Below are 140521 nucleotides of genomic sequence, written 5' to 3'. Positions count from 1 at the left end.
ACACTCATGAAGTGCGTGCAACCTCATGGAATGGGTACTGTTATCACCCTCATTTTTACATATGAGGAAACTGAGACCCAAAAGAGTTAAGGAACTTGTGTAAGGTCACTCTGAGCTCAAACCAGAAACCAAAAATACTAGTTCCACAATCCGTTTTCTTAGATGACATGCTGTAAGGCCTCTCTATGTTCCTTTCATCCTCAGATGTAACATGAATCATTTGGAAGTAAATGTGGAGCTTGTAACATCCTTTTCTTTGAAATAATATAAAATATACAACTGTGACCTAAGCAAGAAACTGGTGAATGGGGCACTTTTTCTCCTGAAAGAAAATGGTGTACAAACCTGGGAAGTATGCTTCACATATAAGTTGCTGTTTCCAAGCAAATTTTTGTCAATCTGGAATGTTCTAAAATAAGCAGATGCACAGATAAGGTGGGTTGACTTTCCATAGGGTTTTCCCTAGGTTAAAGAAGGCACTTCCACCTTTATTATTTCATACTGATGCTGTCTTTGCTCTACTTTCAGGAGATGCTCCATCAAGAAGGATGCATTCTTTGACAGGGGATGGAAGAGAAAAGACTATTAAAACAGAAATTCTTATTACTCCTGCTACCTCACTCTACAATGTATCTATATGAATATAGATATATTGTATATTTAGTATATGTAACATCTTAATATATACTAAAATTGCCAGTTTGTTATACTCCATTTAGCCCATAAAAGGATTTTATATGAAGCAAGGGGCCCTACTCTGTGTATATGATCCTAAATTAGAAAAAATTTTGAGATATCCCTTTATTTGTGCCCTAGAACTTTCTATACCCCAGAAAAATACACCATAATAATATGGGGGCTAGGAAAAAGAGGTGGTTAGTCTTTAAGGGGGAGTTAGAAAAGTCTAACTAGCCTGATGCTCTGACCACAAAGGTCCTCTCAGACAAATCAATTTAGGCAAAAGATGATATGATAAATGATCCCTGTACAATATCCCATGCCTGCATAATATTCTTTAGAAAGTCTTTATGTACTTCCAGGGGTATAGAAGTACTCCATTTAAAGATCATTGTACTTGAGGCACATGGGTGGCTCAGTTGGTTAACCATCTGACTCTTGATTTTGACTCATGTCATGATCTTAGCGTTCGTAAAATTGAGCCCTGCCTCAGGCTCCATGCTGTCAGTGCAGAGCCTGCTTGGGATTCTCTCTCTCCCTCTTTCTGTGCCCTCCCCACACACACACCACTACTTCAAAATAAATAAATAAACTTTAAAATTTTTAAAAAAATAAAGATCTTTGTGCCAGACCAACAGCACAAAAGCATGAGATCTAGAAGGGGCAGCACTAATTCTGTCCACTTCCTAGACTCTCCTTGGGTCAAACATGCTTGGTGAGCTGTGGCTTTGTCAAGTTAAAACATGTGTAGTCCATGTAAGTGTATTCCATGATGAAAGCTGCATGATGATGCTTCCAAACTCTACATACACACCCTATCCAGTTGCTGAGAGTAGTAAGATATTCACAGCATAACCGTGTGAATTAATCACAAGCTAAATTGCTTACCATGTTTTTTTGCCTTTCCATCTTTCTCCATGTTGAAGTGTCCATCACTGAGTCATTTGTTGTTTATCTTTGGAAATCAAAATTTTTATTTCAACTATATACCTGGTAATATTTTAATAGCTTTATTGAGATAGAACATACATACCATATAGTTCACTTGTTTAAAATAGGTAAGTCAATGATTTTTATTATATTTACAGAGCTGTAATTGGTGAGCCCTTACATCTGCAGATTCAAATCTTTCTTCTCTTTCTTCTCTGTTCATTTCCTTCTCAACCATTTCTTTGTTTCTTTTTCCTTTGTTTTGAACCTTATTACTTGCATGTTAGTCTTCCTAAATCTATTCCCTAAGTGTCTTCTATTGTCTGGATGGTTTTCATTTCTTTATTGTTGTGTATAATTGAGTTATTTTTCCCACTTGTTCTTCCAGGTTACTAATTTTATTCCCAACAGTGGCCAGTCTCTTTCCATTTGTCCATTACAATTTTAAACTTGAAAATCCGTATTTAGAACTTTTAATTATATAAATGGATTCCCTTGCCTGGTCTCATTTCTTTTTTCTTTCTTTCTTTATTTTTCTTTTATTTCTCTCTCTCTCTCTCTCTCTCTCTTTGTTTTTGTTTTTGTTTTTTTTTTTTTTGCTTCAGGAGTAGAATTTAGTGATTCGTCACTTACACATAACACCCAGTGCTCATCCCAACAAGTTCCCTCTTTAATGCCCATCACCCATTTAGCCAATCCCCCACCATTACCTCCCTCCATCAACCCTCACTTTAATCTCTACATCCAAGAGTCTCTTATGGTTTGTCTTCTCTATTTTTATCTTATTTTATTTTTCCTTCCTTTCCCCTATGTTCATCTGGTTTTTTTTAATTCCACACATGAGTGAAATCATATGATATTTGTCTTTCCCTGATTGCCTTATTTCACTTAGTGTTATCATTTATTTTCTATTCACAGTATGCTTTCCACAGTTCACACCAGTGGGAGGCACCTTTTCAGGGTCCTCAACCCTCAACTTCTCCTTCTGGTGCTGGATCCCTTTACATGAGATGATGATGATGATGATGACGATGACAACAACGATGATGATGGGCCTGCATAGGGCTTAGTGTGGCCTCATTGATTAGGATGATCTGGTTTGCTGACACTAAAGAAACCCAGTAAGTATTAGAAGGCAGAGCGGTTTCCATTACTACAAGTTGGGGTGAATCTCCCAACAAACTGCTCATTCTCTCTGAGGGCTCTGTCCCAGGTGGGAGTTCTCTCAATGCCTTGTGGATTTGGAGAAATTCAACCTTCCAAAGTAGCTCCCCTCTGTCCTCCAAGACCTGTAGAAACAGGTAGGCTTCTTCCTTGCACCCATGAAAGAGATATGTGCCGCCCTTCTGGAAGAGGACTCATGAGAATATCAGGCTTTACCCCAGATTACTCTGCCATGAGCCTCTAGAAAGGTTAGACCTTAGCCAGAAAGGATAAATTTAGAAAGTCTTTCACTTTTCTGCTTCTGAAAAGAGCACTGTGAAAGGGAAAAGTGTCAACTCGCACCTTCATTCTGAAAAGTAACCCTGGTCTAGGGCAAATTTAAATGCCGTGGAAACTACGACTTTGAGTGAACATGTCTTGCCCCACAGCACATGTAATTGAATCTCTCCACCTCATCATGCTTTGGGTTCTCTATGTGCTATGACATAATCTCTGTGTACCAGAGACCTAATACAGTGAGTCCTTAGAATCCTGGCACCTGCCCTCCCTTCTCATCTCTCCCAATTCAATTCTTCTGTCAATCTGGGTGAGGCTCAGAAACACAGGGGTCCTGCTTGGGGCAATAAAGATTAGAGAAAGGGGAGAGGTAGGAATGAGGTCTCTGGATCTTGCTGTGGAGATTTTGAATGCCAGGTGGGTTCTGGCATGGGAGCTTTCTCACAGAACTGGGAAATTCAATTCAGCACTGTAGACATCCACTCATGTGCACACAGATTGTCTCTGTCATATATTTTTGATGTGTTTATTTCTTAGCTAAATGACAACAGAATCTCCTCCTTCCACAGCCTGTTAAAATCAAGAGAGAGGGACTGTCTTCCTCAAGGTTGTCAGAGACCCAAACAAAGCTGGGAGGGGACTCCTGGGGACAAATGAAAGGACACTGAAGTCTCTGGTCTCCCAGGTCAACTTTCTCCTTGAAAAAAAGTGGCACTATGGCTTCAGGGGTCACTCAGGGCCCATTGTATCTCCTTCTCATCTCCATGGATATTGAGGATACTGGTCTCCTCCAGAACCAGTTAGGCCTCCAACTAGAGCTGTAGTGGACTCCGTGATACCCTTCAAGGTCCATGCCAAGGTTGGGGCCATGGGGGCGGTAGACAGCTGTGTCAAAGACGTTTCTCAGAGACAGGGAATATCTCTAGAAAAAGAAGGATGAATCATTTCAGAATTGTATCCCCCTGTTCCAAGCTTTAACCATGGACTCCTTCTGTAATCGTCTTCCCCTACGTATCATCTCTCTCACCTAGTATTCCTTCCTCTAGACTTTATTCCTTCTTTCAGCCTTCTTTTTCCACAAGTCAATAGTTTCCCATTGCACTTTGATTGGCTCTTCCAGTTCTAACTTCCTACTTTTTTTTTTAAATTTTTTAAGTGTTTATTTATTTTTTTTAGAAAGAGAAAGAGAGAGACAGAGTGTGAGTGGGGGGCGAGGCAGAGAGAGAGAGAGAGAGAGAGGGAGACACAGGATCTGAAGCAGGCCCTAGGCTCTGAGCTGTCAGCACAGACCCTGATGCAGAGCTCGAACTCAAGAACCATGAGATCATGACCTGAGCTGAGTCAGTTGCTTAACCGACTGAGCCACCCAGGCACCCCTAACTTCCTACTTTTCTTTAGTAACACTCTCCTGATATTTCTTTCCTTCTTACCCACCCCCCAACTTGGTGACCCTACTCTTCATATCCCACTCCCTTATGTTCCTACTACTCCTTCCCCCAGGCACTTTCCTACATATTAGGCACTCACCACACAGAGGAAGAGCCCAGCAAAGAATCCCACAGCCACTACAGCAGAGACCAGAGTAATGAGGAAGATTTCCCATGGTTTCAGAGACCCACTGGGTGTCACTTCATTCACTGGAGTAGTAGCACTCGTGCCATTGGAAGTTGTGTGTGTTCCAGTTGGAGAATGTGTGCCAGAGCTTCCTGTGGTTGCACTGGATACAATGTTGGCAGCTGTGCTGGTCCCACTGGAAGTCACACTAGATCCAGTGTTGGAGGCTACACTGGTCCTGCTGGAGATCTCACCGGATCCAGAGCTGGCAGCTGTGCTTATCCCACTGGAGGTTGTACTGGATCCAGTATTGGCAGGCATGCTGGTGCCACCAGAAGTTGTGCTGGATCCAGTGTTAGAGGCTATATTGGTCCCACCTGAGGCTTCACTGGATCCAGTGTTAACAGGTGTACTACTCCTTCTGGAGGTTGTGCTAGATTCAGTATTGGAGGTTATGCCAGACCCACTGGAAGTCACACTGGGTCTAGTTTGGGAGGTTGTACTATTTCTGCCAGACGTTGTGCTGGATCCAGTGTTGACAGGTATGCTGGTCCCTACAGAGGGTGTGCTAGTTTCGATATTGGAGGTTGTGCTGGAACTACTGTAGGTCACACTGGACTCAGTGTTGGAGGCTGTACTGGTCCCACCAGATGTTGTGATGGATCCAGTGTTGACAGGTGAGCTGGTCCCTCCAGAGGTTGTGCTAGATTCAGTATTGGAGGTTGTGCTGGAACCACTGGAGGTCACACTGGATTCAGTGTTGGAAGCTGTACTGGTCCCATCAGATGTTGTGCTGGATCCAGTATTGACAACTATGCTGGTCCCTCCAGGGGTTGTGCTGGATCTAGTACTGGAGGCTATACTGGTTCCACTAGAAGTCACACTAGATCCAGTGTTGAAGACTATACTGGTCCCACCAGATGTTGTGCTCGATCCAGTATTAGCGACTGTGCTGTTCCCTCCAGAGGTTGTGCTGGATACAGTACTAGAGGCTATACTTGTTCCACTAGAAATCACACTAGATCCAGTGTTGGAGATTGTACTGGTTCCACCAGAGGCTGTGCTGGATTTAGTGCTGGAGATTATACTGGTCCCACCAGAAGTTGTGCCTGTTGTGCTAAACGCACTGGGTGTTACACCTGCTGATAATAATAAATGATGACAAACATATACATTGAGCATAAATACTTTCTGCTCAATGCTTGGTTAAATTCATTACATGGATAATTCTCTTTGATGCTCACTAACAGCCCTATGAACTAGATACTATTGTTATCAACAGCTAAGATGAAGAAATTGAGGCTTAGAAATGTTGACATTTGCTCATGTTTATACAGAGTAGTAGAGCAGGAATTTGTACCCAGGCTATTGGATCTGCACTTTCAGCCACAATGCTAAATTGCCCTCCCCACCCATCCCAACACCAAGATTACATAACCTAGTTTCACTGGCAATAAGCTTATTCCATATGCTGCTATATAAGATCCAATACAGATAAGAAGTATTAGAAAGGAATTGCAAAAACCAGGTGAAACTAGTATATATTAATTCATTTAAAATAGTATTGCTCCTTTCCTAGAAAATATTTTTTAGTGTTATTCAGAAAATATCTACATCAAAATTGTCTGACTAGCTTGTTAATAATAAAGATTCCTAAGCATACCACTCCAGATTAAATGAATCAGCATTTGAGATGGGACCTTTCAATGAGGGGCTGGGTGATTCCATATGCATTAAATTTCCAGGGATTCCTGATCTCTATACCAGAGGCTGGAGAAGAATATGTTATATGTAGTTTAAACATATAAGATCTCCCAGGATTAATGGCTATAATGTATAGCACATCTTTTCAACCTTGGGTAAACAGACTAAGGTTGTGTCTATTTCTTTCCACTCACAACACTGAACGACAAAGATACACAACCTCCTCCAGATAACCAAAACTAATCTGTGACTCATTTACCACTAACTGGAACATGGGTACCTATCACCTCATTCCACACATGTGTATTTTTTCCTAAGGTTTATTTGAACAAACATAGGATTAGACTTTTACGGGGAGAAGCCCTTCCCCCATATCAGCAATATGGTACAAATTGGGGTTAAGATCAGAATCTTGAGTAAAACTTAAAAGAAACTGAGATGACCAAGACTAGGAATGACACAACAGTTAACTCTTCCTGTTCTTAGTATTTAACTCCCCAGCCAACCCACAGATTATTACCATTTTATAAATGCAGAAGTGGAGGCACAGAGAAGTTAAATGACTCACCCAAAGTACACAGGTAACATTGGAGCCATGATCTACACACAGGTAATCTGAGACCAGAGTCTACAGTTTTAATCCCTGGGTTCTAACTGCCTCCTGGGTGATACCTAATTATATTGAAGTGATTGGGGTAAAACAATTGATCCTCATTCTATGGAAGAGAACTAGAGCTAGTGCTAGCAGTGGTCAGCATCTCCCAAAACACCTAAAAGATTCTCAGATCACCCACTTTTAAAAGAAATCACTTACCAGTTTCTAAAAGTAGGAGATGCAATAGTAGCCAACACTTAAGGATAATGTGTCCTTTGTACATCTTGATCTGTCTTGTTGTGGTTGGAAAGTAAGATACCCAAATCCCAGTTGTGGCCAAGATCTAGAAGGCAAAGAACAGGATTCTTGAGAAAGGAGAGTTCAAGGTGAAGAGATAAAAGCTAGAGTTTCCAGAAACTTGGGTCTCCTAAGTACTTGTTCTTTGGAAGAACTTTGAGCCTAGTGGCCAGAAGACTGGATGCTTGGGTTCCTTAAGCTTCTTCCATGCAATGTTCTTGCCTCTTTATTGTGGATGAGTTTCAAGGACCTTTATAGTTTCATATGTGTTGGGGAGGAGTAGGGAAGATGACTTATTCCTATGCCAACTGTGAGAAATTAAACAATACTGAGCCTGGGAAGGAATAGACGAGGGGTCAAGAGGAAGGTGAGAAAGGAGAATGACATGATCACACTAGGCAGGGCACTGGACTGGCTGGGTCATAGCAGGAAGTAGACTAATATAAAGAGATTAAGTTTGTCAGAGTGGAAGGGACCTACCCTCTAAGGCAGAGATGGGTCCAGAAACCTGTTCTACTGCAAGACTTTGTTTCCTGGCCAAGTTCTGTGTGTCTGCTTTGGCAAGGAAATAGCCCTAATGAAGTGAGCTAAGGGGGTGGTACCCCACATTTCTGAATCAAATGGAAATATGAGACTCAAATATGAGACCTAGCAGGAACTAGGTATCTGGGCTTCTGGGTTATAGACAGAAGACAGATGGAGCATTACTGGGTATGCAGTAAGCACTCAACTGTGCACACTGAATGAACAGGGAAAGAGAGATCCAGGGGCTGATGAAGCCATCTTTGGGGTCTCTGGAGCATTAAGGCTGAGGGCATGAGGAGTGTAAAATGTGCAGAACAAGCCCCTCATCAGGCTCATAGCAGGTGAAGGGGTTATACCCCCTTCATTTCCCTTTTTGATCCTCCACCATAGGAGTTCCCCTCTTGTTTGTTTTCAGAGGAATCTGTAGGATTTTCTCTGCCCTGGAATCCTTCAGATGTTCCTTCTCCTTAGCCTAATGAAGTATCTCTCAGTAGGATATAGCACAAACACCAATTAGGAGACTTCAAGTCTGTTGAGGGAGTGAGATATATAGTCCAAATTCCCTAGAAACTTCATGTTGGTCTGAACACAGATGTAACAACAAAGGACACACAGTCCCCTAAATGAATATGACTGAACAGACCCAAATAAGCAGAGAGTTTTGGGGGTTCATGGGAAAGGCATCTTGTGGCCAAGGTGAAGGAGATGGATTGATGGGAGTTTCAGCGCACAGTCTGTGTGACCAAGTCAGCTGTCTTCATTCCCATTTTATTTTATTTTTATTTTTATTTTTAAAAATAAAGAGAATGAGCAGGGGAGGGGCAAATAAAGAGGGAGATGCAGAACCCGAAGCAGGCTTCAGGCTCTGAGCTGTCATCACAGAGTACGTTGTGGGGTTCAAACCCATGAACCATGAGATCATGACCTAAGCCAAATTTGGACGCTTAACTGACTGAGCCACCCAGGCACCCCTCTTCATTCCCATTAATGAGAAACTTTGTGGAAGAAGCAACATCTCAGTTTATTTGTAGGTGAACAAAGATCCCTGACACATAAAACCTGTTTGAAAGAAGCAGGAGGTGGCTGGAGATGTGAAGGAGTGAGTCAAGAGGGGACAAAGTGGGCTGCAAAAGGCTGATGCAGATCAACCTAGCAGCTGGGATGGGCAGTTCCTGAGGCTGAAGTGTGAGGACTTGCTAAATATCAGGGAAGGCTCTAGACCCCCAGCAATCCCATAATCCCATTCTATGGCTGAGAGGCCAATAGCACTCTAAGAATTCCTTTTCTTTCCCCTCTAGACTTATTTGGAGGCAAAGGTCCTGAATTCAAGTCCAGATTCCACACTTTAGACATAATCCTAAAATTTTTTTGCATGCATATTTATCAGAATATATATATAATTAGTGTCTTTAGTCTCTTTCAAAACAATAGAAGAATCTTGGAATTCTATTACCCAGTTCCCAACTCATATCCTAATGTTACCAAGTCTTTTAGTTCTGTCTTAATTTTTAACTTCATCAGAGATTATTGTTGTTTACACACCTCCAGGCAAACATAGTCATACATCTGAAGTAAGCTGAAAGAGAGACTGGAGAATATAGTGACTAGCAGAGTGGGCTTGTGATCAACTGAAACTTGAGAATATTATCATTAAAGATGGAGAATGAATATTAGTGGACAACCATAAAGCCATGACACACATTTAAACCTACCTACTTTATTTTTATTTATTTATTTTATATAGTTTCTGTATTCCTGGAGCTTTCATTCTGTTTTGTTTGTTTGTTTTTTTTTAATATAATTTATTGTCAAATTGGCTTGCATTCAACACCCAGTGCTCATCCCAACAAGTGCCCTCCTCAATGCCCATCACCCACTTTCCCTTCTCCCCACTCCCCCATCAACCCTCAGTTTGTTCTCTGTATTTAAGAGTCTCTTATGGTTTGCCTCTCTCCCTGTTTGTAACTATTTTCTCCCCCTTTCTTCCCCCATGGTCTTCTGTTAAGTTTCTCAAGATCCACATATGAGTGAAAACATATAATATCTGTCTTTCTCTGACTGGCTTATTGTACTTAGCATAATACCCTCCAGTTTCATCCATGTTGCTGCAAATGGCACGATTTCATTCTTTTTCATTGCCAGATAATATTTCATTTATATATAAACCACATCTTCTTTATTCATCCATCAGTTGATGGACATTTAGGCTCTTTCCACAACTTGGCTTTTGTTGAAAGTGCTGCTATAAACATTGGGGTACACGTGCCCCTGTGCATCAGCATTCCTGTACCCCTTGGGTAAATTCCTAGCAGTGCTATTGCTGGGTCATAGGGCAGCTCTATTTTTAATTTTTTGAGGAACTTCCACACCATTTTCCAGAGTGACTGCACCAGTTTGCGTTCCCACCAACAGTGCAAGAGGGTTCCCATTTGTCCACATCCTTGCCAGCATCTATAGTTTCCTGATTTGCTCATTTTAGCCATTCTGACCAGTGTGAATAAACCTACTAGCTTTATATTCTGTATTTATGAATTCTAATACCTTTAGTTTTTGTGGATCTGATCTTGCTGTCTATTTTATGTTTTGCTTCTTGCTGGCTTTCACTGATGGTTTCTGACTGAGATGGTTGTACTTGAGATTTATGACTGAATTTGTTTTTCTTGCAAAGGTATCTGTAGAAGTACTTTGAAGCCTAAGATGAGGGCTTGACCTCCCATAGAGAATTTGCATGTTTTGGCCAAACATATGGATGCATTACCATTTGAGGATTCTCATAAATTAAATTATAGGCTTCAAGTCTTTTGAATAACCCATGATTTGGAACTACAAGCCATGTAAAGTATGTGGTTACAAGTTATTTCTCCAGAGATACTTCCCCCATGCCAAGTTTAGAGATAGGCAATTTTGCTTGCATTCCCGAGAGGAAGAGTGGGTTTATTTTTAGCTTACACTCCCTGAAGGTTGCAGGCTTATGTGAGGGTCTACTGTGAGAGTCCTCACCTGGGCTAGTCAGTCGGACTGAGGCTGTGCTACCAGAAACTTAACTTCACTGGGTTTGGCTAACGTTGGCTTCAGTTCTCCTCTTGCCTTCTTGGGTTCCTACCTTAGCTTACCTACCTAGCATTCCTTACCTAGCATTCCTTACCTAGCATTTCTTACTTTCCCGCCAACTCACTGATTCATTTAAGACGATTTTTAGTCCACCATTTTAAGTTCTTCAAGGTATTTTAAGTCAACACACTTAGTCCATTACAGAAACAGAAATTTAAGTTCTCACTGGATTTTTTTTGAGAAATAAATGATAGTGTATTTAAAGGCACTAGGATGGTGTTTGGCACATAGTAAGCATGAAATTATAAAGGACAGAGGGAAAACAAAAAGGAAAACATAAAAACATATATATGTAGTAGCCAGCGTATTTTAGGATTTTAATTTGTAGCACATCCCAGTGATTTTCTCCTTACTTGTCACATGGCATTTGGAAGAGACAAAGAAGTAGAGAAGAAGAATCTTCCCAAAGATGAAGGAGACCTGGAAAATAATAGGTGGCTCTGAGATGGTTTCCTTTCACCTAGTTTTCATGATGTTGAAGCTACAAACCTAGACAAATATTAACTACACTTATTGTGGTGATCATTTCTCAATGTATACAAATATCGGATCATTATTTTGTACACCTGAAACCACTATCATGTTATATGTCAATTATACCTCAACTAAGAAAGAAAAAGAAAGAGAGAGGGAAGAAAGAAAGAAAGAAAGAGGGAGGGAGGAAAGAAGGAAGGAAGGGAGGGAGGGAGAAAGAAAGAGAGAGAGTTGGGGTGCCTGCGTCCCTCAGTTAAGTGTCTGACTTGATTTCGGCTCAGGTCATGATCTCAAAGTGGATAGATCAAGCCTGGAGTTAGGCTTTGCACTGGGCCTGGAGCCTGCTTAAGAGTCTCTCTCCCTCTCCCTCTCTCTCTACCCCTCTTCTGACTCGCATTCGCTCTCTCTGCCTCTAAAATAAAATTAAAAAGGAAGGAAGGAAGGACATCAGTTCAGTGAAGATCAGGCTGCTAGCAGGCGCTTGCAGAATGCCTCTTGTGCCATGAGGGAGGGGAAAAAAAGGTTAGAGAGGGAGGGAGCCAAAACATAAGAGACTCTTAAAAACCGAGAACAAACTGAAGGTTGATGGGGGGTGGGAGGGAGGGGAGGGTGGGTGACGGGCATTGAGGAAGGCACCTGTTGGGATGAGCACTGGGTGTTATATGGAAAACAATTTGACAATAAATTTCATATTTAAAAAAAAAGAATGCCTCTTGTGTACCTTTCACCAGTCAACTCCATGGTCGGGATTCAACCCTGATATAGAGAGTGACTTCCCACTGCTTTTGGAATCTACCTCTGCAACCAGCCACAAAAACCATTTCCACAGCTGGAGTCAATGACATAAGATCAACTGACATAGTTTTGCCAAGATATCCTCGATATGATCTCATTTTTCAATGAAGGAGAGGTCTCTGGTGTGAAAACCTTGCTTTCAGCATCTAGTATGATAGGTGTTTTTCTTTTTCTTTCTTTTTTTTTTTTTTTTTTGGTGGAAGTCTTAGAAATTAACTCAACAGTAGGTTTTAACCTGTGTTGTTTCTGTCCTCTTAGGCTGCTGGTTTAAGCATACAATGAAAGGACTGCCATTTTCCTCTAAGATATATTGCTATTAGTGTTTTTTAAATTTTTGCTTTTATTACAAAATGATTCAATAGATTTATCTTCCTCCGACTTAGAAAAAACAAAAACAAAAACAAATGAAGAATGCCATGCGATTACAAATCTTCCGGGGAGATTTTTCACCCCTGCCCCTCTACTCAATGTTCAATTTCAAGATAGACATTCTTCTCAGTCCCCAGTGTGCACCATGGGCAAGGTCTTTTATTCTAATTTAACCATATTCTAGGCTTTAACCATTAATATCTCAGCTTTATTTAGGGTCTCCTATTAGACTCCACTCCTTGTTCAGGCCTTGGACTTTGTCTCCTGTACCCTACCTGCTAAGAAGCTGTGAGAAGATAAGTTTATGTTAACCAGATTTGGCAGATGCCCTCAATGCAAAGGCTGGTTCAGAGCTCTCTTTGAGCCTCTGTCAGTCTCTGCTTTCTCTCCATTGTTGATCTAAATACTACCTACTATCTACCTAATTGATACAGCTACAAATATTTTTTTCTATATTAACTGGCAATTTTTGTTGCTTTTGTTAAGAGGAGTGGTTAACATACTTTATTCACTATATTCCCAGAAAAGTGGAAGTTTTCAAAAGATTGTTTTGAGATTACAAATTTCACAATCATATATGATAATGCATTTAAAGTCAGTACAATGCTTAGCACGTAGTAAGCACTCAGTAACAAAGGAGAAAGGGGGAAAGAATGTCCAAACAACAAACAACTGATCTGGCTACCACAAATATTATGAGGTATTTTTTTTATGTTTGTTTTTGAGAGAGCATGAGTGGGGAGGGGCAGAGAGAGAGGTAGGGGAGAAAGAGACTCCCAAGCAGGCTTCATCCTGTCATCATGGTGCCCGAAATGGGACTCAATCCCAGGAACTGTGAGATCATGACCTGAGCTGAAATAGACGCTTTCATTTAGCATAATACCCTCCAGTTCCATCCATGTAGTTATGCTAAGTGAAATTAGTCAGAGAGAGACAAAAATAATATGACTTCACTCATATGAGGACTTTAAGACACAAAACAGATGAACCTAAGGGAAGGGAAACAAAAATATAAAAACAGGGAGGGGGACAAAACAGAAGAGACTCATAAATATGGAGAACAAACTGGAGGGGTTGTGGGAGGGGGGTTGGGTTAAATGGGTAAGGGGTACTAAGGAATCTATTCCTGAAATCATTGTTGCACTATATGCTAATTTGGATGTAAATTTTAAAAAATAAAAAATAAATCCAAAGCTGAAAGCACATAGATTATTATCACTTGCTCATCAGGAAATCAAAGAGAAACTGTTCTGAGATTGTGACCTCCTAAGAGTTTCTGAACTATGGTTAAGCCCAGGGAATATTTTCACTTGAGCTCACATGTAAACTTGAGAAAGCTGCAGGTCTCCTCTAGAATCTTTCTCTATTTTTCTGGATGGCCTGTTGGTTAAGCTCTTTGTGATCTTTTCTCTGGTTCTTTTTCTTGACCTTGATCATGACCATCTCAAAGGCCAATTTCCTGAAGACTTTTTGGAAATACGTCCTGACCCATTTTATCGTCACTGCCTTCTTTTCCATGATTGCCTTTTCTCCCAATATTTTCTTTCCTAGAATATCCTCCATTGTTCAGCCTTTGTCCATACTCCCCTTGTCATCCATGGCTTCCTTGTCTTCCTCCTCTGTGATCCATTTCATGGCTCTTGTTATGGCCTCCTCCATGTCCATGACTTCTGCCGTGATTCATGACATAACCACTGTCATAAGTGTGGCTCAATTCGTGGTCCACATCATGGCCCCCTCCATGTCCAAATCCATGTGCTCCTCCATGAACCAGTTTATTTTCCCAATTATGGAACATCCCAGAGCTCAGTCCTGAGTTCAGGTCTGGACCAAAGCCAATTCTGTAATTATGGAAGTATTAAATGCCTCTTTTTATCAGAGGAAAAGAAAAGTCCTTCTAAAAGAGAAAAAAACATATATTACTAGAGTTCAATCTTTTCCTTTCATATCACTAAACCTTCTTAGATTGTAAAAAATCACAAATTTTAACTTTCTGTTTTCTCTCTTATGCTTTTTTTGTAGGTGTGATATTGCTGGTTCTCTTCTTATTGTTTATTTATTCACTCTTATGAGAAAACAGCCTTCCAATTATTGCACTTACATAGTCTGTATGTAAATGTTATCTTGCTCTGTACTTTGGTAAGGTTATATGCCACTAAATTCTCAAGACAAGGGTAAATCCACATCCTGTACCTAGGCAGTAGAGTCTCCCAGAAATACGGAGTCTTTTGTTGTGCTAATCAACAAAGAAATTTGCATGTCTATGAGGACAGGAAAAGAAGAAAGGAAAGTTCATAAAATAAGGATTAGAATAGTATTTACTTTGGGTTGGGCAGGTACTGGGTTGACTGGCAGGACACACACAGGAAACTATTCAAATGATAGAAATGTTCTATATTTTGAACTTTATAAGGGTGTGTGCACATTTTTAAATTAATCAGATTGTACACTTGAAATGTGTGGACTTCTTGTAAATAATACTTCAGTTTTAAAAAAAGATAAGGGAGGGAGGAGCCAAGATGGCAGAACAGCATGGAAGTTTTTTGTGTGTCTTGCGTCCTTGAAATACAGCCAGAAAACACTAAACCATCCTGCACATCTAGAAAACTGATCTGAGAATTAACACAACAATCTGCACAACCTGAACCACAGAATTCAGCAGGTACAAGGCATGGAGAGATGAACATGGGGAGAGAGATATCACGGAGGGCAGGGAGCCACTTTTGCATGCAGAGAGAGGACGGAGAGGGGGGAGAATATGGGAAAAGCACCCCTCCCCAAAAGCAGCTGGAGAGAAAGTGGAAACAGCCACAAGGAATGAACTGAAAAGGGGGAAAGGAGAAAGGACCAAGAAGAAAGGAGAGGGTTTAAATTCCATTAAGACTATAAAAGGGAGAGTGCAGAGTCTGAAACTCCACAGCTTGATACCTGCTGGTGCTCTGGTGGGAAGGGCAAATCCCCAGGAGCAGAGTGGGGTCCAGGAGGTTCTTTGGCCACACGGGGAGAAGCGGTTCCACTGTTGGAAGGACATTTGGTAGAAGCTGTGAGGCCACCTGGTCCCAGCAGACCCCAGAGAACAACCACATTCGTTGGTGCTGGAACAAGGTCGTTAAGGGTGAAACCTAGTGCCAGATGTGTGTTGTGATTTTCCATAATCCCTTAAATGCTGCTGCTACACTATCTCGCAAACTTTTTCTGGAGCGGGTTGGCACCTGGCTGCAGTCTCTGGACATCGGCAGCAGCACAGTCCTGTGAACATTCCTGGGTGCAGCCAGCACCCAGCCATTGCTCAGGGATACCCTCCACAGAGGGGCAGAATGGCTCAAAGCTGCAGTCCCTCAGAAGTAAGGGGTCAGGAAAAACAGCCACATCTGAGACAAAACTCAGGAGGGAGGTGCTGCCTGGGGCTTCGTCATGGACTGTGTAAAAGCGGGGAGTGGACAGAAGCTGAAGACAAAGGACGGGTGCACAATTGCTGATCAGGGAGAACAGAGTTCCAATACTAGAGACTGAGCAGCTGGGTGACACCATTTTCACCGCTCCTGCACATGCGCATACACACCTACAAGCACCACAACAATCCACCCTAGTAAGCTAAGCAGCACCATCTAGTGAGGAACGGAGCCATTACACTAAGCCCCGCCCAAGTGGGCTAACCTCCCTCTTCAAGAACAGAAGTCTCACCGCCTGCTTAGTTTATGGACTATAAAGCACCTCATAGTTTGAATTCTGGGGGAAAACAAAGCAATTTGTATTTCAGTTGTAAGTCTGTTAGCTGGTCCATCTATTCAATTTTCTTTCATTTTTCTTCTTTTTTCTCTTTTTCATTTATTTTTCTTGAATACAGAAGGAGGAAAAAATTCATTTTTATTAAATGTATTTTTCTGTAATGTTTTTTACTATATTTGTTGCTTTTGTGTAAATTTTTTCAAATACTATTTTACTTCCATCATTTTATTTTAGTCTACTTCAGTGTATTCATTTTTTCAAATTTTCAAATAATTTCCCTCCCCCGCCCCCCTTTTTTCTCTAATCTATCAAGCCCCTTTCACACCCAGACCAAAACACACCTAGGATCTAGCATCATTTATTCAATTTTGTGAGTGTATGTTTGTTTTTAATTTTTTAATTTTAATATTTTTAAATTTTAATATTTTTTTAATTTTAATTTTTTCTACCTCATTAATTCCTTTTCTCCCTTCAAAATGACAAAACGAAGGAATTCACCCCAAAAGAAAGAGCAGGAAGAAACGACAGTGAAGGACATAACCAACACAGATACAAGCAAGATGTCTGAACGAGAATTTAGAATCACGATATTAAGAATACTAGCTGGAGTCGGAAATAGATTAGAATCCCTTTCTGCGGAGATAACAGAAGTAAAAGCTAGTCAGGATGAAATAAAAAATGCTATAACTGAGCTGCAATATCAAATGGAGTCCACAGCGGCAAGGATGGATGAGGCAGAACAGAGAATCAGCAATATACAGGACAAATTTATGGAGAATAATGAAGCAGAAAAAAAGAGGGAGATTAAGGCAAAAGAGCACAATTTAAGAATTAGAGAAATCAGTGACTCATTAAAAAGGAACAACATCAGAATCATAGGTGTCCCAGAAGAGGAAGAGAGAGAAATAGGAGTACAAGGGTTATGTCAGCAAATCATAGCAGAAAACTTTTCTAACCTGGGGAAAAACACAGACATCAAAATACAAGAAGCACAGAGGACTCCCATTAGATTCAACAAAAACCGACCATCAACAAGGCATATCATAGTCAAATTCACAAAATACTCAGACAAGAAGAGAATCATGAAAGCAGCAAGGGGAAAAAAGTCCTTAACGTACAAGGGAAGACAGGTCAGGTTTGCAGCAGACCTATCCACAGAAACTTGGCAGGCCAGAAAGGAGTGGCAGGGTATATTCAATGTGCTGAATCAGAAAAATATGCAGCCAAGAATTCTCTACCCAGACAAGCTGTTATTCAAAATAGAAGGAGAGATAAAAAGTTTCCCAGAAAAACAAAAATTAAAGGATTTTGTGACCACTAATCCAACCCTGCAAGAAATTTTAAGGAGGACTCTCTGAGGGGAGAAAAGATGAATAAATAAATAAATAAATACCCAAAGCAACAAAGATTAGAAAGGACCAGAGAACACCACCAGAAACTCCAACTCTACAAGCAACATAATGGCAATAAATTCATATCTTTCAGTACTCACTCTAAACGTCAATGGACTCAATGCTCCAATCAAAAGACATAGAGTAAAAAACTAGATAAGAAAACAAGATCCATCTATATTCTGTTTACAAGAGACCCACTTTAAACCTAAGGACACCTTCAGATTGAAAGTAAGGGGATGGAGAACCATATGTCATGTTAATGGTCAACAAAAGAAAGCCAGAGTAGCCATACTTATATCAGACAATCTAGACTTTAAAATAAAGACTGTATCAAGAGATGAAGAAGGGCATTATATCATAATTAAGGGGTCTATCCACCAAGAAGACCTAACACTTGTAAATATTTATGTGCCAAATGTGGAGACACCGAAATATATAAATTAATCACAAACATAAAGAAAGCCATTGATAGTGACACTATAATAGTAGGAGACTTCAACACCCCACTCACAGCAATGGAAAGATCATCTAATCAAAAAATCAACAAGGAAACAATGGCATTGAAGGACACACTGGACCAGGTGGACTTAACAGATATGTTCAGAACATTTCATCCTAAAGCAGCAGAATACTCATTCTTCTCCAGTGCACATGGAACGTTCTCCAGAATAGACCACATACTGGGACACAAATAAGCCCTCAGCAAGTACAAAAAAATCAAGATCATACCATGCACATTTTCAAACCACAACGCTATGAAACTTGAAATCAACCACAAGAAAAAATTTGGAAAGGTAACAAATACTTGGAGACTGAAGAACATTCTTTAGCAAAAGAATGAACGGGCTAACCAAGAAGTTAAAGAGAAAATTTAAAAGTTCGTGGAAGCCAATGAAAATGGTAACACCACAGCCCAGAACCTCTGGGATGCAGGAAAGGCGGCCATAAAAGGAAAGTATATAGCAATCCAGGCCTTCCTAAAGAAGGAAGAAAGATATCAGATACACAACCTAACCTTATGCCTTAAGGAGCTGGAAAAAGAACAGCAAAAAAAACCCCAAAACCAGCAGAAGACAGGAAATAATAAAGATTAGGGCAGAAATTAATGCTATCAAAACCAAAAAACCAAAAACCAAAAAACAGTAGAACAGATCAATGAAACCAGAAGCTGGTTATTTGAAATAATTAACAAAATTGATAAACCTCTAGCCAATTTGATCAAAAAGAAAAGGAAGGACCCAAATAAATTAAATCAAGAATGAAAGAGGAGAGATCACAACCAACATTGCAGAAATAAAAACTATAATAAGAGAAGATTATGATCAATTGTATGCCAATAAAATGGGCAATCTGAAAAAGAAATGGACAAATTCCTAGAAACATATACACTACCAAAACTGAAACAGGAAGAAATAGAAAATTTGAAGAGACCCATAACCAGTAAAGAAATCTAATTAGCAATCAAAAATCTCCCAAAAAACAAGAGTCCAGGGCAGATGGCTTTCCTGGGGAATTCTACCAAACATTTAAGGAAGAGTTAACACCTATTCTCTTGAAGCTGTTCCAAAAAATAGAAATGGAAGGAAAACTGGAAACAAACTCTTTTTATGAAGCCAGCATTACCTTGATTCCAAAACCAGAGACCCCACTAAAAAGGAGAACTATAGACCAATTTCCCTGAAAACATGGATACAAAAATCCTCAACAAGATATTAGCCAACCGGATCCAACAATACCTTTAAAAAGTTATTCACCATGACCAAGTGAGATTTAGACCTGGGATGCAGGGCTGGTTTAATATCTGAAAAACAATTAACGTGATTCATTACATCAATAAAAGAAATGACAAGAATCATATGATCCTCTCAATACATGCAGAGAAAGCATTTGACAAAATACAGCATCCTTTCTTGATAAAAACCCTCAAGAAAGTAGGGATAGAAGGAGCATACCTCGAGATCATAAAAGCCATATATGAATGACCCAACGCTAATATCACCCTCAATGGGGAAAAACTGAGAGCTTTCCCCTTAAGGTCAGGAACAAGACAGGGATGTGCACTCTCACCACTGTTATTCAACATGGTATTAAAAGTCTTAGCCTCCGCAATCAGACAACACAAAGAAATAAATGGCATCCAAATCGTCGAGGAAGAAGTCAAACTTTCACTCTTTGCAGATGACGTGATACTCTATATGGAAAACCCAAAAGATTCCACCACAAAACTGCTAGAATTGATTCATGAATTCAGCAAAGTTTCAGGATATAAAATCAATGCACAGAAATCGGTTGCATTCCTATACACCAACATTGACACAACAGAAAGAGAAATCAAGGAATCGATCCCATTTACAGTTACACCACAAACCATAAAATACCTAGGAATAAATCTAACCAAAGAGGTAAAAAAAAAATCTATACACTGAAAACTATAGAAAGCTTATGAAAGAAATTGAAGAAGACACAAAAAAATGGAACAATATTCCATGCACCTGGATAGGAAGAACAAATATTGTTGAAATGTTGATACTACCCAAAGCAATCTACATATTCAATGCAATTCCTATCAAAATAAAACCAGCATTCTTCACAGAGCTAGAACAAATAATCCTAAAATTTGTATGGAACCAGAAAAGACCCCGAATAGCCAAAGCAATCTTGAAAAAGAAAACCAAAGCAGGAGGCATCACAATCCCAGACTTCAAGCTTTACTACAAAGCTGTAATCATCAAGACAGTATGGTATTGGCACAAGAACAGACACTCAGATCAATGGAACAGAATAGAGAACCCAGAAATGGACCCACAAATGTATGGCCAACTAATCTTTGACAAAACAGTGAAGAATATCTAATGGAATAAAGACAGTCTCTTCAGCAAGTGGTGCTGGGAAAACTGGACAGCGACATTCAGAAGAATGAACCTCAACCTCTTTCTTACACCATACAGAAAAATAAATTCAAAATGGATGAAAGACCTAAACATAGACAGGAAGCCATCAAAAACCTCGAAGAGAAAGTAGGCAAAACCTCTTTGACCTCGGCTGCAGCAACTTCTTACTCAACACATCTCCAGAGGCAAGGGAAACAAAAGCAAAAATGAACTACTTGGACCTTATCAAAATAAAAAGCTTCTGTACAGTGAAGGAAACAATCAACAAAACTGAAAGGCAACCGACAGAATGGGAGAAGATATTTGCAAACGGCATATCAGATAAAGGGTTAGTATCCAAAATCTATAAAGAACTTATCAAACTCAACACCCAAAAAACAAATAATTCAGCGAAGAAATGGGCAAAAGACATAAATAGTCACTTCTCCAAAGAAGACATCCACATGGCCAACCGACACATGAAAAAAATGCTCAGCATAACTCGTCACCAGGGAAATACGAATCAAACCCACAATGAGATACCACCTTACACCTGTCAGAATGGCTAACATTAACAACTCAGGCAACAACAGATGTTGGCAAGGATGAGGAGAAAGAGGATCTCTTTTGCATTGCTGATGGGAATGCAAGCTGCTGTAGCCACTCTGGAAAACAGTATGGAGGCTCCTCAAAAAATTAAAAATAGAACCACCCTAAGTAGTGCAATTGCACTACTAGGTAATTACCGAGGGATACAGGTATGCTGTTTCAAAAGGACACATGCACCCCCATGTTTATAGCAGTACTATCAAAAATAGTCAAAGTATGGAAAAAGCCCAAATGTCCATCGATGGATGAATGAATAAAGAAGTCGTGGTATATATATACAATGGAGTATTACTCAGCAATCAAAAAGAATGAAAGCTTGCCATTTGCAGCTACATGAATGGAGCTAGAGGGTATTATGCTAAGCGAAATTAGTCAGAGAAAGATAAATATCATATGATTTCACTCATATGAGGACTTTAAGATACAAAACAGATGAACATAAGGGAAGGGAAGCAAAAATAATATAAAAACAGGGAGGGGGACAAAATATGAGAGTCTTAAATATGGAGAACAAACAGAGGGATACTGGAGGGGTTGTGGGAGCGGGGATGGGCTAAATGGGTAAAGGGCATTGAGGAATCTACTCCTGAAATCATTGTTACACTATATGCTAACTAATTTGGATGTAAATTTTAAAAATAAAATTAAAAAAATAAAAATAATACAATAAAATAACAAAATAAAATAAATTTAAAAAGATAAGGGAAGGCCCATGAAGAGCCAAAAGTTGAAGAACTGGCTTTAAACTGTAGCTAAGAGCATGGGTTCTTCAGTCAAGCCGACTTGGATTGGAGCCTTGCCCTGTGACCTTCAGGAAGTTACCTTAGTCTCTGACTCTAGTGTCCTAGTCTGTGAAATGGAATAATAAGAGTATGTTCCCCCAAAGTGGTTATACAGAGTAAAAGAAGGACACGGCTATTTTGCACTCTCAGCTCTGGACCTTGCACCTAGTAAATAGTTAATAAGGTGCTAGTTATTATTGTTACATCTTTATCTTTTTTTGAGAGAGAGAGAGAGGGAGAGAGAGGAGCTGAGGGGGGGAGAGAGAGAGAGAGAAAGAGAGAGAAGAAGGAGAGAGAATGAATCTTAACCAGGCTCCATGCTGAGTGAGCCTCAATGCGAGGCTCTATTCCATGACCCTAAGATCATGACCTGAGCCAAAATCAAGAGTCAGACACTCAATGATTAAGCCACCCAGGTGCTCCTATTACATCTTTATTTTAAACATTTGAAGAATTGCTCATGGCTGGAAAGTTGTATTTTGTTGTCACCATGGTGAACAATCAAGATTCTGAGGTAAGAAACTCAAGTAAACCGATTGGAAATTATGCCAGCCATTTGTGGCTAGTGTGTAAATTTCTCATTTATTTATGTGGGTCACCCTAGAAATGCTGAAGACTACTTCCAGGAATACATGAAACCAAAAGAGGAAATTATAAATATATTTTTAAAGATAAAACAAGAAAAATACATTAAAATAGAAGATTAAGACCAGGATAGAGAATAGAATGCAGGGATGCAGTCTGCTGCTAGTATGTGGGCATCACACCACAGAGAACTGCAGGGGGCTCTGGGCCTCAAAACATGTCACTTCTCAGAGCATCAGAAGCCTCCCCTACAAGACAGTGGGTGTTTCTGTGGTTTCTGTCCTTGAGAAGGGTATTTCCTTCTTATCTGCCCTTTTAGTATTTAGTGAAGTATTTTGAAATGTCCAGCCTGTTTGAGCTGTGCTAAGAGGTACCTAGAAAAGTGAATTTCCTTTCACTTGGGTAAAATCACAAAAGGAGGGGGAAAGAACACATCTTCACCCCCTCACCTTCAGAAGCAACATCTGCCATGGAAATGAAAAACCTGTTGGGAGTTCAAATGTTCATCACTTTCTAAAGATCCTTTTTCCAATGCTATTGTTTTCAGCAACTTTATAAAATATAAGCTTGCCCTTGTATTCTTGACTGTCTTCCATTCACAGCACATAGACTCATACACTTACCTCTCCCATAGACTCCACTTCACCTTTCTTCTTCCTTTTACTGCTTCTCACTACATCTGTAATTCACATTTTCTGTCTTTCCCTCTCTCGTGGTCTTTATATCATGCTATTTGGGAAAATAAAAAACACACCGAGAAAGTAACAGTCTGTCCTGCCATTCCTCAGGCTGGAATGACAACATGGATAAAGCCAGCTGCAAGGTTCACAGGAAAGAATATTTTCCCCAAAGACACATTGCAGCTGTAAGCCTTCATAACAGCCCCCATCTTTCAGTGACTTACTTTCAGTGATTTTGTCAATGAAAAATTTGGTTCTCTAAACACATAGACTATCACAAATTTCCTGTTTGAAATTATATCAGTAAGAAGCAAATCCTATTCTTGTCTGGAGAATCTAAGTTACTTTAACACAGAGAAATAGTTTCGATTTCCAACCAAGGGGCAGATAAGAGTTTCTGAATACATTTGACCCTTGAACAGCATGGGTTTGAACAGTGCTGGTCCACTTATATGCAGAAAAATATAGTAAAATACTGTAAATCTATTTTCTCATCCTTAGAATTTTCTTAACATTTTCTTTTCTGTAGCTTATTTTATTTTTAGAATACAGTATATAATACATATAACATACAAAATATGTGTTAATTGATTATTTATGTTATGGGTATGACTTCCAGTCAACAGTAGGCTGTTAGTAGTTAAGTTTTGGGGGAGACTAAAGTTATACAGATTATTTACTGTGAGGGGTCAACTATACAGCATTTCCCATCTATTGTAACTTTGTCATCCCCAAGGAAACTGAGTCCAGTTCACAGTCTGAAGCAATTGTTGACCCTGTACTCATCCTGCATAGTTGTGAGCTTAAGAACACTCTGCTTCATTTACCTTTGACCCAAACTCCACACTCACCCAATACTATAATGACTCTTTTCCTTAGTTTGGTACAAAGCTCCTTAGTCTCTCTGGTGTACAGTTTCTCTTATTGCAATGACCTGACAAAGCTGACTTTGTGAGACTACAGGTGTGCTCCTGCTGCTCTTGTGTTGACTGGGCTAAGGTGTATGTGATCTCCACAAACTGCTCTCCTGTTCTGAACATCCTTGCAGTTCTATTCTCATTATCCTATTCCCACTCATGATCCATCATGTAGGTGGTTCCTGCATCTCTACTCACAGTAACTCACCATACAGAAACTCAGTCCCACTAACAGTTCAATAGTCACTATGACTCTAGACAGATAAGGATGATGCCCCAGGGGTGCAAATATCCACTTGTTTACTCTCACTTGTTGGCATTTGACTCTTGGTAACTGTGTTTGTGCCTGTGGTGACTGGGCCTATTTGGGGGGAGGTAATGCTTCTTCCAAGAGTGGAGATTGACTCCTGGGTGAATCTCATCCTGGTGTTCCTGGTACCTGGAACAGAGGTGGTAGATGGTGCTCCAACAGTGGATGTGCCCAGGTCAGAGCATTTGGGGCTCTCTCAGGGACGATATTCCTGGTGGCAGGGGATGTAGAGTCCATTGCAAGGGCCATGGTGACGGGGTGGGGGGGGGGTAGTTGGCCTGATTCCAGAGTCCTGGTGCCTAGGAAACAGGTAATCAAAAGGGAGGCGGGTGTACTTAGAGAAGAAAGGTTGATCTAGCGCACTAATGGGAGTGGTGGTTTGAGAAGAGCTGTTGTGGTGGGAGGAGAGATGTTAGAAAGTGATTCACCTGAGGCCATGGTCCCCAGAGTAGAGGTGAGTGTCTTAGAGAAGAGGACGTAGACTATGTCCACTGGTGATAGTGAAGGCTAAGACTGAGGAAATGTGACTGTGATTGATGTAGGAGAAGATTTATTCAATTTTAGAAGTGATCACCCAAATAGAGAAGGGATAAAAGGGGCAGAGTCTGATATTCTTGTGATGTACTCAACTGGGCATAAGGACATTGCTGGAGGACGGGATGATGGACTCAGATTTACTCAGGGGTGAGACAGTGGCCATGGCTGGGAGCACAGGTTACATAATCTAACACAATCGTGGTGGTCAACAAAGGTGAGGTGAGTATGCTCAGAACTCATGTGGAAGAACCTGACCCACAGGGAGGAGTCTGGCCCTAGGGACAGGAGAGGCTGGCTCAGAATAAGGCTGGGGGAACTAATACATACAGCAGGTGGCATTGGCAGCAAGGGTTGTGCTTAGACTGGAAGTGGTTACAAGAGCAGTGTCAGTCACTGGAATAGCAGTGAGTGGCTCAGAACAAAATGGGTTGAATCACATTCTCCATGAGTGCTGATGGCAAGTGCAGAGGTGATTTTATTCAGAGCAAGTGGAAGAATATGAAAAAAAATCACTTTGGTCTTAAACTTGGAGCAAGGGTTGGAAAACTTCTTCTTGTAAAGTGTCATCAGGTGGCATATGTTTAAGCTATTTGAGTCACAAAGTCTCTCTCACAAGTATGCAAAGTAGCTGGAAAGCAGCTATAGACGTAAAGGAGTACGTGCACCTGTGCTCCAATAATACCTCATTTGAGAAAGCAGGTAACAGGCCAGATTTGGTCCATGAAGTGTAGTTAGCAGCCCCTGGGCCAGCGCTCAATACATTGAAGATGAGGTGGCAATGTCACAGGCGGTGGGTGGGACAGAGCTGATTGGGCTTGGCACAGAAGTGATAGCATCTAACAAATTGAGATGTTTGTCGCAGTTGAGGTGAGTTCCCTCTAGGCAGAAGTGATGGAATATAATTAATGTGTGTGTGTTGGGGTGGGGGGACGGTTATTTGCAAAGAATCTGATTGGGATGGAAATGAGGGACACTGAGCAAAAGAAGGTGAGACCAGAACAGAAATAAGTAAGATTCAAAAAGAGGGAACAGAATTATATCTAAGAGGAGTGGTGGCTTGACTAGAGTCTAGAGCAGAAATGACAGAAACAGGCAAAAAGGTGATGGTTGTCACTGGAGGTAAATGTGTGTGCTTAGAGAAGACATGGTGGTCAGTACCTGATAAAGCTGTGTTGGTGATGGTCTGAGTAGAAAAGTCAGTGACCTTGGTGGGCACCAAGGTGATAGAAGAGACCATGAAAGGTCCAGAGACACTGGTAGAGACTGTGGGGACCTCAGAGGCAGAGGTAAAGGCCAAGGTAGGTGATAAGGCCAAAGTAAAAGGTGTGGTGACCTCTGAGGCTGTGGTATGTCCAAAAGGTGAGGTGGAGGCTTCGGTGTTGCCAGAATCTGTTGAAGAATATATGATGGACCCGGATTCTGAGAAAGAAACTGTGGTGCCCATAGAAGCTGTCATTGAGGGGTGCCTGCGTAGCTCAGTTGGTTAGGTGCAGGCTCTTGATTTCTGCTCAGGTCGTGATCTCAGTTTGTGAGTGTGAGCCCCACATCAGGCTCCATGCTGACAGCACATAGCCTGCTTGGGATTCTCTCCCTCTCTGCCTGTCCCACCCCTACTTAAACACTTTATCTCTCTTTCCTTTTCACTCTCAAAATAAATAAATATATTTTTTTAAAATAAAGGGGTGAGTTAAAGAAAAAAAAAAAAGAAGCTGTAGGTGAGACAGTTAGGGTCTCTCCAGACATTGGAATAGCTGTGGAGGGCACAGATTCTTCTGGTGTCAGAGACTTTAGTGGATACTGTCATTGCCTCAGAGGCCCAAGGTAGACACCACACTGCTGTCAGAGAGATCAGTGGTGGCCTTAGTGGTATCAGCAGTCGTGGTAGATGCCATGGTGGTCTCAGAAGTGGTGGTGGAGGCCATGGTAGTCCCAAAAGCTGTGTTCTTAGAGCCTGTGGTGGGCAGAGATGTAATTGTGGAGGCTGTGGTGGTCTCAGAGACCTTGGTAGAGACTCCAGAGGCCTCAAAGTCTGGGATAGAGGGTATCATTGACACAGATGCTGCAGTGGTGGACCTGAGGGCCTCAGAAGTTATCTGAGAGACTAGGGTAGTTGAAGAACTGATGGTGACTTCAGAGGCTATGCTGAAGGCTGTGGTTGGCACAGACATTGTAGCGGAAGGTGTGATGATCTCAGTAGCTATAGTAGAAGCTATGGTGGTGTCCATGCTTATGGAGATTTCAGAGGCAAAGGAGGAGGCCACTGTGGGCATGGTGATCTCAGAGCCTGTGGTGGACACAGACTCTGCAGTGGTGTTTGAGCTGTGGTGAAATCTATGGTGGCTCTAGGGCCTGTGATGATTTCAGAGGTTGTAGTGAAGACTGTGGTGGGCACAGATGTCGTCATGGAGGGAGCAGTGCTCCCAGAGGCTGTGAAGGACAGAGATGCTGTGGCGTCAGCAGTTATTGGGGTGACTGCAAAAGGCACAGACTTCAAAATTGTCACAAGGGCTTTGGTGGAAACTGTACTGATATCAGAGGCTGTGTTGGCAGGTATTGTAGTCTCAGAGGTGGTGGTAGAGGCCATGATGGTCTCAGAGGCTGTTGTAATCTTTGAGCCTGAGTTGTAGACCATGGTAGGCACAGAGGTTATTATGGAGGACACGGTAGTCTCAGAGGCTGGGGTGCAGGCCATCATTGGCACAGACAGTGTAGTGAAGGACTTCATGGTTTCAGAAACTGTACGGGAGACTGAGGTAGTCTCAGAGCCTGTGGTGGTTTCAGAGGCTGTGGTAGAGGTCATGGTGGATACAGATGCTGTGGTGGAGGGTGTGGTGGCCTCAGAGGCTGTGGTGATGGTTGTGTGGTCTCAGAAGCTGTGGTGGAGACCTCGATGGCCTGAGACGTTGAGTTGCTCTGAGGACCTGTGGGAGGAGCCCATTGTGGACACACACACTGTGGTGTCTCCTGAGGCCGTGGTTGTCTTGGTAGTGTGCCTGGCAGCTGTGATCAAGGGTATGGAGGGCTCAGAGGCTATGGTGGAGCCAGGAGTTGTAGTCCTCCCTAAAATACATTAATTTTTATTCAGGAATAACCCTAATTTTTGCATTTTTTATATTTAATTAAGAGTATTGTGCGAATTTGTCATTCTTGTTTCCTTTAAGTCTGCAGAACTACTGGTATCTAGACTGCAGTTAATCTCCCCCCACCCCCAATGTGGATGCTGTGGGCACGCCTGCTGAGTCACTTGTGCTTCTGTGTTGAATGAATCTTTTGATCAATCACCTCTACACTCTTCTTTCCTCAAGAATTTTGCTAATCAGGGTCCTCAGTCTTTTGGTTTCTGTGGGGTTTTTGTTGCTGTTTGCCTAGGTGAATCTTAAAATCTAACACATGTTAAGGAGGCAACACAAACAGAAACTGCATATCATTTCTCTAACATGAAGGATTGTTGGAGCTCAGATGAAGGAGAAAATGTGTTGTTTGAAAACATAGAGGTCATCTGGACAGATATCCCCAGAAGCATTCCCTCAGCTGGGTGAAAGTAAAAGGGAGGTCACACCAAAACGGTAGGACACTTGAGCTGAGACCCTCACGTGCAAATCCCCCCTTGATTCTTTGGGACCTTCAGCATACTGTCCCTGCCTGAGCAGAGCCACAGATTGTTATGCATGAAATGAAGGCAGTCAGGTTGTAGCTTTTAGATGAGGCCAAAAGCTTCATCACCTCTTAGACAGTGAAGGTCAGAACTGATGTGTTAGGCAGTTTGTATCAGTTCTCTCAGTAAAAAGACACAAGGAAATGGTAGGGGAAAATCCTTGGAATGATTTCTTTCTTTTATTTAGTTACTTTTTAGTGTAAAGTGCTAGACCAAGTAGTAGCAGTGGGAATGGGTTAGAGAAGAATCTGGGAGATTGATCTAAATTTCTCTCTGATAGGTGCTCTCTGTCCCAGTACTTCATTTTCATCATTCAAAATATTCCTCAAGAAACGTCTGTAAAGGGGCGCCTGGGTGGCTCAGTTGTTTGAGCATCCGGCTTCGGCTCAGGTCATGATCTCGCGGTTTGTGAGTTCGAGCCCGCGTCAGGCTCTTTGCTACAGCTCAGAGCCTGGAGCCTGTTTCAGATTCTGTGTCTCCCTCTCTCTCTGCCCCTCCCCCACTTGTGCTCTGTCTCCCTTGTCTCAAATATAAATAAACATCAAAAAAATAAAAAATACAAAGTAATTTCGAAGAAGACCAAAGCAGGAGGCATCACAATCCCAGACTTTAGCCTCTACTACAAAGCTGTCATCATCAAGACAGCATGGTATTGGCACAAAAACAGACACATAGACCAATGGAATAGAATAGAAACCCCAGAACTAGACCCACAAACGTATGGCCAACTCATCTTTGACAAAGCAGAAAAGAACATCCAATGGAAAAAAAGACAATCTCTTTAATAAATGGTGCTGGAAGAACTGGACAGCAACATGCAGAAGGTTGAAACTAGACCACTTTCTCACACCATTCACAAAAATAAACTCAAAATGGATAAAGGACCTGAATGTGAGACAGGAAACCATCAAAACCTTAGAGGAGAAAGCAGGAAAAGACCTCTCTGACCTCAGCCGTAGCAATCTCTTACTCGACACATCCCCAAAGGCAAGGGAATTAAAAGCAAAAGTGAATTACTGGGACCTTATGAAGATAAAAAACTTCTGCACTGCAAAGGAAACAACCAACAAAACTAAAAGGCAACCAACGGAATGGGAAAAGATATTTGCAAATGACATATCGGACAAGGGGCTAGTATCCAAAATCTATAAAGAGCTCACCAAACCCCACACCCGAAAAACAAATAACCCAGTGAAGAAATGGGCAGAAAACATGAATAGACACTTCTCTAAAGAAGACATCCGGATGGCCAACAGGCACATGAAAAGATGTTCAACGTCGCTCCTTATCAGGGAAATACAAATCAAAACCACACTCAGATATCACCTCATGCCAGTCAGAGTGGCCAAAATGAACAAATCAGGAGACTATAGATGCTGGAGAGGATGTGGAGAAACAGGAACCCTCTTGCACTGTTGGTGGGAATGCAAATTGGTGCAGCCGCTCTGGAAAGCAGTGTGGAGGTTCCTCAGAAAATTAAAAATAGACCTACCCTATGACCCAGCAATAGCACTGCTAGGAATTTACCCAAGGGATACAGGAGTGCTGATGCATAAGGGGAACTTGTACCCCAATGTTTATAGCAGCACTCTCAACAATAGCCAAATTATGGAAAGAGCCTAAATGTCCATCAACTGATGAATGGATAAAGAAATTGTGGTTTATATACACAATGGAATACTACGTGGCAATGAGAAAGAATGAAATCTGGCCTTTTGTAGCAACGTGGATGGAACTGGAGAGTGTGATGCTAAGTGAAATAAGCCATACAGAGAAAGACAGATACCATATGGTTTCACTCTTATGTGGATCCTGAGAAACTTAACAGAAACCCATGGGGGAGGGGAAGGAAAAAAAAAAGAGGTTAGAGTGGGAGAGAGCCAAAGCATAAGAGACTGTTAAAAACAGAACAAACTGAGGGTTGATGGGGGGTGGGAGGGAGGGGAGGGTGGGTGATGGGTATTGAGGAGGGCACCTTTTGGGATGAGCACTGGGTGTTGTATGGAAACCAATTTGACAATAAATTTCATATATTAAAAAAAATAAATAAAACTGTAGGTGCAAATACCAAGAGAAAAAGCTAAAAGTTGGAAGTTGCTGCCTCTGAACAGCAGGCATCAGGTGTGAAAAGGAGGGGTGCATCAGAGATGGCTATTTTCTGTAATGAGCCTGTAGGACTACTGGACTTCAAAAACTACATGAATTACTCTGATAAAATCTGCAAAGGAAATATATACACAGTGAGTAGGAGATGAGAAAATGAATATTTTATATTTTTTTATAGGGAAATTTTTTTATAGGGAATTATTTCAAGAAACTTGGCAATGACAGAGGGTAGGGCTGGGAAAGATATGGGCTTATTAAGGATGGATACTGGAAGAACAGAGTTTTCAAAGTGTGGTCCCTAGACCACAGGCTTCAAGGTTGGTTAAGAGCTTGTTAAAATGCAGATCCCAGCCCCTATCCCAGATTTACCGATTCAGGAACCCTAAGGGACAGGGACCAAAACCTGCATTTTAGAAATGATCTCATATATATAGAATGAAATATTATTCAGCCATAAAAAAGAAGGAAATCCTGCCATTTGTGACAACATGGATGGACCTTGAAGACATTATGCTAAGTGAAGTAAATCAAAGACAAATGCTGTATGATCTCATATGTGGAAGCTAAAAAAAAATAAGTTTATGGCTACAGAGAACAGATTGGTGGTCACCAGAGGCAGGGGTTAGGAGTGAGCAAAATGCGTGAAAGGTATCAGAAGGTACAAACTTCCAATTATAAGATAAATAAGTCCTGGGGCGCCTGGGTGGCTCAGCTGGTTGAGTGTCTGACTTCAGCCCAAGTTATGATCTCACGGTTCCTGAGTTCTAGCTCCACATTGGGCTTTGCACTGGCAGTGCAGAGCCTGCTTTTGATTCTCTGTCTCCATCTCTCTCTGCCCCTCGCCCCCCAAAAATAAAGAAATGTTAAAAAAAATTTTTTTAATATAAGTCCTGGGGGTGTAATGTACTGCATGGTGACTATAGTTAACAATACTGTATCACATATTTCAAAGTTGCGAAGAGCATAGATATTAAAAGTTCTCAACACACACGTACACACAAATTGTAACTATATGTGGTGATGGATGTTAACTAGACTTATCGTGGTGATCATGTCACAATATATACAAATATCCAATCATCCTGTTTCACACCTGAAACTAATATAATATTGTATATTAACTATACCTCAATTATAAATAAATGGTTTTTAATAAATAAATAAGTAAACAAGTAGAATCTCTTCCAGATGATTCTTGTGTACACTTTTCTAGAGCTTGTTTGGATGCTGATGGACGGACCCCGGAGAAAGAGAAGTAGACAGTGTGGGAGGGGGAGGAGAAGCCTACTGAGAGGCAGGAAGTGTGGGATGGGAACCAGAACCCAGGTTGGAGAGACAGTCCTCCAATGTAAAGGGGGAGCAGGGAGGAAGAGAATGAATGCCAATGGGGGAAACTATGAAGACCTGATAGTGGGAAGATGAGGTGGTGCCTGCCGGTATTTTTGCATACTTAAAAGAGTTATATTTGTGTGTCATTCCTTGTGTGATATCTGCCTTTCCTGGTGGATTGTGAGATCTTTACCTAAAGGAAGGACCTGTTGCTTGCTTTATTCACTGATGTTATCTTCAGATCTAGCACGGAGGAAATGCTCCAAAAATGTTTGCTGGACGAATACATGAGCCTCATGTTTGATATGACGTGACATCCAAGTGAAGATGTTATGGGAAAAATAAGCCTGGAAGTACAGGACTGGATTTCAGAGCAAAGAGAGGCTAATGATGAGTCTGGAAGTCCTCTGCAGTAATAATGGTTCAAATCAAAGGGGTTCACAGAGAGGCAAGAAGGAGAAAGAGAATAGAATGTGCAAGACAGCAGTCTCCAGGAGACAGTCATTGGGAGGGAGCAGAGGGAGGATGCAAGAAATAAATATCAAAAGAAAAAGAAAAACACCACCCAAAGTCCTTTTGCTAATCCAACCCAGGCCTACTTCTGTCAACTCCACACTTACCCTGCTACTCCCTTTTTAGGCATTCCATCCTACAGTGGAAATGAAGAGTTATCTGGCATTGTTTTTAATACTTAAAAAGAGAAACTTGAAAGTCTGGAGGAGTCTAAGAGAGAAGTCAGGTGAAATGGCTAGAAACATAGGAGTCCAGACTTTACTTCTCCTCTGGCTAATTTCATCCACAGTTCCCACTGCCCTGGGGTTTCTGTGGTCCCTCTGCATGTGTCTCTATCCAGGGAGAGCTGACCAAGGATTCACATTTAGGCAGCATTTCTGGTAGGGATATTTTCATTTCCCTTGGCTTTATTCAGACTTGGAGGCTAACTCTAATAAGGAATTAAGAATGATATAGAGGGGCGCCTGGGTGGCTCAGTCGGTTAGGCGTCCGACTTCAACTCAGGTCATGATCTCGCGGTCCGTGAGTTCGAGCCCCGCATCTGGCTCTGGGCTGTTGGCTCAGAGCCTGGAGCCTGCTTCTGATTCTGTGTCTCCCTCTCTCTCTGCCCCTCCCCCGTTCATGCTCTGTCTCTCTCTGTCTCAAAAATAAATAAACGTTAAAAAAAATTAAAAAAAAAGAATGATATAGAAATTAGGATTTTCATGTTAGATACAAAATATTTATCAAGCAGCTATTACACTCCAGGATTCTAGGGGAAAAATCAAAATAAAGTTGCTATTTGTGTTCCTGCTTATAGCTAAAGGTTGGAGGGAGAGGAGAAAGGTGGATTTGCTGCAAGGTGAAGGTGAGGGCCACAATTGTAGTCAATGGGGGCTAGGGTCAGTAGTGACTTTCACAGAAATAGGAGAAAAGAAGTTTATCATCTTTGCTTCCAGAAAAAGAATGAGAATATGCAAGCAGAGTGCCTCAGACAGAGACCTTTGTCTCCTGACTTTCTGTGGCTTCCATATCCTCTGTGATTGATGGATAATTCATGTACCAGGTCCCAGGATTCCAAAGAGAAGCTGCATTAGGATGCAGGAGGCAGGCGGTAATTTTCCTCTCTTCATCTTGAAATAATCCACATTGGAAGTTGTTATCTAGCATGGTGGGTTCTACAGCAGAAATGGACTACATAGGATGAGTTGATGCCTGGAGTCTCACTAGGACACGAAGTTTCAGGAAGAATTAAAAGCTTGCCAGGGCCAGGGTTGTGGGAGGAGGAAGATCAACTGGGATGAGTTCTGTGGTAGTAGGGAGCCAGGGACTGGAACAGCTGGATTCTTGGATTCTAACACTTGCTCCATAATATGGCCAGCTTACTTTCTTGTCTCACTTGGCCATTGCTATGGGCTTTGTAGTTGCTGCTAAGCAGGGGAAGCCATAACTTTTGGCCCTCCCTCTACAGAGAGGGGTGCTTCTGGCAATTTAGGGGGGTAGGAACAGGGAGAGAGAGAGAACAAGGGGATCAAATGTGTCAGAAGAAAAGGAGACCCACCCTTGGGGCCAGAGATCAGCAAAAACCTGTTTTCTCTGGGGATGTCTCATTTCTGGAGAAGTCTTTGTAGCAGGCAGAAGGGAGAAAAATGAGGGTGACTGGGTCCCAAATCATTCGATATTCTTACTGTGCCAGCATTCACTGTCCAGGAGCAGGTGGACAGAGAGTGCTAGCACAGTCAGCTGTGAGGGGGTCTGGGTGCTGGGAGGGAGGGCAAAGTGCTTCTGCCCTGTGGGGCCAGAAGAACAAAACTCTGGAAGTCCAAGGGGCTGAAAGGGGAACCTGGACTCCAGAAGAAGGAGCTGGACCTTTTCTTGCACAAACCTCAATTATACTTTGTTCCTTAGGTGGTCCCTATAAACATCCCACCCATCTAGATCATGCTGCCAAGTTACAGGGATCCTGGCTCCACTAAGGGACAAAGTAAAGTTGTGTTGGGAGAAAAACTCTGCTCCCAGGAGCTGTGTGGGTTTGAACAAGGTTCTTCTCTGAGCCTCGGTTTTGTCTTCTGTCAAACAAGCCTAGTAAGAAAGAACTCGCAGTTAACAGAAGATTGAAGCACGTGATGTGGTGAAAGAAAGCACAGCGAAAACTTTAGTTTTATTACGGATGGTGCGCAGATGGAAGGAAGCCGAGGCCTGTCAATCTGGCTCTCAGGGCAGGAAGCCAGGGCTAGGAACTGCACCCCAACTCCGAGGGTGGCTGGCGGTGCGGGGCGTGATCCAAGGGCGTGCTCACAGTGGCCAAGTAGAGGGGGCGCCTGGGTGTTGCTGGCCTTGAACCACCAATCCACTCAGTTACCCAGCGAGATCCAGGAGCCTCCAGCCAAGTGGAACCTAGAGCGAAGGAAGGAGGCTGCTCTGGTCCCCTGTCGCTCACCCCCGATCCTGGACCGCCCTGCCCGGGCTCACCCCTCTGCCCTTGCACCTGTTGCCCACTTCAGCCCTAGAGGTCTTGGGCACTGATCTATCCTGGGGATGTGGGGATTGGGCGCGAGTTAAGCTTGTGAGGAGGGAACCATTCCCTCCTTGCCACTCATTATGTAATTTTCTCTAATGAGACCCCAACCCGAGAGCTTGTCAGAGGATTTCCCCCGTAAATTTCCAAGTAAGCATTGTAGCGGGAGAGAGAAATGGGAAGGGAGACAATCAGCAGCTGTGGTGGGGCCCACAGTCCCTGCAGCACTTGTGAGATGGAGAACCTCCTACACACCCCCAAATACACACCCTTTGACCCCAGAGCTCCTTTGGGTCCTTTTGCAGGGAGGCCTCCGTAGGATTCAATGTTTGGGACTCTAGGGGCAAAGGTGCTCTTGCTTGGTTTTGTTTTAGTTTTTAAATTGGGGTCCATGCTGGAGAAGTTCAATGGTTATAGGCTAGGTGTAGGGGGTATCTACTTTCCTCCCAGAAAGAGTGACACTCCTGTCCTGGCAGCTGCCACATGCAGTCACCATCTGCCCGGATGACTACAAGCCTGGTATCCTTTTCTTTTTTTTCCCAGGCACTCCAGCCCTTTCCAGAAACCAGGTGTTCTGAAGAGAGGGCTCTCTCCAGGGACCCAAGTCTGGGGTTCCTGTGGCACCTTTCTGGGATCCAAGCTACAATCCTGCCTTTAGCAGAGTAGAGCTCTGGTGGGAGATTCAGAGAGTTCCTGAGCCTGCAGTGTGCCCTGGCAGATAACTCAGTGGCATGAGTGTCAAGATTAAGACCACTGTCTGTGGTAGACTTCCAGATTCCTGAAAATGGGAATACCAAAAGTAGCAGAGAGGGTTGCTATTTGATTCTCAATGAAGTTAAACTTGGAAGGCCTGTGCCTTTCTGGTCAGGGAAATTGCTGATCCTCCTTTGGTAAGAGTGAGCCAAGGCCATGTGGGTGATGGGCAGTTGGTCTGCTGGGAGTGATGTTTGGGCATGGAATGGCTTTGGAGCAGGGCTAGTATCCTAACATAAATTTGGGATGTAGTAGTTGCCCATAAATATTGGGTTTAATTCATTAGAGTCATGCTTTATTCTGTGTAGTACTGCCTTGTGAGAACTCTTACTGAATTATGTATTTAATTTCCCTATATTTGTGTCTCAGGTGGTAACTATATCTTATATTTCTTTATAATGCTCAACAGATTTTGTAATAGGTACATGGAAATACTGGCTTATTAATGAACACATTTTCTCCTGCTTTTGCACCATGCAAATGGGCCCAGCAGGAACTCAGGCTGGCTCCTATCTAAATCCAGGAGTGACTCATTTTAGGAGCAGTAGAAATTCAGCCTGATTTTCCATGACACTCTAAAGAATTCCTGTTCTCTAGCCACTGCTGCTCAAGGTCATATGTAAGGTCACAGCCAGAGTCAGGAACACTAGTCAAGACTTCTCCCAACTGACAGTTCAATAATTATGGTGTACTTACTTTACAAATATTTTCTACTTTATTATAAAAAGACCAATAGATAGGAAGCTGTCTATTATCTGTTCATTCTTTCCACTATGCCAAATCAGTAATAGGTGAAAGGGCTTTAATAAGTTGGAGAGAAAATCCAGATGATATGCCTATAAGGGGGAATATCAAAATCTGGGGTGAAAGTGTGAGTAGAGAGAGTATGGGGGCAGTGGAGAAGACAAGTGACTCTTCCAGGAAAAAGCCTGGACTGGCTTTTGGTAGAACCGACAGGAAAATAAATAATGAGTGGGGAACACCATCAGGGACAGTCTGGAATGGGGATAAATGGATAAGACTGCAGACCACACAAAAATCCCTCCCTCTGTGCCACCCACGACCCAGAAAGCCAGACCAGCAGGATGTCTACTGTAGACATTTAGAAAAAACTAAAGGATTCAGAAGGAAGAGGGAAGAACCATCTGGATGAGAGACATTTATGATCTTTTCTGGAATTTTCCTTGCTCCTTGGTATAGAGAGGGTGAAGGAAATAAGTTCTCTTTTCTTCTCAGATTCTACTTTTTTCATTTTAAAAAGGAGGTAGGCAAGTGTCCTGGGAAGTCAAAGACGAGCCTGCTTATACACAAAATCTAAGTAATAGTACATGGAAATATTATAGATTGGTCCTGACACCCAGGAACTCTGTCCTCAATCTCCAACTCACAGTCAGATATGGGGCATTGCCTTCTAAGGCCCCCAAACTTCCTTTAGTCATGCTGCTCCTCCCAAGACTCAGTGTCCTATGTCGGTGTCTACCCCATGTGTCCATCAAACATGTTTTCATTCCAAGACCACCATCTTCTGCAGAGAACACTTGCATTATTCATTCTTTCTTCTTTATCTCCCTTCTTGCTTATCCTTCTTGCTTATCACCTCATCCCTTGACCAGTTTCAATAAGAACACAGCTGATGAAGAGTTAATGCTGTTAACTGCCAGTACTCTGCCCTTCCTGGAGTCCAGGAAATAGGAATGGTGAGTCTAATTCCTCATCTTAGGAAGGGCATGGAAGAGCTGGGACCTTTCTGAAGGATCACCGTGGGGAAGGGATCTGGCCCTTGCCAAGAGTCTGCTGCTCCATCAGGTAGACTGGGTAGGAACTAGGGCCCCCATCATCCTCTGGGTCATTGTCCTCTGTGTTCTGGACCAGTGCACGGCGTGTTTTCATCGTACAGGCAATCTGTGATTAGGAGAAAGGAGGAATGAATTTCATCTGCCATGCCACTTGCTTTCCTCAATACCCATAACCCTTCAATTCTATTCTCCCTGATCCTAGCCATTTAGCTTCCTTCTTTCCCAAGATTCCATCCAAACCTTGATCCTTATTCCAGCCCCAGATCCCATGCACTAAGTCCCAGACTTCATCTCCAATTCCCTCCTCTGTCCAATTTTCCCTCTCCTGATATTCCCTGTTCTCATATCCCAGATTCTATCTCCAGCCCCCAGTTTTTCCCTATTCTATTTCCTTTTTTCTCAGCCACAGACTTTTCTTCAATGCCACTGTTCATGCCTCATGCATCTATTGTCCTTCCCCAAAGTTTTCACCACCACTACCCCTTTATTACCAACCTCCCACCATGCCTCTTTTCCTGGGCTAATTACTGCCTCTTGTTCAGATCCATAATCTCTCGTCAACTCCCTGTCTCATGGGTTCACTCCCCTGTAGCATCCCTGCCCCTTACCAAGAAGATAAGGCCAAGGAACACCAGGAAGAGAATCACAGCCACCAGGACCACAATAACTATGGCCCATGCAGGGAATGAATCATTCTCCCTCATTCCTCCAGCACGAAGACCTCCCTGTGAGCCATCTTTGTTCTGATATGGATGGTTTTGGTTGCCTGGGGCTTCTGACATGATGGAACTCAGCTCTATGTGAGATGTGGTGAGTGTAAAAGAACCAATGGGTACCCCATGGGTAACATCAGTTTTATTTGAACCAGGAGAGGTATTAGTGACAGATTTGTCTCCTGTGACATTGAATGGAGGTCTTATAGTCTCTGTGGAAGCTGTGTTTTTTCCTACACTTTCTTTAGGTTTTCTTGGGGGTTTTGTGGTCTCAGTGGCCAATGTGGCCTTTACTCCATGTTTTATAGATTTGGCTTGAGTTCTTGTTGTCTTCTTATTGGCTGGAGTGGCATTTTCTCCATGTTCTTTGGGCCCCTCTGGGGCTCTTGTGGTATTGCTGTTGGCCGAGATGATCTTCTCCCCATGGTCTGTGGGAATTCCTGGGGCTCCTGTGGTCTTCCCATTGACCGTTGTGTTCTTCTCCCCATGGTTCTTGGGCTCTTCTAGGGCTCTAGTGGTCTTTCCCTCATGGTCCTTGGGGACTTCTGGGGCTCTCGTGGTCATCCTATTGGCCAGTGTTGTTTTCTCCCCATTGTCCTTGGGCCCTTCTGGGGCTCTTGTGGTCTCCCTGTTGGTTGGGGTGGTTTTCTCCCCATGGTCTGTAGGAACTTCTGGGGCTCTCGTGGTCATCCCATTGGCCAGTGTAGTCTTCTCCCCATGGTTCCTGGGCCCTTCTGGGGCTCTTGTGGTCTTCCCGTTGGCTGGGGTGGTCTTCTCCCTCTGGTCCTTGGGCCCTTTTAGGGCTCTGGTGGTCTTCTCCCCATGGTCCTTGGGGCCTTCTGGGGCTCTCGTGGTCATCCCATTGACTGTTGTGTTCTTCTCCCCATGGTCCTTGGACCCTTGTAGGGCTCTGTTGGTCTTACCCCCATCATCCTTGGACCCTTCTGGGACTCTTGTGGTCTTACCATTGGCCAGGGTGGTCTTCTCCCTATGGTCGTTGGGCCCCCCTAGGGCTCTAGTGGTCTTCCTGTTGACTGTGGTGGTCTTCTCCCCATGATGCTTGGGAACTTCCAGGGCTCTTGTGGTCTCCCTGTTGGCTGGGGTGGTCTTCCCATGGTCCTTGGGCCCTTCTGGGGCACTCATGGTCTTCCCATTGGCTAGGGTTCTTGTGGTTTTCTTCCCATATTCCTTGGGGCCTTCTGGGGCTCTCGTGATCATACCATTGGCAGATGTAGTCTTTTCCTCATGGTTCTTGGACCTTTCTGGGGCACTTGTGATCTTCCTGACTGTGGTGGTCTTCTCCCTGTGGTCCTTGGGCCCTTCTGGAGTTCTTGTGGTCTTTTCCTCATGTTCCTTGGGCCCTTCTGGGACACTTGTGGTCACCCCATTGGCTGATGTAGTCTTCTCATCATGTCCCTTGGGGTCTTCTGGGGCACTTGTGATCTTCCTGTTGACCGTAGTGGTCTTCTTCTCATGATCCTTAGGCCCTTCCAGGGATCTTGTGATCTCCTTGTTGGCTGGGGTGGTCTTCTCATGGTCCTTGAACCCTGATGGGGTTCTCATGGTCTTCCCATTGGCTGGGGTGGTCTTCTCCCCATAGTCCTTGGGCCCTTCTAGGGTTCTTGTGATCATCCCGTTGGCTGATGTAGTCTTCTCCCCATGACTCTTGGGGCTTTCTGGGGCACTTGTGGTCTTCTCATTGACTGTAGTGGTCTTCTTCTCATGATCCTTAGGCCCTTCCATGGATCTTGTGACCTCCCTGTTGGCTGGGGTGGTCTTCTCATGGTCCTTGGGCCCTGCTGGGGCTCTCATGGTCTTCCCATTGGCTGGGGTGGTCTTCTCCCCATAGTCCTTGGGCCCTTCTAGGGTTCTTGTGATCATCCCATTGGCTGATGTAGTCTTCTCCCCATGACCCTTGAGGCTTTCTGGGGCATTTGTGGTCTTCCCGTTGACTGTAGTGGTCTTCTTCTCATGATCCTTAGGCCCTTCCACGGATCTTGTGACCTCCCTGTTGGCTGGGGTGGTCTTCTCATGGTCCTTGGGCCCTGCTGGGGCTCTCATGGTCTTCCCATTGGTGGGGGTTGTCTTCTCCCCATAGTCCTTGGGTCCTTCTAGGGTTCTTGTGATCATCCCATTGGCTGATGTAGTCTTCTCCCCATGACCCTTGGGGCTTTCTGGGGCACTTGTGGTCTTCTCATTGACTGTAGTGGTCTTCTTCTCATGATCCTTAGGCCCTTCCACGGATCTTGTGACCTCCCTGTTGGCTGGGGTGGTCTTCTCGTGGTCCTTGGGCCCTGCTGGGGCTCTCATGGTCTTCCCATTGGTGGGGGTGGTCTTCTCACTATAGTCAGTGGGCCCTTCTGGGGCTCTTGTGGTCCTCCTGCTGTCCGGAGTGGTGTTCTGTCCATGTTTCTTGGACTTTTGGCGGCTTATTGTGGCTTTCTTATTGGTTGATGTAGTCTCTTCTCCATATTTTGTAGATTCTGTTGGGACTCCCGGAGTCTTTTCATAAGGCAATGTGGCTACTTTTCCATGTTCTAGTGAGTTTTCTAGTGATTTTGTGATATTTATATGAGCTGATATGGTGCTGTGTCTATGTTCTCTAAGTGTTGCTGGTATTTGTGTGGTCTTTTCAATGGCTAATGTGGTCCTGCTTATACGTCCTGTAGTCTTCATCATCGTTGTGCCTGAGGCAACTGTAGTTCTGAGATTAGCAGCTATTGTATGATCTCCAGCTCTTTCTGACCTTCGTGGGGTTCTTGTAACCTCATCTGATGGGGCTGTTGTGCTTTTGCCTGAGGAATACATAGGTATTTTTTTGCTCTCCGAATTTCCTGAGTTGTGGACAGGATTTATGGTCTTCTGTGAAGTAGCGCTTTTACTCTCTGAAGTAATGTTTCTCAAAGATGTTACACTTTTATCTGTTCCTGTAACTGATTTGAACTTAAGGCAAGTTGTTTTGATCTTGGGTGCTGAGGTTGGATATTTTACACCAGACAATCCCTTATGTGTGTTAGTAGAGTCAGCAGGATCAATAGACCGTCCATTCCGAACATTTGGGTCTCTTCCTTGATTGCTCGGGGTTTTTTCAGAAGTAGAGTTTTGGGAATTACCATGATGACTTGTAGAGTTTTGGGAATTACCTATGTGTTTGTAAATCGGCTTGAGATGGTGTGTAGCGTTGCAATTGCGTTTTAGCTTATGGGTTTCTGTAGATTTAGTGAGGTCTAGAGGGCTATGGCTTGACTGAAGAGCAGTATGATCAGGGGGTGCACTATAAACAAAGCCTGAAGTAGGAGAGAACAAATTATCAGATGCTGGGGAATCACCAGTTTTCTGAAGTTCTTGAAATGTGATAGCACCTGTGAAGGAAAAGAGGCAAATAAGAAACTTCCATTATTTTCTTCCTTGTTTCTCTGCCCACCTCTCCCTCTAAGGGTCCCTTTATTACCCTAGATATATCTCCCCAGCCAGTATCCTCAAAATACTATGACTTAAAATCCCCATTCTCTACTCTAGTCTCTGGACCTTTGTTCAGGTTGTGCCTTTAGCAAGAATGCCACTTCACCTCTTCTCCACTTCCACTCCTCAGTTCTGAAATTCAGACCTTTCTGGCCTTATGGCATCTTTCCAGATCCTTCCAAGCATATAAGATCTAGTTTCATCTCAATGCTCAAAAAATTCTTTATTAATACCCTTTCCTGCTACCTTCAACCCAACCTTACAGTTATTTGTGTGCCTATCAACCTCTACTTCCTGCCCTACCTATCAAATCACAAGATTTTGAGATCAGATATTGAGGATATTTTGTTCCACAAATGCTCCTTCAGAGTTTATATACTTATGAAATGGAGTTCCCTTTCCATGACAGGGCTGAGAGGAAAGGGAACAAATATCAGAATCTCCATCTTTCCATAACATTCCAGCTCCATCTCAAATGTAATTGTGTAAGAGACTGAAGTAAGACTTCTGGCAGAACTTGCCATAGGATTAATAAATAGACACAGGTGATGAATGGGAGGAGGATAAAAAGAGGAATGGAAGATGGATAGAGGAAGGATATGGAAGACTTCATTTTGGTGTTAAAGTTTGGTTTGGATGTAGAGAAGTAGATAAGATGACTCAACCCTATGGTCGCCCACTGGACACCCCTCTCTTCACACGCCTAAAGCTATCTGGGATAGATGAAGTTTGCCCGCTTGAAAGAAAAAGATGTCTGCTTGGGGGTCCTGAGATGAGTGAATGAGGCAGCTGAATTGTAGAAGGGACTGACTGTGTTTAAGGACAGGGTGTGAGAGAAAACACCTCTATCAATGAACAGATAAGGGCCTTAATTACGTGGAAAAAAAAACAACCAATGGGGACAGAGGAGATGTCTCTGATACCTAGTCAGGAGATCGCCAAAGAGTGAGGGAGATAGTGTTGTTACGTAACTGAGATTTCCAGTCTGTTAGCTCAAGGTGGCAACCAGAACCTGGACCCATTCCCAATCACAAAGAAACAAAATCCACCCGCCTCCTTGCTGCCAAGAAGAGTAGAGGCCCGGGGAACTCTTTGAAAAAATATGGGTGGGACAAGAAGGGGATGAGGGTCCCAAGTCTCTTATGGGAATCGAGGTTAGGGAAAGAAAGGATGGCTGAATTTTCAGGCCCTCACTTCGCTGTTAGTTCCATTCCTTGGTTCTCTCAGCAGCAATACCAATGATAGCTACTATTCATTGCGCACCTTTTCTGAGCCAAAAGCTCAGGTGGTTGCCTTACAGACATTCTCTTTCTGGATTCTCTTCTAGGGTCACTGATCTCCCAGCTCCCCCAAAAGTAGACACAGATGATGAATGGGAGGAGGATAAGAAGAGGAATGGAAGATGGATAGAGGAAGGAGATGGGAGACTTTCATTTTGGTGTTAAAGTTTGGTCTGGATGCAGAGAAGTAGATGAGATGACTCAACCCTATGGTTCCCCACTGGCCTCTCCTCTTCACACACCTAAAGCTATCTGGATAGATGAAGGTTGCCCTCTTGAAAGAAAAATGTGTCTCTTTAGAAGCGTTACAAGCTATTAACCTCCCTATTTTACAGCCAAAAAACTTGAGTTTCAAGTTTCACCCAAGAGGAATGGTGACTTGCACACAATCCCACAGCAACAGCAATGGCCAACCTTTCTTGCACACTTACTACGAGATAGGCAGGTCTTATGAATGTATTAACTCATTTACTTTTCACAACAGCCCTTTGAAATTAAGAACTATTTGTTATTCTCCCCCTTTTTATAGATGAGGAAACAAGGTTCAGAGAGAATAAGTAATCTCCCCAAGGATACTCTCCAAGTCAAAAGTTGAGCTAGAGTTTGAATACATATTCTGGGTTCCCAGACCCAGGCTCCTACTGGTTAAGACTACACTACACAAACTATAGTTCAGCCCAGCTGTTGGGAAAGGAAGAACACTGGCACTTGTGGAATGCCTAAAGGATGCTGTCTATACATTTGTTTATTTAATCTTCACCACAAACCTGTGAGACAAGCATATGATCTTACTATTTTATAGGTGAGAAAAGGAAGTTCAAAGTGATGAAATAATTGGCAAAGTCAGGCTTCTCACTAAACCCCAGATGCTGTTAAATGTGATAGGGGATGAGTAAATATCCAGAAAGTGAATAAATGAGCAGTAGCAGTAGTATTAGTAGCAGTGCTATTTTGCAGTGCAAATTCCACTGGCTTTAAAGAATCAGAGGACAAGATTAGAGTTCAGGCTCTGTCCCTCACCAGCTTTGCATGCTTGCTTGGGTCACTTAAATATTCAGAATATCCATGTCCTCAACTGTAAATAACAATGATGTCAACTGCACCAGCTTAAGCATAGAAGATTATTTAAAGCATTTGTTGAATCTGAATTATAGTCTTTCAAACAGTCTCATACTTTGCCTTGTTCTCCTGGTAGTAAGGGGAGCCTGAGCCTGTGGCCTTCTACAGCCCCAGGTATCTCTCCTTTCCCATCTGCTTCACATACCTCTGAGGCCTGCCTTGACCACCTCATCCAAAGGGCAGCCCCATATTCCTGGGCCATTTCCCCTGGCTGTGTTTTATCAACATGACACTCATCATTTTCTATTTATAATAAATACTTCCCACAATGGCAGGGATTTTTAATTGTCTCATTCATCACTATGTCTCCAGCTTAGAACAATGTCTGGCCCACAGGAAGCACTTCATACATATTTGTTGAATGGGTGATTAACAATATCTTAAGACTGATGAAAACTCTTCAGAAGCAGTGCCAACAACCTCTCATTATGCACACTAAGTAAAAAAGCATATATAACTGTGACCTCCAAAAGTTGGAAAACCAAAGGGTAATTTCTGCCACATGAAGTAATTGAGCCCTTGAGATGTTAAAAGAAGACCTACAGCCCACCAGTTCTGGGATACTGGTTGTCATTTAACCCCAGGGCCTATATACTCAATAAAGAGATTCAGATAACTAGATCTTAGAATTCCAGATCTACATCACACAATTGTGGAACCATTGGTTATTAAGTCTAGAGTTGAAGCTCAAAGGATTCCTTGGTTCTGAGCTCAGCCATGGAGCAAATCAGTGACTAACTGCATTGCCTACCCCCACCCCCCCGCCCCAAGATGAGATGACCATCTCTTCTCCCCAGTAGCAATTTTAGTTCCCTAGGAAGTTTTTACTGTGAGATATTCATTTTGCCAACTACAATAATGGCCCCAAAATAACTTTTTTGGTCACTGATACATAGGCAGAGAGGAAACTCTGGCTTTAGCACAAGACACTGAAGATGGATGCTCAGCCTGGATTAAAGAATGAAAAAATCCCACATCAAAACTACGTCTAATTCCAAAGGTCTGTTCAACATGTTTCATTCTCACTTATCATGCTAAGTGATTCATGATGCAGGGTCTCCATCAGAGCAGCTTCACCCAGAAGAGTGTATCTGGTGTTTCTTGGTGTCCTGCCCCTAGAAAATGGCTTACTCCATTTGCAATAATATGGGTAAATGCTTTAAATGTCTATAGAACACAAGCTCAGTACATGGCCTAAAACTCAGAGTAAAACAGACTAAAGAGAAATATACTCAAATGGTTGCCTGCGTGGGTAACTGGGGAGTATCATATTTTCTTTTTCTTTCTCATTTTTTTCAGTTTTCCAGTTTCTATAATGAGCATATTTCTGTCAGATAAGTTACATCAAATAACATTTATTAGAGGAAAAACAAGACATCCTTTTTAGACTTGCTCCAAGACCCCATTTGTGCTCCCCTCAGAGATGATTTCATCTACTTTCTGCACCTCTGGGTTGCAGAACAACTGCATGCCACAGACTCTGGGGTTCTAAGACCCAGTTATCTGAATCTGGGTATTGACTAATCCTGTGCATAAATGATGGGGAGGGGTTGGAACTGTGTACTAAAGGTATTCATCCACCTCAGTCATCACTCTTTCCCTCTCTACCTTGGCCTCACTGCCTGCTGGACATAGTCATGTGCCCCATCAGCCCCACATTCCAGTTCCACCCTCACCCCACCCCAACCTTATCCCAGTCTCACACCCTCCCTACCTATCACCCACTTGCTCTTCTCTACAGGATCTGAGTGTCCACTGCCCTGGCCCTCCCCCCAGCCCTCTCCTCCGTTTCACCCAGGCAAACTCTAGCAGCCATCTCCCCAGACAAAACCCACAGAGCCCAGAGTGTCCTATTCTGGAATTCAGATCTCAAGTCTGCCCTGCATCTGCCTGTGCCCTAGAGCAAATCTTCCTCAAAAGTTAATGTGTATGGAGTTGTCTCATGCTTCATTCCCTTCTGCTTTGTACCTACAGATCCTTCTTCCTGGGCAGCAGCACAACAGAAGGTGGCAGAGAGCAGCAGGTGGGATAGCAGCATGACAGGAAGGAGGAGAGAAGAGACCCAGGATTGGGAGGCTGAGGACGGCTCTGGTGCCTCTGTCCGCAGACCGTCAAGATAGGGAGAGAGGTACAAGTCAGAGCACAAACAGAATGCACTGCTGAGGCCTAGCAGAGGCAGCTCGAAGATTCCTCAGCCCCTGCCCCTGCCAGCCACCATCCACTTGTTCCCCTCGCTCCCATCCCCGCTGGCCCCAACATGACCTGAGCTCAAGGAAGGAGAAATTTCCTCCAATATCACCCTCTGTCAAATACTATTAGAAGAAGAAGCTGCTGCCTGCCCTACCCTAAATACTGTCTGCAGCATCCAGATTCACAACTTTCTGGGTCCTGGTTTGCAATCATTAACATCGTTGCCATGGATGACCCTATCCAGCTCATTGCATCTCTCTGAATTTATTTGTGTGTGTCTACCTTGTGAAGACCCTCCTTTGAATCACCCAGGTCCCCTCCAAACTTCTCCTGTGTTTCACCTCTCCACTCCCTGGGGTCAGTCACAGAACTATTTCTTAACTAAGTGAACTAATTTGGTGATTTCACTTTAACTTGTAGGTTCTGTTGTGCTCATTAAACTTTTCCACATACTTTTTCTCACTGAAGCTCTGGAATGTTTCCCAACTGTAGAATGGGGACAAAATCATGCACACCTTATCGAGTTGCTATGAGGATCAAATAGGTAAATGTGAACAAAGTGCCTAGAACAATGCCTAGCACATAGTAAATGCCTGGTAAGCGTCATCTACTGGTATTGGCCAGATGGCATTCTTCTAAGCTTATAAATGTAGGAAAGCCCTGACTAACTAAATGGGCCAGAGTCCAGAATAGAACCAAGATTGGCGTAGAACAGGGCTCTTGGGAGAGAAATGCACCTCGGGCCCATGAGGGCAGCAGGCAATGTGGAATGGCAGAATCCCTGCTTGCCACCCTCTAACTTCATGACTTTGGACAAGTCCCTTCACTTCCTCTGCATCATGCTCTCCTCTCTATAAAGTGCAATATGAACCATCTCAGGGGATTTGAGGAGATGAAATGAGATTAAGTACTGTGAGCACATGTGAGTTCCTTGAACATAACAGATGCTCAGAGAATGTCAGGCCCCACTGCTGTCTACCCAAGACTGCTGGCCTGTACAGTGTCTTTATGTAAACTGGAAACAGCCCCTCTGTGCGTGGGTGCAGCTTTGCAGGCTATGTCTTGAGAAGCAGAGCACAGGCTGGATTTCATCTCCTACCTGCTCCTTAGACAGTAACCTTAAGCAGTGAACACCCTAGGCAACTGTATGCAACAACCCTATACCCACATCCCTTCCCACCACACATTCACCTGCTATTCATTTCTATGATTGGTCATTCAACCCTACAAATGCTAAGAAACAATTCCTCTTTGTCTTCTGTCTCCTTGTGTTATGGTAACCCCTTTGCCTCTGAAGGCATCTTACCTGCCTCCTGAGAAGCTAAAAGGAAGATGAGGCAGCAGTGGAGGCCAAAGGTGGAGCAGATGCAGTGGGCTGGCTGGGCCATGTTGGAGTTGGACAGCTGCTTGGGACCATGGGCTGGGGTCCTCTCAGCTTAAATGGGTCCATGTTTGACGTCATGGGGGCTGGGGCCCCCCAGGTCTCAACCTTAAGCAAATGGAACCGCCCCACCCCACAAGGGTGCCCTGATAACAGGAGACCGCAACTGCTGTGTCACAGAGCCAAGCACTTGGGTGCCTGCTGAATGGGTGGGATCTGGGAAAAGGAACACAGAGTAGGCAGACTCCTGACCCAGGCCCAGCAGAGGGAGAGGGAGCTGGGTGGGGGCAGCCTCCAGGGCTCTGAGGAGATAGGGAGCATATTGCTGGGTTCTAAAAGGACTGGGCTCTGATGGGTGAGGCAGATGGGGGGGTGATTGGGTGCTCAGGTTCTGGGAGGAGATTCACATTCTGGTTCTCCAGCTTCACATTTGCCCTTCCGCTTCTCTCGTGTCAGCCCTGTTTTCCACACCCCTTATTCACACATGGTCACTCTTTTTTGCCATGGGTGGAGTCATCCATGAGTATCAGGTGAAAGAGCAAAGAAGCAGAAAGACCTCACATGGTCCACTACTGCAGAGACAGGTGCTTCCAGATGTCCAGAGATGACACAAGATGTGGATACAGTGGGGACAGTGACAGAGACAAGCTACAAGACTGATACAGAAGCCCAACATCACACACCTCACCAGGGATGCAGATGGGAACGGAGGCTGAGTTCTTTGGTAGAGATGCTTGGTGTACAGGGGCTCTGCCTTCAGACAACCCCTTCCCTCCTCTCCCACATCAGCCCAGCAGCCATCACTTTGCCTCCAAGCCCCTATCATCCCTATATAGAAATGCAGACATCTCACTTCTAGAATCTCCTGGAGTCTTCCTCTTTCCCTCCTCTTGATTCCTTGCCTAGAGCAAGCGTTAGTTCAGAAGACTGTCAAAATTCATTCACTGGACTTCCAAGTGACAGTACCTGGGTCTGGAGTTGTGGGGGACAGACTACTGGGGCCAAGGAGAGAGAAAGTCATGGGTCCAGGTGTCCAAGTCACCACCTCTTTATGGCTCACTTGATTTGTTCACAGTGTGTCTCCTCTCATGGAAAGTAAGCACCCTGCAGGCAAGGTCTTTGTCTTGACCACTGCTGCTTTCCCCGTCACCTGAGATAGTGCCTGGCACACAGTAGACAATCAGTAAGCACTTACTACTCGGCTATATAGAGTGGGTGTCTGGACCATCTGCTGCCTTTCTGGGGAAGTGGAGCAGGCAGAAGGAGTGGAGAGGGTCAAGATCTAAAGGTCAAGAAGCCAGGGGCTCAGGGCAGTGGGGCTCATGGGAGGACCAGAGAGACACTTTGGGAGAACATATGAATTGTTCTCATTACTTGGTGTGACTTGTCCCTAAGCCCTAGGCAGGGCTGGAATGAGTGAGAAGAGAACAGGCCAACTTCTCATTAATGTAATTAATGGGAAATTAATGAGGCTCCATGGAGTCAGGCCAAAGACTGATTACTCAGAACTGGGTGGCCTGCCTCCCTGGCAACGCACCCTGAAAGATGGAGGAACTAAGGAAGCAGCAGGCCTTCCCCTGTAGCTCCATCTGGACCCAGAGTGACTAACAACTCCCTTTTCCATTAGTCCCCAGCCCCACCCTTTCCCCCAGGAACCTAGGCCTCTAGGAGAGTGGTTCTCAACAGAGAGGGACAGTTTTGCTCTCCCAGCAAACATTTGGGAAAGTCTGAAGATATTCTTTTTTGTTTGTTTTTTAATTTTATTTTAGAGAGAGAGAGTGGGAGTAAGTGAGAGGGACAGAGTGAAAGAGAGAGAGAGAGAGAGAGAGAGAGAGAATATCTCAAGAAGGCTCCATGCTAAGCGTGGAGCCTGACATGGGGCTTGATCCCACAACCCTGGGATCATGACCTGAGCCAAAATCAAGAGTCGGACGCTCAGCCAACTGAGCCACCCAGGTGTCCCTAGAGATATTCTTGTCACAACTTGGAGGGGGTGTCACTAGCCTCTAGTGGATAGAGGCCAGAGGTACTATTCAACATAATACATAATGCGCAGGACAGCCCCCAACCCGCAACAAAGAACTCTCCAGCCCAACATGTCAGTGGTGCTGAGATTCACAATCTCTGCTTTAGTTGCATAAATAAACATCCGCCCTTCTCTTTTAGCCACAACTTCCTCCAGAGGACCCATGCATCTGGGTTAGAGAAACTAGGGGGTAAGTAGAGGCTCAGGTTGATCTCTTAGTGTGAGTAGAGGTTGTTGTGTCTGAGTTAGAGGCTGAGGGGTTAGTCACAAAATAATCCTACTAATTTCTAACGTTTGAGCATTTCTATGTACCAAAGAATATGCTAAACACCTTACCTTCTTATAACCTATGAGATTAGCAATGTTAGCTTCATTTTACCGATGAGAATAAACAGTCTCAGATTAGGGAAGTGACTTGCCCAAGGTCACACACCTGGTAAGCAGGAGACCAGACTTGGTCGGTAACTGCATAATGGCAAAGCACATGTGCTTTGACAAATACACAATGACTAGGAGACAAGTGGAGGGGGTGGTGTTTTATTTAGCAAGAATTGTGTCTTTCATCCACTCAGAGTGGTCTAAGGAGGCATCACAGAGCAGGACTCCTCGCCTGTCTCAAAGTGAGAGGACTGGAGGTGTTGGGAGGGCCAGGAGCCAGCCCAAAGGGGCTCCATATGGAAGGAGCTGTGAAGGGAGAGCTTCCCCATCCTGCACATGGGATGTCCAAAGTGTCCCTAGCTAATGAGGCTCTCTAAGGAAGAGGGTGGGAATGGGAAGAAAGGGTGAAGGACAAAGGTTCCAACTGCCCAGACCTAGACTTCATGAAGGCTAGAAGACCCCTGGAGACCAGCTAGCCCTGGTCCTTCCTTCTGCAGATGAGAAAACTGCTTCAGAGAAGTTAGGTCCAAATGGCAGGCTGGTGGCAGGACCCAGACCAGAACCTCAGCCTCCTACTTGGTGACTGATCCCCTTATACTGTTGGTGAAGGAGACCTGGATGGGCTGGTGGCCCCAGGAATCCACCCGCAGGAAATGGTCCCAGCTAACTGAATGGGAAGGTTGAGTCTGAGAATGAGTCTGTTTTGGAGAGGAAGAAGGAAGGTTGAAGGGAGAGGGATACTCTACCATCCCGGCCCCACCCCTTCATTTGACAGGGTAGTGGTTGGTGTCCCTATGGTGGCAGTCATAAGGGGTCACAGAGCCACTACCACACTCCACACTCATCTCCTTCCAGAAGTGGCAGGCCTGAGAGACCATGGAGAGGGTGGATCAACTGAGGGCCCCAGGAATGTGCTTCCCAGCCCTCAGCTCTCCCCATGGGCTGCTCCCTCTCCTTGACAACTCAGGTTCTCAGCATCCCTCTTCAAGTGAAATGATAGTAATGATGAATAAGGGGAATATTGAGCATTAATGCCAAGCAGCTAAGGGCTTTACATGTATAGCTCATTTCATTCTCCAACAGCCTTTTGACCTATCATTCTCATTTTATCCAGCACTCATCTATAAAATGAGGGGTAATAATATTATCTATATCACAGGTACATAGGTATGTATGTACAGCCTCTAGCACATAATAAGTGCTATTTAAGTATTAGTTATTATTAATGAGAAATCTGGACACAGAGAGGTTAAGTAATTTGCACAAGATCACACAGCTATATTGGTGGAGCTAGGATTCAATACCCAGGCTACTGTGACTCCACACAGTCTTCACTGCCTGGATAGAGCTGAATTTAGTGTCTCCCTGAGCTGGTCAGCCTCCAGCACTCCCCATTCTCTCTTTTGGTGGCCCCAACTCCCCATCCCTGCTTGGTCACTGACAGGTACTGACATCCACATCACTGACATCCACATCTTTCCATCTTTCTGAACCTTCCTCCATATCTCCAGCTCTGTTGTCATATATATCTCACTCTGCAATGTCTCTACTATGAGGATGCCCAGGTGGGCCTCTCTCCTTCTGAACCCCAGTCTTTCCCACTGGGAAAGTGGCCTGAGCCTGCTCCCCTGTCTTTCCTCCCTTAATTCCCTGCCTTTAGCTACTGGGGAGTGGGGTTGGTGGGGGAAGCTGCCCATGCCATCCCTGCTGGGAATGGAAGGGAGAGGAGAAGGAAAAAGAGGGAGGAAGGGGAACAGGATCCTTGGAGGGGATGTTTCTTACACCAGAAAGATCAAAGCCATGAGAAAGGAAGTTGAAAACTTTTCAAGGAAGCAATCAGGTAACAGACATCTGGCTACTGGTGTGACCAGAAGCTCAAGGGAGCACTGAAACCCCGTTAAGAACTGGAAACATCGTCAGACATACTCAAAACACAGTTGAAATCAGGCACTAATGAATGCCTGTACTCCCCTCCAGGAGCCAGAGCTGGCTGCAGAAGAGTAAGAGAGAATGGGCCCAACCATCATCTTTACTGGTAAATGGCCCAGTGCAAATAAGAGCACCTTACTGGTCAGGATTCTGGGCTCGGGGCATGTGGTGGCCACTCCAGCCATTATGGGGGTGGAGCCTCCTGAGACAGCCGTGCTAGCTATGTGGAAGGCCAGACCCAATGGGAGCCGTTCCAGGGGCTGTCGTGAGGGAGATCTGAGGCAGATCCTAGAAGGGAAGAGAGAAAAAATGGCCAGAAGAGATCAGAAGTGAGAGCAGAAGCAGAAATTACATTCAGTGTTCCCTCAATCAAAATCCTAGCGACTTATAGGGGCACCTGGGTGGCTCAGTTTGTTCAGCGTCAAAAATCTGCTCAGGTCATGATCTCGTTGTTCCTGAGTTTGAGTCCTGCATTTCGCTCTGTCCTGACAGCTCAGAGCCTAGAGCCTGCTTCAGATTCTGTTTCTCCCTCTCTCTCTCTGCCCTTCCTCTGCTCACGCTCTGTCTCTCTCTCTCTCAAAAATAAACATTGAAAAAAAAATTAAAAAAAAATCCTAGCGAGTTGTTGGTATAAATCGATGAGCTAATTCTATGAAAATGAAGACTGAGAATGGCTGAGAAATCTCAAAACAAAACAAAAGTAGAAGACTTAAACTACCAGATCTTGAAACTTGCTACAAAGCTGAGGTCATTAAGTACTGTGGCACTGACCTAAAAATAGACACAGAAGAACAGAATAGGGGCACCTGGGTGGCTCAGTTAAGTGGAGTTAAGTGTCCAACTCTTGGTTTCAGCTCAGGTCATGATCTCACAGTTTGTGGGTTTGAGCCCCACATCAGGCTCTGCGCTGACAGCAAAGAGCCTTCTTGGGATTCTCTCTCTCTCTCTCTCTCTCTCTCTCTCTCTCTCTCTCTCTCTGCCTCTCCCCCACTCATGTGCACATGTAAACTCCCACACTCTTCCTCTCTCTCAAAAGAAAAAAATAAACTTAAAAAAAAAAAAAGAGGAACAGAATAGAGTCCAGAAATAGACCCACATGTATATGCTCACCGGCCTTTTGATAAAGATACTCACACAACTCAATGGTGGGCAAAGAGGGAAGGTCTTTGAAATAAATGGCTCTGAGGCAACTGGCTATCCATACAGGGAGAAAATGAACCGACCTCTACCTTACTCCATACACAGAAATTAATCGAAGACAAATCATAGGCTTAAATTTCAAAGCCCAAATAAGAAAGCTTCCAGAAGTATGCATAAGAGAATATGTTTATGACTTTAAAGTAGGCAAAAAAAAAAGTCTTAGGTAGGATACAAAAGACACTAACTACAAGAGAAAAAGTTTATGAATTGAAAAGCAGGGGTGGGGTTGGAGGGGGTGCTTTGTATAGCCACCAAGCCCAGGGCACTGCTTCAATGAGATTTTGGGGAACTGTTGACTTACACGTGGCTGAGCATAGGAAGCCCCCACCCAGAGCCACAGGCCAAGCTAAAAAGCCCTCTAGAGATAGATTGAGAAATAGAAATATCACCTAGCAACACCGAGAATGTTACTGTAGTACTCCAAGAAATGGTTGTAGCTGAAATCTGAGAACTACTTGGAAAACTCCCAGAAGGTGAAGAAACTGTTGAGAAACTTGCAAAGAACGTGCAGAGATCGGCAGAGTTCTACCCAGAGACAGTGAGGAGACTGGTAGACATGGTGGGGAGACTGACAGAGATCTTCTCAGAGATGGTAGGGAGATTGGCAGAGATGGTAGGGATACCAGCAGAGACAGTGGGGAGACCAACAGAGAGATATCCTCAGAAATAGGAGACTGGCAGAGACGGTGGGGAGACTGACAGAGGTATCTCCAGAACCTGAGGGACTCTCAGAGGTTGTCAGTATGCCTCCAGATGCTGTTTCCCGATGAGGTCAGCTGTGCTATTGTTGGAAGAAGAAAAATGAAATGATGGGGTTAGAAGAGTTGGCCAACTCCAAAGCCCACCTCTTTACTCCAACAACCCTTTTCAGAGGTTGGTGTTCCTGCAGGCCCAGGAATAGCACCCAGGTGCGTCCATCGTGCCTGATGGTGTGTGCCTTTCCAGATCTATTTCCCCTGCTCTTTAAAGGCTCTGAGGCTTGCATCACCTGAGGTGCTCAGTGAGTTGAGCATCCGACTCTTGATTTTGGCTCAGGTCATGGTTCCAGGATCGTGGGATCCACCTCTCCACTTAAATGTGGAGCCTGCTTCAGATTCTCTCTCTCTCTCTCTCTCTCTCTCTCTCTCTCTCTGTCTCTCTCTCTGTCTCTCTCTCTGTCTCTCTCTCCCACTGTCCCTCTCCCCTCCTCTCAAATTAAAAAATACAATTAAAATTAAAAAAAATAAATAAAGGCTCTGAGGCTGTTATAAGTCTCAGGAGAGCCAGGTATGTTAGTATTTCCACCAACCCAGGATCTCCATCTCCAGGGAGAGGTCACCAAGCTGTCCCCAAGGGATTGACCTCTCCCAACCTGATCCCAGGAAACATCGGGGAGTGGGGGAGAGCGAGTAAGAGGCTGAGGATTCCCCTACCTGGCTCTCAGGCTCTTCCCAGACTTGGGACCAATCTTTCAGGCCCAAGTCCATCTCTAGCTCAGACCTTTCTCAAAGGGAGGAGGCCCAGGTGTCCAATCCCAAGGTCTTCTTCCTCCTAGAAGCACAACCATTGGGGGTGAGGCTAGATACACAGGTCCCTGGGGAAAGAGAATTTGGGAGCTGGATGAAGGTGTAGAATGGCAAGGCCTGGGGCTTGCATCTGACCCTTGGGAGACCTCAGGGCAGGGTAAACACCTGAGCCATCTCTCACCTAGCTGACTGGAGCCCACAAAGTTTTCCATTCTTTTGGCAGAGAAGGGCCAAGGGAGAAAAGGAGCACCAAGGAAGACATGAATCATGTTCAAGAACAGTGCAATGCAGAGGTTCAGAACCTAGCTCTGAAGCCAGACTGTTCTGAATCCACTACTCCCAACCTGTGCAATCTCAAGCAAGTCATGTGACCTAAGTCTTAGTTTCTTCATCCCTAAAATGGGGTGATCTACTACCTACTTCAATGGGTCATTACAAGCATTAAAGGAAATAGTGGTTCTAATGTTCCTAGCATGACTATGTAGGAAGAGTTGGGGCACCAGCTAGGAAAGACATAAGGGTGCCTCTGCTCTCCTCTTAAGAAGACTCAGATGCCCAAAGCATCTCTCTATGCTCCTGCTTTCTACCCTTTCTCATACCTCCTGTGCCTGCTCATCTTTCTTCCACTTATTCTTCCCATTCTTATCTTCCTGCTCTCCCACAGAAGCCTGGGAGCCCTTGGATGTCCAAACCTGAATGTCTTTTGCCTTTGCTTTTGGCTTCTCTCCCTGACTCGGCCCATTGCTCTCACTGCTTCCATCCCTCTGTGCTTGGGCCCACTGGTTTCTAAGGGAGAAGGGAAATAATACATACGAAAGCAAATAGGAAGACAAAGGGCATGTGCTTTTGTGTGTTCCAGGGGGCTTATGTGACTAGTGTGTCAATCTGTTGAGCTTGTCCCTGTGTCTGGGATGGTTTCTAATCTCTCTGCTATTGGCTTGCTGTGTGGCCTTAATGATCATATGCCCTCTCTGGGCGTTGGTCTGCTAATTTGTAATGAAAGGTGGTAAACTAGATGGGCTCCAAACATTCTCTATACATCTGTCCTTGTTTTTGCCTTTTGGAGTGCCTGTGTGTAAGGATGAGTGCATAAGGCAGGGGGTGGGAGAGAATTTGATGAAACTCATGTCTCCACCTGAGTATATAGGATGTTTTAGAACAACTAATACAAAACATTCAAGGATGAAAGTCCCCCCTTTACCCAGATTTCTCACAGAAAGCCAGTGTGCCTGGGGGAGTAGGATACCTGGGTTTGGGAAGAAACTTGGTGTAATCTACCCCTCCCTTTTGGGCCCACATTCCTGAGCCCTTTGGTGGCATGAATGATGGAAATTAATTGCAGTTAATAATTAATCCCTAAAGAACAAGTAGAGGCCCAGGCTTAGGTGGGGCCCAGACACCTGCAGGAGGGACACCTCCTTAACTTCCCTCTCTGTAGAACTGGGCACCATCCCCATCAAAGCCTCCAGACATAGGGAAGGGGTGGGGCACAGGATTGAGGAAAGGGGACCACCTTCTATTTTCCCCAACAGCCCAGTGAATGGCCCTCTTCTGGGTCCTCAAAGCCATACTGGGAGAACTAGAAAATCCAGTTACCCAGCTTCCCTCTCCCATTTCCCCCCCAAACACTTATGCTAAGGATTGAGTGGAGTATAGAAAGGCAGGCCTGGTAAGGAGAAGCCAGCTGAGGCTTCAGACATCTCTTCTGTCCATCAGAGAAGCAAGAAGTGAGGTGGCCACAATGGGGGCCAGGCTGCCCTTCTTCCTCTTCCTGACACTCCTGAGCAGCTCACAGGGAACAGGTGAGGGCTGGAGGGCTTGATGCCTGGGTGCTCATAGCAGGAAGAGGCCAAAGAGGGGAGTAAGAGAGGCATCCAGTCCTGAGCTTCCAGAGGTCTGGGGCTGAACCCCTGCATCGAGTGGGTCCTGAAGGGCATTGTCAGGGAAGAGCAACTTGGGGTGGGGGAGGCAGGGGTGCCCACATCTCTGAAGGAATATAGCCCTAATAATTGGGACACTAAGCTGTATTTTTTGATCCCTAGGGCCAAGAATGATTTTGCAGCTGAAGCTGAAGGACTCCCTTCTAGCAAATTTCTCCTATGATTCCAGCTTCCTGGAATTGCTCGAAAAGGTAGTTCTTTGGGAGGGGAAAGGTGAGGCTGTGTGAACTTTGAGTGTGTTTCTGAGTCAGTGTGGGCCTCTCTGCTGGGGTCTGGCCATCTCCAAGGGGTGAGAGCCATCTTACACCCTTCCCTCTAACCCTTTCTCTTCCCCAGCTCTGCTTCCTCCTCCACCTCCCACCTGGGACCAATGTCACCCTCCATCAAGCAGGATCCCCACACCGTGCCATCTGCAAAGTCTGAGAACAGTCAAAACCTTGTGTCCTCCCTTGGCCCAGGCATTTGACCACCAAGGTACAGGAAAGATGCCCTAAACCCTGCCGAGTGGCAGTAAATATGATGAATTCAATGACTTGCCTTTGTGGGTTTGTGAACAGAGGGCTGGCAGGAAAATGGAATTGGACACCAAACTCTCTGACTCTCCCCCTTATTAAGCAGAGGGGTTCCGGGATGGACACCCTCTCTCTCAACACCAGTGTGAAAGGCCTAGAAAGAATCTGGGAAGTTAACTGTTTGAGGACCCACGCACCACACTTATATATGCATGTGCGTGAACACACACTTCAAGCTGAGATCTTCAGAATACCTAGGAATAAAGGCAAGAAATGTACTGAATTCCTACTTTGTTCCAGACTTGATGCTTTCCCATTTCAATGCTTGCAGTGATCTTGAATGTAGAATAAGTGTCACTGCCCAATTTTACAGATGAACACTGAGGCTTACAGAGGGTAAATCACTCACTTTAGGTCCATTAGCAGTGGACACCAGACAAATGCCTTGACTTAAGCAAGATTTTCATTTCTTCCTTCTTTGCTTGGGAGGCAGCTCCAGCAATAGATGAGAGGTTCCACCTGTGAGAGGATATCCGGCCAGCCAGGTGTGAGTGGTGGGGAGGGTGGGTGCTAGCAGAGCTTGTGCTGGCTGTGAGGACATACAGTTCCACAGGCCCACGCTTGAGTCCTGGGTAAATTTCTTATCTCTCAGAGCCTCCATTTCTTCACCTGCAAAGTGGGAATGATAGTACCTGATGCTTGGACTGTTGTGAGCATTACATGGAGAAGCTACGTAGGGTACATGGGCAGGTAAGTGAGCATGAGTAGTAGGGATTGTTAAAATTCAACCATGGTCCTGACATAGAAGTCCTAGTCCCCTCAAGGGTCCAAGGTCTTCCTTCTGATTTTCTTGAGGCAGGCACTCCTCTGTCTCCTCACCCAAGATGATCTTGACTTCTTACCAGCTTTCTCAAAATGCAATCATGCAGCTCAAACTTGACTATTTGGGGGTATTGATGTGACTGTTTCCTGTTCTCCACAGTCCTCTCCCCTACCTACCAGTATCACCACCATGGGAAATTAGAGGCTGACTTCCTTGGAGGGAGGAGAAGGCAACGGCTCCAAATAGAGCATCCCTGAAGATGAGGGAGGAATTGCAAGTGGGAAATGAAACGAAAAACTTCCAAAACAAAATTCCTCTATTTTCCTTTACAACTATCCTGGGATCAGCAACCTGGAAGAGAGGTAGCTGGGAGCTAAAAAGGGCCCCAGTGTTCCATGACTTGTTCTTTGCCTGCACTAGGTGCAGGTGACACTCATGGGTCAGGTGTGTAGGCCCTACCCAAGTTGGGGAACTGGATGTCTGGATTTCCAAGGAGCAAACAGCTAACTGCCTCTCAACCTGATTCCTACATCTCAGGGCCTGGGATCACCAGGCTGTGATTTCCAGATTCTTTCCTCAAAAAAACTCTCTTCCAAGACTCGACAGAGCAGTACAGGGAAAAGAATGCTTTGGGATTGAACACACCTAATTGCCGTTCTTCTCTTTTTGGGTAATCACATAAATTCTAGCTGAGCACATGGCTCACTTACATTTAGCTTAGCACACAGCTCATCATATTTCCCAGCCTGTCAGCTAGGAATGGCAACAGCTACAAGGAGAAAGGCAGTATACAACTTCCTGATGACATCTCTGAAAGGAGAGGCACTTTTATTTGAGGGAAGAAAACAAAGTCCTTCCAGTAGCCTACAGGTCGTAGACCAGTGCTTTCCAATAAACTTTCCATGATGGAAATGCTTTAGAACGTACACTGACCAATATGGTAGCCACTAGCCACATGTGGCTATCAAACACTTGAAATGTAGCTAGTGTGACTATGGAACGGAATGTTTAGTTGTACTTAATTTTGAATTCGTTAAATGGCAACCATTTTGGACAGCACAGCCCTAGATGATCTGCCTTGAGCTTTCCTGACTCCCTACCCCACAACGGACTTTATCTCCTACTCTTCCCCCCAACACTGGCCTCCTTGCTGCTCTTTGAGCACTCAGGATATGCTCCCATCTTAGTTTTGCTCTGGCTCTTCCCTCTACCTGGAACACTCTTCTCCCAGGCATCCACTTGGATAATTCCTGCACCTCCTACAAGTCCTTGCTTAAATCTCACTTTCATAGTGAGTTCTACCCTGACCCCCTATTTAATACTACAATCTGTCCCTTTCCACATTGCCTTATTCTACCCTTTTTTCCCCATAGTGTTTATGACTCTCAGACATAGTGTATAGTTTACTTTATTTACATGTGTTCTTTTTGACTCTCCTTGCTAGAATTAAAGTAAACAAAGACCTTTGTTTCAGTCATTGATGAATCCAAGGGTCCAGAATAGTTCCCAGCATATAGAAATATTTGAACTGGGGGAAGACAGAAAGGAAGCTGCCCAACCCCTCCTCTCCCTCCTCTCTCTGGGTAGGATGGGGGTGGGGGTAGGGTGGAGCAGATCTTAGACCTAGAGTTGGAAACAGTGTATCAGAATGGCAGGAAATAAGATTAAATGGGGTGTGGGCCTCCTTTATTACAGAACTCTGAACTGCCTCTGCTCAGCAAAAGAAATGCCCACCTTGCCTAACCCACCATTATATTTGATGCTTGGTTAGAGCAGCCAAAATGAACCTGCACCTATGTACTGGGTTGAATCCCAGTTGATACTTTGGACAAGTTACTTTTATTCTCCGAGCACATTTCTTCATTTCCAAAATGGAGCCAACACCCACCTCCTAAGGTTCTCAGGAGGATTAAATGCACCACGGAAGCTACAGACCATGATAGGCCTACCATAAGTAATAGCCTCAGAGCTGCTAGACAGAATATAACTTGGGCATGTAAGAGGCAGGTCCCTGAATTCCACGGAGATGACACAAGGTGTTTAGGGTGGATCAGTGGGTGTCTGCATCTGTGGGGATGTACATCTGTCGGAGGTTGGTCAAGATGTCCCTGGCAGTCTGGTATCAGGTACACAGAACAGGGGCAGCATTCAAGCCCCAGCGTGCCTTGCAGCCCCTCGGGCCCAGAGGAAATACCTGCTCCTCTTAGCACACCCCACCCCAGGATAAAGCCAAGGAGCGGGGTACCTTCCATTTGGTGAGGAGAAATGGCCTGCAGGAGCCAGGACACTGTCAGTAATTCCAAGAAGTAGGTGGAACCCAAGTCACAGTACCCAGGCCTTACCAGGAAGCTCCTCTTTCTTCCAATAAGGCAGACACCGCCAGCATGGACACTCCCACTGCAGCCCAGAGCCCCAGGCTTAGCCCCAGGGTAAGAGGCAGCCCCCCTCTTTTCCTAGACCAAAGCCTCAGGGAACAATTGAAAGGCAAGAAAGTCACCACTAGGAGAAAGAGGAATAAAAAGACCAAGTTTATCTCATTCCTAAACTTCCAGGTAGGACTGCATAAGAGGGAGGCTGGGCAGGAATGTGAGCATCTTGAGGACACCCAGTGACACTGACCAAACCAATCGGTTTCCTTATTTACGAAATATGGGAAGTGAGCCACAAGGTCTCAGAATCTCCATCATGCTTGACAGCTGCTAGATTCTGTCTGTCCTCAAAGGCAGATCAGGAAGAGAAGAAAACCACCATATAGTGAGCTGGAGCTCAGAGCTCTCTGGGGTTAGGACATGGATCCATCAGCTGCCGGAGGTGAGAGGCCGCCTTGTCCAGCTTCGACAATTCCAACTCGAGGGAAGAAAGCTAGCCGAGAAGAGAAGCAGGTGAGGATCCAGATATAAGGCCCATCCCCTCCAGCCCACATTCCCACAGGGAATCAGGCTTCCTCCAGCCTCACCCTCTGCTGCCTTTTAGTCTCCGTCTCCCGCTCTGATGGGGTCCAGGCCATGAGGCCATCAAGCTGCTTTTGCAACTTGTGTCTTCGGGCAGCTAGCAGAGATAGATGGGTCTGGGGGTCCACAAGCCCCTGTGGAAGAACAGAGAAGGCTCAGCCTTCTTTGTACCATCTGCGGCCTGTCCAGTACCTGTCTCCACCCCATTCTCAGGAGCCCTTCTCACTTTTACAGAACCCACCATTTGCCCTCCTCCCAACATCCTTTCAATCCCTCCCTTCCCCCTCCAATCTCCTCTAGGCACCTGCAGCTCCATGTACACCTGAATGGTATCATTGAGTGGAGCCTGGGCCCAGCCAGAGGGAGCCAGTACACCTGGGGGTAAGAAGCCCACAGCCCCACAGTGGCCCAGGGTGCCTAGAGGTTCCAGAAAGGCCTCGAAGAGGCCTTGCTCTTCAGGCTCTGAGCTCTGCAACAGCACTGAGGAGGAAAGGGAAACCGTCAGTGTCAAAGCATGAGATCCTGCTTCCTTTCCCATCCTGCACCTCCTAACTCTGGGCTCTGCCCTCCAGGCTCTCCCCACTCCTCCACCAACCCCTTCTTTCTGCAGGGACTCAGGAGCCCAGGACCCATCTCACCTCGGGGCCGGGCCTTTGTGAGCTGGTACATGGCTCGGAGAGCCCTCAGTGCCTGCACGGCCTCTTGGACCCGGGAGAAGCGCTGTTCCAGCTCAGGCTGGTGCCAGTGTTCCTGGAGACGAAGACCCAGAGCTGATAAGCAGGCCCCTGGGAGACTTGATATCAGCTCTCCTGGCTCTACTCTCCACCTGACCACCCTGATCTGCTAAGGGCAACATACTCTCTCCTCTCCACCACACACAAAATTCACCACCTCAAGGAACAGAACCCAGCAAAACCTGGGGTACCATCTAAGGACGTCTTAGTTGATGTTTGTGTTGATGTCTGTTAATTGTTCTGGTCAAATATACCAAACAACCAAAAGTAAGTTGGAATTTAAACCGTATCATTCAAAACTCACAAAACCAAATAAGCATAAAGAAATTTAAATAATTAAACTTTAAAATTATTTTTTGGGTGAGTCTGTAGTATTTTTCCTTCTGAAATTATTAAAGCTTAAAACTGCAGCAATTTGGGGACCATCTATTAATTCTCATCTAGTTCTCATCACAACCATGCTATTAACTATTACTACCCCTGGTTTAAAGATGGAGAACTGAGGCATGGTCAGTCTAGGGACAAAGTCCTGCTCTTGTCTATGGGGCTAATACTGCCCCCAACACAGACCTGTGAGAACAACCCATCCTCCTAAAGACTCTACACTAAAGTACAAATCACGATTGTTGAGGACCCTACAGCAGCAAACCCTTTGAGAAGACTGCTCCCCAGCCCTTCACCAGTGGTCCCATACCCAGACATCAGGGATGCGTACTCACCAAGCTGCAGGCAGTGGGGTAGGGGGCAACAGAGATGCTAGGGGCAGAGGAGCCTCCAGGCCTGGGGGGCAGCCTCTGCCAGAGCTCTTCAGCCAGGAAGGGCATCAGTGGGGCGAGGAGGCGGAGACCGATGTCAGCACAGGAGAACAGGACCTGAGGGGGGCCTTGGGGACGGGGCGAGTGCAACAGCACCGGCTTCACAGCCTCCTGGGGAGGGAGCCAGAGGGTCAGGGAACAGGCCCAGGCCATTATCTGTGTCCTTTCACTACACACTCACTGCCCTGACAGTGAAGAATGCTGTGGGTGAACATGGGCAGGAGCACAGGGCATCTTGGACCCCGTCGGCTGTCCCAGAACACACTCTGGAGCAACTGAGATGTAGAAATCTAGGGCAGGGATTCTCAGGAGTGTGGGGAGGTATATAAAATTGTCAGTGTGGTTTGCACAGTTTCAGAAGAAAAGCACTGAGTTCTCGGCCTATCAAAAAGAGGCAGAGCCCTTTGCCAGGGAATTGGATCTCAAGGTGAAGAGGAAGCAGGTAACAGGAGTGGAATGCCACGCCATGACCCCAGTCTACTCACCAAGTAGACATCACAGAGGTTATGGAGCCAGAAGTGGTGCAGGGCATGGGTGACAAGTGAGAGCTCTTGGGCAAGGAAGCCTCGCCCACACTCCCGGGCAGTATGGGCAAGACGGCTCAGGATCCACGCATCCATGGGCGATGAAGGGGAAAGCTGCGGGCAGCAAAGGGCTTCAGGATGGGACGACTCAACTCCCCTGTGTCCTTTCGCTCCAAATGCCATCTTCAGCCCCCAAAGACCTGATGATTCTGCCTCCCAAGCCTCTCTCTTACCTCTTCTGCAGGCTGGGGCACAAATTTCTCCCCTAAGGCATTGAGGATAAAGCGCAGGGCATTCCAGATTTTGTTGCAGAAATGCCGGGAACTCAGGACTTCGGAGACAGACAGGTGCAAGTCGCCCCCTAGAGGAATAGGAAGAGGGGGAGTGTACATGTGGGTGGCAGCAGCACAGGGAATCCTTGACCCTGCCCCACCCTCTACAAGGGTGCCTACAGCCCCGACCCCTCCCTTGCCCAGGCTTACCTAAGGCCCCATGGGAGCACAAGGTGAATCTTAGGGCATCTGTCCCACACTCAGGGATCCCATGAGGGAAGTCCTTTCTCTACAACCAGAGGGAGAAGAGGAGTGGCAGATGCCTACGCAGCTGCAGGACCAGAAACCTGGGCTGTAAAGAAAACCAGAGGCCTCGAGCTAGAGGCTGAGATGAAGTGGACGTTGGTGACTCACCTGTGCTGCAGCCGCGATCGCCAGCTCTGTAGAGTCCAAGTTCCCATCCCTCAGCTTTTCCTGCAGCACCTGAGATGGGTAATTCACTGGCCTTGGTCAAAGACCCTGCTGCTACAAGGGCCCCACCCACTCTCCCTCCCAGCCGGGTCCTCTCCACAGGCTCCGTTCTTCTCTCCCACAAACCCATCTCTTGCCAAATTTCATCCTGACCTGCAGCTCCACCCCACTGATGATGTCTCGTGGGTCCAACACATTCCCTAGGGACTTGCTCATTTTCCGGCCCTGCCTGTCCCGAACCATGGAATGAAGAAGCACCTGGGAACATGGAGGGAGTCAGCAGAGGGGCTAGGGGAGCCTTTCCTCGGAAGTGCCCAGGGAATCTCTGGCCTCCATGCAACAGGGGTTAGGGTAGGAAGAGAATCAGGAAAAAGGAATTGGGACCACAGAAAATACTTCATTAGGGACTAGAACAGAGAACAAGATTTAGCGAAGCCTGGGGAGTCCATGAGAGGGGCTCAGCACTGAAGTGCTGTTACCTTGCTGAAGGGGAGCTGCCCTGTGAGCTGGGTCCCCAACATGACCATGCGGCCCACCCAGAAGAACAGAAGGTCACTACCAGTTTCCAAAAGTGACAGGGGGTAGAAACGAGTGAGGTCTGGGGTCTAGGAGGAAAAAGATAAGCAGTGAGAGGCCCAAGCTCTGTTCTTGCAGCTCTCCTTGAGGCTCTCTGGAAGGCCAAGGGTCTACTTCATCATCCCCACCTTTACTCTCCTCCCCTCACCTCGCCTCACCTCTTGGGGCCAGCCCAGGGCAGCAAAGGGGAAAAGAGCTGAAGAGAACCATGTGTCCAGGACATCAGGGTCTGGGAAACAGAACAGGGAATGGGGGACAACTGGAACCTCCAGCCCACAACTGTGTACCTTTCCAGCCCAACCCCACCCACAGAGACCATGGCACTCTGCCCCATTCCCAACTTTCCTAACCCCACCTCCTCCACCTCAGTATCTGCCCCCTCAAAGGCCCAGACGCTCTCCCCTGCCCTCCACAACACAGACACTCACCCCTCTGCAGGGTCAGCTCTGCCGCTGGTCTCCCTGTCAGCTCTGAAGCTATTTTTCTGGCCTCGGCCTCTGTCCTCCCAACCACCCAACAGTCCTCCCTGTCACCCTACAGAAAAAGTAAGGGGTGGGGGAGAACAAGGAAGTTCTGCCAGTGTGAAACATCACCGACTTTCGTGTCCTCCCATGTGGTCTAGGGATGGCCGACCCCCTCCAGCAGTGAGATGAAGAAGTGCCCGCTCAGGCGCTCAGATCCTGCAGTGGGTTACATGACTAAGACCATGAAGCTCTAGAAAGGCAGGGGGTTGGGACAGGTGCTCAAAGTCTCTGATGCTTGCGCTATGGCTATTTCTCTTTCCGCTGTGCCCAGCCCTCCCCGTCCCCTTCCTCCTACCAACCTTCGTTTGCTCTTCTACAACCAGGTAGGCGGGAATCTGATGGCCCCACCACAGCTGCCGGGAGATACACCAGTCTCTGCCAAGAGGACCTCAGTGATTTCTCAGCATAACCAGGGCATCGCCCCACCCCACCTCCATAGAGCCCCTTACCCTTACCCAATGTGGGAAAACCAGTGCTGCCAGTTTTTCTGGTGGAAGGAGGGACTGAGCTCCAGAGCTCCTGACTCCACAGCCTGGAGAAAAAGGCCCTTAGATAGTGCTTCCGTTCCTACACCAGCACCCCTCCTGAGATGAGACAAGTATCCTCTGAGGTGGTGCTATTACTCATAAAAGACCTCCAGAGGCTCCTGAGAAGATTTGGGGTTTGACTGGAATGTGCGCCAGCCCTTTCTGGGCCTCCCCATAGCTCTCCTCTCAAATGCCAGGGCCAGAGGTCTGTGGGGCAGGAGGGCCCCAGCTTCTGTTTTTTCATTCCAATTTTCAGGGAATTCCCATTCCTTCCTTACCCTGCAGACTTACCTGGGCAGCTCGATCCCCCATCTCCCGGCAGCGGACAAACCACTGGCTCTTCAGTAGGTATTCTACCACGTCCCCAGAACGGCTGAGAAAGAGGCAGGGTGAGTCTGCTGCTCCTCAGGCCCTGTGCCTTTCCCCACTGGGACATAGTACCCTACTACATTCCAGACCCTCAGACCTGAGAATACAGCAGCAAATAAAACTGACACAGGGGAGGAGCACCTGGGTGGCTCAGTCAATTGAGCATCTGACTTGGGCTCAGGTCATGATCTCATGGTCAGTGAGTTAGAGCCCCGTGTCAGGCTCTGTGCTAACAGCTCAGAGCCTGTTTCAGATTCTGTGTCTCTCTGTCTCCCCCTGTCCCTCCCCCACTCATTCTCTCTCTCTCTCTCTCTCTCAAAAATAAATAAACATAAAAAAATTTAAAAAAAAAAAAACTGATACAGGGGCACCTGGGTGGCTCAGTCGGTTAAGCATCCAACTTCGGCTCAGGTCATGATATCATCATGTTAAGTTCGAGCCTCACATCAGGCTCTGTGCTGACAGCTTAGAGCCTGGAGCCTGCTTCAGATTCTGTGTCTCCCTCTCTCTCTGCCCCTCCTCACTCACACTTTCTCTCTCTCTCTCTCTCTCTCTCTCTCTCAAAAAAAAATAAATAAACCAAAAACATGTAAAAAAAAAAAAAAAAAACTGACACAGAGCTTCTGTTCCCTTGCAAGCGGAGTCCATCCTATTGCACTATGAGCTTCATCCACTCCCTTCCCAGAAAAGTCCTAAGTAAAAGGGTTAAAATGGGGTTACCTGCAAATAGGAAGCACCATAGGGTGGTTCTGAAGGCCCCGGAACACGCCCCGCTCCCTCAGTGCAGACATAATCTTTTCCCGGGCCACAAATCGATGAAGACCCTGGGGAAAAATGGCAACAGTAAAGGTTAAAGGCCACTAAGTGTGTGTGAGAGGAAGGATTGAGGAAAGTGTGAGAGGGAGGACTGAGGAAAGGCAGAGGGTGCTCCAAAGGATGGGGTAACACTGAGGCCAGTACCACCTGTAGCCAATCCCCACAGAGGGAAGTCATGGTCCCATCCTCTGCAATGACACTCAGAGGGCTCAAGCCATGTCGGGCTCCCAGCTCAGCATCAGCAAGACTATGTGCTGGAGTCACCTTCACCGCCCCTGGGGGTACAGAACCACCATGAACACTGACCCCTGACCTTTTCCAGAGATTTCGTTGTCGCCCACACCCCCATCTCTCTTTTCTCTTCTCTGTCCATGCCTCCTTTTCGTCCCACTCCCCACTGAGACTACCTCAGAAAAGGCTTTCCCTCCCTTCCTTTCTTCCTCTTCCTGATGCTTCCCCACTCCTCCAGAATCCCCAGCCTGCTCTCCCTCCCATGGCCTCCACCCACCTGTGCCCATGTGTGGCTGAACAGCAGAGTCTGTGACGAGGGGGAGAAGCTGCCCAGTCAAGGGGTGACGAAGCTGTCGCCCATGCAGATGCTGAAAGGAAGAGAGCGAGATCAAGGCCAGGCACATGTGTGAGGTGCAAAGGTCTGGGCTGAATGTAAAAAACTCTGGGAATAAGAGGGTGAAAACCAGAAGGTAAAGAGCTAAAGCAGTGGTCACTAAACTTTTTCTCATGGGGCCAGAGTTTATTGTAGGCTTTGCAGGCCACAAGGCAAATTTGGTCTCTGCAATTTACTCTGCTTTGCCAATGCAGCGCAGTTAGGTAATAATACTCAGTTGCAGATAATACATAAAACATGCAAGTGAGGATATACAAAAACAGGCAGTAGGATGGGTTTGGCCCACAGGCAATAATTTGTCAACTGCTAAGCTAGAGACTAAGTAGGACATCAAGAAAAGAAAGGCACAGAGTCAGAGACACTGGAGAGTGGAAACGAGACAAGTCTTAGGAAAAGGAAATCAAAGGAAAGGAGTTAACATCAAACAGGAAGGAAAGAGAAAGCTATGTGTAGGAAAGTCAGCTGGCAGAAAGCACAATGTGTATTACTGTGTATCGGGAGTCATCAGGATGAACAGCCACAGCCACATCTCCAGGCAATGTCTCTGGCCTTGTGGTTCCTACTATGATCTCTGTGTCTGAAGACAAAATTCAAGCACTTAATGCTGGTCATTGCCCTGGCCCCTCACTCCTGTAACTAAAGCTAGGAGAACCAGAAAAGGGAGGGGACAGGAAGCACTCATGATTGAACAGACCACCAGGTTTAACTACAGGAAATTAGGAGCCTGGGGTTTCCATGTAAGCTTATGACCAGAAGCCCAGGAGGATATCTGGTGCTAAGGAATTTCTCCATAACTTGCATGGAACAAACAGGTAGAGCATTAAGAAAAGCAACTAGAATCCTTACTTGGTGCTAGAGAATACTGGGGGTTCTCAGTGCCCTAATCACTCGTTGAGAAACTTCCTCTGTCTATTCCAGCTAATCTTTCTTCTCTTTCTCTGAGAAAGAGAAGGGGTAACAGCCTCCTGTAGAATTAGGTCAAGCTTCCAAAGGGCAGTGCCCATGTGCACTTTTCTTACATGGCCCAGAAGACCCAGAATAAATGCCTACAAGAACACCAACACTACCAAGGTTCCCTATGCACCTCCCACCAGGCCATGTAGGAAACAGGCTGGTGGGCTCCCTCCCACCAACCCCACATGTGCTCAAGAAAGCAGTTATGATAAGCAGACAACCTCTCTGAGGACTACCCTTACCAGGTTCTCCATCCACAGGGAAGGCCACAGAAACAAGGAGGCCAAAAGACACAGGGATGGGGCAGCCAGGCAGACGAAGTTCCGTGCGGCCAGGCAGGGGCCGGCTCTCCACCTGGAAGAGTCACAGCAGCAGGGCTGGAAAGCAGCCTCTCCTCCACTCACCAGCCTGCCCTGCGGCCCAACTAAAGACATTCAGAGGATTCAGGAGCCACCTCCTCCTCCCCTAATTCAGTCATAGTTCAAAAATATTCACCGAGCACTTACACCACACTGGGTATTGTGCTGAACACCCTCCATGAATTCTCATTTAATTCTCACAACACCCCCTTGACACAGGCATTTCCATCATCCCTAGGAGCTCTCACAGACCTGCTTCTCCTCCTCTGCCTCACCTCGATATCCGAGATGGCTGATCTTAAAGCACAGGACCAGTTGACAAGCTGCTGGTTCCGATACAACAACCCTGCCTCATAGAGTCGCACAAAAGCTTCAGTCACGGCCACTGAGGAGCCCTAGGGGATGATCTCAGTGTCCGTATCTAACAGCCCATTCTCAGCCCATCACCCCACTCAGAGACCCAGGCATTCCCACCCTGCTACCCCCAACACACACAACATCCCACCTGCCTGCACATATCTCTAGACACCTCCTCAACACCCACAGGAATCAAGGCATGGAGCACTCACAGCATCCATAGTGAAACACTCTCGGTCCCAGTCCAAGGAGGCCCCCAGAGCTTGGAGCTGCTCACAGATCTCTCCACCTTTCCTGTGCCCAGAGAGATTTTTGTCAGCAAACTTGTCCTGAGCACCAACTATGTACAGGCCCAGTGACACTCCCAGCAATGTATGGCATTGATTTAGTCTCTAGAAGCTAATGGAGACACGCACACAAGCTCAGTATGGGTCTTCTATGGCATTAAAAGAAGTATAAAGTTCCGGGGTGCCTGACTGGCTCAGCTGGTAAAGCATGTGACCCTTGATCTCAAGGTCATGAGTTCAAGACCCATGTTGGGTACAGAATAGGAAGGAAAGAAGGGAGGGAGGGAGGGAAATAAAGTTCTGCAGTAACAGAGGAGGGGGCAGCCAATTTGGGAAAAACCCAAAGAAGCTTTACAGAGAAAATGGTTTGTGATAACAGACACCTATAAGAATGAGGGTAATTTCAAGTAGATGGAAGGTAGGGATAGGTAAGTAAAAGAGACGAGGAAATCTAGGCTAGAAAAAATGGGGTAAGTGCAGAAACAATATACATATATACCCACACACACAAATTCATGCATTTTCAAGTATGTAATACACACACACTCACAACACTTAGAGACCCCACTGAATGCTAAAGGAATCCAGGGCTTCCCTCTCTGAGGGAATTTAGGGCTGGATGCAAAGAGCCCATCAGGTTAGGAAGAGTGACTGAGAAGCAAGGACCCAAACCCTCCATGTGCGGGGAGGTGGGGGGGGCAAACTCCACCCACCGTACTCACTCCTCCTTCCACTTCCACACCTCCCTAAGGAAGTCTTCCCGGCTCAGCTCATGTCTCCTCACTCCTTGCTCCTTCCAAAGTTGCTTCTCCACCACAGCCTACGGTAAGAAAAGGAGGCAAATGAACAGAGAATCAGGTCATTTTAAAAGGAGAACAACTCTCCTTCACCCAAGAAAAGGGAAAAGTGGCAAAATTCATACTTGTGTAGCAATTCCCGCATGATCTGAGCCTGGGACCCACAGCACCTGATCCCCACACATCCGGTGCCTGCAAAACAAATACCCTCACGGGAACCCCCGAGCCTCCATATTTACTCTCACTCCCTGCACACTAGCACACTTCCTCCTTCCCCTCCAAGACCATAAGCAGCCCCATTCCCCTCTCACCAGCGCACCAGGGCATCCTGTATGGCCACTGTCAGTGCATGTCCAATATGTAGGGAGCCAGTGACATTGGGAGGTGGGATACACATGGAAAACGTCTCTCCTGTGGCCTGGGGCAGCTTGGTCTAGAAAACAGAAAAGTCAAAGGGCAAAAGACGACTGGATGTTACCTGGGGGAACAGCACCCTCTGGTGCCTCTGAGGCAGGAAGAACTGCAGGAAAAATAGTCCAGCAAATTACAGGAAAGGGGAAAACCTGCCAAGAAAACGCTTTGGACACCAGGAGCAGAAGACAAGTTCTCTGTTTTATTAAGCAGGTTCTGCAATATGGCTAGCTGTAAGCTCCAGACTAACACTCAGCTGTGCCCAAGTTCAATGGCCATTCTGTGCTGGGGACCATTTAGTACCCCTCTCTTCCAGGTACTAACCTGATATTCTGGTTTGAAGAAGCCCTCTCGCACCCACCAAGAGTACCAGGCAGCCTCAACATATCGAGGGCTGTATGCAGGAGGCAGGACCCGGGAGACATCTGCAGCAGCAGAGGAGAGCTCCACTAACTCCTGAACTTTGTTCCCAGGCTGCATTTCAGCAGACCAAATGGGCAACAAAAATGTGGGAGAAAAGACCTTCAAGTTCCCTAGTTACCTTTCTTTTCACCGCGTTCTGTGGGAATTTCATACACCACCACCTCCTTAGGAGTCCAGGACTTACTGGATTCTGCAGGTGACTGGAGAGAATGACCAAAAGTGGGGATGCAGGGATACAATTTCCAGTATACCCCAGGCATCTGGAATCCAACCAGTCTCTCCTCCAGCCCCCTCCGAAGTTTTCTCAAAAAACCAAGAACAAGCTATCTGACCCCTAACCTTGCTCTTCCGGGCTACCCCAGCCTCCAGCGCCACCTGCTTTTCTCGCTGGCGCTTCTTCTTGGCTTCATGGTTTCTCCGGGAGAGGGAGGATCCATGGGGCTTTGACTGGGTAGAGAGGGGATACGACCTGGGGAAGACCTGTGACGGCCTCAGCCCCCAGAGTGGTGATCGAAAAGAACCCAGAGGCATATGAGGCATCAGGAGCGCTTGGAAAGGGCCAAGATCTGTTCCAGACAGACAGAACACATTAGGAGGATACGTGGGTGGGTGGGCGTGGGGTGTCACACCGTCTTCCTTATTCCCTGCCTTTTACTAGCACTGGCCTGCTTTCTATCTCCTACCCCCCACCCCCCACACGACGCTTCCCCCGTTAGGACTAGAGTGCATGGTGTCGGAGTTTGTTGCCCTCAACCTGTGTATACGCGACGGTGAATAACCGCACGGGGCGGGGAAAGGACTCAAGGATTCTGGGAGATTGTCCACATGAGGGTGCCCGAGAGCCTGCAGAGAGTCTCATCATTGCCATCTCGGCCTGCCCAAACACCGCCCCCACTGCCCCCGGCCCTGCTCTGCCCGGCTTTCCTGCCCGTCGCAGCGCGTGGATCTCTACAGCGCTGAGCCACCCACCCCGACCAAACCGCTCTAGCGCGCGCTCACCCGGCGAGCCGCCGCTATCCCAGGGTGCCCCGCAGCCGCCGCAGCATGGAAGGATGAGGGAAACCAGCGAATCCGACCCCGGAATGCGACCCGCGAGCCGCGCGGTGCAGGGAGGCGGGGCCACGCCCGGCGCATGCGCTGTAGCCTATTCGGGCCCATTCGCTTTCCGGCGGTCAGGTGGGCTGCCAGCGCTGTAAGGTGCAGGTCCTCCGAGGAAAAACGAAAAGCCACGCGGGGAGGCGCCCAGGGGGCACCGTGGCTCACTTCCACAACTTTATTAAACAATAAGAGTCCGGCGTGTAAATAAAAAAACACCTGAGTTCTAAGGCTGCGTCCGCCTCCACGCAGCCGCCCCACCCCGCCCGGGTCTGAGCCCGCACTCTCAGGAGCTGTGCTTCTGCCGCTTCCAGAAGCGCTTGACGTCGCTGTGCCCGGCCGGGGTCACCACCATCAGCCTCTTGGCCGAGTTCTCGAACACCAGAACGCCCAGCTCCCGAGCGTGGGCCAGCAGCAGCTCAAAGTCCACTTGCGACAAGAACTGATTATACAGTACACCTGGAGTCCGCAGGAAAGGGGCGGTGGGAGAAAGAAAAGGCAAGAACTGAGACCCCTGCGTGGCAGCCTCGGGTCATTGGCCTGGGCTTGCCACCCACCACAATCTGAAAACTAATTCTCTATGCTTGTCTGTTTCAGGGCTCATCCTAACACTAGCGTGATCCAGCCATATTCAGTAAGGCAATGTAACACAGTAAAGAAACCCAACTAATGCTCACCAAATCAGAGAAATTAATGTGAATTATCCCTCCCAGTTCCCTCTTCTACTGAATCCAAATTGCACAGATTTGAGACAATTTACTTACTACTACAGGCTCATCCCCAAAATAAAAGTGTTTTGCCAGCTTTTCTCTACCAGCCCATGCAGTAAAACAAAAAAATAAAATGCATGAATAGCTTTTTCAGTTCAGCAAGACTAAATTGTCTTTCCTCTGGCCAATGACCAAGAACCAACCACCAGAAGCCACTCACCCTCAGTGAACCGGAGTCTGTCCCTTTCTAGCTCCCACAGCCGAATCTGGTCCGTGATGGTGGGCGGCAGCACAGGTGTCTGTAGAAGCAAGAAATGGCTATAAGATTCAGGAATACTGCCCCAGGCAACCCCAGCTGTCTACTCCCCGGACTTGGATACCCCTTTCTCTTTTCCATCACTTCATCACCAGGTGCCAGGGGCTGTCAGCCTCCAGCAGCTTGATACCTGTTTGAGCATCACTGGGTGGGCCCTTGTCCTTAGGAAATGGATGATCTAAGAAAACAGACAAGAATGGGATCAGGAGCTCAAGTAAGAGGGCAGGAAAGCTACCTAAGCTGTCATCTGATGTCAGTAAAATATCACCTTACTATTTAAAATTTTTTTTTTAACATTTATTTATTTTTGAGACAGAGAGAGATAGAGCATGAACAGGGGAGGGGCAGAGAGAGAGGGAGACACAGAATCCGAAACAGGCTCCAGGCTCTGAGCTGTCAGCACAGAGCCCGACACGGGGCTCGAGCTCACGGACTGCGAGATCATGACCTGAGCTGAAGTCAGCCGCTTAACCGACTGAGCCACCCAGGCGCCCCACTATTTAAAAATCCATAGCCATGCCTGTCTTTAACCCATCCCTGTTCAGATGTTGTCCCAAGTTGCTGTTCCTATTGGTTATGTCTGCTAAATGTGCTCTAGCACATTTGCCCTTTCCATAGTCTTGTTTTGTTTTTTTCTTTAAAATAGCAGCAACTATTAACTTTTGAGCACTTACTGCATGGCAGGCTCTGAGCTAAATGCTTTACTGCTATTCTCTCATTGAATCCTCCCAAAAACCCCGTGAGGTGAGAACTGTCATTATTTCCATTTTCCAGATGAGGAAACTGAGGCTCAGAGAAGTGAAGCAACCAAGCTCTTTATGCAGATAGGAAGTGGTTAGTAGTGAAGACACAAATCTATACCTCCTCCCCCATGTTTTTGCCCATGGAGGGTCTGCCTTTTCCCACAGTTAAAGCCTTGACTTCTCTTCGTGTGCATGGTCTATACTCAAACACAAAGAACTCACCACCATCTACTGTAACAGAGCCAATGTTAGCCTCTGTAAGATGAGTACCTTGTACCCCATAGCCAAAGTGCAGTCTATCTTCCCACCCCCACCTTCCCCAAGTGGGGGTACCTGCTGGGCTGTGATGCCACTGGCGATGGCCTGCTGCACGCTCTCCCGGGTCACCTGTGCCACGACCATGTTGGGGAAGCGATAAAGCATCTCTGAGAAGAGAGCAATCAGGGCGATCTGCAGCTCCGACTCTGACCCAGGGATAGGAAGAGAAGATAAGGAGACTATCCCCATACCCAGACTCCCTCATTACCTTCAAGTGTGAGGAGGAATGTCAGAGAACTCTAAACTGCCAGGTAAATATAAACGTAAATTGGCACTCTCTCCCCACTCCCATCCCCAACCTGCTGTCCTTGGGGCCCTCTATCTGGCCTCACCTGTGTAAGCATACAGTCGGTAATTAGTTTCCACAACAATGAAGCCTGGCTGATGGGCAGTACCCCCAGCTCCAGAAACACCTGACGAGAGATTAATGGCCAGTCGTGTGGGGTAGTACCGCCGAGATTTCCTCTGGAAAAGACAGAAGGGAAAGGCAGGGGGCCCTCGCTCAGGTGTCACTAACCAACATCTTCCTATCTGAGACAGACCCCTTCCAGGGCACAAAGCCTCAACTCACAACTTGTCTCCTCCAAGGGACCCAAGTATTCAGTCCTGGCAACTACTTCCTGCTACTGTCCCCTGAGACCCACTCTTTTTTTTGTTTGTTTTTTGTTTTGTTGTTGTTTTGGTATAGTTGACATACAATGTAACATTAGTTTCAGGTACATAACATAGTGATTCAACAACTCTACACTTACCCTATACTCACTACAAGTGTAGCTAATACCTGAGACCCCACTCCTTTTTAAAGGCCAAGGCAACATACCATCCTGCCTCTTCCCTAGAAGCCGTGTATCTGGGTGTTCATACCTTCCTCTGGAAAACAAGCCCAAACTCACGCAGATGTTGCAGGAAATTCAACAAAGAATCACTCATACCTTCCACAGAGTAATCCTGGGAAAGAGAGGTGCTCGGTTGGAATCCAAAATACATCCTATTCTCCCCCTCTCAACCCTATACACTCATTCCCTCTTTTCCCATCTGTGCTTTGTTCATTCTTATCTTTCACACTTTTGTCCATAACCTGACTTCCCCTTCTCATCTCTCCACCCATCAGCTTGCCCACACAAGCCCCCAGCTCCATCCCCCTGTTTACCTTGCCCAAAGTAGAGAAGCTGAGCTGGAAGAGGAAGGAGAGAATCTCCACCAGGTCCATGCCCCGACTCTAGGGAGGAATGGACAGAAACAAAGTAGGAGGGATGGAAGGGAGAGAATGAGGGAAGAGAACATCAGGAAATAGTCTGCAGGGGTAGTCTCTTCATGGGTCTTGAGAAGAGCAGAGCATGCCTGGCCTCCTCACCTGGGCTGTCTGCAAATACTGCAACATAAAGTACCAGAGCTGGGCAGGGGTGTCCAGCAACAGGAATTGGAAGCCGGCCGACGTAATGCAGGGTGGCTCTCCAGGTTCAGTGCTAGAGACATAGACAAAGACAAGGGTAGAGGGATGCAGAGAAAAGCCACCATCCCCACTTGTCCTCCCATGTTTTTTCTTGATTTCTCTCTGGCTATTCTCCACTCAGCTCTCCTTTTTCAGTTAACGACCTGTAATCCTAACCCACCCTGGACACTCAGTTTAGCAGGGATCTGATGTACCACTGGTTTCCTTACCTCTTCATGAGCCCAGCCTGGCTAAGAAGCTGAGCCAAGTCCTGGCTGACGGCTGCACTGGGGGAGCCCACCATGAAGTGTAGGACCACCTGAGAAACAGAAGTGAACAGAGAGAACAATGCTCTATGGGCCAGTGGAAGTATGAGCACAAGCCGAGACAGAGTCCCAAGTCCTCACCTCCCATCGCTCCTCGGCGTACTTGTCAAGTGAGGGAACATCCCGGGCGTGCTTGTCTGGACCCAGTTGACTTGTGTCATCAGACCAGGCCTTACCCCTATGCCAGGATGGGCAAAGAGTAAAGAACCCTGCCAGTGTTTCCTGCCTGTTCCCCTGCCCTATTCCCCCCCTCATCTCCATGGGCTATGAGTAGAAGACATTTCTTTCCTATAGCATGCAGCTACATCTAGTCCAACTTATTCCTAAACGAGCTCCCAAAGGTGGAGCCCACTAAGTCCCAGAGAGGGCCCTCAGGGGCACCCCCTCCAGCAGTTTAATTAGCAGTTTAATTACTAGTTCCCCTCTCCTAGCTTAGGAAGATGGAAGTGACATACCCACCCAGAAGGGCAATGCGGAGGTTCTGGCGGAAGATGGGGTTAAGGATGAGGCCCTGGAGACCACCAGGGAGCAGCTGGGTGTGCCAGATACGGAGGCCACTCAGCAGCCCTGTACTTTCCTCTTGAGCTCTGAAACAGAAGCAAAGAGGTGAGGGGGTGTCTAGAGAACAAAAAGAAGGAGGCCCACAAAGGCTCCTATTTCTGCCTTTTCTGAACTGGTAATCCCTTGGAACACTATTTCAGAGTGAAATCAGTGTCTTCTTAAGGCAAATTTCTTACTGCAATACCTACCAGAACCTTGTTGTAGACATCACATCTTTCCAAGGGGGAAAATACAGTATGCAGAGTTTCCCAAACTTATTTAAATACAAGCTTTGGGATATATCCATTAATATTTCCTGGAAGTGTCCCAAGGAACACTTGGAATATCTAGCTGTTGAGAAATGTGTATCTGGCTGAGCATGCAGCAGAGACTCACTTGCTGAATTCCTTCTTCACCCACAGGGCTACAGCAGCTTGTGGCAAAGGCTGCTCCAGGAAGAGCATCCGCATCACCCAGTTCTTAGCCAAAGAGGGGAGCTCCCTGGAAGGGGGTAGAGATAAAATGTTATTTCAAAAACTGCCTCATCTGCATCTCTGCCCTCAACAGCCTCTTAAACATCTCATCCCACTCCCCACACCTTTACCAGTCTTGCTGCCCCCATTAACTCCATCTGTTTTGGCCTGACACACTTTAATCTCCAAGCCCCCCAGAGCTAAGCTTCAACCCATAACTTATTCCAGTGTGCTGGCCCCATTACATTTCCTCAACGTGGTCCCTGCCATGAAGGGGATCCTTACCTAAACACAGCCAGACAGGTGGCAGGGTGCCCATACAATCGGTCCAATATGCCAGGGCTCAAGCCCCCTAGGAATTCCTGCAGGTTCCTGCATTGTAGGTGGACTCGGTTCAGTCCGCCCCTTGAGGGGGTGCTCTCCATCACCTGAGAGATGCAAAGTCAGAAATGCACCCCCCCAGTCCATGTCAGTGTCATCCCTCACCTCACCTCCCAATTCCAGATCCACTGGCCCCCACAATAACCCATTCTTTCTGTGATTTCCTTTTCTATGTCATTCATCTCTCCTTTCTCCCAAACCTAACCAACCTCCTCTCCTCTCCTGCCTCCTCACCCCACTTCTGGCCTTAACTCCAGTTTTCTCTCAATTTCCAAACAAATGAACTGTTAATTGTCCCATATTGGCAAAATCATTTTTTTTTATTTCAATATCTTGTCTCATCTTTACCTAAGCAGTGACAAGGAAACTTGTTTGAGCCCAATCCTCTCTCCCTTCCACCTCTTCTGGTCAGATCAGCTTATGAGCTCCAAATCTGTCAATCCTTCCCATCTTATTTCTCGGCCCCACAGGTCCTGCCGGGCACAGCAATGAACTACCTTTCTCCTCCTTGTCTCCCAAATCTACGCCCACCTTTCCTCTTTCCCCTCCAAGACTATACCCCATTCACCCGATCCATACGTCCGATCTCCTAACTTCTCTCCTACTTTCCTCCTACTCCTCGCCTCTCACTCAACTCTCTTATACCTCCCCACCCCCCCCCCCCTCGGCCCCCCTACCACTCTGTGTCGATTCCCCCGCCCTCGTGCACCCTGAGTCTCAAGTCGTCGCTTAACCGGAGCTAATGTCTGGCGTTGGCTCCCTGGAATAGGAGAATGTACGATGGAAAACGAGAGAAAAAGATGGGGAGAGGGACAAAGAACTAGACAGGAGTCCAGAGTGTAGGACTCAGAAGAGAAGGAAAGGAGGGGAAGGAGTGGAAAAGTAGGAAAGATAAGAACAGGCACTGCACTCACTCGCCCGCCGCGGGGCTTTCTGGGAATTGGAGTCTTTTCTGGACTCACCCCAGGGTGAGCGGAAGCGCGTCTGACTACAACTCCCAAAAGGCACCGCGGGGAAGCCAAGAGGAGGGAGGCTGGCCTTTAATTGAGAGACTCCGAGACACCCGAGGCAGCGCCACTTAGTTCCGCGTCGCTTTCCGCTCACGCAGCTAACGGCGAGTCTAACCGACCTAGGCGGGAGGCGGGACCCAGGGAGGAGAAGGGCCGCTAGGGCTTGCTGTCAGAGGCAAGCGTCTCCTAAAGTGAGACGCTTAGTTCAGAGACACACGAAACTGAGCTCCTTGAGCTCTTTGCTTCTCGTAAAATTGAAATACAGCACTCTCTAGAGCGTTTTCGCAAGTTAGGAGTACCACTCAATGCGTCTTACTCGGCTTGTAAGTACTCAATAAATCTTAATTGCCACGTCCACCATGCTCCCACCAACCCGTTTCGTTAAAAGATCTTAATACAGTTGTTTTAGGAAACCAATTGTTGGGTCTGATTTGATTTATGAAGCTGCTGCAGGAAAAGGGAAGGGAACGTCTTAAGCCAAAGCCAGAGCTACAAGTACCCCCAAGTTCCAATAAAGCAAGTTTTATTATTTCCACATTACAGACTAGAAGACCGAAACTCAATGGGATTAAGAAATTTGCCCACAGGGGCGCCTGGGTGGCTGGGTCGGTAGAGCGTCCAACAGCGGCTCAGGTCACGATCTCCGGGTTTGTGAGTCCCAGTCCTGGGCCTCGCCCTCTGTCAGGGCGGAGCCTGCTGCGGGTCTTCTGCAGCTGCACGCCCTCCCCCCGCCCCGCCCTTGCTCCCGTCCCCCTCCCCCTCACGCTCTCTCTCAAAAATAAATAAACATTAAAAAAAGACGAAATTTGCCAATCATTCATCTAGAAAATCCTGAAGCTAGGATTTGAAGTACCTGTGAGGGACCGTGAACCAAAATGGCAAGAACTGTGTAAGACTTGGTTATGCTTTGTAGCTCACCCGGTGCTTGTTCTGTTGTTCCATCCTTTAGCAATTGGTGTACAAAGTCCACAAAGAATGACACAAAGCTGACAAAGCTTTTTTAAGGCTAACGTTAAGTACAGTAAGAGACAAATTAGTCTGGGAAGAAATATTTGACAAAATAGACAATACAAAGAACTTTTACAAAGCAAGAAGAAAAAGAACAGAATAGAAATATTGTAGAAAGATGTAACAGGCAATAAACAGAAGAAATACAAATTGTTTATAATCAAATGAAAAAGCTTTCTTCACCAGTAATTAAGGTAAAGTAAATTAAAGAAACAATACAATATCTGATTAGCAAATATATATATATACATGTGTATATAATGCATATGTATATACATATAAAATACATATGTATATATACACATATAAAATATATATTAATGTATATATAATGTATATGTATGTGTGTGTGTGTATATATATATATATATATATATATATATATATATATATAAACCTCAATGTTGTCACCACAGAAAAACATACAGTAGTCTATACTTTTGTTGAAAGTTGACATAGTCACACCTTTTGGGGGGCAATTTGGCAGTATGTACCAATTATTTTAATGTGGCTGCCATTTGACCTACCAATTCCACCTTTAGAAATGTATCATGGAAATTCTCCCACATGGATACAGAGATTTACATGCAAAGATGTTTATTGAAGTTGTTATTGTATTATGAAAACAATGGAAACAGCCTGAATGTCCATTATGGGGGGTTAGTTAGATAAAATGTGGGTCATTCCAACAATGTAAAATACTGGGCAACACTTAGGATACTGTATGCAGAGTGACTGAGCTATGTACAACCTATCATGAGGAGAAGAAAAGCAGATTACAAAATGCCATGTATAGTTCAATGCCATCTTTGTAAGAAGCTTCTGTGTTTATGTAAAACTGCAATAGGTCATATGCTTCATTTTGACAAGAGCAAGCAAGGGGAAGCTAGGAAGATCGGTCACAGTTTCCTGCAGTGTAGCAAAAACTCTTTAAGGCCACCCTGTCCAGAACAGGAGCTACTAGCCACCTGTGGCTATTTAAATTTAAATTAACTAAAATAAAATTTTAATTTTTTTTAATGTTTATTTATTTTAAGAGAGAGAAAGAGGACAGGAGCAGGGGAGGGGCGGAGAGAGAGGGAGACACAGAATCCAAACCAGGCTCCAGGCTCTGTGCTGTCAGCACAGAGCTGGATTTGGGGCTTGAATTCACAAACCACGAGGTCATGACATAAGCCAAAGTTGGACACTTAACCAACTGAGCCACCCAGGTGCCCCATAACTAAAAATTTTATATTAAGTTCCTCAGTCACATTCGCTCCATTTCAAGCACTCAATAAATAGCCACATGTAGCTATTCGCTACCTATTGGATGATGCATCTAGAGACCATGTATGTCTATGATCACAGATTCTCTTGGTGAGCCCTGCTTGAAGGGATGCAGTGAATAGGGGCTAGTTGTCTGATGTCAAGAAATGAGCACAGGCTGAGTTTCTGGAGCTGGCCTTTAGGAAAATAATCAGCCTGGGCTCCTAGGAACTTTCCTTTTTAGGATTATCCAGAGTGTGGTGGAGAGTTCACAACCTCCTCCCCTCAGGCAGCATCCTGGAGAGAGAACACAGAGCCAGGGGCCCACTGGCTGCTTCTTACCAGTTTTGTAGCTTCCTGGCTGTGCTGCCTTTGGCAAGTTGCTTAGAACAGAGACGTTTTCTTTTCTGTGAAATGGCAATAATTTTAACTATTTCATATGTTGTATTAAAAAAGATATAATATGTAATAAGGATGGTCCTGACACATAGTAGGTGCTCAGAAAATATTATGGTTATTATTTTCTTTTAAAAAAAATCACACCTGTAGTAAGTACGACAAAGAAGTCGTGTGTTCTGAGAGCATCAAGAGGATTTGATCTGGTTGGTCGTCAGGGAAGAGTGCCGAAGGACAAGCAGGACTTAACAAGGCAAAGACAGCAGGGAACTATGTTCCAGGCAGGGGAACAAGATTCTACAAAGGCCATGGCAGGAGGGACTATGGCCACTTACAAGAACTGAAAGTAGGCCAGTGATACATAAAAGACAGGGTGGGGAAGGATGCTGAAGGAAGGAGAGGGCAAACTTGGTCAGAAGATTTTATTTACTCTAGGGTCAACAGGAGCCATTAAAGGATTTGAAATAAAGTAGTGGGGGTCAGATTTATGTCTGACTGCAGGGCTGAAAACAAATCAGAGAACAAGAACAAACCCTGGGAGACCACTGCAGTGGTCCCAACAAGATGGAGGTAGTGTGTGTCAGGATGGAGATGCAGATAGAAATGATAAATTTGAGGGAAATCTGGAAAGATCAACAGAGCTTCATGATAGACTGCACTTGGGAGGTGAGGGTAGAGGAAAAGGGTGTCAAGGATGCTCCCCAGGTTTTTGGCTTGTGCAGCTGAGTGGATGATGCTGCCATTCACTGAGTCAGGAAACCATGAAGGAGCAGCTTTGAACACACCAAGACAAGTTCAAATGAACACTAGGTGGTTGCATAGGCCTAGAGCTATGGAGTTCTCGGCTCATTGCTATGGCTTCCATTGTTCACCATGCTGGGTTGTGGCCTCTAAACTCCTGACCCATCAATGCATGTCTTAAAACATGGGTCACAGTGTTCGGACCTTCATAGGTTTCAGCAGAATCTGTGACCTGGATCCCAAGGGGCTATTAATTCAACATAAGATTTAACTATCTTTATTGGTATCTTCATTACCCATTTGGCTCATTTTGTGAATATCATCAACCAAGACTCCAGGGTCTTTATTTCACAGGAACTTCCATCAAGATAGGTCTGCCTTGTCCAATACTTGCAAGTGATTTTTTTTTTCCCCAACCAATTTAAACTCTGTTAAATACTCTCTCGGTGGTTGTGGCTCATCCTTCCAAACCTCTGAGATAATTTAGGCTCTTGATTCTAGCTCCCATCCAAAGAGCTCACACCTATTAGGTCATCTGTACATTTGATCAGCCTAATCCAAGGATTCTCCCCCTGGGACTTCCAGACCCTGGAAGGGAGTCCTAGAATTGGCCCCCCCCCAAAAAATTACACCTCTGTTTTTATTAATCTCTAACTGAAATTTGGCACTCCCTCCAAGAATGAATATGAGCAAAACCCTCAGTAGTATTAGTAGGACCTGGGTCTTGTCACTAAGATACCACATCTATTTTCATATCCCACTACCTTTATAGAAATCTCCCAGTGTCAAGTATTTCTTATGCTTATTACTATTTGGAGACATTAAGAGTTACTACACCTGCTGCTAGATCTTGTTATTAAATATATTTAAAATTTTTTTTAATGTTTATTTATTTTTGAGAGAGACAGAGACAGAATGCGAGTGGGTTAGGGGCAGAGAGAGGGAAACACAGAACCGGAAGCAGGCTTCAGGCTCTGAGCTGTCAGCACAGAGCCCGACATGGGGCTCAAACTCATGAGCCGTGAGATCATGACCTGAGCCGAAGTCGGATGCTCAACCAACTGAGCCACCCAGGCGCCCCTATTAAATATATTTAAAAGAAATATGTAGGTTACTGTGTTTTTTTAAACAGTTAAATGTTTTTTAAACATTTTAGTAAACTCAATTGATCTCTGTGATATATATGTGATATATACACATTTATGTGTGTGTAGTTTTTTTTTAATGTTTATTTATTATTGACAGAGAGACAGAGCATGAGTGGGGGAGGGGCAGAGAGAGAGATTGAGACACAGAATCTGAAACAGGCTCCAGGCTTCGAGCTGTCAGCACAGAGCCCGACGCAGGGCTCGAACTCACAGACAGAAAGATCATGACCTGAGCTGAAGTCGGACGCTCAACCGACTGAGCCACCCAGGCGCCCTATAATGTTTAAGTTTATTTATTTATTTTGAGAGAGACAGAGACAGCATGAATAGGGGAGGGGCAGAGAGAGAGAGACAGAGAATCCCAAGCAGGCTCTGCACTGTCAGCACAGAGCCTGACATGGAGCTTGAACTCAGGAAACCGTGAGGTCATGACCTGAGCCAAAACCAAGACTTGGACACTTAACAGAGACTGAGCCACCCAGGGGTCCCTGTGTAATGGGTTTTAAAATAATTCTCAGGAGGAATCAGTAGACCTCTTGACACTGCCAAAGGGTTCCATGGGTTAAGGTTAAGACCCCTGGCCTAATTCACCCCCCTCCAAGCCTCCTGCAGAGCTCCCAATGGAGCTGACAAGGTTCATACATTCACGTAGGACCTGAGGTCCCAGAGGCAAGAACCTGGCTTATAGAGAGACAACAGAACACTGTGTTGGGCAAAATACACAGTAGGAAATGGAATGGGGAGAAGGAGAAAAAGGGAGAAGAAAGGAAATGCGTTGGGAGTGGATACAGGAAGCAGATTTTACCAAAACCCCAAGAAACCCACTCACAGCTGTGGAAAACTCAACCTTTATTATTACCTGCCTAGTGCAGGATATTAAAATTGCATTGAGCTAGATCCATATATTAGTGTAAAAATCTGTGTCTCTCCCCCCAAAAATGTACAAACCCCAAGTGATTATAGAAAAACCAATATGGCAGCTACAACAGAGATGTCCAACCCCAAGGCCACAGGCCCTTGCTCCCTCTTTTCCCCTAATCCCAGTACTTAATCCACAGAAACATACAGGCTGAGAGAAGTTCTAGCTACAACACAGCAGGTGGGAAGTAGGGATGGCTGGAGGGAGGGGGGGGGGGGAGGGGACAGGAATCACCCCCAGGTCCAGTGTTTCAGAGGATAGAGGAGGGAGAAGCCAAAGCCAAGGACCATTCCAGGAGTAAGAACAAGGCAACACGGGAACATCCTCCCTTTCTTGTCCTCCTCATCCCCAGGTTATTAGCCAGTGGGGTCCAGTGTGTGACGGAAAGAGAGGCTGGGGAGGCCACAGCCTTCTCTCCAGGAACCAGTGTTGTCCAGTGGGGCCCAGGTGCTCCAATAGGCCTTATCCAGTGTCTGCCCTACATTTGCCCCCATCTTACCCCCCAGGGATGACTAGAAGAGGTCAGAGAGGATCCCATCCACAGGGCCAGCTGGGTGGGTGGCCGAGGCTTCCAGGAGGGGAGCAGGAAGGGGAAATGAGAGTGTGTCCGAGGAAGGGAAGGCATCAGCTCCCTGGCAGGCCCAGCCCACCTATGGTCACACTGCCTCTCTCTCAGAGGTGAAGGGTGGTCGGGAATGGGAATGGAGTGGGGGTGATGTTAAATCCTCTTGTTTATTGCCTCTGGCTTCACCTGAATCCTCCCTGAGGAAGGGGCAGCTGGGTGTGTGATTCACACTGTGTTGAGAGCATCTTCTGCCAGAAACCTATGTAGCTGGGAAAAGGGTGGTCGCTGCTCAGGCTCCCGGCTCCAGCACCGAAGCATCAGCTCATACAGGCCTAGTGGGCAGGCAGGGGGCCGAGACAGGTATACCTGCATTGTGGTGGGGTGGATGATAGGCAGGGAACAAATGTTCTTTAGTCCCCAAGATGACAGGCTCTGGCCCTCCCAGACCCACAACCCTCTCCTCTGTTCTGACCTGCCGGCCCTGGTCCCGGAAGAACTCCCCTGCGTTCTCGATGACTTGCTCATCAGTGAGCTGCCCAAAGGGCTGGGCCCGGCAGAGCATCAGCACCTCCCACAGGGTCACCCCAAAGGCCCACACATCACTTGCAGTCGTGAACTTCCCCTGGTATGTGGATAAAGCAACAAAGGCAGACAAGGGCATCAGGCCACACAAACCCTCCTCCTCTCCCCACAGGGAGCCCCGTGTCCACTTAGCACTTACCCCAGCAGGACTCCCTCTTGGCTGGCCCCCTCTCCCAACAAGTCTGCTCCTCCCTCCTTCTGGCTCTGCCTTCTTTCTCAGGGTCTAGTCCTCTCTTTCGCCTCTTTCCTTTTCTACCCACCCTCCCTCCCCACCCTGCCCCCCCCCCATTTTCTGGTCCTGATTTTCTCCCAACTCGCACCTTTCTATCTCTAGCCTCCTGTCTCTCCTTACTTCTCTTGCTCTCTGCCACCTAGACTCCAGCTCTTGTACCCACTTTTGGCTCCTGGACCCTTTCCCATCATACCACTCCTCCCCACTTTCTCTGGGCCCTAGAGCCAGAAAGAACCTTGCAGAGCACTGGCCCAAACCCTCACTTTATTGAGGAGGAATCTGCAGTCCAGGGAAGGCAAGTGACTGACCAAGACCACAGAGCAGCCTGTGCTCTCCTCCCCTGGCCTCCCCATGCCCTGTCTTCCCCCACCTCCCCTCCCCTGCACCCTGCATGCCTCTCTCAGGGCCTCTCACCATGAGGATGCATTCCCAAGCCATCCACCGGATAGGCAGCACTGCCCGGCCCTGTACTCGGTAATAGTCCCCAGCGTAGAGGTTCCGGCTCATGCCAAAGTCAGCGATTTTAATGGTGAAATTTTCCCCAACCAGGCAGTTCCTTGTGGCCAGGTCCCGATGCACAAAGTTGAGGGTGGCCAGATAGCGCATGCCCGAGGCAATCTGAGCTGCCACGTGTAGCAGCATGGGGTAGCTGAGGAAGGGAACCAATAACAGAAGGTCACTGGGGCAGCCCCAGACTGATCCCCATCTCACAGATTCCCAGGAGAGGAAGGGGAGCCCACTCCCTGGGACTGGGTTACATCTATTTCTGGTGCAGAGATGGAATGCCCATGTAGAGGCCAGGGGTAGGTGCCCACTCAACATTTGTTTGGTTCATATGACCCAGGGAACTACGCTTTATTGTCTGGACTCAGGCAAGGGTGAGAACGGCGGGGGATGCCTGACAGAGCCCAAGTCCCTCACCATCTACAAGATAGTAACTTTGGCCTTTTGCTCCTCAGTCCCCAGATGAACATGGCCACATGTTCCTCATCCCAGCTCCCACCCCCCTGAACATCTACCTGCCTCCCTATCCCATGCTCCCCTCTCTCCCTCTGGTTTGGAACAAGGGGAGAGGAGACCGCCTTGGGGAGCTCTCAGGGAAGGGCCAGCCTAAGTAAGTGGGTACCTGATGGTGGGCCCCTGGGCAGCCTCCCCATCCCCGGGGGGGCCCTCAGTCGCCTTGTCCTCTAGCTGGTGGGCACTGAGGAACTGGTTGAGGTCACCATTCTCCATGTAATCAGTAATCATGCAGAGAGGGTCGTCCTGCACACACACGCCCAGGAGCCGGATGATATTTGGGTCCTTTAGCCTCGACATGATCTTCACTTCCTTCAGGAAATCGTTCCTAGAGAAGCAGGTAGATGGCAGGGACACTGAGGGGCTGACCTGCACCATCTCTCCTGCTCATGTAGACCAGCACCCTAACCCCAGCAGACAAGCTAACTCACTAGTGGCACTGAGACCTGGGCTGAGATCAGCCTAAGATGGAAACTTCTTTCCCCAGACACTCCCCCTCTGTTGGTCTCTAGATCACTCCCCACTCTTCATGGCCTCCCTTCCTTATCTCCAGACACCATGCCTGCTCCTCACCTGGCATTCTTGGTGGCATCTGGCCGTAGGATCTTGACAGCTACCAGCAAAGGGTGGCCCTTGCACACATTAATGGGGAAATCAAGACTGACCAGATCTTGAGGATTCTCTACCTCACACAGATGTACCTGGGGAAAGCTCATTTGTTAGATAGTCACACAGTTCACTGAGGTCACAGGGTCAATTGGAATAACACAGTCACAGCTGACAGATTCCAACCAAGAGGGACATATGGGCATGGCATCAGAGTCCCAGATAGTCGAGACACTACTGAGAGTTGGGCAGGGATCTTCCTTACCTCCCCAAATTGGCCCTCACCAAGCTTCTCCTTGAAGCGGAGCCGAGACCGAGGGAAATCCACTCTGGGAGGCCCATCCCCAGCAGCCCCTGGGGGCAGTGCAGGCACAGCGTAGGTGTTGCCCCCAGTGACGCCCTGCAGGGTGACAATGTCAGCCTCGGCATAATGGGGCACGCTGTTCTGGGGAGGTGGGGGAAGAAGCAGGGCACCCGGCTTCTCAGGCTCCATATAGTCCCCACTGCAGGCTGGAAAGTTGAGGGGAAAGAAGACAGGACAAGGCATCAGGAGCAGCCCCTGAGAGCCATGGCTCTCCACCGCAGGCTCCCAGAGGCCCCCTGTCTCCCTGTTGGGTGAAAGACTCGGACTACTCTCCATCTTCTTGGTATTCTACCCACCAACCTCAAACCAGAGAAGACGCTGGCATGAGATGAGAGTTAGCTGTTCCAGAGTTTAAGGCAATAGAAATGGTTGAACAAAGAATGACATAAAGTCTATTCTCTAGGGATCCCAGCACAGCCCAAGAGACCATGAGGTAACTCTTGGCTGGAAGAGGAATTCCTCTACCCACCACTGGAAGAAGGATGGTGCCAGTCATCCAGTCACCCCCTACTTTCCAAACCCTTGTTCCACTCACTGTCAGCCCCTCCTGTTCACAGCTGTTCTACCCACCTCACACCCCCTTGCTTTCAGCCTTGGCTCCTCCCTGCTGTGGTTACCCAAACCCTCCCTAACCCAACACCCCAAGCTCAAAGACAAGCAGAGACAGGGGCACACAGAAAGGAGGAGAGGAGAACAGTTCCTCACAGCCAGCACAACAAGGAAACTACAGACAAAGAAGAGGAAGCAGAGCTGTCCTCTCTTAGCTCTGGGAGGGGGGAACAATGAGAAGGCAACATCAAGAAGAGGAGGAGCAGACAGGAAGGGCAGGGTGTGAGCCTTCACCTCTGGGACTGCAGAGAGAGAACACATGGGGGGAGAGGGCAAGCACCCAGGGTGAGAGGCCCTCCTCCTGGCAGCTCTAGAGAGGGGAAACAAAGAAGGAGTTACAAGAGAACCTGGGGTCAGCATAGCAACCTCCTCTCTGGGTCTGGAGAGCAAAAAAGATGGGGTGGAAGAGGAAAAGGAGGACAGAGCTGAGAACCGTTGAGCTTTCTGCTCCTCTGCTCAAGGGAAAGGCCTTAAGAAGGAGCAAGCACAGCACAGAGCTAAAGGCATAAGAGCTTCCTCCTTGGGAGCTCAGGAGAGCAGAAGAGGCCACAGCAGGGAGAGGAGGGAGTGCAAGATGTGAGGACTTTTCCCTGCCCCAGTAGAGGTATGGGGAGCCTGGAGAAGCCCAGGGGCAGAGGGGCTTACCCTGGGTGTTGGTGGGTTTGGCCCAGGCGGGTGTGGGGGGGCCGGGGCCTCGAGGGGGACGGGCGTAAGTGGCCAGAAGGAGGCGGTAGGCTGGATTGGAGAGCAGCAACGCTGTCGGGAAAAGGAAGGGGGGGAGACACGGGGAAGGGATGAGACTCAAGGCTAGACAGACAGGGAGACCTGGAATAGGGCAAGACCAGAGCTGATGGGGATGGATGTACTGAGAGACAGGGACAGGATAAAACAAGGGTCTGGAGGGTGCTGGATAGCTGGATGAATAATGAATGAAGGAATGGATAGATCAGTGGATAGATGCATGGATGACAAATAGTTGAATGGACGGATGGATAGGCAGATAAACAAATGGATGGATGAATATATATGAGTAGATGAATGGGTGGGTGATAGATGAATGGATAGATGGATGGATGCATGGAGAGATGAACAAATAGATGGATGAATATGTATGAATAGATGAATAGGTGGATGATGGATGAATGGCTGGATGGTGGATGGATGGATAGATGGATGAATAGGTGAATGGATAGATGAACATGGATTGATAATGGATGAATAGATGGATAGACAGAGGATGGATGGGTGGTTGAATGGATGATGGATGGATGAATAGATGTGTGAATATTTATTGATGGATGGATGATAGACAAATGGTCAAATGGTGGATAGACAAAAAGATGGACAGATAGATGGATGGATGTATGAATTCAGATAGAAGGATGGATAATGGATGGACAGATGGACGGAATGAATGCAGTGAATCTAGGAGAAAGGAGAGGGGCCAGGAAGACATAATGAGAGGGAACAATAGAGAAGAGAGATGTGTATGGGACACTGAGACAGGATAAGGCCACTAGGGATTATGGGTAATACATAGAAAATTCTTAAGGAAGATTATATGGTAGGGACATGGAGTGACACAGAGTGTGGTGACCAGGGGCACAGAAATAAGAAAATGAGTTGAATCTGGAGAAGACAGGAAAAGGGAATGGGAACAGAGAGGAAAAGGGATACCATAAGAAAACAGGCAGAGGATGGTGGTGGGACTAGAACAAAGCAGGTCTTACCAGAGCCATTGGGAACACTGGGAGCAGAGTGGGGCGGATTCCCACGAGGCCGGGGCTCCTGGTAAGGGGGTGGTTCAAGAGGGCCTGGGCGGTTGTTGATGAGGATGGTGTCCCCAGGGACAGACAGATGAACTGTCAGCTCCTCTTCTAATACCCGGCGCTCAGCCTTGTCATGGGAATGGGAAGGTTAACTGTGGCTACTGTTTAGTGCATGATTCCAGCTCATTAAATGCCATGCCCACCTTCTCCCCTTCAGTCCTCACGACAGTCCCACAGTTGTATCTACTATTAACTCTATTTCACAGGTAAAGAAACAGAGGTTCAAGAGCATACGAGTGAGTCCCCTGATGTACCATTCTGGGATTCCAACCCAAATCTGACCAGATAATTATGGAATCATTCAACCTTCATGCATATCACCACCACTGATTCTTGCCAAGAAGGCATGGGCTCAGAGTGTGCCAGGTTTCTTCCTCTAGCTCCTCCCTGCCTCTCTAGCTCCACTCTCCACCTTTCCCATCCAGCTTCTACCCCAGAAGGTGGACCAGTGTGGACTGTATCAACAGGCTTGGTTTGGGTTGGCCCAAGAGGAATTTGTTGGGCAGGCGGGAAGTGAGGTCAGGGTGATTATGCTCCCAGCCTCTCCCTGAGAGGTGTACTTAGGCTAGCTGTGTCCCTGAAGCAAAGTCCACTGCCCCTCTCAAGGAACCCTTTCCCCAGACTCACTCCTCCAGTTTCCAGCAACTGCCCTCCTCTCATCTTCCAGGCCTATGGGCGGTAACAGATCTGTGGAAATTGCACTACTCCTTCTAATTTTCATACATCTGCCCACTCCTCTATAACCTATCTCTTTACTAAGCCCACCTCTAATTATTCTAATTAGACAATGTTCTGTGGTCCCTGCAGGACCCAAACTAATCAGGATTCCCCACACACATTGGCCTCAGCCTGGCCTCACTCTCCACACCCACACACTGTCTGTCCTCTCCAGGCTATACCCCCCAACACCTCCTACCCACACCCACCCACCCTGTAGCTTGGGCCCTGCCCTTGTTCTGCCCACCTTGCTGAGGAGTCTGCGCCAGTGCAGCCGCCACAGCATGAGGGCAATGATGAGCAGCAGCAGCAAGATGATGGCCACCAAACAGCCAATGAGGATGGCAGTCGGGCTCCCCTCAGCCTTGGCCACAGGTTGCTGGCCCCTGGGCTCCAGCTCTGGCAGAGACAGAGAATCAGAAGCACTGGAGAGTCAGAACCACTTCCTACCCAAGTTGGGGGCGGGGCATGGAGGGATAGTAGCCCAGAATACACTTGTCCAGGAGGAGGCCCCAGGGCTGCTCACCCAAGCTACTGAAGTTTGTGGGAGGTGGGCCAGGTGGCCACCAGGGAGCTGGTGGGAAGGTGCCCCCCAAAGTTGGAGAGGAGTCATTCACAACATCTGCAAAGAAGGAAGAGAAGAAAGGAAGGAGTCAGATAGGGAAGACGGACCAAAGAAAAGCTACTTGCATGAGACCTACGGAATTCTACTTCCAGGAGCAGGGCTGACACTGGGTATATGTACCAACCAGTCAGAATGGGAGGGGCCTGGCTGTTGTGGATGTCAACTTTTTAGGTGCTGGATTATGGGGAGAGGCAGGACTCCCAGAGAGAGGCCCAAGTGGGGAGCTGGGTATAAGGAAGCCTGGAGAAGAGGTTATTTCTTAACCAGCACAGAGTACTTCAGTATTTTTACAGCCAACACTGTCCTACTTGCTCAATATCAGTCATGAGTGAAGGGCTCATAAAGTAAAAGACAGAGATGGGGGGAAGGGGTAGGGAGGTGTTCAAATTATTTGGAGCATCCCTGCTTGCAAAGTCTCATGAGTGCTACATAAACATGGTGCCAGGAGTGGATACTTTGGTGCCAGGAGTGGGTACTGCGGGTTGGCGATCCCAGAGGTTGAGGATTGGGCATAGACCAGGGGCTTACCGGAGATGAAGGAGATTTCGCTGAAGAGTAACCAAGGCCCAGCAAAGAGGAAGCGGCACTGCAGAAAGCGGCCCACGCGGCCGCCCAGGGGCACTGACACAGCCCGGGCTCTGGGGTCCCCCAGGCTGCCCCCCAGGGCATGGCGCACAGGCTCCCCCTCCCAGGCCATGGCAGGGCCCCGCTTGAAGCGACATTCCACCCCACCAGGCAGGCGGGCTCCCAGGGTGTGCATGTTGTTACAGTGGACCTGGGGGGAAGGGAGGAGGGACACAGGGTCAAAGCCAAGAGAGCCTGGGCAAGCACCCCAGGGGCAACCACCCTGGTCTCATAACCTTGCCTAAGAGCTGCACGCACTTACCTGCATGGCCTGGAAAGCCCTCAGTCGGTCAAACTCAAACTCCATCTCCACGTAGCCGCCTGGGAAGCTGTGGTTGCTCCATCCCACATAATCATAGCCTGGCCAGACCCGCAGCTCCTGGCTCTTCCTAAAGTCATCCAGCCCCACCACACCATCTGCCAGCTGACCCAGACCTCCATACAGCAACCTGGAGAGCAGGGGAGCCAAGGAAGAGGAGGGTGGGAGAGAAGAGAGTGCCACCCATTTAAGTGCTCTGCAACCCCAACCCCAGCCAGTCTGGACCAGCCCCTACCTCCTGCCCCAACTTCCTTCCTGTGGTTCTCTCTTTTCCAACCCCAGGATTGTCAAGGTACTTTGCAGCTACAAGCTGCAGGAAGGCACCATCTCTCGGAGGCACCATTCAACCTACGTTGTGTGAATTTACTGTGACAGTTTCCAACAGATGTGTATTAGCAAAGGGTTGCCTTTTTCTAATTCCCACAAAGAGTCACATGAGCTAGTAGTTGCCTTGCTACCCTCAATCCTGATCCTGTGTCCCCAAGGCCCCACCTAACCCTTTCCCCACTTCTTCCATCTCACTGCCCAGACTCCTTAACACATCCACTGCATCCTCCCTCCAGCGCATAGGCTCATGCCCCGCAGGGCCTGCCTCATTTACCCGCCAACAGCGTGTGTGGTATGTCCATCGTAGGTGGAGTCATTGAGATGCACTGCCTCAGATAAGTACATCGTCTGCCCCACAGGGGCTGTGTAAGACAGGAGTCCATCTGGGGCAGGATAGGAGAAGAGGTGTTAGAGGCAGGAAGCCTCCCGCCACCTCCCCTGCGTCATTTCCCTTCTTGTGTCCTTCCACAGGCCCACCAGCATGGAGGAGGCAATGTTGGCCAGGCCCTTCCTCACTCAGAGTGACAGCTTCCCAACAAGAGAAAGAGGATCCTGGATGCCCTTCTCCCCAGGCCTCACTCCCCAGGCCCCAGGCCAGGAAACAAATTCTTGGGGGTCTGAATGACTCACCCTTCCAGAGGCAGCCATAGAGCTCCACCCGCAGACAGACACTCATGACCCGGTCAGCTCGGGGGTAGAAGCGAACCAGTCGGGCCACCATGGGGGGTCCAAGGTCCTTCAGTACCACTCCCCCAGGGTCCTCATTACCTAAAATCACCTGTTGCCCAGGAAACAGCGTGCATGAGTGGGAAAGGCTACAGGTTGGATCTAACTTCCCAGTCACCAGCTGTTCCCTGGCCCAGCACACAGTGGCCAGAGAGATTCATGAAGGGTGGTGTTAAGCATACAGGGATATGGGGTACAGCCAGGCATGTGTAAAACAAGGGGCCGCAGCAAAGATCTCTGACACATCTCTCAGCCTGACAGTCTGTCCTCTACCACCAGTGTCAGCCTCGACTCTTTGTCTGTCTCCATTTGTCTCTAAGCCACCCATCCCGCTGTGCACAGATTCTATCCAGTCCCTCACAGCTCTGCACCCCTGCTTTGGCTCCCCCCACCTTTACCCCATTCTCTCTGTTCACTCAGCAGGCACTGGTTGAGTGCCTACTCTGTGCCAGCTATGCAAGTTCTCAGTGGTAAACATCCGTCCCTCCCCTCTCCCCTTGCAGTACTGAGATTCCAGTAGGAAAAACAGCTGTGAAGAACAAGAGGCAGGGTGTGGAGCTGGAGTAGGGGGAGGTGGGCTCTCTGAGGAGGTGATATTTAGAGGAGAACTGAGTGGAAGGAGAACCTGAGGATCTGGGGGAGAAGCTTTCCAGGCACAGAGAACAGCATGCAAAAATGTCCTGAGGCTGTGGGACAAACCCTTGCTTGTTCCAGGAACAGCAAGAAAACCAGTGGGCCCAGGTGGAACAAGAATAGGAAAGAGAAGTAAGGGATACAGGCAAGAGCCAGGGCAAGCTAAGCTTCTGCACCCAGGACGGAGCTCAGCTTTTGTTCTGGCAGAGCGGAAAGCCAGTGGAGGGCTATAAGCCAAGTGCACCTCATCTGATTTGCATTTTCTCAGGTAGAGTGTCTGTAGCCACTAGGTGGAGATATGATCTCAGGTGGAAACAGAGAGGAGCCAGGAAAACAGTTCCGGAGACCAGTGTGTTCATCTAAGCTGGGGATGGTGTGAGCAGGGCCTAGGGTGGTAGAGGTAGAGGTGGTGACAAGTGGTTGGATTTAGGAAATATCATGGAGGTAGAACAGACTGGCCTTGCTGGTGCTTTGGAACTAGCAGGTGAGAGACCAGAGAAATGAGCGGTATCTTAGCTTATGGCCTGAGCAACTGGCCTGAGCTAGGAGAGGAGCAGTTGTGGAGTGGGAATGGGATTCGAGTTCAACTAGGGAAATTTATGGTAGGTTTGAGAACCCATTAGACATCCAGGTGGAAAGGCCTAGAAGGTAGTCAGGTTTGCAACACTAGATACAGCTCAAGGGAAAGTCTTGGGCCAGAGAGGGTATAAATTGGGAGAGTCGTCAGTGGACAGGTGGCATTTAAAGTGGGGAAGAGAGGAGAACCAGCCTTTCCTGGGGGCTGCCCCTGCCAGCCTTACCTCCTGACCCCAGCGATCCCTCCAGTCCATCCAGCGGTGGCCATCTCGGGAGTAACGTAGCCGGTAGCTGGGGGAGAACTCTTTGCCCAGGCCTCCAGCATGCCGCCCCTGGGTGCCCACCAAAGCTACCAGGTGCAGCCTCCGCAGATCCACCTGTAGGTACTCCTCTTCCTTTGGAAAGACAGGCCCTGCAGGACACCATGCCCCATCCCCGTCGCTGCTCTCCAGCCTGGGACGGGGCAAGAGATCACAAGGAACATCTGGTCTGTCTCTGTCTCTTGTATTTATAGCTCCCCCAGCATTGGGGGTGGGGAAGTTCATTGGCATTTGCCCTACCAGAAGCCTCTTGGCATGGGCAGAGGAGTTGGAAGGGCAAGTAGAGGCCCCAGAAAGTTCCTCCAGAGCAGTCCCAGGGGTGCCAGGTACCTGCTGTGGCGAGCAGCAGTAGAGTCTGACCAGGAGCTGGAGGCAGAGATGTCCCCATCTGGAATAGTCCTGTCTTGCATGCCCAGGGCATAGCGGCACTTGGCTGGGTGAACACAGGCACACGGAGGGTCAAGGTCTCTGAACTCTGTCTCCCAAAGCCCCATCCTCAGGGACCCAGGAGCCAATCTCCTTACCAGGATCAAAATGTCCTTTCATGTCAGCATCTCCAGTTGCCACTAAGAGCAGCGACAGCAACAGTAGAGATGAGAGGGCCCCTGGCCCCATAGCTCCTGACTCCTCAGGCCTAAGGGGGTGGAGGCAGCATCTCTGCAGGGGACAAAACAAGTGGTAAGTAGTAGGGTAAGTTAAAGGGCAATCAAGGAGACTGAGTCACAACAGACAGAGTCACAACAGCCAACAACAGACAGAATGGGCTGCTTTGGGAATAATAGGAGGAAAGTGACAAAGCAGTCATTGTTTAAGAGCATCAGCTATATTTTTAGAATGCTTCCCATGTGCCAAACACTGGCCTAAACTCTGGTCTCCTCTCCACCTAGGAGCTCAGAATTCTAAGAGAAGTGGGGGACCCCAGTGCCTTCCAATCTCACTGTCTTCTGTAGCCGCACTAAGCCCAGTGTAATCCCTGGACCAGCATCTTAGGAGACAGGCAGAATCTCACCCCTACCCTAGATCTGCTGAATCAGAATATGCATTTTGGAGAAAGGGGAACCCTCTTACATTGTTGGTAGGAAGGCAAACTGGCAGAATTTAGGAAACAAAATAGATGAACATATGGGAAGTGGAAAAAAGAGGGAGGGAAGCAAACCAAAAGAGACTTTAACGGTAGAAAACAAACTGAGGGTTGATGGAGGGAGATGGGGGGTGGGGGAGGGATGGGCAGGATGGGTGATGGACATTAAGGGAGGGCACTTTAATGATGAGCACCGGGTGCTATATGTAAGTGATGAATCACTAAATTTTACTCGTGAAACCAAAATTACACTATGTGTTAACTATAACTAGAATTTAAATAAAAAATTGGAGGAAAGAAAAAGAATCTTCATTTTAATATAATCCCCAGGTGATCTGTGCCCATCAAAGTTTGAGAATCCCTGCTCTTCTTCACCAGGGCCCAGGTGGCAAGCGTGGCCTAAAACCATTCCAATTGGCATCTCCTTGTGAATCCAGGTATGTACCCTCCCCAGCCCCAGCTGCAGGAAAAACTGTTCTGACCTCTCCTCTTCCTGGAGGACTGCACTGAGTTCTCCAGGTCCTGGAATCCCGAGACCCCTAGTGCCATATCTGCCATCAGTTCCAAAGCATCCCATTCCAGCTCTCCCTGCTCTGTCTTCCCTTCCTAAGACCCAGACATCCTGTCCCCCAAGGTCGCACTTTCTGAAGGTGGCTGCTTCTGAAGGAAAAGCCCAGAGCTAGGAAAGGCCTGCGTTGCCTTGGAGATGAGGGCGGGTCTAAAGACAGGGAAGCCAGGTCACCCCAGGAGGTAGGAAGAGTGGGGGGACACTCCCCCATCCCTTTGTCCTCCTTCAGCTGCTCCCATAATGCTCTTGGGCAGGAATGTAAGAGGCAGCTGAGACCCCACAGCTCTGAAGCAGCAGCTGAGGGGGCTGACTGAGTTGCGGGGGGCACCCAGGCATCAAAGAAGAGCTAGAGCCAGAGGAATCACACCTGGTCCCTTGGAGGTCCAGGAGCCACGTTCAGGGGAGCAGGCTACAAGGTCCCAGGCGGCTGGCCTGGAATTCCTGGGTGCCGCTCTCCACCCCCACCTCTCTCGGGAACAGCGGGGCCCTTGTTCCCGTGGGTAACCTTCATGCCTATCCCAGATGAGTCATCAGAGCCAGACGGAGCTAGAGGAGCCCCGGGCAAAGATACAAAGACAGGCAGAGGATAGGAGGCAGGGGGAGACGGGGCGAGAAACACAAAGCAAGAGGTAAATAGAGCGGGCTCAGAAGCACAGGGCACAGAGCCAAGCAGAGAAACACACAGATGTCTGAGGCAATCCAACCCCTCCAACACTCCAATCACCTCATTTCTCTCCACTGGGTTCAGACTCATGAAGAACAGGCCCAGAAGACTTACCCCTAACCTCACCCCACCCCACCCCATTTCAACCAATTACAAAGCAGAGACCTGGACATTGCTGCAGGTCCTTCCCTCTCTTCTCTCACCCCCACCCTCCACCACAGACAACACCCACACAGCTCTGTATACCCACCCCCTCCCAAACACACAGACCTCAGACATGCCAGCTTACAGAGCTTACTGACAGAGCCCCGTAAACACTGGGGTTAGATGTAGCATACACACCCACACCCACACCCACACCCACACCCCCCTCTGTAACAGACAACTCTTCACATACTTTCAGAGACACTCACATGTGACATCCACATAAATCTGTTACACACATGGACTCCCAGCGGGGGCAAATGCAGATGCTCACACACACATCAACTCCATCCACACGTTGGCCTTCTTTAAAGTCCAATCCCATCACTTAGTTAATAGCCATCTTCAGGGCGCCTGGGTTGACTCAGTCAGTTACGCATCCAACTCTTGATTTTGACTCAGGTCATGATCTCACAGTTCATGAGTTCAAGTCCTGCATGGGGCTCTGTGCTGACAGCGCAGAGCCTGCCTGGGATTCTCTCTCCCTCTGCCCCTCTCCTGCTCTCTCTCGCTCTCAAAATAAATAAACTATCAAAAATGTTTGTAAAACAAACAAACAAACAAACAAAACATAGCCATCCTGAGACACCTGTGAGCATAATATGACAGACACCACACGAGCCTACCATCAGAGGACAGTGTGAGACACACACACTCAAGGTCTCAGGCACAGCATCCCAAGAGCACTGGGGCCCACCCCTTAATACACACCATGACCAAGCCAGAGGGAAGTCAAGGCGGTGGGGAACAGAAGGAAATGGGAATAAGGAGGCACTGCTCCATTTTCCCATACTCTCAGCTTTCACCTGGGTCCACTGTAGCACTCAACTCCGGATGCACTTAAGTGCCTGCGGCAAGAGGCAGTCTCAGCACCAGACACTGACTGGGGATAGCGGTGGTGGTGTTGGAAAGGAAGGTCCAGCCAGCAGGGGACCTGTGCGATGAAGGCTGGGTGAAGTCTGACCCGGAGGGGGTGCGAAGGGGTGCGGAAGGGAGTGGGGGATGGGACACTGAGGATGGTGCTCACCGGGCAGTGACACATTCTCACGACAGAACCAAATGACCATCCAGAGGCTGTCACTGGCAGGTTAGGGTGTCAGGGCCTCTCTCTGCTGGGCCGGGGGCAGGCTGCCCAACTGGGAGCTGAGTGGAGGCGTAGCAGTTAGCAGATGCTCACAGGGACTGGCCTGGTGGGAGGGCAGGCCCACTTCTCCAGAGGGCCGAGGAGATGATTCAGTGAGACCACACACGAGCACCTGTCTTCCTGTGGGTCAGTTCCTTCACACTGAGTAAAAGGGGTCCTTCCTCAAGGCTGGAACACACTTTCGCGGAGATCAGGGGGTTTCCCCCATATTCAGACAGTAAGCCAGAGCGCTGGGGGGGGGGGGGGGGGGGGGAAGGAGGGGAGGGCAGCAGGGTCACGCCTGGCGGGGCTGGACAACCAAGAACAGCGCCGCCAGGCCCTCACCCGGCCGCCGCGCCTCCCCCGGAGCCCCAGGCCTCTGCCTCCGCCCCTCCGTCCCGCAGAGGTCCTCCGGCCGCGCCCCCTACCTCTCATCGCTCTTCCCGGAAGACCCCTGCGTGCGACCCCGGAGCGGGGCCTCCTCGGCTGCTGGGCGAGGGGCGGGGGAGGCGCAGGGAGCCAGGAGCCGGGAGCGGGGAGGCGCCGGCGAGGCTCGGGTGTCGGGAGGCGGCTCCCGCGCGCAGCTGTCGGGGGCCTGTTCCGGGGAGAGGAGCCAGGGCTGGGGCGGCTCGGGCCCAGGCGCCGCCTCCCCCTAGCCCGGCTCCCCCTCCCGCCCGCCCGGGTCGCCGCCCTTCCCCCTCCAAGGACCGCGTCGTACCCGCCGCTCCCACGCCCGGCACCGCCCTCCCGGCCGCGCGCTCCCCTAGGCTGCCACGCCCACCCCGCATTCCCCTATGCGTCCCGGCCTCCCCCAGGTAACCACCCAGCTGTCCCCTCCACGCGGCGTGCCCAGCCCCCTCCGCCTACCCGCGCGGCCCAACCCCCGCGGTCCCCACTAAAGGGAACAGTCGAAGCTGAGGCCCTGCTTGGGGCCTCCCACAAATCCAGGCCCCAGGAGGGGATGGTCCCCTCCCTACTCCCCCTTTCTGGGCTCAGTTCCTGGAGAGGGAGGTGAAGGGGGCAGCCCCAGGGCACAGGGAAGGAGCAGGTTCCCACAGGCCGGGTGCCCAACCCAGCAGCAGGAGTTTGGATGGAGGAAGGGGGCAGGCTCACCTGTCCAACCAGGCCCCCAAGACCCACATTTTTCACACCACCAACTTTTGCTTCTCTCTGGCACTCTCCTGCCTCCTGTCCTGTACACCCCAACCCAGATTTTCCCAGAGCCTGATGGCCCCCCACTTTCTCCTCGCCCCATTCTCTACTTCCACCCCCCCCCCCCCGCCTCAGTCCTCTCAAGGACCCTGGGGCCCAGACTCCCAGACACCGGTTCTTTTGGGCTTCCTGCTCAAGACCCGGGAATCCTCAGGGCAAGCCTTCCTCAGGCCCAGTCAGCTCTGGCCCTGGCGGGGTTGAGGCTCTGACCACTGGCAGGGATAGGCCTGTACAAGGCGAGGGGCTTGAGGCGGATAGAGGCAAAGAGAAAATCGGACACAGCCCAGAAGGACCAGGACCAGGACCAGGAGTCCCAGGGAAGATGGATGCAAGGAGGCAGGGTGAGGTGGGCAGGACAGAGGAGCTCTGGTGAGAGGCCTCAGGACACCGCTTCTCCACACCTGCCAGCCACCTATCAATGTCACCGGCTCAGAAAGATCTCTAAGTCCATTGCAGATCTCGGCCTCACTGCACCTCACAGCAGATATCAGCTCGCATCCTACGTGCAGTCCCAGACAACAGTCCCAAGAAAGAAACACGAAGTCCTAACCAGATAAGTACACAAAAGTACTACCAGGAAGAAGTTGGCCCTCGGGAGAGGCTAAGGCACATACGGGCAAGAGCTCCAAACCCCCAGAACACACTAATCCAAGGACGCCCGACTGCTAAGACACTAATAGACAGCCCCATGGTCACTCGGAGAATTGCCTCTTCCCACCGTCCAGTCCGACCAAATCCCCAGGGGTCCCCAAGAGCACGTACCCCTCTGGAGACAGCCGCCGGGGTGTCTGGGCCTCGGGGAGGCTGAGCTGGGGGTGGAGCCGGGCCGGGGGCGGGGCCTAGGTTTCCCCAGTAACCTCACCTGGGCCGACTCTCGGCTCCTCCTTCCAGGGACTGTGCTCGGAGGAAGCCCCGGGCTGGCAAGCGGGGCTGGGCCGCAGCCAGACGCCTCAGGGAAGGAGGAGCGGCAGCCCCTCACACCCCGCTGGGACATTCCACACCCCAGACCCACACTCCCGGCCAGGTGACGTGGCGGGGCCAGACCGAGGGGTCCCCTGGGGAGAATGACGAAACCATAGAATCCTGAAACTCTTGCCTCCTGGTCTCTCCCAAGAGAAATTCCTGGTCAGTGATGCCCACCTCGCCCCAGCCCAAAGCTGGAGGAGTGGGAGGGATGCAGGGCTGGGGCCCAGCGGAGTCAAGTGACAGCGGAAAGGGGGCTGGAGCCGGCTGGAATGCGGGGCTCTGAGCCGAGATTCCCAGGGGCCAGAGAGGGAAATCCCAGCCATCCAGGGGCCCCCAGAACAGTGCCAAAGACTGAGTCCACACAGCCTTGCATGGCCCTGGAGCCCATCCCACATCTGCTGCATCACTCCCAACTCCAGAGAACCCCATGTCTTCCTGAGCCCCCAAAGGAACCTCCACTCCTTCCACATCCATGCCCTCCTATCCAGGATTCCCTCCCCTTTAGGCCAAAGGCTTCCTGCTACCCAGGAAGGAGAGGAGGGAAACAGCTCAAAAAACGTGAGGAGAGGCACGTAGGAGAGAGAAGCAGCTTCAGGCCACCGCAGGGAAGCCCAGCAGGACCAGTGAGAGGGAGGATGGACCAGAAGGTCCCACACACACTAGCTGCATTCCCCTTCCCAGGAGATGCAGCTGCCTCTGGAGCAAGTAGGCCGGGTCAGCAGCTGGGAAGACTGAGAACTGACGGGCACAGGGGCGCAAGGCTGCAACCACGAGCCAGGCCTTGATATCTCCAAGTAGAAATGGGAAACTGAGGCCCAGAAGTGGAAGGAATGGAGAGAGATGACATAGTATGGGGAGAAAAACAAGGCAGTTCAGTTGTGGGTGGCCTGGGGGGTGGGGAAAGATGGGATGGTGGGGATGGAACTCCAAGGACCAGGGGAACCATGAATCAGAGAAGACATGGGGGCGGGGGGATGAGGGCACACACAGCACAAGGGGGTAAGTTTGCTGGAAAGAGCAACAAACTGGAGTGGAGACAGGGAGTCATTGGGGGCACTCAGAAAGGAGGGCAGGAAAGTGTGGAGCCCTAAGAGGTGGGCAGACCAGAAACAAGGGCAAAGGAGAAAAATAAAGGGGTTGGAGTGAAACCAAGAGATGGAGAAGAGGAGGGAGACTGAGGCCTAAGGTTTGAAATGAAGGGACAGAGGGAGATGACAAGTGTAAGCAGCTAGGAAAGGAAGGGGCAATGGAGAGACAGACCAGGGGAAACAGAGGCCTAATGTCTGAGTCAAACCTGTTTCTGGGTGACAGGACACAGAGACCCCAGACCTCCCCCTGGGGACATCCTAATCCCTCAGCCCATTTGAGGCACCACCACGGTCCCCAATGGCACTCCCCATCCTTCCCCTCCTCCTGCAGTGGCCAGGCTGCCTCCCTCCCACACCAACAGCCAAGAGCAGTCCCTCCCCGTGAGGGATGGGCGCAGCTCCAGTCCTCACTGCTGCCGTCCCAGTTTAGCTCTGGCTTCTGCCCTCTCACCTCCAGCTCAGGGTTCTCCTGGGCCCCAGTGCCCCCGTCTCAGGCCTTTGGGGTTCCAGGTCTGGGACTGCCAAGGACGCCTGGCTTTGTCCGCCCATCCGGGGGTTGGGAGCAGCTGCCCTAGCCAGCTGCGGCCGGCTTCAACGTGACCATGGCAACCCAGCCCCACTCCCCTCCCCCAAGCCACTGCCGCAGTCCCGCAGAGAGGGAGGGAGCTGCCAGACCAAAAGAAAGGAAGGGAGGGGGCAAAGGGCTTCAAAACTGAACCAAAGGGAGACCACAGACAAAGAGACCCCAGACAAAGGGAGATGAGGGAGGCAGCGTAAGGGGAAAGCAGCATTGGCTAGCTGTGGCTGAGGGCTTACTTAAGCAGGGGATGTCTGGTCCTGCCGGGGGGGGGGGGGGGGGGGGGGGGTTGGTGCGTGGAGAATCCAGGCAAGGGAAGAGAGATTAGCTTGACTGGCTGCAGGCCTTTGGAGGCCGCCTTCTGGGTCCCTAAGAATTCACTTCTTTCTCTAAGGATTTTGCAAAAGACACCCTTAGTTTTCAAGAACAGCCCCAACTTCAAACATATGCTGACCTGCCACCTCTGAAATCAAATGTCCTTGTCAGACAGTGTGTACCAATTCTTAGTTTGGAAAATATGATCCTTAAAGCCAAAGGTGACTGATTAGGCTTGGAGGTGTGGCACAGGGAGAGAGATACTGACCACGCCTCTCACAGTACTGAGAGTAGGCAGAGTACCAAACGGGGAGGGAAGAAAGCAAGGGCTGGCCTCTCAGAGGTGAGGCTTGACATTGCCACTTACCATCTAGTTTCTTATACTGAGTCCTACTACATCCCAGTTCCCTCACCGGTAAGATGGACATGGTAATAATGCCTGCCCCTGGAGTCTGTAGGGATGATAATATGAGATGGCATCTGTAAAGCACAAACCCTTTTCGTGGAAGCAACCAACCAAATTCCACTAATGTGATCTCCCTCTGTGGCTCCCTCATGTGTCACTTGGGTCTCTTGAGTTCCACCTCCCAATTGATTCCATAGTTTTTGTTTGTGCTCTGAAAGTAAGTGCTGTGAGAGATACATTGAGGAACCCAACCCGCTCCATGTCCTTTAGGCATTTACAGTCTAGAGGAGAAACGAGGCATATATATGCATATATATATATATATATATATATATATATATATATGAATGTGTATGTGTATGTATGTAATCATGGAAGATAGGATGACCCCTGCTATAATTGGAGCTGGAAGGAACTGGGGATAGCCAGGGGAGGAGCAGACCGGGTCCTCCTGAGTCAAGATCAAAGAAGACTTCATGGAAGAGTTGGAGCTTGAATTGGACCTTAAGTCAGAAAGAGATTTGCAGAGATGAGGCAGGGCCGCTCCCGGATGAAGAAGCTGAGGGAATAGCAAGGAGACATGCTTTATGGGGAGCTGCAGCTGTGACTGGCAGACAGGGTCTGTCCAGGTGAGTAAACCCAGAAAGGCAGAGTGAGGTGAGATAATCTCATTAGTAGTTTGGCTTATTCTGAAGGTGAGGAGGAAGAGTCTTGGGGTATTGAGCTGGGAAATGGCTTGATTAGATTTTAAAGGTGGTTTCTGGCAGCAGTGTGTTGGCAGCATCTGGCAGAGCAACAGCTGGGGGGGAGGGAGGAGTTGATTCCAACTTTATCCCGGCCACATCTAGCCAGTATTTCACCTCCCGCCCCCCAGCCTGGAATGCCAGGAGGAAATGCTGAGATCCTACAGAAGAGCAGTGTATGTGCTAGATATTTTTGTGGTATTTTCACATCATTTGGTTGTCTCCTTGGAGCCTTTGAGGTGCGAGACGCAGGGCTCCTCATGAAAGGGGAACCAGACCTGGAGAGGTTGTAACTTGCCTCAGATCTTGAGGAGTTACTGCTTCCCACCCAGGCCTCTCCTAGATTGCTTTACCTCTCTCTTTCTTCTTCAAAAGGGGGAGGTATCTAGGAGGGAGATCCATATCAGCCTCTGTGGGGCTAGACACTCACCTGAGCTACTTGAGTCTTGCTCCCCCTGGAAAACTCCACCTTTCATCTGACTCTTTGGTGAGGCTCATGGTCCCTGCAGTGAACAGGGTGACCACAGGGGGGCGCTCCCTTCACGGCTGACCAATATTATTGGCTGGACAAAGAAGTGAAAGCCTGGGGGTGGGGGAAAGAGTTTCCAGCCTGGGCCTGGAAAGGCAGATAGGCAAGGAGAAATGAGAAAGGCTGAGTGGAAGCTGACAGGGTTGCTGCAGGTCTCATTAGGGTGAAATTTCCCGACAGCCATGTATCAGAAATACTGCTATTTATAGACAGAATCTCAGAATCTTTACTTTCTCTTTTCTGTTGTCCTTTGCAGCCCTTGGCCTCTTTCTGAAAACACTGCTGATTACTGAACCTTGTTAAGGCCAGGCTCTGCCCTCATCACTTTCCTGAGTCACCTTATTTGGTCCTCAGCACAGCTCTGTGATGTAGTGTTTTGATATATGCCCACTTTTACAAGGGCAGAAACAGGAGAAGTCAACTTGCTCACAGACATACACAGCAACTGGCAGATCTGGAATTCAAACCCTAAGCCTTTTAACTCCAAAGCCAAAGCTAGACAGTAGGGTCTTAGCCATCATTATTTTCCCAAATCTAGGGTCTGTAAAAAGCCTTGTCCTTTCCTTTTAGTCCTCAAAAAGACTCTAACTTCCTTCACCTCCCAAGAATACATTGTCACCTCCCACAAAATCATTGTTTGTGTACAAAGAATGTACAGAGATCCAACAATGGCAAAAGATTTGCTCAAGGTCACACTGGAAGTCAAGGTCACTACTAGGATAGTATTTCTCAAACTGAGGTCCCTGGACTCCTGACAACCCATGATGCCCTGTGAAAATGATTAAATTCCATGTTTTTGTTTCATTGGTGATTTTTTAAAAGTGTTATAAGCATTTTCTGGATCATATGTAACAGATCTTACATACATACAGGGCTAGTATGTGAGTGTCTGTGTTTGTTTATGTTTGTGTTTAGCTTTTTATGGTCAAGTTAGTTCTTCTGTAACTGTCTGGGCTGCATTTGTACTAAGTGAAGTCCAGAAGACATGTACTGACAAAGATTTCTTAGCAATTTGAATAGACACAAGTATGGGGAGAACTGAGTCATCACTGGGCACACAGTGGAATATTGTGTCAATTTCAAAAGAACCTGAATTAGGCAGTATGTGTTTATGTTGCCAGAAGCAGCTTCATTTCAGAAAAACAGCTACTCATCACATCAAATTAGTTACTTCAAATTGCCTTTTTACTTTTATGTGGATTTATTTCTACTTTGTTTTGTTTCTACAGCTTTATAACTGCTCAAGTATTTTTTTTTAATTTTTTAATGTTTATTTATTTTTGAGAGATAGACAAAGCACAAGCAGGGGAGGGGCAGAAAGAAAGGGAGACACAGAATCTGAAACAGGTTGCAGGTTCTGGGCTGTCAGCACAGGGCCCAACACGAGGCTTGAACTCACAAACTGTGAGATCATGACCTGAGCTGAAGTCAGACGCTTAACAGACTGAGCCACCCAGTTGCCCCTAACTGCTCAAGTATTGAAGCATAAGGAATTCAGAGTTAGCTGGATTTGCATGCATGGTTTATACACATTTAAATTATAAAAATAATTTAAGTCAAGTCCATGAGGATTGTATTTCTTTCAAAAGGGTCCATACATTATTCAAGTTTTAAAGCAGGACTAAACTAAACCAGGGCCTTCAGGAGCCTCCAGAGGAAACCTGTAGTGATAGAATTCCTGTTAAGGACCAGAAATCTCCTCACCCTCAAGGTCCAGTACAAGGAAGTTAGAACTTGGGGCCTCTGGGCTACTGAAATGGGGGTTGGTCACAGAGTGAGGAAGTCATAGAGCAGGCACCTGGGGGAAACTCCAAAAAGAATTTATGTGACAGAACCAGGAAATGAGGTGAGAATGTGTAGAATTTTTCCCAAATATGTGTAAACAGATTTTTTAAGGAAATGGCAGTGTCTATGAAAATATTAAATGTGCATAATTTTCCCTGGCAATTCTACCCCTAAGAATTTATCCTACATGGATATATTTGTACAGGTGTGCAAAGATGTGTACAGGGTTTCCATTACCTTGTTTGAAATGGAAGGAAGGATCCAAAATCTATAAAGAACTTATCAAACTCAACACCCAAAAAATAAATAATCCAGGGAAGAAATGGGCAAAAGACATGAATAGACACTTCTCCAAAGAAGACATCCAGATGGCCAACTGACACATGAAAAGATGCTCAACATTACTCATCATCAGGGAAATACCAATTAAAACCACAATGAGATACCACCTCTCACCTGTCAGAATGGCTAACATTAACAACTCAGGCAACAACAGATGTTGGTGAGGATGCGGAGAAAGAGGATCACTTTTGAACTGCTGGTGGGAATGCAAACTGGTGCAGCCACTCTGGAAAACAGTATAGAAGTTCCTCAAAAATTAAAAATAAAAGCACCCTACAACCCAACAATTGCACTATGCGGTATTTATCCAAGGGATACAGGTATGCTGTTTCAAAGGGGCACATGCACCCCAATGTTTATAGCAGCACTATCAACAATAACCAAAGTATGGAAAGAGCCCAAATATCCATCGATGGATGAATGGATAAAGAAGATGTGGTATATATATATACATATATATATATGTATATATATATATGTACATATATATATACATATATATGTACATATGTACATATATATATACACATATATATATACGTATATATATATGCAATGGAGTATTGCTTGGCAATCAAAAAGAATGAAATCTTGCCATTTGCAAGTACGTGGATGGAACTAGAGGGTATTATGCTAAACAAAATTAATCAGAGAAAGACAGATATCATATGACCTCACTCATATGAGGCTTTAAGATACAAAACAGATGAACATAGAGAAGGGAAGCAAAAATAATATAAAAAACAGGGATCGGGACAAAACATAAGAGACTCTTAAATATGGAGAACAAACAGAGGGTTACTGGAGGGGTTGGGGGAGAAGGGATGGGCTAAATGGGTAAGGGGCATTAAGACATCTACTCCTGAAATCAATGTTGCACTGTATGCTAACTAACTTGGATGTAATTTTTTTTTAATTTTTTTTTTAATGTTTATTTATTTTCGAGACAGAGACAGAGCATGAACGGGGGAGGGTCAGAGAGAGGGAGACACAGAATCTGAAACAGGCTCCAGGCTCTGAGTTGCCAGCACAGAGCCCGATGCGGGGCTCGAACTCACGGACCGCGAGATCATGACCTGAGCTGAAGTCGGACGCTTAACCGACTGAGCCACCCAGGCGCCCCTAACTTGGATGTAAATTTAAAAAAATAAATTAAATTTTTAAAAAAGAAATGGAAGGAAGGAAAGAAAAGCAGAAGAAAGGAAAAGAAGACAGTGAAATGTTCATTAATCATGGTGAAGAGCCATGAAAATGGTGTTTTCATGAGGGTTGAGGGTTTCCCAATAACATGCCCTGAGACAAGGACTTACATAGAAGTAATTTCCTTGGGAGGGGAGCCCAGGAAGCACAAGTGAAGGGCTGGGAGGAGTGAGACAGGGAAGGAAAAAGAGCCAATGGTGTGTATGTTAATTTGTGGACTACTGTTGGGGAACACTGGGACTTAAAACTTTGGAGAGCCATCTAAGGAACTGTATAGAGTTCTCCTCAGATTTGTCCCCCTAAGAGATAAAGAAGTTATTTCCCACCATTTTAGTCAGCTTGGACCATCATAACAAAATACCACAGACTGGATGACTTAAACAACAAACAATTCTTTCTCACAGTTCTGGAGGCTGGGAAGCCCAAAATCAAGGTCTTGGCAGATTTGGTGTCTGGTGAGAGCCCTCTTGAAGGTTTGCACAGGGCTGCCTTCTTGCTTTGTCCTCACATTGCAGACACAGAGCACAGAGTTCTGGTCTCTTCCTCCTAAGGACACTAATCCTATCATGGGGGCTCACCCTCCTGACCTCATCTAAACCTAATTACCTCTCAAAGGCCCCACTTCCAAATACCATCCCATGGGGGATTAGGGCTTCAACATATGACTTTTTTGGTGAGGGGACAAATCATCCAGTTCATAGCACCCACCAACTCCTATCCCTCACTGGTGGGGGCTTGCCCTTGGAGGTATTAATTCCTTGGCACTTCTAGTCTTCCTTAAATGGCTAAGTGACCTCTCATAGCACTAGAGAAAACCACCAAACAGAGAAGCAAAGAGACTGGAGCATTTGAGTAGTGTATATATGCCCATAAATACATATATATGTGCCTATGTGTACACATGCATATGAGTGGGTAGACCTGTGTGAATGCTATAGAACAATATCTGGAGTAAATCAAAGAGGTCTACAAATGGTGGAGGAAAGGAAGTTTTATTTTGTACTGTGTGCTTCTCTGTATACTTTAGTTTTTATAATAAGCTTAACTAATTTTATATTTTTAAGAGTAATAACTTAAATGTAACAAGACAGAAAAATAAAATAATAATGGCCTAGCCCAGCCAAACACCAGGGGGAAAACAAATGCTACTCCACTCCAATCAGCAAAGGCTGAGTGAGGAGCCTCACTCTGATATTTGGCTCTCTGATACTTGGCTCTCTGATACCTTAAACGCCTCTCCCTTTTAGAGGTGACAGCAGAGAAGACTCAGTGAGGATCACAGACTTTCATCCCTGCCCAATAGTAAAGGGCCCCCACTACAGAGCTCATTTTTAAAAGCAGAAAATACCATAACCAAAATAAAAAGTTCATTGGGTAGGCTCAACAGCAGAACAGAAAGGACCTCTGTGATTATAACAAAATATCTAACTTTTGTGTCACTGGGGTCCCAGTAAGAGTGGAAAATCAGAGTGCAACTAAAAAAGAACTTGAACAAATAATGGCTGAAAATTTCCTATATTTGGCAAAATACATAAACTTACAGGTTTAAAAGGCTGAGCAAGCCACAAAGTAAACTCAAATCTATGTCAAAACACATTACAGTGTAGCTCCTGAAAACCAAAGACAAAAAATTTTGAAAGCAGCAAGAAATGACACATCACCTATGGGGGAAAAATAATTCAAATGACAGAAACCATGGACACCAGAAGAAAGTGGCACAACATTTTTCAAGTGCTGAAGGAAAAGAACTGTCCGCCCACTATTCAACATCCATGAAAAATATCCATTGGGAATGAAGGGGAAACCAAGATATTCCTAGAAGAACTAAGAGAATTTGTCATCAGCATTCCTACCCTAAACTGAATTAAAATAGAAAGGATGTGATAAAAGAAGGAAACCTGGAACATCAGGAAGGAAGAAAGTACAATGGAACAAGCAAAAATATGGGAGTATTATACTTTCTTACCTCTTCATGCCAAGTTTAGCCACGTCCCTGCTCTACTCAATGAAATGTGAACAGAAGTGATATGTGTTACTTCCAGGAAGTAGCTTTGAAAGCCAGGGTATGGTTCTCTATGACTCCATCTGGGTCCTAGTGTGAGATGACAGAGGGAGAGCCATGGCCAAACCGTAATATACAGCGTGAGCAAAGGGTAAACCTTGAGTGTTGTGAGCCCTTAAGAGTGTGGAGTTTTTGTCACCATGACAAAACTAATACATAATCCCTTATACATCTGCATAGTTCTTTTGTGCTCTCAAAACCTTTTCCACATTATTTCCTTTGATCTTCACAAAACCCTATGATTTATGGGGGCAAGTTGATGATATTTCTATATCAGAGAAATACTGTCCCCATTATCAACAGTCCCCATTATCAACAGACATTAAATAAATTCCTATACCACTTGAAGCATTGTTCCATAGAGATGCCTGTGTAAGAAGCAGCTGGATAGCAAATTAGTCACTGCAATTTGGAACACTCACAGTTATAGCTTCCTATATGAGGTTCTCACCAGTGATTACTGTTTGTCTTCTTTGTCCACAGTATGTTAGTAGGCTTGGGATGTCTTTCCAGGCCTCTCCTTATACATAAGTTTAATCTGCTCTAGTGGGTGACTGCACATTTTTTTGAGGTGACATCACAGGTCTGCTAAATTAGAGATAGTATATGCCACATAGTATATATTTTAAGTCATACTTTATCAAACAAAACCTTCAAATGTGGTGAAAATCCATTGTTTTCATTCAGTACTATGTAATGCTGTGTAACAAACCACCCCAAAAGTTAATAGCTTCAAACAATAAACAATTCTCTCCTCTATACACACACACACACACACACACACACACACATGCACGTACACACTCACACAAGTAATAATTTGTTATTACTAACATTAAAAAAATAATTTACACATCAAAAACCTCCCTCCTTGCCTTGCCACCAAAACAGACCTCTTTGGGCATTCCTTCTCTCAGAAAACTGCCCATCACTGTCCAGCTGGACAAGCCCAATTTCTTGGGGTCCACCTTGGTGCCTCTTTCTCTCTTTTATTTATTTTTTTTAACGTTTATTTATTTTTGAGGCAGAGAGAGACAGAGCATGAACGGGGGAGGGTCAGAGAGAGGGAGACACAGAATCCGAAACAGGCTCCAGGCTCTGAGCTGTCAGCACAGAGCCCGACGCGGGGCTCGAACTCACGGACCGCGAGATCATGACCTGAGCCAAAGTCGGCCGCTTAACCGACTGAGCCACCCAGGCGCCCCTCTTTCTCTCTTTTATGCCTATATTCAATCCATGGACTTTACTCCCTAATATTTCTCAAATCTGAAAATCTCTTTCCATCTCCTCCATCAACTCTCCTAATTCACATGTCTTGCCTAGAATAATCCAGGACCCCTTGGCCTTCACCCTGGTCCACTCCAATCAATCTTTCACACTGCAGACAGTATAACCTTTTCAAAATGAACCTCTGATAATGTTATCCCCTCACTAAAACTCCATTTGTTTTAGTCAGGGGATTTCCTTTGCTCTCCTAGAAGGGAGATAAAATCCCCCACCATGATCTAGAGTCTCTGCCAGCTCCAGCAACTGAGTCTGCTGTCATGATCCCCCCCATTGTTCTTCCCTATTAACTCTCTCTTCCCCATCAACTCCAACCACTTCTGCTCACATACTATATCCCCAGCACCTAGCACATAAGAAGTGTGCAATAAATGTGTGTTGATTCAATAAATGAATGAATGGGCTTGTACATCATGCAAAGGTTGAGTTAGTCCTCTAAGACAGCAATACTGATGGATCTTAAAAACATAGTACTGAATAAAAAAATAAGTAGAATGAGACTTATAAAATATTATTTTGATACCATTTATTTAAGATAAGAGTATATGCACACAAAATAGCAATACAATTTATAAAACACTTTCAAGCAAAAGGAAAAACATGGAGCACATTAGAAGGACTGCCCAGGAAGAGATAAATAGAATTAGGAGTGGAATAAAATGGAATAAATAAACAACATAGAGGCTTTGCCCAGGCACATGAGAACCATGTGCCATAAGGTCCCATAGGGGAGGAATGAGAAAGAAGCACTGGTGTAGAATGACTAAGAGAAGAGGCCCAGGCTGAGCCCTGAGGAGCATCCATGTGAGGAAGAGGGGTAGAGTTGTCAGCATAGGAGCTGAGCTAGCAGAAAGGAGCCAGGGGAGCCAGATGTCTTGGAGGCCCATGGAAGGAGCATGTAAGGGGGTCATGGTCAACTGTAGCATTTGAGTTCTGCAAGAGATCACTCCTAATCTCTTGACTCAGCCTTTTAAGTATTAAGTTTTATATGTAGATCATCTTAATTTATTTTGAATAAGTAATACATTCCTATGGTTCAAACTTAAAAAGATCTGAAAGTGAATCTTCTCTCCCACCAGATTCTCAGGCCATCCGGTTCCTTTCCCCAGAAGCAATGCTGCCAATGGGCTATTTATCTTTCTGATATTCTTATATCCTTCTGTATATATACAAGCAAATTTATAATATACACATACAAACATACTTTTTTGTTTTTTAAACAAAAATAAGTGTGTTGTGTGTATGTGGATGTACTATTCAGTTTCCCACTTTTTGATATCAGTACATCAAGAGCTTACATATAGTTTTTACAATTGCTAAGCATTCCGTGGTATAGAAATACCATAATTTTTAAAAATGACCTCCTATTGATGGCCATTTGAGTTATTTCTATCCTTTTGCGTGAACAATGCTGCAGCAAACCATCTTGTACAGGAGCTATGTCACACATGATTGAGTATGTTTGTAGGGAAAATTCACAGAAGTGGCTTTGCTGAGTAAAAGGGAATTTGTGATTTTGATGGACTCAGCCAATTGCCTCCTACAGAAATTGAACAATTTTATACTCATACCACAAATGTAGGAGGGTTTTCTTCGTATAGATTTTGATAGAGATTTGCCCCCATAAATGAACTGACAAAATTCGGAAGTTGAAGAAACTGAGATATAGTTAGAGGCACTGTAATTAAAAAATAAAAAGACAATGAAGGAAAGAAAGAGAGAGAGAGAGAAAGAAAAAGAGAGAGAGAGAAAGAAACCACCTTTTCTTTTGTGTTCAGAAGAGCTTTTGAAACTTTACCACTTTCTCTTTAAAAAAGGTTTTGCTTGGGGCGCTTGGGTGGCTCAGTCAGTTAAGTGTCCAACTTCAGCTCAGGTCGTGCGGTTTATGAGTTTAAGCCCTGCGTCAGGCTCTGTTTTGACAAGTTGGAGCCTGGAGCCTGCTTTGGATTCTGTGTCTCCCTCTCTCTCTGACCCTCTCCCACTCATACTTTGTCTCTGTCTCTGAAAAATGAATAAGCCTGAAAAAAAAAATTTTTTTTTAAAGAGATTTTGCTTACTGCAGCCTACAGATTACTGTCTGAAGCCTGTCCTCTATGTCCCCTTGCATGGGCAAGTGGCGCTGCCATTCAAACACTAGTTCCATTATGAATGCTGAGAAGAAAAAAAAATCCTGGCTAAGTTAGAAAAGAATGGCATAAAGTAGGACACAGGCAGAAATAAAATTTAAATAACTTTTCAAAAGGACTGGAGATATATCAACCGATTACAATATATGGATCTTATTTCTTGATTTTCCAAGAAACTGTATATGTGTGTGTAAAACAATCAGAAAATTAATTCTTTAACCCTGACTTGCTATTTAATGATATCATGAAGGAATCAATGTAGATATTTTGAGGTGTGATAATGATATTGTGGTTACATTTTTTAAAAAGAGAGCTGTTACTCTTGGAGATCAGAGTAAAATATTAATGAAAGAAATGGCACAATGTTTGAGGCTGCCTCAAAACAATGGGGCAGATGGGGCTGGCAGTGGATGAACCAAGACTGGTCATACATTTATATGCCACAGGCATATAAATGTATACAATGTATAAATGTATACAATGGAGTCTATTACAACATTCTCTCTCCTTTTAAATATGTTTGAAACTTTCTATATGAAAAGCATTTTTTAATTTAAAATTTTAAGTGTTTTACAAACTTATATTTGCTCCTCAAAATGAGTTTTGATGGGATGCTTGAATTATTCCATCAGATAGATTAATAAAAGAAGGTTTAGAAATTTTTTTTCATAAAATGATTTTGATAAGAGAAGATGGGGAAGTTCTTATGTGTTCCACATATAGAAGCACTGCTCCCATAGAGATTAGAGCAATGAGGAACAGTGGGAATACAGGAGTGGCTTCCTTGGGTCTGCCTGGGGTGTGGGGATGGGGGGGGGGGGAGGGGGATACTGCAAAGACTTCACAGAGGAGGCTACACCCAAGCTGGACAGGAAGAATGATTGGAGTTTACAGGTCAAAAAGCAGGGAGGAAGCACTCCAGGTAGAGGGCATTACTACATGCAAGAGCCTGGAGGTGTGAGAGAGACCACTGCAGGCATTAAGTAGAAGGAAAGAGGTGAATTGTAAAAGATTATATTATGCACATTTATCAGTCAGAATGTTTGTGGCTGCAAGTGCAAAGTTTTTGGGTTTAAAAGGTTTCCAGACAAAAGGTTCTGGGTTAATTTGGTGGCTTGATGATGCCATCGAAGATCTAGCTTCTTTCCATCTCGCTGTTCCCCAATCCTTGGTGTGTTGGAATTCATTCTCATAGACTGTGGTTTGCTGCTGCAACAGCAGATACCACATCTTCAACAACCATGTTCAGAGGCAGAAAGGTTTTCCCAGAAGTGCCCCAGCCAACTTTCCCTCACTTCTAACTGGGCCCAGAGCTCTACTACTAAATCAATCATGGCAAGAGGGATGGAAGAGGCATTAGACCAATCATAGTAATATGTATATCCTTTTGGGCTGTGAAGGGACCTCCATCTCTGAATTTATGAGAGGACAGGATTGAAATAATAAATACAATTTGTAAAAGCTTTGCCATCAAGGAAGCAGGGATGACTGTTTTGTGAGGGCCAAAAGTATCCTCTGCAAAAAGCTTTCATGGAATTATATGGGCTTTCTTAAAGGGACTCGCCTGCCATGCCAAGAGATTTGGATCTGATCCAATAGGTTCTGGAAAGGCTTTTTTTAAACTGAGCCTGGGTATGATCAGATTTGCATAATGTTATAAAGAATGATATGAAGGGGGGCACCTGGGTGTCGTCTGACTACAGCTCAGGTCATGATGTCATTGCTCATGAGTTCGAGCCCCACATTGGGCTCTCTGCTGTCAGCACAAAGCCAGCTTCAGTTTTTGTCTCCCTCTCTGTCTGCCCCTCCCCAGCTCATGCTTTCTCTCTGTCTCAAAAATAAATAAAAACGTGAAAATTTTTTTTAAAAAAAGAATGATATGAATCCAGGGAACTGAGATCAGAGGCAGGGGTGTCAGTAATACAGCTATTTTTTGTGTGCTTCTAATTCTAAATCATTTGCATATCAGGGAACCAAAGCTGGCAGGTGGATAGATAACCTATCATGACTGCTGGATTGCAGGCAGCAAAAACTGTCCTTGGAGATCTTCCTGATGAACTTCATAGCTCTTGATGCTTGGGTGGAACTAACCTAAGTACAAAGAGCAGACTTAGTGCTTGACTAGGATCCACTGTGGTGGTGGTTGAGGGGGTCAGTGGCCAGGATAGGAGAGGGCTGATAATGTCTTAATCAAAGAAGACTGATACAAGTGCTAAATTCTGCTGCTATGCTCCTGGGACAGACCACCATGTCCCATTCAAGGCACCAAAAGTGACAACCTGGGGCACCTGGGTGGCTCAGTCGGTTGAGTGTCCCACTCTTGATTTTGACTCAGGTCCTGTTCCCAGGGTCATGGGATTGAGCCCTGTGTCTGGCTCTGAGCTGAGTGTGGAGCCTGCTTGAGATTCTCTCTCTCTCCCTCTGCCCTTCTCCCCCACCATCTCTCTCTCTCTCTCTCTCTCTCTCTCTCTCTCTTTCCCTCTCTCTCTGAAATTAAAAACAAAAACAAAACACAAACAAATGAAAAAAAGTGACAACCTGAGACTTCTAATTGCCTAATTTTAGGCATCATGCCATAGACTATACTCCCATCTATGATACATTCACCTGAGGAGAATGCCCATCTATAATGCATTCATCTCATGCATTACTCAAGAACTTCATAATGACCTGTCCCCTGATCCGAGGGCAATAGTGATACAAGTGGCACACCTCATTCTCTGTACTGCTGGAGTCCCTCCCTTCATTATAGATAGTTTGCCACCACTATACAACCTACACAACTACACTACACTACACAACTTGATCATCAGCCGAGGCTTGAAGTTTACATCATGTCTCTGGAAAACAGCGTTCAAACTTCTCCACTGGAGGAGTTGCCTGTCCATTTGCCACTGACCACAGCAGGGGCCACATTCAGTGTAGCTGCCACCGCCTGCAGGTATTCCTCCAGTCTTGACGAGGTGCCCACCTGGAGTGAGGCGTGGCCTATGTGCTCCACAAAAACCCTGTATGGAGTAGTGAGGGGTTAGAGGTACAAGGCAGAGGAGGAAATTTCTCTACCGAGATCTATCCTCCCCTTAATGGGATGGGCCTTTTAAGTCGTTGAACTTACTTTATAACATCATTTACAGAACACTCTACTCATAGAATGAAATTATTCAAATTATGAAAGAATCTCTCACTTGAGGAAATAATCACATGAACCCATCAGGTAATATCTTGTCTTAATTTTATTATAGGGTATGTTTCCTGATCAATAGGCACTTCACAAAAGGAGGGACTGAAAGTTTCTGTATTCCAAGCCACAGAACCAGAAAGTAAGAAAATAAAAAAGGTGTCTACAGTCATACCACCCTGAACACTCCCAATCTCTTCTGGTCTCAGAAGCTAAGCAGGGTTGAGATTGGTTAGTACTTGGATGGGAGAAAATAAGAAAGGAAATCTGACATTTTAATGGTGTAAAAAAATTATATATCTGGATTTTCTTGGACAGGAAGCTAATATTCCATGCTGGATTTCAACCCCGGATGACCACCAAACTGAGTTTAGTTTCTCTGGGCTACATGGAGACAGACGTGCAGTGGGGAGACCTGGGACAGGATGAGAAGCAGACAAAGGGTCTCAGTCTTACTGTCTGTTCACTGGATGTTTTCTATGAGATCCTTTCATTTCCATAGAAAGTGAGGTAAGAATACATCTCCTTCATGTGTTATTTGGTAGCTGGGGAGACTTTTCATTCTCATGTAAAACCCCAAGGAAGATTGGTACTCAAGGTTTTCAAGGCCCAAATCCAAACAGTATAGAGTCTCAGAGGTATGCACTAGGTGCTCTCTGCCATGTACCTCCTGCCCAGAACTTCGGTTTATCTCTCTGTGGGGTTTCCTAGGCCGAAAGAGAATGTGCCTCCAAGACCTCCCTCAGTTCCTCCCGTACTTCTTTCTTCAACCTTCCACTTCCCCCTCTGTGAGCCTTCCTTTCACCTTCTCTCAAAATTTCCTACCTCCTCATGTCTGCACTGGCCTGCCTCCCTCTTCTGCCAGGGTTAACAAATCCTTGGCCTCCTCTTACAGTGTTATTATCACAGCCACCAGGCCATTCTCTTTGCTATCCAGTTTTGCTTCAGGAAATAGAGAGTTTAGGAACCATGGTGTGGAATGGTAGGGAGAAAGCTCTTGGGAAAACACAGTTCATGTTTTTCTTTAACTGTCACTAAGTGTGAAAAAAAATCAGACAATTTTAGCACAGCAAGGATTAATCTCCTGCACGAGGCCCCATGGGATAAGGAGGGGTGGTGCCCCACATGGTAAGGCAGACTGTCAGCATCTATTTGCCTGAGGGTTGCCAAGCTTCATGCGCAAAACTCACCCAAGCAGAAGCAGCAATCATCCACAATGAACTGGACCCAATAACAAAGTCTTGCACGTAAAATTTTAAGTGACTGTTGTTGTGTGTTTTGTTTTGTTTTCATCTTGCAACAGGCTGTAAACTCCATGGGTACAGAGACCACATGTATCTTGTTTACCACATGGCTAGCATGGAAAAGGAATTCAGGAAATATTTGTTGAATTAAAGAGTAAGTGGATGTAATTTGTTACCACCTCTAGTCCTCCTTCCCAGGCAAAAGGAAGACTGAATGTCAGTATGAATCTGCAGTTCCGGAAGTTCTGTAAGACCCTGGAGCACACAGGCATTGCTTGGGCAGCCCTCTAATGAAGTGGAACATGAAAGAGAGGGAAAGACCTTTCCCCCCTGGGTACAGACATACCCCAGTATGGGATTTTGTACCTTGAGAACTTATTCATTGGGGGCAATGCTCGCAGGAGCAAAATGAAAGTATACCTGGATGACTGGATTTATGAGCATCTGTAGGACTTTCCTAAGAGCCCAGCAGTACTTGGACAGAGAAGGAGGCTTTTAGGGGTTTGGAAGACACTGAAATTTGGCTTACTACCTTATGGTAGCCCCATTTGCGCATCTGTGTAGACTAGAAAGAACCAGGGAAACTCAGCTTACATTTTTGGAACTCACTCTCAAAATACTACCTGTACCAACTCTGGGATCAGAGCCTCCGACCTGGTAGGGATGACAGCAGTGACAGCAGCACTGGTGGAGTCCTGCTGCATGTGGCCCTGGGTGAGGTGGCCTGGGAATTCAAACAGGAGAATATGGTGACACCTGGGTTGCTCACTCCTTTATTCAGACCCTGTTGCCAAATTATTCGTATGGCCACACCTACTTTCAGGGGATGCTAGGAAATGTAGTCTTTATTTCCTAGGCAGGTCCTGTGACCTTTCCACAAAAACTTGGGAGTTCAATTAACAAGAAAGAGGAGGAAAATGAATATTGGGGGACCATAGGAGTTTCTGACACAAAGCACAAAGTGGGAAATGAGAAATCTCTGCATACCTCAATTTCCAGTGAGGGCAGCTGGTCTGTAAATGCCACAAAGAAAGGGGAAAAGCCTAGAATTTAAATAAAGTTTGAAGTTTTTACCATTACATGAGACTAGACCATTTAATTACTGAACTACTTGGGGAATTAGAGTGACCAGATAACCTTTTATTATCTACACATGACCAGAAAGGTCACAGGACCTGCCTTAAATTTTATCTAGGGGCAGAATGAGACTGTATTCCACAAAGTGGGTTTACATAGATACAGAGAAATGAAAATAAAATTGCTTCCTGATCCCACCTTGTGTTAAGATAGAATAGGCTGTAGTAACAAAAAGACCTTAAAGTTTCAGTACATAACATAATACAACATTATTTCTTATATGTAAACTCCTGAGGAGGTTTGGATTCCAAGGGCAGCTCTCCTCCTCGTGGTGAATCAGGAACTTAAACCAACAGTGGCTCTGCCATTTTCAACTATGGCTTCAAAGGTCATCTTGGGTATCAAACTCTCAGCCAGAAGGGGGAAAGAGAAAGGAGGAGGAATGTGGGAGGTTTTTAATAGAACAAACCTGGAATTTGGTGCATATACATCTGCTCACCTTCCACTGGAGAGAATTTGGTCATGTGACCACACCCGTTTGAAAGGAGGCTGGGAAATGTAGTCTGTGTACAGAGAAGAGAAGGGCATTTTGGTATGTAGCTGGCAGTCTTCACCCCATACCTCATGATTGCTGCTTACCCAATATAATGGTTACCAAAAATTCAGTCTTTGGACCAAAGATGAAAAGGATGGAAGTATTGTGCCAGGTCCAGAGAATAAGATGTTTAAAACGTTGGCTGGAACTTTCCTTTAAGACACCAGAGGAGTGGCAGAGTCATAAAGGAGAAAAGAGAAAGAATGAGGCTAGTATAAAGCTTATGGGTGCCACATCAGAAATATGCCTGGTGTCAGTACAGACTGGACTCTGGGGCAGGATGCTGGGGATGGCATGTTTACAAAGTTTAGAATTGTGGAGAGCTACAGGGCCATGCCATTAAATTTCAAAGCAGATGTTTGAACACAAAGGAGAATTTCCACGTGTAACTCTTAGAAACCTCTTCACAAAAAGTAGAAAAGAAAGGAACTCCCACATGAGAGAGGGCAATTCTCACTCACCCCATCAAGTCAGGAATGGTGGGCAGGAGTGGCCCATCTATCTCCCATGATTAGTAACACCAATACAAAAAGAGATAACAAAAAGAGGAAACCTAAAACATGTGCAAGAACCATTAGGAACTCAGGCCATGGGTGTAGTGCTCAGTAAGTCTTGAAAGCCCAGCACCACAGAGCATCATCCAGGCAGTGACTTTAAAGGTTGCCAAGACTAAGAGGGAATCTGTCCAGCCCCACAAGGGGAGCACTTCTAGACCACTGTCTAACTACTGTTGTAGTCAGGATGGCCTTTTCCTGGCAAAGTGCAACAGTGCTGCAAACAACTACTAGTGACTGAGAAGGTATGATCTCCTGAGAGGCGCCAGGAAATATCAAGCAGACGCTAACATGAGCCACCAGGATCTTTTTAGGATCAAGCATCATGGCCATCTCCAAATACTTGAGCCATGGGGAAGTATGGCCAACAATATGGTTTTATGAAATAGCCTCCCACGCCAAATGTCCTAGAACACTTCAGAATCTTCCACTGGTGACTCTAAGAGAGATACAGCCCTGCAGTAGGAATGTGAGTGGGTGCTCGTCCTGCCTCCAAACCAAATTGCCACCTTCATGAATGACATTTCTATGGCCTGTAGAGATATTGGCATGAGTCTGTTCAGAGCAGCCATCTCCCATCAATTTTTTCCCCATTCCTTGTTGCTCCTGACTGAGTTCTTTCCCCTATTCCAAACTTGCTTGGGAACTCAGGCTCCCTCGCTTGGTGCTCAGTTCTCTCCATGCTTTATCTGGGGCCTACTCTCCCAAATCTTCCAATCTTCAGTTATCTTGGGTAAGATGCTCTACTCTATCAGCCCCTGAGGACCCAGAGCTTCGTTCAAATCTAGACTGGTACCTCAACCATCTTCCAAAGAGGAGGGTTCAGGCACTAGTCTCCTGCATTTCTTAGGGCAGCCAAAAGACCTTCAGGCATGAGGAAAAAGCTCAAGGCAGGTAGGACAAGACTTACATGGACCCTGGAGCACCCCAATATTTTCCAGTAGGAGATACAAAGATCTTTAGATGGGACTCCAAAGCTTGAAGTGTCAAGACTCTAATGGTATAAGTAAAGCTACCCCCGGTAATGGATACATCTGGCCTTTTCTGTGGGGTGTGCTTCCTCTGAAGCACTCTGTTAGGTAAGCAGAGAGAAACTAGCAAGAGCAGGCTACTGTCTACCCAAATGCATTGGGTCACCACCTGAACCAATTTTTCATGTAGAAGTTTGACAATCGTGTTTTAAATTTTCATTGTCCAGATTAGAATCCTGAGTGACAGTCAAAATTCCAGATCCTAGTGTCTGCCATAACTTCTGCCTGATAGCTAAATTCCGCCAAATGCCCAACACAATTCTTAGAGATACAGTACCAAATAATACCCATGCTCAATTTTATTCCTTTTTAGCTTTTATATTCAGACAGAGGCCAGAAACAAACATCACGTTCTCAGCTTCACCTGAGCATGACAAGGTCCAGGTACACAAAAATTGTCCTGTTGTACAAAGAAGCTGGGAGTTTTATCAGGCTGCCTGAAGAAAACCCCAGGAAAACCTTGGAGGCAAGGACTGTATCTCCAGGGCAACCTTTTGAACCAACAGGCCTTAGGTCTCCACCCTTGACTCAACAAACTGGCTGGTTAGGACTCCACCCAAAGAATGGATTGTATACCTGGAGGGTGGTTTCCTTAACTTGTGGGCTCATAGTTGTCAGCTTGCAGACTCCTATCTCTTCTTGTTTCAAGTTCCACTTATGACCTGTGCCTGGAGCTATGAGCACACACCTCTGGAAGGGCGTCTGCATGCTTTCCAGCACACTGTCCTTCAGCTGTGCTTTTTGAAAAAACATATTTATGAAGGTATACTTGATATAAAATAAACTGGACAGATTTAAAGTCTGCACTTTGATAAGTTTTGTCAGATGTAAATCTCTGTGAAACCATCACCATAATCAATAAGTGAACATCCCAGAAGTTTTCATTCCCTTATGTAATTCCTTTCTTTCTGCTCCTCCCCACACCCATTCCCAAGCAACCACTGATCCTCTTACCAACACTATAGATTAATTTGCATTTTCTACACCTTCATATAAGTGACATCATGAAGGATGTACTCTTCTTTATCTGGCTCCTTCACTCTGGCTGTCCACTTTTAAGAGACACCATTCTGAAGAGAGACAGTTCAGCTTAGTGAATTCTGTCAAGAGCTCATGTGCAGAGACTAGCTGTCATTAATTCTGGTTAGGCTATATAATTTTTCTACAAGGATGCCAAATCTACTTTCTGTTCACTGGACCTCTCGTAACTGGCAACAAAAATAATTTGCACTCTTAAGTTATTGCCAAAACATATAACCTTGAACATTGTTCCCTCTCCCTAATTCTTACCAAAAACTCATGTAAGTAAAACAAAGTCCATGTGGGATTCATTAAAGGGTATGCAGTACCCAGTTTTGTGGATTATGTAGTTCCAGACATTCACAACACTGTGAATTTTGTTCACACTGTTTTAAACCTTTATGATGAATTGTGCTTTGTGATTATGCTCTCAGTTTGCAGGAACTCAATAAGAATCGGGTATAATGCTGAAGAATTTATAGATGAAATACTATGATATCTGGAATTTGTGTTGAAAGATCTCTAGGAGTGACTGGGGGGTCTCAGTCGGTTGAGCATCTGACATCAGGTGAGGTCATGATGTCACGGTTCATGTGTTTGAGCCTCACATCAGGTTCACTGCTATCAGTGCAGAGCCAGCTTCAGATCCTCAGTTCCCCTCTCTCTCTGCCCCTCCCCCACTTGTTTTCTCTCTCTGTCTCTGTCTCTCTCTCTCTCTCTCTCAAAAATAAATAAGCATTAGGGGCGCCTGGGTGGCTCATTTGGTTAACCATCCGACTTCAGCTCAGGTCATGATCTCACGGTTCATGGCTTTGAGCCCCACATTGGATTCTGTGTTGAGAGCTCAGAGCCTGGAGCCTGCTTCAGTTTCTGTGTCTCCCCCTCTTTCTATCCCTCCCCGGCTCATGCTCTAGCTCAGTCTCTGTCTCTCTCTCAAAACTAAACGTTAAAAAAAAAAAAAAAAAAAAAAAATTAAAAAAATCTCCAGGGGCGTCTGGGTGGCTCAGTCGGTTAAGCGTCCGACTTCAGCTCAGGTCATGATCTCACAGTTTGTGAGTTCAAGCCCCGCGTCAGGCTCTGTGCTGACAGCTTGGAGCCTGGAGCCTTTTTCAGATTCTGTGTGTGTGTGTCTCTCTCTCTGACCCTCCGCCGTTCATGCTCTGTCTCTCTCTGTCTCAAAAATAAATAAACGTTAAAAAAAAATTTTTTTTTAAATCTCCAGAAAAAACTAAAAGTGGTAAGAATAGGTTATGAGAATGGCCAAATTTTGGCAGTTATTGAAGCTTTGTGATGGACATAGGAAGATTCATTATACTCCTCTTACTACTTTTGTGTGTGTTTGAAAATTATCATCACAGGCAGAGAGTTTTTTCAATAGCTGTAAAGGTCTTTGTTATAGGGATATTGTTTAAGATTTTGTTGATTTATCACTATAGTATATTTTTGATGAGAAACTAAGGATAGATTTAAAGCTTAAATAAAATATTTATCTTAATCCAATGTATAGTAGAGAGTAATTACTTAGTAAAATGATTCTATAAGAATTGATTTGTAGGTATTAGTAGCCTGACCTACTTGGAACTTGGAAGTTTCCTTTGATATTGGACAAAGAACAAAGGGAAAAAAATGTCTTTCTTCTGAGAGGTTGGTTTAGGAGCATATTGGATATAGGAAGAGTTTCTGAAAAAAGTTTTAAGACTTCCAGAGTCTCAATATGGAATGTAAAAATTTAGTATGAAACAGTAAAAAAATAATACACTGTGACCAATCAAGAATGCAAAGATAGCTTAATATTTTAAAGTATATTCAAATTTATCATGCTTATAGGCCAAAGGAAATAAACCATATGGTCATTTTTATTATCGACATTTGATAAAATTGAACAATCAATCCTGTATAGATACAAAAACAAACGAATCATCAGAACCTAGGCATAGAAAGATACTTATGCTAAAGAATGTCTATTGCAAATCAACCAGCAACATAACACTTACTGAACTATTCCTATGCTATCAAGAATTAAACAAATTTCCCACTATAACCACTATTATTGTTATTTCTATTTTCTAGATAGTCATATCCAATATAATAAGATAATATAAAATTAAAGAGCCTAAATATACATTGGAAAAGAAGCAATTAAAGTAGTCTTATTGGAGACTTAATTATCTTCCTTAAAAATTGGGAGAGTAGGGGCGCCTGGGTGGCTCAGTCGGCTAAGCGTCCGACTTCGGCTCAGGTCATGATCTCGCGTTCCGTGAGTTCTAGCCCCGCGTCGGGCTCTGTGCTGACAGCTCAGAGCCTGGGGCCTGTTTCGGATTCTGTGTCTCCCTCTCTCTCTGACCCTCCCCTGTTCATGCTCTGTCTCTGTCTCAAAAGTAAATAAACATTAAAAAAAAAAAATTAAAAAAAAATTGGGAGAGTAAACTGAAAAACCATTAAGTTCAGAAATGTGGGTAATTACAAAATAATATATAAAAGCAATAGATTTTCCATTTACCAACAACAGCCTGTTGGAAAATATAATTCAAAAAATTATCATTTACAATATCAATATATAAAATACTTGAAACATACTGAAAAGAAACGTTCACATCCACGGAAAGATTACAAATGTTTTTGAAGGTCCATAAACATTAATGCAAATACCACAAGTACTTAAATGTGAATCTTTAATATTGTACACAAGTTTCTCCCAAGTTATCTATGAATATAAGGTCATTATGATGAGGGACAGAAGCAGAGAGATGTTTGCCCTTTGCCCTGAAGGTTGACCTAATGCCTACACTGTTTCAATAAGGATCAAATACATGCTGGTTGCTACATTCTTTAAGGGTCTCATGACTGCTGTATATCTCACCAATAGTTAATATTGAACTGAATAATAAGCACCAGAAGAACCTTGCAAAAGTAGTTTTAGGAGTACAAATTCAAAGAAATTCAAAGAAACTTTTGTAACTGATACTCTCTTCCTACATGCCCCCTCCCCTTTGATTACTAAGTATATAACCACCAGCCTTACACAGCAAACAGTGCAGCTCTTACTGCCCACGGGTCCTGTCCCCATGTTACTTAAATAAAGTTACTAAGTTGCACCATAAACATCTCAAGAATTATTCCTTGACCATTGTACTCCATGACCCCAACATCAGTTTTGGTGGCCCATTATGGTGACAGTGACAAAGTGAATCCAAAAGTAGCTTGGTAAGCCTTCTTTGTTTCTTTTTCAGAGATTACCTGAATAATACAACCCTTCAGAAGATGCTTTGTCCAAATGCTCAGGAGAGAACCTCTTGCCTGTGGCTACACTGTGGGGAGAGACAAATTCCTGCCATCTGGCCAGACACTAGTATCTTGGCTGTAATAGCATTGGGCTCAGAAATCAGGATCTCCTTGTTTTACCTGTTCTTTTAATACTTGTATTCTTTGGACACAGGATGGCCATACATGCTATTAGGTAGCCGCTGATCCTAAGACTTGCCTGTAAGGTTTCCTCCAAAATAACCTGGCAGGATCCCTCGATGAGCATAAAATCCAAGTTAAGTCCAACCTCATACATCCCGAAAGGGACTGGTTCGAGCTATTACCCAGTTGGGTCATTCACTCAACAGGGGACCGCTCCTTTGGGACCGCTCCATGGATAAAGCTCACAAGAAAGTTGCCCAGATTAGAACTAGGAGTTCCACACTTTTGTTTTCTCATGTCTCTCATTTGTCCTTCCCCATGGGCTGTTTGGCATTCCTGCTCTCAGACTGAAAGTACTTCTAGCTTAGATATATGATGTTTGATATGATATGAAATAGCTGTCTTTCTCAACAAAGGCCAGGACCTTTACCCCATCCATTAACACTATATCTAGAAGCTTACAAGGGGTATTATTATTCGTCGCCAAATATATTTACTCCCTCAAAATTGAAAGAGGCAGCCTCAATGTTTGTTGTATTTCAGTCCATCTACCGGCCCCTAATGTAGCCTAGGATGCAGGAGGGAAGTGAAGGGAGGTCGACATTTCCTCTCAGGTAGTACAGAGGTGTTAGAGTGGTCAAGAAGAGGGATGCCTCTTGCCACTCTGAACTCCAGGAACATTCGGCAATATTCCTGATGGGATACCATTCGGAAACCAAGGGAGATTTTAGTAATGGACTCTTAGTTAATGTACTCTCTTTGCTTTGTAAGGTTTAACTATGGGATCAACTTCCTCAATCCCAAAGGAAGGATTCTCTCTTTGGCTGTCTCCTAATACATTGGAGTCAATTTGGATTTAAAGAAAAAACTCCAGGGGTGCCTAGGTGGCTCAGTTGGTTAAGCCACCAACTTCAGCTCAGGTCATATGATCTTGCAGTTCGTGGGTTTGAGCCCAGCATCAGGCTCTGTGCTAACAGAATGGAGCCTGGAGCCTGCTTCGGATTCTGTGTCTCCCTCTCTCTCTCTCTCTCTGCCCCTCCCCTGCTCATGATCTGTGTCTCTCTCTTTCAAAAATAAATAAGCATTAAAAAATAAATAAATAAAGACAAGAAAAGAAAAGAAAAAGTTCAAAACCCTACTTCCCACCCCAAATAATAAATATTCTGCCCCCTAGTTAACAAATGTCAATAAAAGGTAGAAACCCAACCCCCAGGATGTGCAGCTTGCTTCCCCCTCTCAGAACTCCTGAGTGTTTTTTACTTTAATAAACTTTCCTGTTTCTGTTAGTCATCTGCTGTGCTACATGTCTGTCCTTGAATTCCTTTCCATGACCAAGAACCTTCAGCAATTCCTTTGGGTCTGGCTGGGTTGAGGCTCCAGGGCCTGTGGTCTCCCCAGTTTACCTGGCAACATCTTTTTGGTGACCATGAAGGGACCTCTTCATCAGTAAGTCTCCAACTCTTGCCTTCCTTGTGCTGGAGAATTGCTTAGTCACTGTTCTCCTTTGTTCTACTGTCTCTTTCTTCTGATCTACTGGGGAAAAAGGCCTAAAAATGAAAGAAACAAAAACCATTGGTTCACCAGATTAAATGCAATCTCAGTGTAGGAGAGACTTTTCTCCCATTGCCCAAGGAAACTCATGTTGATTGAAAAGAAAGATGGGCAGGGGTTCCCTCTTCAGGATGCATGCCAGGCCAAAGAGGTAAGCAGGTTGGGCGGGGATGCCCACCTGCACCAGGGATGATAGTTTGATGGATCCAAAGAGATGACCCAGGGGCCCAGCCTATCCAAGGCAATGTTCTTGGGGTTCAGCAAGGATGCCTCTAGCCCAGGAGACTCACTGTTTATCTTTCCTCTAAACCCTTAATCCTATCCAACACTCTCGTTGGATGTATCTTGAGAAACTGGAAACAGTTTGACTCCAACACCTCATATGCTTCCTTCCCAAATCTGCTTCTTTTGTAACTATGTTGGCCTCAATATAAACTAGAGGATGGAGAAGTATGACCAGAAAAATTGACCAAAATGCCGTATGGTTAGGTTGTTATGGCCCTGTACCCAAATCCTGATCTGTCCATACTTCTTTAGGGGGCCTGAGAACACCCCTCTCCTCCCCCTCTACTCCTCAAATCCACCATCAGTTCAGCTGTTTCTACAGAAGTAGAAGCTTCTGTTAATCCGCTATATCATCTGTGTTCTGTCATGTTCTCTATGTGCCCCCTTTTTGCCTCTCTTAAAAACAGGTTGCTGCCAAGATCATGTACATGCCTCCCTTTTTGTCCTGAGTAATTCATCTCCTCTTTGTTTGCTTCTTCTTCTGTGTGTATCAGATTTGAAATACATCTTGAGAGGACTAGATGAATGTTGTCTGACACTTGTTGTATGTGGGGGCTTCTCCCTTATTCACTTCCAGGTTAATGGCTATGATAATTGGAGCCAATTGTCTGTGGTTAGTCTACCTCAGGACAGGGACTTTAAGGAATATTTCCAAGCAGCTGCTGAAACTCCTTTTGTTTCCCTGTTTTCTCCATCTCAACATGGACTGCCTGTTTTCACTTTTTGTTGATGGAAAGAAAACGTGCATCTATCTGTTCATCTGTCCAAGTTGATGAGCTTTAGGACCTGGAGTCCTCTTTCTTCTGTCTGGCCTTTTATCCACCTCCAGCCCTGATGGTGGCACTTCTTCTGCCCCCAATTCCCCCTGCACCACCATGGTCATGGCTTGAATCAACTGGCTCTGATACCATCCTCCAGTGCCATTGGCTCTTGTTCCTCCTTCCCTCACAAGGAGCAAAGAGCACTCTAAGCTGTTAGGCCACCTCCTTATGAGGTTCAAGCTGAAGCACTTCCCAAATCAGCATGAAGGGGCCCAAGAATTCCCCTGGACTTAAACTGCCCACTTTAGATTTCCTCACAGGTGCCCCAAGTAAATGGCTTAAAATGATGGTTAATTTTGTCTGTCTCATAAGAGTTTTCATGGGTAATTGTTAAGAACAAGTAGGTATAAAACATTTTTTTTAATGTTTATTTATTTATTTTTAAAAAAAAATTTTTTTTCAACGTTTTTTATTTTATTTTTGGGACAGAGAGAGACAGAGCATGAACTGGGGAGGGGCAGAGAGAGAGGGAGACACAGAATCAGAAACAGGCTCCAGGCTCTGAGCCATCAGCCCAGAGCCTGATGCGGGGCTCGAACTCACGGACCGCGAGATCGTGACCTGGCTGAAGTCGGACGCTTAACCGACTGCGCCACCCAGGCGCCCCAAATGTTTATTTATTTTTGACAGAGAGAGAGAGAGAGAGAGAGAGACATAGCATGAGCGGAGGAGGGGCAGAGGGAGAGGGAGTCACAGAATCTGAAGTAGGCTCCAGGCTTTGAGCTGTCAGCACAGAGCCCGATGCAGGGCTTGAACTCATAGACTGTGAGATCATGACCTGAGCCAAAGTCCAACACTCAACCGACTGAGCCACCCATGCGCCGCTAGGTAAAATTTTTAAGTAGCTTTCAAAATCTTTGGTAACCTGAAACTTTATAAAGTTTTGCTAAGTTAAATGATAAGTTGGGTTGAACTCACTGGCTATCTAAATCTTTTCCAAAGAAGATAAAATACTAAAGCATGAGTTAATGAATAAGTTTGTGCTTTTGGCCTCCCATCATGGAGAAACTGAGTATACTTGAGTCTGTTGGTAAACACGTTTTATGCCTTACTGAAAGATTGTACTATGGGAAAACATATGTTTTTAGAAATTATGAAAAGCATTTATAAATTTGCCAATCTAAGGAATTGTTATGTGACAGATGGTTCACAATTGGTTACTACTTAATTTTCACTGGAGACTGAGGTTTCTAAGTTAAAATTCTGCTAAATGTAATTAGGACTGATGGAAATGATAAGGAAAGCAACTTTGTATGCACAGAAGTCAGAAATGTGTAAGGAAGGTATAAGAAATAAGAATACATTTTGTTGACAGAAAAAGAAAGTTTTAGAAGGTTTGTGAAGGAAAATCTTTGGAGAAGAATATTATAGTGGTCAGGACTAAGACCGAAATGGATGGATTTTAAAAGTACACTAGTGGGGCGCCTGGGTGGCTCATTCGGTTGAGCAACCGACTTTGGCTCAGGTCATGATCTCACGGTTTGTGAGTTCGAGCCCCGCATCAGGCTCTGTGCTGACAGCTCACAGCCTGGAGCCTGCTTTGGATTCTGTGTCTCCCTCTCTGCCCCTCCCCCACTCATGCTCTGTCTCTCTCTGTCTCAGAAGTAAATAAACATTAAAAAATAAATAAAAAATAAAAAAATAATAAAAGAACACTGGTAAAGATAAAAATCTGCCTTTCTCTCTGTTAAAAAGAGAAAGTTTTCTTTGTTGGTCTGCTCTTAGTAAGAAAGTGTAAACAAAGTTTTTTTCTTCTTGATCTGCCCAGAAAACTAAAGCTTCTATGTGTTGTCTTTATCAGGTCTTTGATAACTTAATAGAAATTAAACTTGTCAGTATTAAAGAAGCTGGGTTTTGCTAACAACTATGTAACTTCCTATACAATCCCTCACTGCCACCTTGGTTAAATGTAAATATTAAATTTATAATCATCTGTGATCCTATCTAGGAATGTACTTTGAAACTTCCCCCAGATTTTAATCATAAATGAAGTCTTTTTGACTAATTAGGCTTGTCTATTTGGTATGTTACATTACATGGGAAGCACTGTCAAGCAAACAATGATAAAATTTCTTATGTTGTTCAGGTAAGTGCTATAGTTCTAGAAATTACATGAAATTCCTGAAGTTTTAATATGTTCTGGTATAAGGGCTTCACTTGACCTTCTAATTATATTTCACCCTAGGTATTAGGTATTTCACCTGATAGCCCCTTGCTATGTATGTCTCACCTGATAGCCTCTTACTGAGGACCTGCACAGAAGCCCCCCTGAGTTGTCCCGAAGATATCTTTAGCTCATTATAAAACTAAGATCTTCTCCTATAGGTAGTTTGCCACCATTATTTGAACATACGATGCATGCACTAGCAGGTTGATGTGCTAGGCATGCACAATTTAACTGAAGTGCATAAATAATAGAATATGTATGAGTTCTTTAATGTTGTGGGAGACGTGCCTCCTAAAAATGGGCCACTTTGACATGAACATTGAGTTAAAAACAATAAAATCCAGCCAATTGAGGAGAAGCTCTTTACCTTCCCCTTAATGGCTTGCCTGATATTCATTAGCCTGATTTTTCATCAAAGAGAACTATTAACAGAGATTTCTCTTTACCTTAGAAACTCAACTACATAATAGGGCAACTTTGTTTTTCAAATATCTCATTTTCATCTTCCTGCTAATGGCCTTCCTCCCTTTTGTATCCTTAGACCCTACCAGCTCTCTAGTTCATAGAAGCTTCAAGTTGCCTCATTGTCTTTGGAATTTCCATGTCTGTGTGGAATCCCCACAGGTACACCTATTTAATTTCACTTTCTCCTGTTAATCAGTCTCATGTCAATTTGATTCTTAGTCAAGCTAGAAGGACTATGAAGAGCAGAAGAAATTCTTCCTCCCCAAAAACGTATCTGCAAGGTCCTTGCCCCTACCCCTTAATACACTGAATAGAAGCTTCCTGTACTAACCCCACAAGGACATAGTGTTTTGAGAGCTATCTTGCTGTCTCCTTACCTGTAACAAATAATAAAAAGCTCTTTGCTTTCAACACTTCCTTGGGTTGTGTTCAATTTGATGCACTTCAAGTACTGAACCCCTTGAGTTCAGTTATGGTCTTTATTAGTATCATTTATAATAAACTGTAATTCTAAGTATGGCATTTTCCTGAGTTCTCTGAGTCATTTTAGCAAATTATCAAACCCAAAAGGGGACCCTCCATATTTAAATCCAGTTGGTGAGAGAACAAGTGGGGACCCTCAAACTTGTGGCTGACATCTGAAATAAGGGCAGTCATGTTAGGGACTGTACCCTTAATCTGGGAGTCTGATGCTAACTCCAGATGACTCGTGTCAGATTTGTGATGCAGCATTCCAGTTCTTTATCCACCTACATTCATGTATTTTCTGTCATGACCTTGCTGGGGTGTCTCCACCTGCATGATTTCACAAAGGTCAGAGGCCAAGGAAGAGCAAATTTACCCAGAGAAACAAATTCCAATACCTTTTGATATGCATTCCTAAATATTTACAGTTTCTTGCTCATCAGTTCTCTGTTATGCCTTTTGTTTCTCTGATTTTACTAGATTATCTAGATTCTGATAACACTAATAATGTATTTACATAAGTTTAACCTGTATGCCTTCAGGATACATTCTCCTACTTTCTCCATTTTTTTTCCAGAATTTCCTCAGCTGTGTGTGTGTGTGTGTGTGTGTGTGTGTTGCTTATGCAAAGCCCCAAATCACCAAGCCAAGACCTAACTTAATTACAGTTTCAGCCTCTCCCAGAAATAGAATCTTAAATCAGTCAATCAGGAATCACCTGATCAGCGCTAGTTGGGGATCTGACAGACTTCTGCCATCCCCTAAAGGAAAGTGACCTTGCCATAATCAATCTGCTTTCTGCCTCCTTGTTCCAGCTGACATCTGCCTAGAAATGTCTTTCATTTTATACAGCGCCTTGGAGCTCCTTTTCATCTGCTAGATGAAATACTGCCCAATTCATGAATCTTTGAATAAAGTCAATAAAATCTCAAATTTTGAGAGTTGAATTTTGTTTTTTTAAGTGTATATTCATTAGCCTGACTTTTCATCAAAGAGGTTTGTCATCTTGATGTTTCCTTTACCATGAACAAAGGAATGGATGGATTACACAGAACAAATAAGTGAGTGATTATTATACGATATTGATCACTGCCACAAAGGCAAAATATATATTGCTTAAATTTTCTGGATTGGAGGGGGCATTTTACTTTCCTATTTTTATTTTGTGCCGTGAAAAGCTACTCCTACCCTAAGCTACATTGAACTGAGCTGAAAGACTTAATGCTACCCATCCCACAGGTGGTCTTTTCATTGCACTGAGGATTCTTGTATCACTGAGACTTCTTGTCTTTTCCACGCACTGTGGAATGGTCTCAGCAATGGTCACAGCCTGAGATATTTCCTTTCTCAGTGTGGCCTCTTTTCTTGCCTCACAGATTTCCATTAGCTGATTCTCATAGTGGCTTTAGTTGACTACTGGCTTCTGGGACCATCATATTAATGAAACTACCAGCCAGGGTGGTGCAATGGTGCATTTATCAACCACATTTCCCATTTTATTTTAGCTTCTTCAAGAGCACAGCAATCACTACCTCTAGCTCTTGGAGGAGGATTTTAACTACCTCATTTAATTTTATGGGAACTTTCATGAAAAGCAACCATATTTGATCTATGTCCTTTGAGCTGAATTGAAGGCCACCTGCTTGCATTACACGAAAAAGGAAACAATCTGTTTATAGCCTGGAAGCTCTTTGAAGAGATTCCTCTGATGGAAACTTGCTGAGTAATACCATTCCCCCAAGATGGCAGAGGACAAGGTGCTGACACCAGATGTCTTTGTCATTGGCATATGGTTTCATCAGCGGATCCATCCCTCCAGCATTTCTTCAGCCATCCTGTTCCCTCATGGGCTTACCAATTCATCACAGAAATGTTGAATATCAGACCAAAATGAAAATGTTGTAAGATAAATTTTCATAATAGTTGTTAATTCTGAGGCAGCAAAAACTACACCTAAGTAGGACTATAGGTCTCATATATCAGCAAGAGAGGCTGATCCAGGCATTCTCACTTGAGTCCTTCACTCTGATGGGGTTTTTATACCCTGGTTATTACTCCTTGTGATGGTTCATTTGATGTATCAACTTGAGTTGGCTAAAAGATGCCCAGATAACTGCTAAAACATTTGTGGGTGCATCTGTCTATGAGGATGTTTCTGAGAGAGATTAGCATTTGAATCAGTGGACTCAGTAGATTGCCCTCCCCATTGTGGGTGGGCATCATTCAATCTGTGAGGGCCTGATGGAACAAAAAGGAGAAAGAAGCTCTTTGCCTGAATTGGAACATGTGAGAAATAAGCCCACTGACCCAATCAAAGGAAGGATGTGGAGATTCAGAGCACAGTGAAGAGAGGCTTTAATCAACATTCTTGCAAGAGCGGGTGTCTGATGGACAGGCACACTCAGGGAAGTTACAGTACGCAATTTATCTCCTAGCATGCAAGTCCCTCCCCTGGTTCCTCATTGGCTGAGCACTACAGAAGTTACAACCTTACCCAGAAGTTGCCTATGCCCACGTAAGGCAAAAAGTAGTCTGATTGGAACAAATGGACGGACATTCCTTAAGGTGATGCAGAGACTTCAGTTCTTTGGTACATGCTTATTGCAAAGCCCGTGAAAAAACCTTGTGAAATGGAGAGGGGAAGAAAACCAGTAAATGAAGTGTCTAAGGGTTTGGGACTCCATTGGGGGTAGAGGAGTTGTACATATTTCCAATAGATTATAAACCTATTGTTAACTAGACAGCACAGCTTTTATTTGGTATTTCTGAAAATGAATCATTTCATTACTTCTCACAGAACATCTCTCTCTCCTGCCCTCAGAGGTCACATTCCTGGTTCTTGAGACTTCATACTCATACATTTTAACATACTAATACACCATCACCTCTTCTGATTCTCCAGCTGCAGACAGCAGAGCAGGTTGGAACTTCTATATCTCCATAATTGTGTGTGTATATAAATATATATATATATATATAAACCAGTACAGAACCAGTAAGGAAATAGATACTGCTTTTATTTTTTTATTATTTTTTAAAATGTGTATTTATTTATTTTTGAGAGAGAAGGAGAGCACAAGCAGGGGAGGGACAGAAAGAGAGGGAGACACAGAATCAAAAGCAGACTCCAGGCTCTGAGCTGTAAACCTAGAGCCCGATGTGGGGCTTGAACCCATGAACCGTGATATCATGACCTGAGCCAATTCGGTCACTTAACCAATGGAGCCACTCAGATGCCCCTAGATACTGTTTTTCAAAAACATTCAACTGAGCCTGCTTTGGATTCTGTGTCTCCCTCTCTCTCTGCCCCTCCCCTGCTCACACTTTCTCTCTCAAAAATAAATAAATATTTTTAATTAAAACAAATTCATTTGAGTAAATTTAAATCTAATTGGTTTTATCAAACGATTCAATCAAGCAGCATCCCATCTAACAAATAGAAGAGAGCTCTGAAGATTTTGTACAAAATGTAAGATTTTTACAGACAAAGAGAGGGACAGGAAGTTAAAAGAGTGGATTATTTCAGGCAATGTAACCTCCCCTTCAGGGAAGGCAAGAGATCTTACCATACAGATTACCTCATCAGTATGGATCAGGAAATAACAGACTGATTGGTTAAAAATTCCAGTCCTAGATAGTTGAAGCTGATGCTGGCAGGCCAGGTCCAAGGACCCGCAGGACTAGCCGAGAGGGTCCTTGGCTTCAAGAAGGATGGAAATTAGATGGGAGCCAGCAAGAGGTAAAAGCAGAGTTTATTGAAGATAAAATAGAAAGATATGGACCCAGGTCTGGGAGACTCAGACAGGAAAAGAGAATGAGTCTTATCTTTGCTTGGGGTCTGGAGTTCTTACTGGTGATTGTGATCTAGTGCACATGTTCTCTTAAACATCCAGGAACTGGTCAGAAAAAGGACAGGGTCCAGGTGTCTTTCATAAGTCACTCATTCCCTGAAGTCAGTGGTCTTGGCATCAAGGTGTTTGAAGTCAGTGGTCTTGGAAAACATTTATGACAACCCTCCTGGTCACTCCTTACATGCTATCTATTGTACTGGGAGATTCCAAAGATATCATTATCTATTTATGCCTTCCAAGGAGTACATGTACTATTTGCATTACAAGGCACATGTAGAGTGGGCTGGGGGTACAGATCCTAGCAAGAATGGAAGCCAGAAAAAAAAGGCAAAGGAAAACAAATGGCTTTTTTTATGGGATACCTTCAGTTTCCCTATCTCAGAGGTAATTAAGTAGTCTGACATGAAAGAAGAATCTGAGGATGCTCTTAGGGAAATGCCAGAAGGAGAATTAGACTAAGTGCATCCATGTTAGATTTATATAAATCTTTCATTGGTTGGCAAAAGTTCAAAGGTGGACATCACAGTGCATGCGTGAGACTAAGGAAACAGACTATCCCATACATTGCTGGCAGTAGTGCAAATGGCACAGTCCTGAGAAGTAGAACCTGTAGTATATGCCAAAATTATAAATGCATTTACCCTTTGATCCAGAAATCTCCCTTCTGGCAATCTACCCTATAAATTTGTCCACACAAGCACAAACTTGTTCAGCTTTAAGGTTAGTCATTGTGGCATTATTTGTAATAACAACTTATTATATTGTAATGTAGCCCAAGTGTCCAGCAATAGGGGACTGGTTGAACACATAACTCTGCTATATGTACCAATGGAATACTATACAGCTATCAAAAGGGACCAAGACATGAGGAAGACCTTTATGTGCTTTGAATTTTTTTTTTTTACATTTTATTTATTTTTGATAGACAGAGACAGAGCACAAGTCGGGGAGGGCAGAGAGAGACAGAGACACAGAATCCGAAGCAGACTCCAGGCTCTGAGCTGTCAGCACAGAGCCCAACATGGGGCTCGAACTCACAAACCATGAGATCATGACCTGAGCCAAAGTCGAATCCTCAACTGACTGAGCCACCCAGGCGCCCTCCTTTATGTGCTTTGATATGGAAGTATATCCAGAATATTTCATTAAAATTTTAAAAAGGAAGGAGAATATATAATATTGTTTTTTAAGATTATATATATACTATATATACACTTATATAATATATATATTTATAATATATATAATATGCTCTTTTGTGTAAGAAAGGAGGAAATAGGAGCACCTGGCTGGGTCAGTGAGTAGAGCATGGGACTCTTTATCTTGGGGTTGTGAGTTCAAAGCCCCATGTTGGGCACAGAGCTTACTTAAAAATAATAATAATAAATAAAAATAGAAAATAAAAATAGAAGGGACAAAATAAAAGTATATTTGTATAAAAAAAACTTTGGAAGAATAAATAAGACACTATTATAATAAAAATGGTTAATTACATGGGCAAAGCAAGGGAGAACAAAGGTAGGGATGGGGTGGGAATGATATTTCTCATGTACCTGTTGATATCACTTGCATTTTTAACTATATAATTTTGATATCTATTAAAAAGTCTTCCTAAAACTAATGCAATGTTATATGTCAGTTATAGCTCAATAAAGTAAATAATATACTTTTAAATTTTTTTAATGTTTATTTATTTTTGAGACAGAGAGACAGAGCATGAATGGGGGGAGGGTCAGAGAGAGAGGGACACACAGAATCCGAAGCAGGCTCCAGGCTCTGAGCTGTCGGCACAGAGCCCGATGCAGGACTCAAACTCAGACCCTGAGATCATAACCTGAGCCGAAGTCGGAGGCTCAACTGACTGAGCCACCCAGGTGCCCCTAAAATAAATAATATTTTAAAACTAAATTTTAAACAATGTTGCTTTGGAAGATTGTTAAAAACCTAAACAAGAAGACTTCCAATTTGGGTAAGCTATAATAATTTGTGACAAACTAAAGTGGCCACAAAACTATAGGGGCACCTCGCTGATTCATTTGGTAGAGTATGTGACTCTTGGTCTCAGAGTCGTGAGTTCAAGCCCCATGTTTGATGTAGAGGTTACTTAAAAACAAACAAACAAACAAACAAAAAACAACTAGAAAAACAATGTTTATAATCACCAGAGATCTGAGGAAGCAACTCATACTATAGAACTAATTTTTGTCAAAGTTCTAAAGGGAGAACCTAAGAAAGTGAGCTTTTGATCTGAAACTGCTTTTTTCCCAGAGGCATTTGCTAACTCTGGGCTCAGGAAAAAGGTTAAGACTCTGAGCTTGGTTCAGGCAGAGTGCCATGGATGGAGTTAGGGTGACAAAACTGGAGAGTTAAGAGGTCTCAAAACCACAGTATCCCTTTAAGACATTTGCCAAATTTTGAATGCACATAGGGCTGCAAGCAGAAACCTCTGAAATGAATAAGGTTTTCCACAGTCTTTCAGAGTTTTGAACACTAGAGATTAGAGTTAAGGACCCTCCAGGGGAAAGATTCCCAGTGAATACACTAGGCTCTTACAAAACCTTGTAGAATTATACCCTAGGAACAAAAACAAATAAAAGGTGGACTACAGTCTTAAAAACTAAATACATAAATAACTGCAATTCAGCTTTAGCACAGCTAGGTCACCAATTAGATCAATGTGGTCAGCTTCCCTTCTGTCTGCCTAGCAGGAAAAAAAAGTGAACTCTGTAGTAAAAGACATCATCAACTGAATAAGTCACAGTTTTTATTTTTTATTTTTTAAATGTTTATCTATTTTTGAGAGAGAGAGAACGAGGGAGGGTCGGCGGGGGCGGGAGGGGTGGTTGGGGAGAGGATCTGAAGCAGGTTGTGTGCTGACAGCAGAGAACCTGATGCAGGGCTCAAACTCATAACTGTGAGATTGTGACTTAAGCCAAAGTTGGATACTTAACCAACTGAGCCACCCAGGTGCCCCTAAGCCACAGTTTTTATAAATAATATTTAATATCAAATTAAAATCCGCAGACATGGTGAGAGTCACTTCCATAAAAATGAAAACCAAGAGAAAAACAGGCAATAAAAATAGAAACACAAGTGATCCCAATATTGTGTAACACAAAAAGGGCTTTAAAAGGACTATAGTTAATAGGTTCACAGAGGGGCACCTGGGTGGCTCAGTCGGTTGAGCGTCTGACTTCAGCTCAGGCCATGATCTCGCGGTCCGTGAGTTCGAGCCCTGCGTCGGGCTCTGTGCTGACAGCTCAGAGCCTGGAGCCTGTTTCAGATTCTGTGTCTCCCTCTCTCTCTGCCCCTCCCCTGTTCGTGCTCTCTCTCTGTCTCAAAAATAAATAAATGTTAAAAAAAATTTTAAAAAAAATAGGTTCACAGAAAGAGAGGAAAAGATGGAGAAGCTATATTAAAATGGAGACGTTCACCACAAAATTGAACTCTATAAAATAATCAAATGGAAATTCTGGAATACAAAATTACACCTAATATTAAGAACTCAATAGATGGGTTAACAATGGGTCAGAAATAGCAGAAAACATACTTGGTGCACTGGAAGACATACCAGTTTCTGAACAGAAACAGAGAAAAGAATGAAAAACCCAAGAAATATTTGTTAGGAGAAAAGAGTAAACTTTTTAAAAATCTCTAATGATTTATTAAAGATTAAAGAAATAACTGGGGCGTCTGGGTCGCTCAGTAGGTTAAATATCTGACTCTTGGTTTCAGCTCAGGTCATGATCTCACAGTTCATGAGTTTGATCCCTGCATCAGGCTCTGTGCTGACAGCATGGAGCCTGCTTGGGATTCTCTGTCTCCCTCTCTCTCTCTGCCTTTCCCCTGCTCACTCTCTCTTTTCCTCTCTCTCACTTAAAATAAATAAATAAACTTAAAAAAATAAAGAAATACTGAAAGCAGATATTCAATAAGCAAGAAATAAGGGACATGCATCAAAAATACTTGGGGTTTCTTTTTCTGAGGAAGCCTCTCTTCTGTTTCCATTCCCTTCTTTTTGTAAAAAATAAAAAAAATTAAATTAAATTAAATTACATTAAATTTCCAACCTTGGAGACATTTCAGGAGAATCCTACAAAGGAAAATGCCTAGAATTAAATGGACATAGGAGCCACAGTGCAAAAAAGAGAAGGTCATAAAATGTTCCAATGCCTTGAGAATCATGTTTATTGATTTTGGTTATAAAATTTATACCAAATGTCACATTCCTTCTTTTTTCTCAATCAAATGGAATCTACTCTGTGCCCCAACCTGCCAGGCTGGGAAGAAATTCAATCCTCGTCATTAGTGGGGCTCTGTCCTCCCTCTATAAGGTTACAAAATATCAGGGACTTATGCAGTATCAGAAAAATTGAAAGCAATGCCAGGTCCTTTTAGTGGTAGCTGCCTTAGCTCAAGCTGCTATAATAAAACACCATAGACTAGGTGGCTTAAACAGTAGACATTTCTCTCACATTCTGGATAGGAAGTCCAAGATCAAGTCCAAGATCAAGGTGCTGGCAGATTCAGTGTCTAGTGAGAGCTCTCTTCCTGTTTTGCATACAGATGGCCATCTTCTCACTGTAACCTCACATGGCAGGGGTGGGGGGTTGACTCTAGTCTTTTCCTCTTCTTATAAGGGCACTAATTCTATCATGTGTGGGGAGGGGGCCCCATCTTCATGACCTCATCCAAACCAAATTATCTCCCAAAAGCCCCACTCCAAATACCATTGCACTGGGGATTAGGGCTTCAACATAGGAATCTTAGGGTGGCATAAACATGCAGTCCATTTCAGCAGCCATTGTTTTTGTTGCTCCCCCTGCTTTTAAGCCCTCCAGTCCTGGCTGACAGTCTACCTGGGAGACTCTGGCTTATGTGCTCCTACTAGGAGAAACTGTGCCCAGCCTCTCTAAGCATTCTGTAGCAATCCCTCGGCCTAGGAATGTCCCGGACAAAATTAGGTGCCTGGGTCTCCACCACTGATAGGGAGAAAGTCCCAAATTTCCAGATCCCAGAGAATCTCAGCCTCTGCTCAGCACACACCCACAGGCCACTTCTGTCTCTGTCAGCCTACGTGTTAGTACATAATCCAGATGCCAACAACCACCCATCTGCTCCATACCCAAAAAGAAGCTCAGAATTGAGAACAACAGCTTCATAATTTTCTCAGTGAGGAAAATGTACATAGAGCAACAAAAACAAAATAAAAAATAATTCCACAATAAACTATCCTGCCACAAGCCTGGCAGCTTAGATAAATTCTAATGGAATGAAGAGATAATAAATACTGTAGCCACAATTTGGCAAAGTGAGTTAAGTAAATGAGTTCTTACAGAGCCAAGGAATGAAGGCACAGGTATGAAGGCTGTGCTCCAGGTAAAGATTAAACTTTTCCAGTTACCTTTTGTTGAGAAATAACTATACCAAATCCAGTAGCTTAAAACAACAACCAGTGCCTCATAGCTCATGATTTTCTCTGTCAATTTGGCAATTCTACTCTTTTTTTTTAATGTAAGAGTTACAGTTCATTTATTTATTTAAGTAATCCCTACACCCAATGTGGGGCTTGAACTCATGACCCCAAGATTAAGAGTCGCATGCTCTACCAACTGAACCAGCCAGACACCCCTCTTCTACTCTTGATGTTGACTGAAATCACTTGGCACTATCAGATGGCAGATGGGGTTGGTCTAGAGTGTCCAAGACAGCATCCCTCACATTTCTGTCTCTGGTGGGGACAGCAGGACTCTGGTGGTAGTTGATAAGAGTGCTACACATGACTGCTCCAGGCTGCAGCCTTGGGGAATTTGAACATCTTGCATGGCAGGTCAGGGTTCCCAGAGTGTTCCAAGAGACAGGAAGTAGAAGTTGGCTAGGTCTGGAAACTAGCTCAGTATCACTTTACTGAATTTTGTTGATCAAAAAGCCATAGAATCCACCCAGATTCAAGGGAACCTCAACTCTTAATGGGACAAGCAGCAAAGGATTTGTAGACATCTGTAATCTCCTTCACTGGATAGAAGTGGACCCCTCCCTCTGGGTGATTCTAGGTGAGTTGTGTCCTGCTTTAGCAACAGCACCTATGAAACTTGATGGTTCTGGAGAAGATAGTGAGAAGACCTCCAACTTGATCAGTAGTGTCTGTGTGGCTGCTGTGAGCAGCACACAGGCCTTACTCATGGATTTACAAATGCTGATGCTCATGCTCAAGAGTCCAGCTAGTATTTTATGAAGGAGGCAGCAAATTAGGAGCTCTCAATAACACAACGCATCTA

At 45.8% G+C, this 140521-nt stretch overlaps 6 protein-coding genes and 1 long non-coding RNA gene across 22 annotated transcripts; 2 read left to right on the top strand and 5 right to left on the bottom strand.

Moving 5' to 3' along the window:
- Window positions 1–3781: 3781 nt before the first annotated feature.
- Window positions 3782–14137, bottom strand: MUC21 (mucin 21, cell surface associated). The gene is made up of 3 exons (XM_042987583.1): window positions 14056–14137; window positions 4576–5711; window positions 3782–3970 (listed from the first exon to the last, which is right to left on the bottom strand). Exons 1-3 carry the CDS (start codon window positions 14135–14137, stop codon window positions 3782–3784), a joined length of 1407 nt encoding a protein of 468 aa, XP_042843517.1.
- A 22364-nt stretch (window positions 14138–36501) lies between these two features.
- Window positions 36502–47771, bottom strand: MUCL3 (mucin like 3). Its single transcript, XM_042987582.1, has 4 exons — window positions 47605–47771; window positions 46077–46205; window positions 38143–41609; window positions 36502–37640 (listed from the first exon to the last, which is right to left on the bottom strand). The coding sequence occupies exons 1-4, from the start codon at window positions 47684–47686 to the stop codon at window positions 37494–37496; spliced, it is 3825 nt and encodes a 1274-aa protein (XP_042843516.1). The 5' UTR covers window positions 47687–47771; the 3' UTR covers window positions 36502–37493.
- An 8569-nt stretch (window positions 47772–56340) lies between these two features.
- SFTA2 (surfactant associated 2) lies at window positions 56341–57080 on the top strand. The gene is made up of 3 exons (XM_007090620.3): window positions 56341–56519; window positions 56760–56848; window positions 56994–57080. Exons 1-3 carry the CDS (start codon window positions 56459–56461, stop codon window positions 57078–57080), a joined length of 237 nt encoding a protein of 78 aa, XP_007090682.1. The 5' UTR covers window positions 56341–56458.
- A 3418-nt stretch (window positions 57081–60498) lies between these two features.
- VARS2 (valyl-tRNA synthetase 2, mitochondrial) lies at window positions 60499–71871 on the bottom strand. 6 transcript variants are annotated; one of them, XM_007090583.3, is made up of 30 exons: window positions 71784–71871; window positions 71124–71350; window positions 70903–70984; window positions 70686–70786; window positions 70262–70383; window positions 70076–70142; window positions 69876–69973; window positions 69079–69160; window positions 68785–68904; window positions 68393–68504; window positions 67685–67773; window positions 67080–67170; window positions 66719–66846; window positions 66476–66579; window positions 65678–65759; window positions 65315–65391; window positions 65159–65234; window positions 64764–64869; window positions 64494–64564; window positions 64239–64364; window positions 63913–64017; window positions 63703–63771; window positions 63499–63577; window positions 63250–63377; window positions 62978–63130; window positions 62397–62603; window positions 61582–61693; window positions 61248–61423; window positions 60949–61077; window positions 60499–60854 (listed from the first exon to the last, which is right to left on the bottom strand). In XM_007090583.3, the coding sequence occupies exons 2-30, from the start codon at window positions 71322–71324 to the stop codon at window positions 60759–60761; spliced, it is 3189 nt and encodes a 1062-aa protein (XP_007090645.2). In that variant the 5' UTR covers window positions 71325–71350; window positions 71784–71871; the 3' UTR covers window positions 60499–60758. The 6 variants fall into 6 exon arrangements, 5 of the variants coding, with proteins under 5 accessions (XP_007090645.2, XP_042841847.1, XP_042841848.1 ...); XM_042985913.1 differs by lacking the exon at window positions 71784–71871 and adding an exon at window positions 71539–71759; XM_042985914.1 differs by lacking the exons at window positions 64239–64364; window positions 71784–71871 and having other exon boundaries at window positions 71124–71760.
- Window positions 71872–71969: 98 nt separating this feature from the next.
- GTF2H4 (general transcription factor IIH subunit 4) lies at window positions 71970–78038 on the bottom strand. 3 transcript variants are annotated; one of them, XM_042985916.1, is made up of 14 exons: window positions 77796–78038; window positions 77023–77165; window positions 76661–76765; window positions 76180–76311; window positions 75806–75902; window positions 75629–75717; window positions 75321–75432; window positions 75117–75185; window positions 74831–74914; window positions 74299–74431; window positions 73982–74112; window positions 73036–73083; window positions 72810–72888; window positions 71970–72338 (listed from the first exon to the last, which is right to left on the bottom strand). In XM_042985916.1, exons 2-14 carry the CDS (start codon window positions 77160–77162, stop codon window positions 72166–72168), a joined length of 1392 nt encoding a protein of 463 aa, XP_042841850.1. In that variant the 5' UTR covers window positions 77163–77165; window positions 77796–78038; the 3' UTR covers window positions 71970–72165. The 3 variants fall into 3 exon arrangements, with proteins under 3 accessions (XP_042841850.1, XP_042841851.1, XP_042841853.1); XM_042985917.1 differs by having other exon boundaries at window positions 77799–78038; XM_042985919.1 differs by lacking the exon at window positions 77796–78038 and adding an exon at window positions 77467–77762.
- Window positions 78039–83501: 5463 nt separating this feature from the next.
- On the bottom strand, window positions 83502–99935 carry DDR1 (discoidin domain receptor tyrosine kinase 1). 9 transcript variants are annotated; one of them, XM_042985909.1, is made up of 21 exons: window positions 99874–99935; window positions 98328–98494; window positions 97804–98150; window positions 97583–97710; window positions 94784–94916; window positions 94590–94692; window positions 94164–94392; window positions 92635–92782; window positions 92279–92387; window positions 91621–91807; window positions 91263–91509; window positions 90636–90731; window positions 90357–90508; window positions 89294–89459; window positions 88209–88319; window positions 86856–87100; window positions 86558–86685; window positions 86094–86312; window positions 85382–85616; window positions 84626–84775; window positions 83502–84519 (listed from the first exon to the last, which is right to left on the bottom strand). In XM_042985909.1, the coding sequence occupies exons 5-21, from the start codon at window positions 94872–94874 to the stop codon at window positions 84379–84381; spliced, it is 2757 nt and encodes a 918-aa protein (XP_042841843.1). In that variant the 5' UTR covers window positions 94875–94916; window positions 97583–97710; window positions 97804–98150; window positions 98328–98494; window positions 99874–99935; the 3' UTR covers window positions 83502–84378. The 9 variants fall into 9 exon arrangements, with proteins under 9 accessions (XP_042841843.1, XP_042841841.1, XP_042841839.1 ...); XM_042985907.1 differs by lacking the exon at window positions 97583–97710 and having other exon boundaries at window positions 97804–97919; window positions 98033–98150; XM_042985905.1 differs by lacking the exon at window positions 97583–97710.
- A 15839-nt stretch (window positions 99936–115774) lies between these two features.
- LOC122238366 lies at window positions 115775–117157 on the top strand. The gene is made up of 3 exons (XR_006217277.1): window positions 115775–115854; window positions 116031–116222; window positions 117016–117157. It is a non-coding gene; the product is annotated as an uncharacterized LOC122238366 (long non-coding RNA).
- Window positions 117158–140521: the final 23364 nt, after the last annotated feature.

The sequence above is a fragment of the Panthera tigris genome, chromosome B2, assembly GCF_018350195.1.
Source record: "Panthera tigris isolate Pti1 chromosome B2, P.tigris_Pti1_mat1.1, whole genome shotgun sequence".
In the NCBI taxonomy this organism is placed as follows: domain Eukaryota; kingdom Metazoa; phylum Chordata; class Mammalia; order Carnivora; family Felidae; genus Panthera; species Panthera tigris.
This window is presented reverse-complemented; position numbering and strand designations above follow the sequence as displayed.

Bases quoted from the DNA above. Each gene is read 5' to 3' on its own strand.
- DDR1 (XM_042985905.1), bottom strand. The intron at 90,509-90,635 runs GTGAGCAGCCCT...TGTCTCTGCCAG, and splicing joins CACAAACTTCAGTAGCTTGG to AGCTGGAGCCCAGGGGCCAG. The intron at 89,460-90,356 runs GTGGGCAGAACA...TCCCATGACAAG, and splicing joins GGCGCAGACTCCTCAGCAAG to GCTGAGCGCCGGGTATTAGA.
- VARS2 (XM_007090583.3), bottom strand. From the start codon at position 71,324: ATGCCTCATATGCCTCTGGGTTCTTTTCGATCACCACTCTGGGGGCTG. The intron at 70,143-70,261 runs GTGAGAGGGGAA...TTTGTTTTGCAG, and splicing joins CAGGATGCCCTGGTGCGCTG to GCACCGGATGTGTGGGGATC. The intron at 63,578-63,702 runs GTGAGTCACCAA...CTCTGGTTGTAG, and splicing joins CGATCGCGGCTGCAGCACAG to AGAAAGGACTTCCCTCATGG.
- MUC21 (XM_042987583.1), bottom strand. From the start codon at position 14,137: ATGGACATGGAGGAGGCCATAACAAGAGCCATGAAATGGATCACAGAG. The intron at 5,712-14,055 runs GTATGGACAAAG...TTAGCACAACAG, and splicing joins AGCCATGGATGACAAGGGGA to GCACAACTTCTGGTGGGACC. The intron at 3,971-4,575 runs GTGAGTGCCTAA...TTCTTTTTCTAG, and splicing joins CTGGGCTCTTCCTCTGTGTG to AGATATTCCCTGTCTCTGAG.
- SFTA2 (XM_007090620.3), top strand. From the start codon at position 56,459: ATGGGGGCCAGGCTGCCCTTCTTCCTCTTCCTGACACTCCTGAGCAGC. The intron at 56,520-56,759 runs GTGAGGGCTGGA...TTTGATCCCTAG, and splicing joins GAGCAGCTCACAGGGAACAG to GGCCAAGAATGATTTTGCAG. The intron at 56,849-56,993 runs GTAGTTCTTTGG...TCTCTTCCCCAG, and splicing joins TCCTGGAATTGCTCGAAAAG to CTCTGCTTCCTCCTCCACCT.
- MUCL3 (XM_042987582.1), bottom strand. From the start codon at position 47,686: ATGGCCCAGCCAGCCCACTGCATCTGCTCCACCTTTGGCCTCCACTGC. The intron at 46,206-47,604 runs GTAAGATGCCTT...GTCTGCGGACAG, and splicing joins TTTAGCTTCTCAGGAGGCAG to AGGCACCAGAGCCGTCCTCA. The intron at 37,641-38,142 runs GTAAGGGGCAGG...TCCTAATCACAG, and splicing joins TCCTTGGCCTTATCTTCTTG to ATTGCCTGTACGATGAAAAC.
- GTF2H4 (XM_042985916.1), bottom strand. From the start codon at position 77,162: ATGGAGAGCACCCCCTCAAGGGGCGGACTGAACCGAGTCCACCTACAA. The intron at 75,718-75,805 runs GTGAGGACTTGG...TCTGTTTCTCAG, and splicing joins ACGCCGAGGAGCGATGGGAG to GTGGTCCTACACTTCATGGT. The intron at 74,432-74,830 runs GTATGAACACCC...TGTCTTTTCCAG, and splicing joins GGCTTGTTTTCCAGAGGAAG to AGGAAATCTCGGCGGTACTA.